Genomic DNA, 120583 nt, shown 5'->3' on the forward strand with positions numbered 1-120583 from the left:
TTTTAGTAGAACTGGGGGTTTTACCATGTTGGCCAGAATGGTCTCAAACTCCTGACTTCAAGAGATGCGCCCGCCTCAGCCTCCCAAAGTGCTGGGATTACAGGCGTGAGCCGCTGCGCCTAACAAGGGTTGTGAACCTTCTGGCAAAACTGACCCATATCAAACGAGTCAGAGGGACTCCTGCCAGAACCAGTTTCCAACCAGCTTTTGAAGCAGCTGTCACAAACTAAGCAGAAAGTCAGGAGGGGCAAATATGATTACTGTATGTGTACCAAGCTCCGGCTGTGAGCTTTGCCAACAGCGGCTCATTTAAACCGCACAGAAATCCCCGGCAGTTTACCTATGTAACTGGAGGCAGTGAGGCTCACGTGAAGTCCGGGGCCAGGGAGTACAAGTGAGCGAGCCAAGCCTCAACACATGCCTGGGCCCAAAGCATGTGCTTTTCTTACTTAGGGTTCCCATACATCACTATGATCTCCATTAAAACCACTTCTCCACCTGCTCTTCTCTTAGCCAGAGCGTGAGGAAGCAGGCAAACTTCTTCAGACAAAGTTTCTTTGTGATTGAACTGGACAGGGGAATAGATTGGTCTCTGTTAAGGAGCCAATGGACAGAAGCCTTTTATTATTTTTAAATTTTCATTTTTACTAGTTTTTTAAATGAGATGTGGTCTTGCTGTGTTGCCCAGGCTGGTCTGAAACTCCTGGCCTTAAGTGATCCTCCTGCCTTAGTCTCCCAAAGTGCTGTGATTGTAGGCATGAGCCACCAGGCCTGGCTGGAAAGCAGCTTTTCCTATCATATCAGTTACTGGGCAAATCTCTGAACTTTATTTGTGTGTTTCACAAATAAACACCTCAATAAAAATATTAATTACCTGGTAACCTTTATTCGGGAAGTGAAAGTAACTGAAACAGTGCTTCATAAGGCGTGGCATACAAGGCCTTGGTTTCCAATGCCGGCGAGGATGAGGCCCAGTCCCACACTCCCTCGCAGGCACCCTTGCTAAGATGTCCTCCTGGGTGACCAAAACGGTGGTAACAACATAGCCAAAGTTACTTTTACTTGGGTAGGATGACTGCAGAAGGCATCGCTACGCAGAGCTTCCAGACCTTTCCATGCGTTGTGCTCTCCAGAGGATGCGCCAGGTGTGTCGGATTTGCATGCACAAAGACAGGTGTGCGCCCCACCCACCCTGGGCTGGGCAGCAAGAGGTCTGCTCACCTACTGCAGACTTCCCAGCCTCCTTCCACACTCAGAATCTTCAAGGAGGATGAAAAGAGACCACAGAAACTGAAGCAAGACTAGGATGCTGCAAAGAAAGATGCTCTGATACACAAAAGCCAAAACATAAAGCAAGGAGGGAAAAGTAAAATGAGGGAGACAGACAGGAAGTTAAACTGTGCAGTTACACTGCCGATTTAGAAAGATGTTAAGACACACACTAGATACAAATGAAACCCATCCTGCTCCCTTCCTCCAGAAGACATTGTAATGCAGAAAGCAAAAATACTACATCCTTCTTGTACTCAGCACGGTTAGTATTCAACACTTTAATATTTATGGTGTATCACATAAAAAACAAAGTCATATACTTTTGCATTAATCAAAAAAATAGCAAATCCATATAATGGCAAAATCAGGAAAAAAATTCTAGTATTTCCACAAAATACATAATGTCTTGCAGATGATTATGTGGACTTTAAATGTCTGCAGCCCTACAGAGCTTTTGTTGCCAATTGAAAAACAAAAAAATCCCAACACAGGATGTTCAAAAAGCCTCATTCATAAAAAGACAATTTATTCTATGTTTAATATAGTGTTTTTTAGAATGGTAACATAAGTCATGCAACAGCTCTGTAAAACAAAACAAATCAAGAAACTATGATGTCGGCTGTGGGTTAAATAAAAAGAAAGCCACACACACACAAAAGAATGTAAGGAATGGTTAGTGGTGCTGCCAATTAAAAAAAAATTGTAAATCATCTTACCACCCAAAAGTGATATGGAAAACTGTTTGAATCTGAGCATGGACATGGCTGTAGTCATCTTTTGGAATTGTAAGTGAAAGTGATAGGTAACTCCTTGTGTTCCATTTCTCAGAGTAGATTGCTATATCCAAATGATCATGAACACCCCTCCCGTCCCACACTCAGATGGAAAGCAGCCAGAAACCCTGCCACTGGATTCTTCAGCACCCTTGGGACAGTCTCCAACTGACACTTCCCAGCAGGGGAGGAGGGCAGGCACCTTTGGTGACTCTTCAGTGAGACTCCATCGACATTCAGAATCTTAAAATGTTGGTAATGAAAACCGTGGACCTCCAAGTCATCCTTACCAACCTTAAATGTAGTGTTTGTGACATCCAACGAAGGACTTCCACGTCACGTGGGAATAAATTTGAACAGATACATCCAATTGAACATAGTGTCTCAGATTTCAAACAAATACAGCTCATCTTTTGCCAAAAAATAAATATAGTGGAATGCAAGTTTGAGGGATGGAAGAATATATAATCTACCAACTGTCAAGGAGTACAATTTCATTGCAGACACAAAGACTCAACAGTTTCAAAGAATTTTTTTAAAATAAAAAAAAAAGTTTGCACTTATTCCTCACAAAATCTTCACTTTTGGAACTATCCCAATTGAAGCTACACACTGAATTTATTAATACAGCATTAAGTTTCTTTGTGTAAAAAAATCTTTGTACACAGTAATAAAAAAAGATAAGGCAAGATGCATTAAACAGAAACCTTCTGGCTCTTTTCCTCTGCGTTTTTACAGAGCCACTGATGACTATCTGCAACAAAAGAGTTAAGTTTCTGATTTTCCGTATCAAGCATCTTATGCCTTTGCTGTGGTAAGAATTCTGTCCGAGCACCCTGAAGGACAGATGCTGGTGATGGTCTTTGGCACTTATGCTGGCAAACTGAGCTTCTTTCCCTTGAGTACTAGAATTTCAAAGAGAAGAAAAGAAAACAAAAGGTTACTGATATTGACAAACTTAGCTTCCTTCTTCCCATTCCTAGAAGTCTCCCACACACACGATTCTACATAGTAAGGTATAGGAAATTAGCAATTGTATTTTAAAAATACAAATTTGATCGAAAGTGCCACTAAATTCATAGTGGCTTTTTGTTATTATGACTTTCACCCCAATCAATATATAGTAAAATATAGCTTATGTAGGGAGGCCTATGAAATTCTGGGTACTAAAACATAAAGGCCGGGTGCAGTGGCTCATGCCTCTAATCCCAGTACTTTGGCAGGCCAGGGTGGGAGGATCCCTTGAAGCCAGGAGTTCAAGACCAGCCTGGGCAAAAAAAGTGAGAGTGACCCCATCTCTATAAAAAAATTTTTTTTAAAAGAACCAGGTGTGGTGGCATGCACCTGTAGTCCCAGCTACTCAGGAGGATGAGTAGGGAGGATCACTTCTTGAGCCCAGGAGTTTGGGACTGCAGTGAGGAAGGAGCACACCACTGCATTCTTGCAGCCTGAGTAACAGAGTAAGACCCTGTCTCTTTAAAAAGAAAAAAAAAAAAAAACCCCACAAAGGATGGCTGGGTGAGGTAGCTCACACCTATACTCCCAGCACTGTGGGAGGCAGAGGTGGGCGGATCTCCTGAGGTCAGGAGTTCAAGACCAGCCTGGCCAACATGGCGAAACACCATCTCTAATAAAAATACAAAAATTAGGCTGGACACAGTGGCTCACGCCTGTAATCCCAGCACTTGGGGAGGCTGAGGCAGGCGGATCACCTGAGGTTGGGAGTTCAAGACCAGCCTGACCAACATAGAGAAACTCCATCTCTACTAAAAATACAAAAATTAGCTGGGCGTGGTGGTGCATGCCTGTAGTCCCAGCTACTCAGGAGGCTGAGGCAGGAGAATCGCTTGAACACGGGAGGTGGAGGTTGCAGTGAGCCAAGATTGCACCATTGCACTCCAGCCTGGGCAACAAGAGCAAAACTCTGTCTCAAAAAAAAAAAAAAAAAAAAAAAAAAAAAAAAAAGGCTAGGTGTGGTGGCTCACGCCTGTAATCCCAGTACTTTGGGAGGTTGAGGTGTGCGGATCACGAGGTTGGGAGTTCAAGACCAGCCTGGCCAACATGGTGAAACCCCGTCTCTACTAAAAATACAAAAATTAGCCAGGCGTGGTGGTGCACACCTGTAATCCCAGTTACTAGGGTGGTCAAGGCAGGAGAATCACTTGAAGCTGCAAGGTGGAGGTTGCAGTGAGCCAAGATTGTGCCACTGCACTCCAGCCTGGGTGACAGAGCGAGACTCCATCTCAAAACAAAACAAAACAAAATTAGCCAGGCGTGGTAGTGCGCGACTGTAATCTCAGCTACTCGGGAGGCTGAGACAGCAGAATCGCTTGAACTTGGGAGGCAGAGGTTGCAGTGAGCTGAGAGCAAGCCACTGCATTCTAGTCTGGGCGAGAGAGACTCGCTCTCAAAAAAAAACAAAAAGAAAGAGATAAGACATATATGCTCTTTTTTTTGTTTTTGAGACAGAGTTTTGCTCTTGTTCCCCAGGCTGGAGTGCAATGGCGTGATATCAGCTCACTGCAACCTCTGCCTCCCGGGTTCAAGAGATTTTCCTGCCTCAGCCCCCCAAGTAGCTGGGATTACAGGCATGTGCCACCACACCCGGCTAATTTTGTATTTTTAGTAGAGATGGGGTTTCGCCATGTGAGTCAGGCTAGTCTCGAACTCCTGACCTCAGACAATCCACCCATCTCGGCCTCCCAAAGTGCTGAGATTACAGGTGTCAGCCATCGCACCCGACTTATATATGCTTTTTACCTAGCAATTCCACCATTAGGAATTTTATTGTATAGCTGGATTTTTAGCCTGGGATCTGTGGTTGGGTTTCAGGGGCTCCTGAACCCCTCAAAACTATATGCATGCATTTGGGTGCATATGCATAAATATCCTTTTTTTTTTTTTTTTTTTTTGAGAGACAGTCTCGCTCTGTCACCCAGGCTGGAGTGCAGTGGCGCAATCTGGGCTCACTGCAAGCTCCACCTCCCAGGTTCACAGCATTCTCCTGCCTCAGCCTCCCGAGTAACTGGGACTACAGGCGCCCGCCACCACGCCTGGCTAATTTTTTTTTGTATTTTTAGTAGAGACGGGGTTTCACGTGTTAGCCAGGATGGTCTCGATCTCCTGACCTCATGATCCGCCCGCCTCGGCCTCCCAAAGTGCTCGATTACCGGCGTGAGCCACTGCACCTGGCATAAATATGTTTTTTTTTTTTTTCTGAACAAGGATGATAGCTTTCATCAAATTTTTGTAAAGTTCACATGTCCTAGGTTCATACAAATGCAAAAATACATATATACAAGGATGCTGATTTAATGACTGGATTTTAACAGCAAACCAGTAACAGCCTGACCACCCATGAATGGGGGCTGGGTAAATAAATTATGGTACATGCACATAATGAAACACTCTGTGGCTACTGAAAATTATGTAGATTTCTAGTGATATGAAAAATGTGAGTGGGATAAAAGCAGTGTACAGAACAGCATGTACAGTTTAAGTCATGTGTCTGTGTATGCATAGAGAGGTATCTGGTGTTAATGTTTACTGAAACACCAGAAGAATCTTTTACAATGAAAATGTGTCACTTTAGGAAAAGCTATTGCAAAAGAAAAAGGGTTCTTATATTTAAAAAGACAACATCCTGATCCAGAATGTTATTGGCCAATCACGAAAGTGTTTCTCTGGAGCCAGTTTATGAGAAAGTGCCAGGTTAGAAGAGTGCTGGGCAAGGGCACTCCTAAAAGAATACGTGACTCTAGAAAGAACGCAGGTCGCACCCAACATACCTTTTGTAATGTATAAGTAGAAGAAGTCACAGTATAGGATGGTCTGGACTACGCCGGCCACCACAGCAATGAGGTCAAAGAAGCCCTCAAAGTAGAAGCGCCAGATCCAGTTGACAAGATACAAAGCACGATAGAGGCCCAGGAAGAACAGGTAGTGGGTGGTGATGGTCTCGGCCTCCCCAGTCTTGCTGATCATAAAGAGCTGCGGAAGGATAGCCACGGACTCCAGGTAGATGGAGAAGGTCCAGAGGATCTGGAAGAGAAATGGCAAGCTTCCATCAGGACCCACTGCCAACCAGGAGCTCAGAGGAAACACTCTTGCTTTCTTTACCACAAAGCAGCTTAAGATGAGTGGGGAGTGGGGCGTGTCGGCCCAAAATAGAACAACAGCTTGGCAACTGCATAACCCAGTGGTCCCCAGTCTTTTTGGCACCAGTGATTGGTTTCATAGAAGACAATTTTTCCACAGACCAGCAGGGTGGATGGTTTCGGGATGATTCAAGCACATTGCAATCATTGTGCACGTTACTTCTGTTATTACTATAATATACAATGAAATAATTATACAACTCATCGTAATGCAGAATTAGTAGAAGCCCTGAGCTTGTTTTCCTGCAACTAGACGGTCCTATCTGGGGGTGATGGGAGACAGTGACAGATCATCAGGCATTAGATTTTCATAAGGAGCATGCAACCTAGATCCCTCACATGCACAGTTCACAATAGGGCTCGTGCTCCTATGTGAATTGAATGCCTCATGCTCCTATGAGAATTGAATGCTGCCAGTTATCTGACAGGAGGTGGAGCTTGGGCAGTAATGTGAGTGATGGGGAGCGGCTGTAAATACAATGAAGCTTCTACTTGCTCACTCACGGCTCATCTCCTCCTGGGTGGCCTGGTTCCTAACAGGCTACGAACCAGTACCAGTCAGTGGCCCAGGGGTTGAGGACTCCTGGCATAAATCACAGAAACTTAAGCAACCTTTAAGAGGCAAGGCAGTGCCAGTGTGACAAGCTGGGTAACCTGGACACCTCTACCTCTTTGAATTTTCATCACCTTGTCTCTCCAGGTTTATTTTTCCCTCTTCAATTTTCTATGAATCTACATACAGACACTTCTCCTGGACAAGCATATCCTGCTCCAGATCTGGGATACCAAATCAACCCTGCTTTCCGCCAGGATTGACAATACTGATAATTGATAAGTTCCTTCCACTTCCTCACTGCTGTTTTTCCTCACTGACTGATCTTGCCAGACAACTGAAATATTTTCACTATTTTTCTTATTCCTTAAGCTTTCTGGTGTGGTTAAATCAAAGGGGTAGAAGTCAGAATTGTAATTATGGAAATTCTCTGCCCAACGTATGACTTTATTCACGATGATGACAGAAGGACTTTCAGAGGGTCCTTGAGTGTTTTAAAAGTCCAGGTGTGGCTGGGTGTGGTGGCTCATGCCTGTAATCCCAGCACTTTGGGAAGCCGAGACAGGTGGATCACCTGAGATCAGGAGTTCAAGACCAGCCTGGAAAACATGGTGAAACCCAGTCTCTACTAAAAATGCAAAAATTAGCCAGGCATGATGGTGGGTGCCTGTAATCCCAGCTACTCGGGAGGCTGAGGCAGGAGAATCGCTTGAACCCAGGAGGCGGAGGTTGCAGTGAGCCGAGATCATGCCACTGCACTCCACCCTGGGTGACAGCGAGACTCTGTCTCAAAAAAAAAAGAAAAGTCCAGGCGCTCCCAGCACCCATCAGACACCCAGGGTAGCACAGTGACTTGATCGGCCCCAGGATGTGGAGCAGCACCGTTTGCCTGTTCAGCAGGGAAAGAAGAGGCACTCGGGAGCAGATCAGCTCACTGCACAGTACTAGGGGCACCACAAACCACCTTTCCTAAAGGCAAGAGGTGCACAGTGCTGCTAAGCAGGGTCACAGACATGACATCAGTGCACATCTGTACATGAAAAGGAAACAAAATGTGGGCTACAAGAGGGAGACCTTGTTCTTCCCACACTGGGACAGGCAGGGCTCTGTGTTTGGTACCACAGAAGTCAAGATAATGAAATACAGTTTCAAGTTTCTATTTCAAATGAATCAGACAGTAAGCTGTCAGCAGACACCTAAATATGTGGGTGCTTAATTCTCATCTACGATTTTTTACACCAGTCATGAACATTGCACTAGAGTTTGCCAAATCAGAAAATAAAACAAAAAACCCCATGAAAACCTACACGATCTGCAAACATGCAAATAGGTCCATTCTAGATAACCAGACATGACCACTAAATTAACTTTTTTTCTTTAGATGGAGTCTCGCTCTGTTGCCAAGGCTGGAGTGCAGTGGCTCGATCTCGGCTCACTGCAACCTCTGCCTCCAGGTTTAAGTGGTTCTCCTGCCTCAGCCTCCTGGGTAGCTGGGATTACAGGTGTGCGACACTACACCCAGCTAATTTTTGTATTTCTTTCTTTCTTTCTTTCGTTTTTTTTTTTTTTTTTAGACAGAGTCTCGCTCTGTTGCCCAGGCTGGAGTGCAGTGGCGCGATCTTGGCTCACTGCAACCTCTGCCTCCTGGGTTCACGCCATTCTCCTGCCTCAGCCTCCCAAGTAGCTGGGACTACAGGAGCCCGCCACCATGCCTGGCTAATTTTTTGTATTTTTAGTAGAGACAGGGTTTCACAGTGTTAGCTGGATGGTCTCAATCCCCTGACTTCGTGTCCCACCCACCTCAGCCTCCCAAAGTGCTGGGATTACAGGCATAAGCCACTGCGCATGGCCAATTTTTGTATTTCTAATAGAGACAGGGTTTCACCATGTTGGCCAGGCTGAATGCCTGAACCTCTGACCTCAAGTGATCCGCCCACCTCGGCCTACCAAAATGCTGATTACAGGTGTGGTGAGCCACCAGGCCCAGCCCTAAATAACCTCTTTTTTTTTTTTTTTGAGACGGAGTCTTGCTCTCTCGCCCAGGCTGGAGTGTAGTGGCACGATCTCAGCTCACTGCAAGCTCCACCTCCCGGGTTCACGCCATTCTCCTGCCTCAGCCTCCCCAGTAGCTGGGACTACAGGTGCCCGCCACCATGCTCGGCTAATTTTTTAATTTTTTAGTAGAGACGGGGTTTCACCATGTTAGCCAGTATGGTCTCGATCTCCTGACCTCGTGATGTGCCCACCTTGGCCTCCCAAAGTGCTGGAATTACAGGCGTGAGTCACCGCGCCCAGCCATAACCTCTTTTTTCTTTTCCCTCGAGACAGTCTTGCTCTGTCACCCAGGCTGGAGTACAATGGCGTGATCTCGGCTCACTGCAGCCTCTGCCTCCTGGGTTCAAGCGATTCTCCTGCCTCAGCCTTCTGAGTAACTTGAGATTACAGGTGCGTGCCACCACACCCAGCTAATTTTTTGTATTTTTAGTAGAGACGGTGTTGCACCATGTTGGCCAGGCTGGTCTCGAACTCCTGACCTCATGATCCACCCAAAGTGGAGGCTGAACTCTGCCTCGGCCTCCCAAAATGCTGGGATTACAGGCATGAGCCACCACGCCTGGCCCTAAGTAACCTTTTAAACTAACCTCAAGAGGAGAGAAATCGTGATTGACTAAAAACGAGAGGCCTCCCACAGGGACCACCAGAAACTCCACTCGGAAGGTATCGTGATTTCCATCGTAGGTTGCCTTAAATTTCAGGTAGATCAGGTACACTGTGGCATAGGAGCAGGCAAGGTAGATAACCTACAAACAAAAGAAAAAACACCAGGTGTCAATACCTTGCCACTGTTCCAGCTCCCCCAGCTTTTTAAATCACCCATGTATTTGGAAAGGCAAGATTTTTTTCCTTAGCTTTTTTTTTGGAATTTTAAAACTTAAATATAGTAAAATTCTCTTTTTTGGAGGTGTTCAGTTCTGAGGCATAACCACCACCAAAATTACGACACAGAATAGTTCCATCATCCCCAAAATTCTGCCATGCTGCCCCTTTGCAGTCAAGCTCCCCCATGCTTCCTTCACCTCCTGCAGTGCAATCACACTTACGTTCTCTGTCCATAGTTTTGCCTTTTCTAGAAAGCCACATAAATGCAGTCATATAGTATGTTGCCTTCTGAGTCCAACTTCAGTTAGCCTAATGCATCTGAGAGTCAACCAAACTTATTGTGTGTATAGCAGGCCTGCCAATAACATCCTTTCGTTGTAACACTGATGAGAAAAGAAACTGGTTCCCGGCTGGGGCCGCCATCCATGGCATTTGCATGTTCTCTCCAGGTCCACGTGGGTTTTCTCCAAGATATAATCTTGGAGAATCTCCCACCAGAGATACTCTGGTTTCCTCTTACATCTCAAAGATGCCAGTTAGGTGAACTGGCATGTGTGAACCGTCCTAGTGTGAGTGGGTGTGGGTGAGCACGCCCTGTGATGGAATGGCATCCTGTGCAGTTGGGGGAAAGTTCGCGCCTTGAACCTGAGCTGCTGGGATAGGCTCTGGCTACCTGGGACCCTGAAATGAAGTAAGTGGGTTGGAAAATGAATACAAACTATGGTAAAATAAAAATTCATAAAGTAGTATACAATAATTATACATATGTACCACAATAAACAATGTAGTACAAAAGCACTCAGTGAGCCTGCTATATTTGTTGTTTTTGAACTTTATGGTAGTAGGAGGTACTCCTTATAATTTTTGCTTTGTAAACATATACTTCTTGATTTAACCCACCACCACTATGACCACCGTCATGCACTGATTCACCAAAAACTGGATAAATAATTATGTTGCTTTTATTAACCTTCCTTAAACGTATAGCTCACGTTGGCTGGGCATGGTGGCTCACGCCTGTAATCCTAGCACTCTGCGAGGCCGAGGCAGGCGGATCATGAGGTCAGGAGATCGAGACCGTCCTGGCTAACATGGTGAAACCCCATCTCTACTAAAAAAATACAAAAAATTAGCCGGGCATGGTGGTGGGTGCCTATAGTCCCAGCTACTCGGGAGGCTGAGGCAGGAGAATGGTGTGAACCCAGGAGGCGGAGCTTGCAGTGAGCTGAGATCTCGCCACTGCACTCCAGCCTGGGTGACAGAGTGACTCTGTCTCAAAAAAAAAAAATAAAAATAAAAATAAATAAATAAATAAATAAAAAATAAATGTATAGCTCACATTTGTTTCGGTTTTTTTTTTTTTTTTTTTTGAGATGGAGTCTCGCTGTCGCCCAGGCTGGAGTGCAGTGGCACAATCTCGGCTCACTGCAACCTCCGCCTCCCGGGTTCAAGTGATTCTCCTGCCTCAGCCTCCCAAGTAGCTGGGATTACAAGCGCTCGCCACCATGCCCAGCTAATTTTTATATTTTTAGTAGAGACGGGGTTTCCATGTTGGTCAGGCTGGTCTCGAACTCTTGACCTCAGGTGATCTGCCTGCCTCAGCCTCCCAAAATGCTCGGATTACAGGCATGAGCCACTGCACCCGACCTGTTTTGGGTCTTTATTTAAAAGTCTGGTGGTGTTTTTGGGATCGGAAATATGCTGTAGGAACTTAACTCTTACTCATGTCAATTAGCCTATGATAAAACTGGCTTCAGTGTATGTTGTTTCACTTCAAGTCGCAGTGTATGTTGTTTCACTTCAAGAACCTACCAATGACATTAAGTGAGGGCCTAGTGTTAATAATTTGTTCCTTTTTATAGCTGCTTCCATTGGTGGTCCATTGTATGGATGCACCAGTTTGTTTATTCACTCACCAGTTGAAGGACAGGTGGTTTCTAATTTGGAAGGACAGTGGATAAAGCTGCTGTGAACATTTGCGTACAAGTGTTTGTGTGAATGTTAAGTTTTCACTTCTCTTGGGTATGTACTTAGGGGTGGGACTGCTGGGTCATATGTTAAGTGTAACTTTTTTTTGTTTTTGAGACGGAGCCTCGCTCTGTCACCAGGCTGGAGTGCAGTGGAGCAATCTCGGCTCACTGCAACCTCCGCTTCCTGGGTTCAAGCAATTCTCCTGCCTCAGCCTCCCCAGTAGCTGAGATTACAGGCGCATGCTGCCACACCCAGCTAATTTTTAGTAGAGATGGGGTTTCACCATGTTGGCCAGGATGGTCTGGATCTCCTCACACATGTATGTGAATAAATACAAAACAAAATCTACATGCATAAACAAGACACACATCCATCTACACGTGCACTGAGCCCCCTCAGCACATCTAGCCAAGGCTCACAGCAGAGAGGCCCCTCACCAGGACCTAGCCTGTGGCCAGCTCAACATTAATAAAAACTTGATGGGCGTTATTTCCACTAAGGCCTTAGCAGCAGTTGGAGAACAGCTGCTTCTCTCCTCTCACCAGCACGTAGAAATTAAAGTAAAAAGACACGAGCACCTTGGGTCTCACGCCAGACTTTCAGGACATTGTGCTTAGAAACTACAACCAAGCAAGCATGGATTCCTCTGAAACCTGGGCATCCTGAGCGGGAGAGAGGATTCTTGCTCACACACCTCTAATGCCTGCAGTTTTAACTTGCCTAGACAAGTGGGGACCTAACCATTTTTAAGTAAGCTCATTATTTCCTGAATACTAGGTTCCCATCATTTGGTAATGAAGAATCCATTATAAGTGACTCAAATTTGCTTTTTAGTAAAGACCAGACTCGCATACTGCTTTGTCTCCTTTCAACAGTGCTTTTGAAAATGCTCTTGAACACAAACTGTTGGGGGGAGGCTGTTTAGGTGCCATACCAATAGGATTCAGTTGAAATATTACTTCCTTGGGTGTGCTAATAACCAAATGGCCTAGAATACTGCCTGGTGCACAGCTGCTCAGTATTTGTAGAACAAAGGAAAGAAAGAAAGAAATCAGACTCCTATTACACATCCTGAGAGCCCCTGTTCTTTTTTTTTTTTTCAGACAGGATCCTGCTCTGTCACCCAGGCTGCCAGGCTGGAGTGCAGTGGTGCAATTATGGCTCACTGCAGCTTCAACCTCCAGGGCTCAAGCGATCCTACCACCTCACCCGCCTGAGGAGTTGGGACTACAGGAGTATGCCACCATGCCTGGCTAATTTTGTATTTTATTTTATTTTTTTTAGAGACAGGGGTCTAACTATGTTGCTCAGGCTGGTCTCAGATTCCTTGGCTCAAGCAATCCACCCACCTTGGCCTCCCAAAGTGCTGGGATTACAGGCGGGGAGCTACTGGGCCTGTTTCATTTTTTTTATATCCACAGGTTCGCAGCTGTTATACTTTTCCTTTGTAGCACCCATCATAAATTGCAGTCATTTGTACTGCCATGATCTGTGTACTCTCCCACACCAGCCTAGAGACTTCTGCTTATCTTCTGCCACATCCTCAGTTTCCAGCTCTGTAGGTGTTCACAAGCATAAATTCAACACTGTGTGAAAGAACTGAAGCTCACGTAGTCCACAACTTCCACCAGTATGGGGTGTGTGCCACCAGTGGTACACAAAGTGTTAGGTGGTGTGCAAACATTTTGTATTTTAATAGTTATACACTTCTTTTAATGTGAATTAGAACAAAATATAAGAAAGACAACAAAGGTGTTACAGATACTAATAATCAGGACAAGTTGAAAGGTTTAAAAAATACGTTACTAAGTAAATGATGGTACAGAGATCATTTAAGCATGGCAAATGTAATAAAAATGACACACACACAACAGTTTAAGAAAAACTGACTCAGTGGAAAAGAAAAAAGGTAGAAGCCTATAGAGAGTTCCTCATACAGCAGCAAAATGAGACACTGCAACTAGGAGTCCTGCTTTCATTCCTTGTTATGTACCAACTTGCTGGATTTCTCTGGGGACTCTGTAATTTCCCACGGCTTGAAAATATAATAGTTACCCCTCTTTCTTACAGAGTTATCAAGAGCTTTAGATTTATCATACTTAAGGAACCTAAAATAAAAAAGTTCTAACTTCAAAGTATTTTAATTAACTACTGTTTTGAAACCAAAAATGTATGCTTACTGATAGCTCGTTTAGTCCAAGTTATATGTACAAGGTGGTCTGAAAGTTTTAAAGTCAAGAACAGCATATTAAGACATTATTTTTGGAGCATTTTAATTAAAAATACACAGCTGACATAAATTAAGTTTCCATAGACCTGTGCACTGTAGATGAAATACATTCCAGTGGATGGCATACCATACCTTCATAGATGTGTTATACAATGAAATAAATGAAGTAAAAAGATCCAGGTAACGAGTTGTGAAGACCAGTGCAAACAGAAGCTGGCTTTTCCCAGAAATACCTAGAGAAACAGAAGGGAAGTATTAGAAGGGCCTGAAGAGCTTTGGGATTCCTGTGGATCACACTGTGCAGGGAGTGCAGACAGGGAAGGAGAGGCGCGTGGGGTCAAGGCCCAGGTCTAGGAATGGCTCTGAATGAACAAGAGCAGCTGTAGTTTTTCTATCCCTTCACATTCCCGAACACGCTCCTTTTGGGAGGCTCTAACAGGCTTTTCTGTCTTAATATAAAGGGCGACCACAGGAAAGGGGCTTCATTATGCCAGGATGTGTATCATTCAAACGAACCTTTTACTTCTCAAATATATCACCTTAGGTAGGAACAAATTTCTCAATAATTCTGCTGTCATTTGGTGTTATAACTTGTCTCTTACATTCAGATTTTTCTTTTTTGTTTTCCCCTGAGACAGGGTCTTCCTCTGCTGCCCAGGCTGGAGTGCAGAGGCACGATCAAGCTCACTGCAGCCTTGACCTCCTGGGCTTCAGCAGTCTTCCCACCTCGGCCTCCAGAGTAGGTGGGACTAGAGGTGTGAACTACCACACCCAGCTAATTTTTAAACAAATTTTTTGTTCACCATGTTGCCCACACTGGTCTTGAACTCCTGGGCCCAGCTTCCCAAAGTGTTGGCATTACAGGTATGAGCCACCTCGCCTGGCCCTTTCTTTGCATGGTTAAACAGTATCTCCATGGTGAGAAATCTTTTGAGAATGGAGATGGAATCTACTGTGATTAAGGGGGATGAGGAGTAGAGTGAGAAGCACCAACTCAGCTAAGAGTTGGGCAGGAACTCCCGCTGGAATAATGGCATCACCTCCCATGGTGACTTCTTTGCTAAGAGCGGCAATTACTTGGATATGTTAAGATTTTTAAAGCTTCCCTCTCAGTTGGGCATAGTGGCTCATGCCTATAATCTCCACATATAGAGGGGCTAAGGCAGGAGAATCGCTTGAGCCCAGGAGTTTGAGACCAGACTCCATCTCTACGAAAAATAAAAAAGTGATAGCCAGGCAAGGTGGCACACACCTGTGGTCCCAGCTACATGGGAGGTTGAGGTGGGAGGATTGCGTGACTCCAGGAGGCTGAGGCTGCAGTGAGCTGTGGTCACATCCCTGCACTCTAGCCTGGGTGACAGAGCGAGACCCTGTCTCAAAAAATAAATTAATTAAAATAAAATAAAGAAATTCCATTGTATTTGTATAAAAATGTTCCTGAATGCTAGGACAACATGAAGGTAGGAACCCACAACTACAGCCGGTTTTCAAAAGCAGCTGTCTTTTTTAAAGCCTTGAAACTGTGTTTCCACCTCCAACCCCCAACCCACCTCTAGAGCACTGCATGGCACAGCCACACTCAGCCAGGAAGGCTAGACATTTATGTGGTGTGCACACAGCTTTTCTGACATCTATATTTGGCCAAATATTTATGTGACAAAGGATGCGAACTATGGGTTTCAGATGCTGGAGACTGAGCAAATGCATTAAAGAAACTGAAGGCTGACTAAATGTCAGAACCCACCCACCCTCATATATACTGCAAACTTCACACCACTACACATTTTAGTAAGTATGAATTTAACAGAAAAGTCACTTCACCCAAATCATTCACAACACTCCTCTGGAACGTGAAAAGCACATTATTTTTCTCTTCTTTTTTTGAGACTGGGTCTCACTCTGTTGCCCAGGCTGGAGTGTGGTGGCACAAGTACAGCCCACTGCACCTTTGACCTCCCTGGGCTGAGGTGATCCTCCCACCTCAGCCTCCTGAGTAGCTGGGACTACAGGTGGGCGTGCCACCACACCTGGCTAATTTTTGTATTACATGTTGTTTTTCAATATTTTATGAACAATCATCTTGCAGCTTGCTGAAACTGAAAACCTGAATGTAAGAATGTTACTTTCTCAGATGAATAACTAGTCTCAGCCTATTCACATACACACCTAAATAGAAATGGAAAAAAATGTTGACGCCACCCTTCCAGATCCATCAATAGAAACCAAAGGGCCAAAGGAGGAGACACGGACAGTGAATCTGCTCTGCTTAGTCTTTTCCCCAGTAACGGATAACTTATTTCTTCCTACAGAGATCAATGTTCCAAAGGGGAAATAACAAGGCTGCTGCTAACCAAGAAAACGGAAGGTTTCAGAGGGGGAAGAAGAAATAACAGGGAGCAGTCAGACCATACCTGGTGTTTGTTGAAGCCTTGAGAAATCAATTTCCAGCTTATTTCCTATATGGTTCTTTCCAATATTTTAAATATAAACATACAGGATACAGATAGGTGAATTTTGTGGGAAAGGGTTTTACTCTAACAGAACTTTGGAAGCCAGGCAGATTTGAAATTGTGTCCTCATTCCCAGCATTCCTATACTGAAAACCAGGGACCATCATATTGTCTTTACCAGCCCCCGTGGGGACCCAGCTCATATCCCACCTCCTCCAGGATGTCATCTCTGAAGATACCCTCCCTCGGGACTGTTGATTCATTCAGCAAGCACATAAGGGGAACTGCTTCATGCCAGCTGGTGCCCTAGCTCCAATTACAGTACTTATAAAAATACACTGTGATGATGTGGTTCCTGCCTCTCCTCTCCCCAAAAACCCCACTCAATACCAAGATCTTTAAAGGCTGGGGTCATGCCTTATTCCATCTTGTATTCCCTGCACGGGACACTGGGCCCTGACACACAGCAGGACTTAGAAAATATTTGCTGAATGAATAAATGGACAAAAGAAAATGGGATTCATTTTATCTTCATGTCATGGGGGCAAATTCTCATTTCGTGGTATTTTGGGAGAACACTTCTGAAGAATGTCCAGGTCATACTGTGTCTCTGTGACTGTAAATAGGGCTCTGCCCTAATTTACTACTAGCTAGAGGGCAAGAGAGCCCCAGGTGCGCCCCAGGTGCGCACAGGGCAGTGTGTGGTTTGCAGCCAGTCCACAGAGTAGCGTCCACGCAGGACAGCCTTGCTGGAAATCTGCGGATGCTAACGTGGTCCCACACTGTTCTCCTCAGCCCAAAATCCTGATTAGGAAGTAGCAGCTTCTTCCTTTAAAACAACAAAACTGTCCTGTCTTCACAGGAAAATGGGAATCCTAGCTGAAGACAGAAGGGGGTGGGGCAAGAATCTCCTGGAGGGGTTGGGAGTAGAATACCTGCTATTAAACCAGAGCAGCTCCTAGTCGGCTTCTCTCCACTTTGAGATCAAAGCATGCTAAGGTTACCAGGTAATAAGCTCTCCCAGAATACTCACTTTTGTAAATGTTTCTGAAACTGATATCCCCTTACCAAATACACCAAACATCCATATTAAGGAGTACAACTTGTTAAATGGAAATCAGTCATTAAACAACATCATTCTTGTCTTATCCTACTGGGCCAGGTTAAATGTCTTTTGTTTTCTGTTTTGTTTTCGAGATGGGGTCTCTCTCTGTGGCCCAGGCTGGAGCACACTGGTGCAATCATAGTTTGCAGCCTTGACCTCCTAGGCTCAAGCAATCTTCCCAATGAGGTATTATATATTACAAAATAGTTAGAAGAGAAGTTTTCGAATGAAGAAATGATAAACACATGAGGTGATGGAAATAACTACCCAGATTAGACTATACAATATACACATGTATTGAAACATCAAATTGTACCCCATAAATAGATCCAATCATAATGTATCAATTAAAAAATTTTAATCCATAACCCCAAATAATGCAAATTAAAACACATAAACCAAAAATAAGACATGAACATTTTAAAATGTGATATTGTCAAATTTCTCCTAGAAAGGCTATGCCAATTTACGTATCTACTAACACCAAATGAAAAGACCCTTTCTTCACATCCTTGCCAACATTTTCCTACCCAGTGGTATGCACTGCTGTTCTTTTTTCTTTGCTTGCCCGCCCCCCGCTTTTTTTTTTTTGAGACAGAACCTCACTCAGTTGCCCAACCCGGGGTATAATGGCATGATCACAGCTCGCTGCAGCCTGGGGCTTAAGTGATTCTCCCTCCTTAGCCTCCTGAGTAGCTAAGACACAGGTACACGCCACCACGCCCAGCTAATTTTTCATTTTTTTGTAGAGACAGGATTTCACTATGTTGCCCAGGCTGGTCTCAAGCTCCTGGCCTCAAGTGATCCTTTAGCTTTGACCTCCCAAAGCGCTGCCACCAAACCTGGCCTGCACTGCTATTTTCATATTCAAATTCCTAACTACTAGCGAGACTAGGCATCCCTTCATGCTTCATTGGTCTTTCGTTATTCTTCAGTGAATTGCCAACTTTGCCCATTTTTCAGCTGGGTTTTTATTTGTAGGAGTACTTTATTATAGATATTAACGTTTTGTCACTTAGGTATATTACAGATTATTTCACTCAGTTTATTGTCTTTAGCTTTGATACTATTCTGAATTAAGAAATCAATTTGGAGAGATGTCATCTTGCTTCCTCACCAGCCTTCCTGGGTGGTCTCCAGGACCGTAGTATGAACATACATGCAGGTCATCTTCTATGTCCATCAGCAAAGTTTAATATTTATTTTTTATTTTTATTTTTTTGAGACAAGAGTTTCACTCTTGTCGCCCAGGCTGGAGTGCAGTGGTACGATCTCGGCTCACTGCAACCTCTGCCTCCTGGGTTCAAGCGATTCTCCTGCCTCAGCCTCCCTAGTGGCTGGGACTACAGGCGCCTGCCACCATGCCCGGGTAACTTTTTTGTAATTTTAGTAGAGATGGGTTTCACCATATTGGCCAAGCTGGTCTTGAACTCCTGACTCAGGTGATCCACCTACCTCGGCCTCCCAAAGTGCTGGAATTACAGGTGTAAGCCACCATGCCCGGCCATCTTTTGTACATTTTCGTATCATTTCAACTACATTGCAGCTTTCTTGAGAATAGAAACTTTTCTCTGTCTGTTTTTTGTTTTTGAAACGGTCTCACTCTGTCACCCAAGCTGAAGTGCAATGGTGTGATCACGGCTCGCTGCAACCTCGACTTCCTGGGCTCCAGTAATCCTCCGCACTCAGCCTTCAGAGTAGCTGGGACCACAGCGCACCACCACGGCTGGCTAATTTTTGTATTTTTCGTAGAGACAGGGTTTCACCATGCTGCCCAAGCTGGTTTTGAACTCCTGTACTCAAGTGATCCACCCATCTTGGTCTCCTAAAGTGCTGGAATTACAGGCATGAGCCACTAAGGCCGGCCAAGAACAAAAACTTTTTGTTTGTTTGTTTGATTTTTTGAGACGGAGTCTCGTTCTGTCACCCAGGTTGGAGTGCAGTGCGCGATCTCGGCTCACTGCAAGCTCCACCTCCCGGGTTCATGCCATTCTCCTGCCTTAGCCTCCCGAGTAGCTGGGACTACAGGCGCCCGCCACCACGCCCGGCTAATTTTTTGTATTTTTAGTAGAGACGGGGTTTCACCGTGTTAGCCAGGATGGTCTCGATCTCCTGCCCTCGTGATCCACCCGCTTTGGCCTCCCAAAGTGCTAGGATTACAGGCGTGAGCCACCATGCCCGGCCGAGAACAAAAACTTTTAACAGCTGCAAGCTGCTGCTCTGAAATGTGTGCCAGTGCCTTGCACATAGTGGGTGGTCAATAAATGAGAGTCATGATTACTCAGAGACTGGCACTCAAAAGAGCACAGGCGAAACAGCTACAGAGGGAGCTGCACATGTGAAGCAAAAACTTCTTAGAGTACTCCACATCTTACCCACTATATCACTCCAAAAATATCAACTGTCCCATATCTGAAATGTATGGACACCATAAGCTCCAGTATGGGGTTTGGTAGGATGAAAAGTTTACAACCTACGTAACAGCTAACAACAATCTAAGCAACAGGGGAAGGAGGGAAGGAGAGAGACTAGAGGGGGAAGGCCCGGGGTCGTGGATCTCAGAAAGACTCCTCTAGCTACAGTAGATACACACTACTGATCACTAGCTACAGTAGATACATACTACTAATAGACACAGCACTACAGTAGATACAGCACTAATAACCATTGGCCTACAGGAAAATTTGAATAGGAAGCCCTTCATCTAAAACCACCACTTGTTCTTCCGAGGTTATGTAGGTCAGTGTTTAGGACAAAAATAAAGTGACAACTTGAGCATACTGTGGATCGAGCAATGATAATTCAGAATAAGAGAAACTCACATTCCATGTTGGCACCCTTCTGTAATGACAATAGCAGATACAGCCACAAGAGAAGGCAGCCTCAAACATGATCAACTCACTGCCCCCACTTTAAAACGGTCCTTAAAGGCAACTGTTCTGGAATCTGACTATGAGGAACACAGAATCTCCAGCTTCCACACGAGTCAGCCTCATCCCTGACCCTTATGGGGTAAAAAGCACCATGGTTCCGAGACTAAAACAGCATTTTCAAAATCCGTGCTAAAATCCTAAAAATGAACCTCGGTATGAGTATTTTCAAAATGAGCAACACAATCTGGATGCACGTTTCTCCTATTCCAGTCATTTGAGAAACTCATATCAAATTCTTACTCTTTCAAAAGACTCTAAACAACTTTTATAATTTAGTATGGAAAAATAAAGCAGGTTGTCAAAGTTAGCATTTAATTCTGAATAAATGATCTGGGTGATTTACTTAAAATCAGGAAAACACACAAACCAGGACAGAAATCATCCTAAGTCTGAGAACAAGAACAATTTAATAATGTCCTGGGAATACTTGGCAAACACACACACACACGAAGTTAACTCATCTATTTCTTTTCCTTCATTAGCATTTTAGCTGAAGTATTTCATATTTTCCTTATATGCTCCTGAATCTCTCAAATGAAAACAGTGAATAGTAAAAAACAAATGGCCAGGCGCAGTGGCTTACGCCTGTAATCCCAGCACTTTGTGAGGCCGAAGCGGGCGGATCATGAGGTCAGGAGACCGACACCAGCCTGGCAAACAGGGTGAAACTCCGTCTCTACTAAAAATACAAAAATTAGCCGAGCGTGGTGGCAAGCGCCTGTAGTCTCAGCTAATCGGGAGGCTGAGGGAGAATTGCTTGAACCCAGGAGGCGGAGGTTGCAGTGAGCCAAGACCGCACCATTGCACTCCAGCCTGGGGCACAAGAGCAAGATTTCATCTCAAAAAAAAAAAAAAAGAAAGAAAAAAAATCATTATTCTGAAGTTGCACAAAATTCTCCCAAATATCTTAGTTTGGATAAAAGTTTAGGACACAGCACACTTCAAGGCTTAATGATTTGCCAGAGGAGGGGATTCTGAAAAACATATGGAAGAAAATGAAGAGACTCACACAAAGATTTTGAAGCAAAACTAAAGATTAAAAGTAACATCGCTAGGCACTGTGGCTCACACCTGTACCCAGCCACTCGGGAGGCTGAGGAGGGAGGATCGCTTGAGCCCAGGAGTTTGGGGCTGTAGTGAGCCGTGACACAGCCATTGCACTCCAGCCTGGGGGACAGAGTGAGACACGGGTCCCACTGTTTAAAAAAAAAAACAAAAAAAAAAACTAACATCATCTGAGTGTAACAAAAAAGGATCTAAACATTGTGGTTTGGTATCAAATGTTTATTTAGGCTCCCTTAGACATTCATTTATCCAATCCTTTGAGTTACTAATTGTGCTTCAATCCTGGCTCTTATTGATTGATTGATTGATTGATTGACTGACGGTTTCGCTCTCCTTGCTCAGGCTGGAGTGCAACGGCGCGATCTCAGCTCACCGCAACCTCCGCCTCCCAGGTTCAAGCAATTCTCCTGCCTCAGCCTACCAAGTAGCTGGGATTACAGGCATGCACCACCACGCCCGGCTAATTTTGTATTTTTAGTAGAGACGGGGTTTCTCCATGTTGAGGCTGGTCTTGAACTCCTGACCTCAGGTGATCCGCCTGCCTCGGCCTCCCAAAGTGCTGTGATTACAGACATGAGCCACCACAGCCGGCCCTCCTAAGGTTATTTTAATGACTACCTGGGATAAGCCATATAAACCACTCGGCTGACTACTTGATATACAGCAAGTGCCTAAACGTCACTTATCCAAATTGCTGCAGTTATTTGCTGTCATTGGAAATCATACAATTGAGCCTCTCAGAACTATGTATCAACTGAGAGATCACCTCCAAGTCAAACACACTGGCACACGGACTTTGTAACACCCATCTTAACTGTTCAAAGGTCTTTTTGGTTTTGCTTACTTCCCGGATCTCAGTTAGGTTCCAAGGAGATAGGCGAGGCCTGCAGACAGCAGAGTCAGAGATGTAAGTGTGACTTTAGACGCCAAAATTTTTAGAAATAAATCAGGTAAATAGAGTCTCTGCCACCCAGATAATTCACGGTCATCTTTTACTGCCTCTGAAAAAATTAAGTTCTTGAGTTCAACAAAAATTATTTTGCCGAGCATCAAAAATAAGTTTAAGGGATTTTTAAGAAAATTAAAGCCTGGGCAACATGGTGAAACCTTGTGTCTACAAAAAATAGCAAAAAAAAAAAAAAAAAGTTAGCCAGGCGTGGTGGTGCACGCATGGAGTCCCAGCTATTCAGGAGTCTGAGGCAGGAGGATTACCTGAGCCAGGGGAGGTAGAGGCTGCAGTGAGCAGTGATCACACACTGCATTCCAGCCTGGATGACAGAGCGAGACCATGCCTCCAGAAAAAAAAAAAAAAGTTAAAAACTCTCAATTATTATACCTTTAAAATTAACGAAATGTAAAAGTCCAAAACTATTATCTGGGAAGGACTGTTTTCACTGCCTCCTAGCAGTGCCTGCATGAAATCTGTACTCCTGAACCGGGAAGCAGCCAGCTTACTGGTGACGTGGAGCGAGGAATTGCAGGAGCCCATAGGAGGCCTCGGCGGTCCCCGGGCGCCGCAGTTTTAAGAGAACCTATTATTAGATGGAGGCACTTACAAATCAGATCGTTTCCCAAAGCAGCATTAATTACGCCAAGAAAATCACTGAAGACCTCCCCGCAAGCCCCTCCCCAGCGGTGTGATCCTGGACCCAAAGGGCTTGGGTGATGCCCACAAAACTCTTAAGGACAGGCCTGACCCGACCCCACTACACCACACCTAGAGCCCGGCCTTGCACCGGCAGGGTGGGGAGCCGGGTGACCTCTCCCTGCGCCCGCCCCACCTCCCGAGCTGGCTGGGCTGCCACGTCAGGCGCAGACGGCCACTGTCCTGCCCATCCTCCTCCCGCCCGTCCCATTGATTCGCGGGTTCCCTGCAACCTCGGGACCCCCACGCGGGATCCCGACCAGAGAAGCGCCCCCATTCAAGCCCAGGGAGGAGCCACGCCTACCGGACCCCCCGCCCCACGCCAACTTTTCAGACAGAGCAGGGCCCCGCGCAGCCGGGTGCACCCGGACAGCTCAAGTTCACGCGGGGATCGAGTGCAGAGCGGGGCTCGGCGCTGCGACACCCGGCCCGGAGCCCACCCCGAGGGCCCGCAGGCCGCTGTCCCCCGGGTCCGGACACCCGTTAGGCCGGCCGAGGGGGTGTGTCGGGCCGGCGCAGGCCCCGTGGGCCGTGGGGTGGCCGAGGTCGGCCGGTCCCCTGCGAGACCCGGCCCCCGCGCCCGAGCCTCTCCGGGCCTTCCCCCGCCGCTCACCCGCGCAGGAGCGCGTCTTCCAGATCTTCAGCAGCAGGATGACGATGGCCGCCAAGTGGGACAGGTCCCCAGTCAGCCGGAAGATGTTCATGGCGGCGGCGGCGGTCGGCGCAGCGCGGCGGCCCCGGGGCTGGGCGGCTCAGGCAGCGGCAGCCCCTGAGAGGAAGCGGCGAAGATGGCGAGAGCGCCCGCGACGTGGCCAGGGACGTGGCCGAACTGCCGGCGCGCGCGCGCGCAGGGCAGCCTGGGAGAGCGGGGCCAGGCCCCGCCCCTTCTCCGCCCCTTAAAGGGAGCGCGCCCCAGCGCAGGCTCAGCAGTGCCCCTCGCAGGGACTCCCTTGTAAGAAGACCCCGGACTCTGCCAAATTTTCCCTGCCGGGTTTCCGGCTTCTCCTCGGGTGCCAGCAGTTTCCTTTACTTTTTTGAAATAACACTCCCTGGGGATTTTTTTTTCCTCCCACATATCAAAAGAGCTCTACAGGCCTATTGTACGAAAAAGTGTAAGAGAAGGCCGGGTGCGGTGGCTCATGCCTGGAATCCCAGCATTTTGAGAGGCCGAAGCAGGAGGATCCTTTGAGCCCAGGAGTTCGAGACCAGCCTGGGCAACCTAATGAGACTTCCTCCACCCCCCGTCTCTACAAAAATTTTTTAAAAAATTAGCCGGGCCTGATGGTGCGTGCCTGTAGTACCAGCTATTTTAAAGGCTAAGGCAGGAGGATTGCTTGAGCTCAGGACATCGAGGCTGCAGTGAACCATGATTGTACCACTGCACTCCCGCCTGGACGAGTGAGTGAGACCCTGTCCCAAACAAAACAAAACAAAAAAAGTACAGAGGAAAAAAATTGATTTCTGATTGCCTCACTCAAGATAAGGTCAACATTGAAGGTGGAGGTGGAAGATGCAGTTTAGGTAGGGGTCTAAAGATTTTACCATTCTGGGGACTGTCTTTAAGAAAGAGAATGCAAAATTAGGTAGAAAAGTGAATGTCTGACCGGGCGCGGTGGCTCATCCCTGTAATCCCAGCACTTAAGGAGTACGAGGCGGGAGGATCACGAGGTCAAGAGATCGAGAGCATCCTGGCCAACATGGTGAAACTCCCTCTCTGCTGAAAATACAAAAATTAGCCGGGCGTGGTGGCACGCACCTGTAATCCCAGCTACTCGGGAGGCCGAGGCAGGGAGAATCGCTTGAACCTGGGAGGCGAAGGTTGCAGTGAGCTGAGATCGTGCCACTGCACTCCAGCCTGGCGACAGAGCAAGACTCCATCTCAAAAAAAAAAAAAAAAAAAACATAAAAGATGAAAAAGAAAAGTGAATATTTCTACGGGATGGGGACGTCACAAGAAATTGCCAACAAAACAAAGCTGACAAACAGGATCTGCTACATAATTTGCGGGACGGAGTGCAGAACAAAAACGCACAGTTCCCAGTTCAAAAAGCAGGGCGTGGGCGAAGACCTGGTGCGGTGGCTCATGCCTGTAGTCCCAACACTTTGGGAGGCCGAGGAGGGAGGATCACTTAAGCTCAGGAGTTCAAAACCAGCCTGGCCAATACGGCAAGACCCTGTCTCTACTAAAAATACAAAAAAAAAAAAAAAAAAAAAAAAAAAATAGCCAGGCATGGTGATGCGCAACTGTGGTCCCAGCTACTCAGGAGGCTGAGGTGGGAGGATTTCTTGAGCCCAGGGGCCAAAGGTCGCATTGAGCGGAGATTCCACCACTGCACTCCAGCCTAGGCAACAGAGTGAGACCCTGTCTCAAAAAAAAAAAAAAAAAAAAAGCAAGCCAGCTGCCTTGGCTCACGCCTGTAATCCCGGCACTTTTGGCAGGCCAAGCCTCGCGGATCACGAGGTTAAGAGATCCAGATCGGCCGGGCGCGGTGGCTCACACCTGTAATCCCAGCACTTTGGGAGGCGGAGGCGGGTAGATCACGAGGTCAGGAGATCCAGACCATCCTGGCTAGCACGATGAAACCCCATCTCCACTAAAAATACAAAAAAATTAGCCGGGCGTTGTGGCGGACGCCTGTAGTCCCAGCTACTCGTGAGGCTGAGGCAGGAAAATGGCGTGAACCCGGGAGGCGGAGCTTGCAGTGAGCCGAGATCGCGCCACTGCACTCCAGCCTGGGCGACAGAGCGAGACTCCGTCTCAAAACAAAACAAAACAAAACAAAACATCTAGACCATCCTGGCCAACATGGTGAAACCCCATCTCTACTAAAAATACAAAAATTAGCTGCGCGTGGTGGCGCGCGCATGTAGTCCCAGCTAGTCAGGAGGCTGAGGCAGGAGAATTGCTTGAACCCAGGAGGCAGTGGTTGCAGTGAGCCAAGATTGCGCCACTACGCTCCAGCCTGGCGACAGAGCGATACTCCGTCTTAAAAAAAAAAAGAAAAAAAAAAAAAAGAAGCAATGCGGGAAAGTGTTGTTAAAATCCTAAAAGATAAAGCTTTTTCCTTTTGCAGTCTCTTTCTCGACTTGCGGTGTTTCTTGTTTGCTATTTAATGTCATTCTGAGTAAAGAAGAAATAGAAAATTTTAATAACGATCATGAACTTTCCCATTTGTCTTTATCTTATTTAGAGATGGAGTCTTGCTCTGTTCAGGCGGGAGTGCAGTGGCGCGATCATGGCTCACTGCAGCCTCGAACTTCTGGCCTCAAGTGATCCTCCTGCCTCAGGCTCCCAAAGTGCTGGGATTACAGGCTTAAGCCATCATGCCCAGACCGGCAATGTCAATTTTGAATGCAAATATCAGATCGTTTAACTGAGATGAAGAATCCAAGAAGGTACATGATTCGTAGTTCATGGCTTGTCCACGGAGTGTGCCTGGGGCTGGCCAGAGGAGATAGGCATAGGACAGACCCAGGAAGGTTGGAAGGAAGGGGTGGGGGTACATCAGGCACAGAGCTGCTAAGAGAGCACACCTTGGGCACGGGGATGCTAGATGGGCCAGTGTAGACAGTCACGTGGTCCCCTGGTGCACATGAGCATCTACATTGAACGCAGAGGCAATATGCATTTGGGCTTGATGGGTGCTGCTTTCCTCTCCTGCCAAGTGACTGGCCAGTGCAGGGAGGTTGAGTCAGACATCAGCCCTTTCTATGCAACACCGCCCCAAGACCCGGCAGAAGGCAACCTTCAAGGGTATTGCAACCTTCATGCAAGGAACCCGCTAGGTACCTGGATCAGGAGTGGGAGTGAGACTTACCTCTGCTGAATTGCCCACCAAATGCACCAGGGCACCACCCACAGTGGGCAGCCACCACCATGGCCTGCCCAGAGAGGCACAGGGCATATGAGTCTGGTCTTACCCACTGTAACCTGGCCTGACGCACTTGCACCCATGCCCAGGCCCCCAGCTGAACAGAGGGCAGCAGCGGTCACTGGGCAAGGGCAGAAATGGGGAGACCAGGCTGCCAGACTGGTTCTCTGCTCAGAGAACCCATCCTGGGGAGGCAAGAGGTGGAACCATGTGTGTGCCCAGGCTTCCAGTCTCTATTGCATGCTCCATTGTCTCATCTGGGCTTCACAAAACACAAATTCAAAGCTGAAATTTTCAGGACGGTGACTGCAAAACACTAAATCTTGAGTGTGGGCCCTTCGGAGCACTGGATGCTGGGAAACCGCACGGTTCTTTCTACTAGAAGTCAGCTCTTCTCACAGATAACGAAGAACACGAAATTCAGAAAATAATACTTTTATTGATTACCTCACGCACTTCTGTGATAGTCTTTTCTCTACAGATGAATACACATATATACATATATGCACATATATGCATACACATTTATATGCATATGTCTATGCACATATAATACATGCATATATGCACATCCTTATATATGGATATATCCACATGCGTATATACATATATAATCACATATATAATATATATGCATATATATGTGTGTGTGTGTATATATTTTTGGTTGTTGTTGTTGATGTTATTTTGAGACACGGTCTTCCTCTGTTGCCCAGGCTGAAGTGCAGTGGTGCAATCATGGCTTACTGCAGCCTCAAACTTCTGGCCTCAAGTGATCCTCCTGCCTCAGCCTCCCAAAGTGCTGGGATTACAGGTGCACACCACTGTGCCTGGCTTTTTCTTACATTTTTGTCACTGTACACTCTTTGATTGCTTCTTCACGTTTCCTATTAGCGAGAATAGAAAAATTGTCTTTTCTCTAGCAGTGTTGATTGAAAAAATTTTTTTGATACTGTGGAAACATTTCTTTTATCTTCTCTACTTGTTTTGGGTACTACCCTGGAAATTTTTAGGGCCACTGTCACATTTGGGAAACTCACATTTCTTTCACAGAAGGGCTGCAAGATTTCAGGGTACTTGTAGTTTTCTTGTGCAGGGACTAACGTGTGATACTTTTTGGATTTGTAATACTAGTTTTTTTTGTTTTTTGTTTTTTTTTTTGAGACGGAGTCTTGCTCTGTCGCCCAGGCTACAGTGCAGTGGCGCAATCTCTGCTCACTGCAAGCTCCGCCTCCCGGGTTCACTCCATTCTCCTGCCTCAGCCTCCCAAGTAGCTGGGACTACAGGCGCCCGCCACCACGCCCGGCTAATTTTTTGTATTTTAAGTAGAGATGGGGTTTCACCGTGTTAGCCAGGATGGTCTTGATCTGACCTTGTGATCCGCCCACCTCAGCCTCCCAAAGTGCTGGGATTACAGGCATGAGCCACTGCGCCCGGCCTGTAATACTAGTTAACCAGATTGTTAGCACTCCTTGTGTAATAGTTCAGTGCTTTTGGATATGACACTTCCCTTGAGAGGAAGCTTAATTCTCCTTCCCTTCAATATGGGATGGGCTTAGTGACTCTTTATTCTTTTGAGAGAGGGTCTTGGTCTATCACCCAGACTAGAGTACAGTGGCTTGATTATAGCTCACTGCAGCCTCAGCCTCCTGGGTTCAAGTGATCCTCCCACCTCAGCCTCCTGAGAAGCCAGGACAACAGGCATGTGTTGTCCAGTTGGCCAACTACACATGGCTTGTGACTCACTTTTTTATTTTTTTATTTTTTTGAGATGGAATCTCACTCTGTCACCCAGGCTGGAGTGCAGTGGCATGATCTCAGCTCACTGCAACTTCCGCCTCCCAGGTTCAAGTGATTCTTCTGCCTCAGCCTCCCAAGTAGCTGGGATTACAGGCATGTGCCACCACAGCCAACTAATTTTTTTGTATTTTTAGTAGAGACAGGGTTTCACCACGTTGGCCAGGCTGGTCTCGAACTCCTGACCTCAAGTGATATACTCACCATGGCCTCCCAAAGTGCTGGGATTACAGGCGTGAGCTACCGTGCCCAGCCACAGTGACTCACTTCTTTTATTTTTTTTGAGACGGAGTCTCGCTCTGTTTCCCAGGCTGGAGTGCAGTGGTGTGATCTCAGCTCACTGCAACCTCCTCCCGGGTTCAAGCGATTCTCCTGCCTCAGCCTCCCAAGTAGCTAGGATTACAGGTGTGTGCCACCACATCCAACTAATTTTTGTATTTTTAGTAGAGATGAGGTTTTGCCATATTGGTCAGGCTGGTCTCGAACTCCTGGACGCGTGATCCACCCACCTCAGCCTCCCAAAGTGCTGGGATTACAGGTGTGAGCCACCACACCTGGCCAACTCACTTCTAATAAAAAGAATATGATAGAGATGCCAGCTTTTCACTTCTGGGACTAGGTCTAAAAGGTGTTGCAGCTTCCTCCCCTCTCTGTCAAACCATTCCCTCTGGGGAAAGCTAGCTGTCTGGTCATGAGGACACCAAAGCAGCCATCTGTAAAAAGCCACGTGGTAAGAAACAGTCTTCTTATTAGCAGCCAGAAGGGGGCCTTCTGCCAACAGACAAATGATGAAACCATCCTGGAAGGAAGACTCCAGCCCCAGTCAAGCCTTCAGATGAATGCAACCTTGGCTGATGTCTTCACTGTAACTGTTGGGGAAAAAATAATGAAAATAATATCTCCTGCTAATCCAGTAAAACTCTGCTCCAAATGTAGAAAAGAATGAAATAGTTTTATTAATGAATCAGCATCAGACTAGACTGTGATGAGCATCATAGGCAGTCCATCAAAGTGATTTCAAAGACAAAACACCAGGCCAGGCACGGTGGCTCATGCCTGTAATCCCAGCACTTTGGGAGGCTGAGGTGGGTGGATCACCTGAGGTCAGTTCAAGACCAGCCTTGCCAACATGGTGAAACCCTGTCTCCACTAAAAATACAAAAATTAACTGGGAATGGTGGCGCACACTTGTAATCCCAGCTACTCGGTAGGCTGAGGTAGGAAAATCACTTGAACCCAGGAGGCAGAGGTTGCAGTGGGTCAAGATCATACCACTGCACTCCAGCCTGGGCAACAGAGTGAGATTGTCTAAAAAACCAAAAAATACAGAACACCCTTTTATATAGGAAGGTAGATACAGTCCATTACATACCAATTAATAGTCTTTACCCAAAAGAAAAAAGAAAACTTCTCATATTTTTGTTGTCTTGTTTTTATTTTTTATTTTATTTTCACTTTTTGCTGGGATTACAGGGGCACACCATCACGCCCAGCTAAATTTTTTTTTGTATTTTTAGTAGAGACGGGGTTTCACCATGTTGGTCAGGCTGGTCTTGAATGCCTGACCTCAAATGATCCGCCCACCTTGGCCTCCCAATGTGCTGGATTACAGGCGTGAGCCACCGCACCTGACCCAAATTTCTTTTTAAAAATAATTTTACTTAATGTATTGAACCATCAGTGGTTAGCTCTCTTTCACATTGCCTGTCTACAGATTTGTGAAAGTGGTAACAGGTATAGGAACCAAAGCATAGAGCTTGTTTGGTGAAACTTCATCCTCATTAAGTTTTCTGGGCAACTTCATATGGATATGGTATGGGACATTCCTTATTCCTTCGGCCCAGAGAGCTTTGTTGAGCTTCACATCAATCTGTACATTTGAAGTCCCCATCTCCTTCATGGCGAATTTCTGGATCTCTCTGTGTGCCCGAGGGGCACTTCTTGAAGCCCACTCCACCGATGCGCTGGTGTATTCTGGGGTCACCGCCTCACTAATGGCGGAACGACCCTTCTTCTCGCCACCCTTCTTTGCAGAAGCCATCCTGCCAAGCCCCAGTTGGAAAAGGTGGAATCAAATTTCAACATGAGGTTTGGAGGGTACAAACATCCAAACCATAGCACCCAGTAAAACGATCTCTTAAGAACCTGGGTAAGCCACGTGCGGTGGCTCATACCTGTAATCCCAGCACTTTGGGAAGCCGAGGCAGCGAGTCGAGATCGCATCACTGCACTCCAGTCTGGGCGACAGAACAACACTCCGTCTCAATTAAAAAAAGAAAAAAGAAAAAAAGAAAAGAAAAGAAAAGGGGAAGGAGAGGGTAGCAGCTGCCAAGGTCTAGAACTGTCCAGCATGCTGCGTGGACAGTGGTGGGAAGGGTATATGTACAGGTGAAGGGGAAAGAGCCAGTTGATAGTGATTTGTGGTCACTGATGGAGAGCTTGGGAAGGCAGGTGCCCAGCATAGACAGGGAATTCACTCTGAATTGGAGGAGTGGGGAGGGAGGCCTGGATGCCCTGTGATGAGGATGGGAGCCGATGCACACAAGGTTGTAGAAGAGGCATGGGATGGGAGAATCCTGTCTGATAAAATCCTTTTTCTTTCTTTTTTTCGAGATGGAATCTTACTCTGTCGCCCAGGCTTGAGTGCAGCGGCATGATCTCAGCTCACTGTAACCTCTGCCTCCCGGGTTCAAGTAATTCTCCTGCCTCAGCCTCCTGAGTAGCTGGGATTACAGTCCCCCACCACCAGGCCTGGCTAATTTTTTTCTATTTTTAGTAGAGACAGGGTTTCTTCGTGTTGGCCAGGCTGGTCTCAAACTCCTGACCTCAAGTGATCCAAACTCCTTGACCTCCCAAAGTACTGGGATTACAGGCATGAGCCTCAGTGCAACCTCTGCCTGATAGAATCTTTTCTCTGTGAAGCACCATCAACTCATACAAAAATCTTTGAGGCCTCCTTGAGACTAAGGACTATTATATCTTTGGCACCTGAAAGGAGGGTGTTACGGACTGAATTGTATCGCTCTCCCCCCACCACCAAATTCATATGTGGAAGTCCTAACGCCCAGTATCTCAGAATGTGAGTGTATTTGGAGAAAGGTAATTAAGGTTAAATGAGGCCACACGGGGAGGGGGCTTAATCCAATAGGACTGGTTTCCTTAATCGAAGAGGCAGAAGCCTGGACAACATAGCAAGACCCCATATCTACAAAATTAAAAAAAAAATTAGCCAAGCATGGTGTTACATGCCTGTGGTCCCAGCTACTCAGGAGACTGAGGTGCGAGGATTGCTTGAACCCAGAAGCAATCCTCCGTATGTCTGCATTACTTGGTGTTTACAGCCTGAGCCATGATTGTACCACTGCACTCCAGCCTGGGTGATAGAGCAAGACCTTGTCTTTATGAAAAAAAGAAGAGGCAGGGTGCGGTGGCTCACACCTGTAATCCCAGCACTTTGGGAGGCCGAGGCAGGCCTGAGGTCAGGAGTTTGAGACCAGCCTGGCCAACACAGTGAAACCCTGTCTGTACTAAAAATACAAAAATTAGCCAGGTGTGGCAGTGTGCGCCTGTAATCCCAGCTACTTGGGAGGCTGAGGCAGGAGAATCACTTGAACCCAGGTGGTGGAGGTTACAGTGAGCTGAGATCGCGCCACTGCACTCCAGCCTGGGTGACAGAGCAAGACTCCATCTCAAAAAAAAAAAAAAAAAAGAAGAAGAAGAAAGAAGGAAGGAGGACAGAGGAGGAAGGAGGAGGAAGGAAGAAGGAGGAGGAGACAGAGACGGAGACAGAGACGGAGATGAAGAGGGAGACGGAGATGGAGAAGGAGAAGGAGAAGGAAGAAATGCCGGGGAGAAAAGACCAAGTGAGGACACAGGGAGAAAGCTTGTCTGCAAGCCAAGGAGAACAGCCTCAGGAGAGACCCAACCTACTAACACTTTGATCTTGGACTTCCAACCCCCAAAACTGTGGGAAAACACATTTTTTCTGTTTATGCTGCCCAATCTATGGTATTTTTATCATAGCAGCCCTAGCAAACGAATAGAGGGAACAGGAAGAGAGAAAAGAAGTAAGGGTTTTATGTTGAAATCCCCAGCATCTGTGGCCCTTAGAGTGCTGAGTGTGTGTGTGTGTGTGTGTGTGTGTGTGTGTGTGTGTGTGTGTGTGTGTGTGTGTGTGTGTGTGTGTGTGTGTGTATATACATATGGAAGCTATTTTCACTCAGAGGATGGGGCTTTCGGATTTAGACAGACTTCGGTTTTAGATCCAGCAAGTCACATAACCTTCCTAAGTTTCAGAGTTTTACTTGCAAAAAAGAGATAATGAAATCCACCCTGGGTTTTTGTGAAAGTAAAATGAAATGAAATCCGTAAAAACACTGAGCACACCAACACTCACGGATATTACTATCTGGAAAGGTGGTGTATCGTTAGGCTATGTTATTTTGTTAGTATTATTGGAGATGAATGAATTCCTGAGGCATAAGTGCCTGCATTCACACCTTGTCATCTGGTGAGGAACTAGGGAGTCTGGGTGGATATGGTACAGATATTGAGTCACATACAGGGCTTTGCACTGACTCTGGGGTAGAACCACCATAAAACATAACCCCAGGTAACCAGACTCAGAGAGGCTGCCTTCTAAGATGTTGGTACCTAGCAACGCACCTGGCACACAGTAGGCAATTAAAAAGCATTGGCCGGCCTGGTGTGGTGGCTCACGTCTGCAATCCCAGCACTTTGGGAGGCTGAGGCAGGTGGATCACGAGGTCAGCAGTTTGAGACCAGCCTGGCCAACATGTTGAAACCCCGTCTCTACTAAAAATACAAAAATTAGCCGGGCATGGTGGCACATGCCTGGAGTCCCAGCTACTCAGGAGGCTGAGGCAGGAGAATCGCTTGAACCCGAGAGGCAGAGGTTGCGGTGAGCCGAGATTATCCCACTGTACTCCAGCCTGGGCGACAGAACAAGACCCTGTCTCAAAATAATAATGATAATAAAAAATATATAAAATATAAAAAGAAGGCCAGGCGCGGTGGCTCACACCTGTAATCCCAGCACTCTGGGAGGCCGAGGAGGGCGGATCACAAGGTCAGGAGATCGAGACCATCCTGGCTAACACAGTGAAACCCCGTCTCTACTAAAAAATACAAAAAATTAGCCGGGCGTGGTGGCGGGCGCCTGTAGTCCCAGCTACTTGGGAGGCTGAGGCAGGAGAATGGCGTGAACCCGGGAGGCGGAGCTTGCAGTGAGCTGAGAGAATGTGCCACTGCACTCCAACCTGGGCGACAGACTGAGACTCCCCTCTCAAAAAAAAAAAAAAAAAGCATTGGCCAATGAGTGCAGGAAGGAAGAGCGCTCACTGAGTACTGAACATCTACCAGCATCTGTTAATGGGTCTGTTAGTTAACCCTTTCAGGGTTGTAAGTAATAGCAACCATTCAAACCAGCCTAAGCCAGGGAATTTAAATACATTTAAAATTCTTTTAAATGGAAGGAGAATCTGCTGTCTTGAAGACCGACAAGTCCAGTGTGTGCTTCAGGTATGGCTGGATCCAGGGACAGTGGGATGTATATGGTGATCTTCTCCCCTCTTTTTTTCTCTTGTGCTAGCTTTATATCCAGGCAGGTGCCCTTCATGTGGTGGTCTTGGCAGCCCCTCCTGACTCCTACCTTCTATACACCCAGAAATTCCAGAGCAAAGGGAATCTCTTTTTCAAACAGTGCCAGCTGGAGGCTTGGACTGACTTTGAGCCACACAGCCAGAGTCACAAGATCATCCTTATCCAATCACTCCAGCTCCAGGCCCTGGGAGTAGGGGAGAGATAATTTCTGAAAGGAGAAACAGGAATCCTTTCCCAGCAGAAGGGCGAGACTGGTTGCCAGGCAGGCACAGACCACACTGCCCACTGGACTAAGTATCTATTTCATTTGTTTATGTACTATTACTTTTTGAGACAGAGTCTCCCTCTGTCACCAGGGCTGGAGTTCAGAGGCGCAATCTTGGCACGCTGCAACCTCTGCCTCCCAGGTTCAATAGATTCTTGTGCCTCAGCCTCCCGAGTAGCTGGGATTACAGGCGCCTGCCACCACACTTGGCTAATTTTTGTATTTTTAGTAGAGAGGGTTTCACCATGTTGGCCAGGCTGGTCTGAAACTCCTGACCTCAAGTAATCCACCTACCTGGGCCTCCCAAAGTGCTGGGATGACAGGCGTGAGCCACTGTGCCCGGCCTGGACTAAGTATCTGGATAGAAGTCAGGTAATTCATGGGTGGTCAGGTAAGACAGACAAAAGCATGCCAGCTGCTGAGTCCATGGGGATGGGGAACCAGATCTGTGCTGGGTCCAGGCAGCACCAGCGCCATTGGGGATTTTAAGGAGGCTGGGATCTGCACCCCGGGCCAAGAGGTCATGCAGTACATTAATTGCAAAAATGGTCCTGATTCTCCATCTGTCCCTGAATCCACACCCTGTATGGAGTGGCTTTGCGACATCTCCTAGCAGAGCCTGTTTCCCTTCCCCTAGAATCAGGGCTTGCCTTGTCATTTGGATGGACAGCAGATTGTGGCAGAAGGCACAGTGTATCAGCTCTGAGCCTCAGCCTCAAGCCATCTTCCGTGCCTTTGGTCGTTCACCCTCTTTGACCCCCCAGTCCCCTCATGAAAAGAATCCTGGCTATTTGGGTGCAAAATGAGAGACCCCACAGGGCTATCCCAGCTTTTCCAGCCAAAGGCCCCAGACATGAGATTGCGTGGTATGATTACCAAAGCTGCCTAGCTGACTCATAGCTGACTGAGGATGCAGAGCCTAGCTCAGATCAGAACCGGGACCCAGAGACTTGTGAGCAGTAAGTGATTGCTGTTTGAAGCCAATGAGTTTTGGGACTGTTTGTTATGCAGCATTGTTGTAGCAAACAGATAACCAATACAAGGCATGTTAGGGAGAAAACCTAGCTGGTGCTTGGCCTGCCACACTGTACAATCAAGAGGTTAGGTCTCCTGGAAAGGACACGTGTTTCAACTTGCAGGAAAATGCCATGTGGGCTAACCAGGCCTGGAAATCATGCCTGTTGGAGTCTATTATCTCTACAGATCTCATGCAGGGTGTTTTTGTTTTTTTTTTCAAACGGAGTCTCACTCTGTCGCTCAGGCTGGAGTGCAGTGGCATGATCTCGGCTCACAGCAACCTCCGCGCCCCCAGGTTCAAGCAATTCTTCTGCCTCAGCCTCCCAAGTAGCTGTGAATACAAGCGTGTGCCACCACGCCCGGCTAATTTTGTGTATTTTTGGTAGAGATGTGGCTTCACTATGTTGGCCAGGCTGGTCTTGAACTTCTGGCCTCAGGTGATCCGCCTGCCTCGGCCTCCCAAAGTGCTGGAATTACAGGCGTGAGCCCCCGCGCCCAGCCTGCAGAGGTTTTAACTGACCTCCTGACATGCTTCCCAGAGACACAGGCACTGGGAACTTTCGGAAACAATTCTGCTTGAGCTGCTAGGGAGAAATGTACCCCACTAGCCACATCCCCCTTGCAGTATATATTTTGGTTTTGATGTTTTTGTATGGTGGTTGTGTGCAAGGAACAAAAAAACAAAGATGGCTTCCAAGAGGGGCCTAGGGGAGACTGGGAAGAACTGAACAGATTCCCAGTACTGCCCAGGTGCAATGTAAGCCATTTGATTGCAGTGGGAGAAAAATAATCCATGAGACAAGATTAAAGCCCATTTCAGACTCTTCCAAAAAAAAAAAAAAAAAAGTGCAATGAGGGAAGCTGTCTGATGCAAGGATCTGCCAATCAGAGAATTTTAAAAAAGGTGAAACAGTTCACACACCCTCCCTCCCTGCCCACCATGCCACCTGCTCCTGCTCCTGGTACCAAGGTAACTCCTGCTATATGCTTAGACACATGTAAAATGACCATTTGGGTCCCAAACACATCCCACTTTGTGTCATCTGCCCCCAAACCTGCCCTGCTCTCATGACTTGCTCCAGAGAACATCACCATCCGTCCAGGTGAGAAGTCTGGCAGTCGGCCACCAGATGCTGCTCCCCTCCTGCCTCAACACCTCCCCATTCTGTCTGCTCTACCCTGACCATGGCTATCCCACTCCCAGGCTCCCCACTTCCAATTGGGCCACCTCTACACAGGTTTGGGTTTGTCCACTGCATGAAACCTCAATTCTGCAGTCTGACATAGGCGGTCTTCCTTCTCCAGTCCTTCCTTCCCTGCGTCTCTCCCAGCCTTCTCTCTTCCCGTGTCCCTGAAGCCAGCTTCCAAGGCCCAGGCTGGGTGTGCACATCCCCAGGGCCCCTCTACGTTGGGCTTTCCGCCCTCTCGCGACTCACGCCCACCTGCAGGGTCGTGCTCAAGGGTGTTGGCCCCCTCACAGGGACCCGCTAGGAGCAGGATCAGAGAAAAGGTCCACATGTCCCAGGAATGTGGCCACTTTGTAATCCACCCTCCAGGCCCCCCTGACAGCCTGGGAGTGAAGAGGGAAGTGGGCCCAGGAAGCCGATGGAGCACGGTCCTCTAGGTGCAGACACACTCAGCACCTGCTCCTACGGCATCTGGCTCTGGGCCTGGGAGTAGGAACAAGGGCTGGCAGAGGAGGGCCCGGCCACAGCTCGGCGGCTGAGGTAGCTGCAGGAGAGGCTGGCGGTGTGCTCGCAGCCCGGGGCACAGTGGCCCAGGACCTCGGCAGTGTCTGGGCTGCCCTCTTGGCCTCCATCTCCCTGCTCAGGCCGCAGAGGACGTGGTGTGGCCACTGTCACCAGGCCAGGGGTGAAACCATCCCGGAGCTGCGTGGGCCCTCCCCGGCCTGCAGGTCACTCAGCGCTCTCTGGGGAGGGGGAACAGAGGTAGGGTGGTCAGTGGTCCCAGGAACCTGTGACGCCTTCCCTGTCTCTTCCCACACTAGACAGCCCATCGGGGGTTAGGGGGACGTGTCGCTCACTGGAGCCCCTTTGCCAGCCCTGGCTTCATGGAGGGTCCCTTCATTTGGCCTCTGGCCCCCACCTCTCCAAAAGGGCCCCTCAGGGCTCCACCGAGGCTCACCTCGAACTTGCTCATGAACTCTGCAAAGATGCCGAAGAAAGCCTCAGAGGTGGTGGCCTTGGAATCCTCCCCAAAGAAGGCCAGCGCCTTGCCCAGCTCCTCCATGGCCTCGCGCTGCAGCCCGTCCAGCGCCCGAAGTGCCGGCTGGGCCGTCTCCAGGAAGGACTGACGGGCCTCAGTTAAGGAAACAGCCAGCCCGCTGGTGCCCCCAGGGTCTCGGGCGGTGGCCCAACAGACAGGTCCCTAGCAGCCCTATTCCCGGTTGGCCTGAGTCCTTCCAAGGGCCAGGCCCTGTGTCCAACAGGGAACCATGCCCTGTTCAGGGACTCCAGTCCCACTGGCCACTGAACTCATCCTGGAACTGACCACAGCCAGTGCAGCCTCAGGCCATTCACCCCTGTTCTCTCTGCAGGGCCAGGCCCTGGGTCTCTGATCAGAGGCCTCCACTGACATCTTCTTCCCCAACCACTCATTTACAGCAGGCCCCTCTGTCACTTTCTAGGCATTTTTTTTTTTTTTTGAGACAGGGTCTTATTCTGTCACTCAGCCTGGAGTGCAGTGGCGTGATCACAGCTCACAGGTCATTCCAGCCTCTACCTCCAGGCTCAAATGATCCTCCCAAGTAGCTGGGAACAGAGGTTTACACCACCATACCCAGCTAATTTTTTGATTTTTAAAATAGAGATGGGGTCTATGTTGCCTAGGGTGGTCTCAAACTCCTGGGCTCAAGTGATCCTCCCACTTTGGCCTCCCAAAGTGCTGGGATTACAGGTGTGAGCCAATGCGCCCGGTCCTAGGCCTTACTCTGTTTTCTAGAGCATTTGTCACGATCTGAAATTGTTCATCAGTTCATTTCCTTCCGCCTCAGTGAAAGCTCGCTCCCTCCTTGCACCTCCAGGACTTAGAATAGCATCTGATACATGGTCAGTCCTGCAAAAAGGTTCAGTGGCTGAATCGCTATCATTTTCTCAGCACTTAAAATGGCGCCAAGCTTTGTTCCAAGCTTGTTGAATCATCGTTTAACACCTCTATGAGGTAGATTATCTCTATTTTACATGCAAACAAATTAAAGCACAGAGGACTTTAGCAACTAGCCCCAGATCACATAGCAAGCACTGTGGTGCCTGAGCCACGGTTGAACCCACCAGGGTCATATCAATTAATGACCACTGTGGTAGAGGTTCTGATGACCCCTCTTTTTCCTGATGAGAAAACTGGGCTCACAGAGGGTAAGTGACTTGCCCACAGTCCCACAGCAGGTAAGCAAATGAGTCAGGATTTGGGCCTATGCCTGTCTGATATGCCAGGTCAATTTCCTTTGCAGAGGCTGCCTTTAATTAATTAATTAATTTCGAGACAGAGTCTCGCTCTGTTGCCCAGACTGGAGTGTAATGGCATGATCTCGGCTTACTGCAATCTCTGCCTCCTGGGTCCAAGTGATTCTCCTGCCTCAGCCTTCTGAGTAGCTGGGATTACAGGCACATGGCACCATACCTAGCTAATTTTTGTATTTTTAGTAGAGACAGGGTTTCACCATGTTGGCCAGGCTGGTCCCAAACTCCTGACCTCAGGTGATCTGCCCTCCTTGGCCTCCCAAAGTGCTGGGATTACAGGTGTGAGCCACCGTGCTTGGCCTGCCTTCATTTTATTTTTGAGACAGGGTCTCACTCTGTCACCTGGCTAGAGTGCAGTGGTGTGATCATACCTCACTGCAACCTTGAACTCCTAGGCTCAAGTGATCCTCTAGCCTCAGCCTCCTGAGTAGCTGGGACTACAGGCACACACCACTATGCCAGACTCATTTTCAAATTATTTTGTAGAGATGCAGTCCCCCTATGTTGCCCAGGCTGGTCTCAAACTGCTGGCCTCAAGCGATCTCTCAGCCTTGACCTCCCAAAGTGCTGGGATTACAGGCATGAGCCACTGCACCTGGCCCAGAGGCTACCCTTGAATGTGACCATCCATCTTCTCTCTGGGGACCTCCAAGCCCAACGAAGCAGGCCAATACCCCTGGACTGAGGGATGCTAGAGTGGACTAACCCTTACCTAAACAGCCTCAGTTTTCACAACTGCAAAACATCTGGGTGGGCCGGGCACGGTGGCTCACACCTGTAATCCCAGCACTTTGGGAGGCCGAGGCAGGTGGATCACGAGTTCAGGAGTTTGAGACCAGCCTGACCGACATAGTGAAACCCCATCTCTACTAAAAAATACAAAAAATTAGCCGGTTGTGGTGGTGGGCACCTGTAATCCCAGCTACTCGGGAGGCTGAGGCAGAAGAATTGCTTGAACCCAGCAGGTGGAGGTTGCAGTGAGCCGAGATTGCCCATTGCACTCCAGCCTGGGCAACAGCGCGAGACACTGTCTCAAAACAAAACAAAAATCCGGGTGTGAAGTGGGTGAAAGATGGGGGTGAAAAGCACCTTGCCCAAGCTGTCGAGTTTGCTTAGTGATTCTCTGCAGATCTCCTGCCTGAGAGGAAAGGGCGGGGGTGGATCTGACATCAAATTCCTACTCAGACACTCACCCGCACCAGGCCCCATGTGCTGCAGTCAGAGACATGTGACAGGGGCTTTTACCACCTACTGCCCTGGCCACAGGGACAGCCCCAGAGCTCTCCTCCTTACCTAGCTTCAGCATTAGGGAAAACCCTGTGTTCCCTGCCAAGGGGTGTTGGAGCCAGAGAGGGGGAGCAGGGAGAACTGCCACATGCCCTTCTTTCCTCTCCTCCCATCCGGGCCTCTGTCACCCACTGTCCAGGCCCTGCTTGGAGGCTCAGTGGGAATGTCCCACCCTCCTGACTGCCTTTGGCTGGTAGGGCCTGACAGGCTGTTCCTTGTAATTTTGACACTTAGCTCTGGGCTCCACTGCCCCAGAGGACAGATGGTACAGTGGCTTTGGGGCACTCAAAAGAGCTCTGGCTTCAGTTACACACAGACTTGGCATAAGCACTTGGATTATAAACGACCCAGGGCTAAGCGCAGTGGCTCAGGCCTGTAATCCCAGCACTCTGAGAGGCCGAGGCAGGTGGATCACCTGAGGTCAGGAGTGCAAGACCAGCCTGGAAAACATAGTGAACCCATGTCTGTACTAAAAATACAAAAATAAGCCAGGTGTGGTGGTGGGTGCCTGTAATCCCAGCTACTTGGGAGGCTGAGGCAGGAGAATAGCTTGAACCTTGGGAGGCGGAGGCTGCAGTGAGCCAAGATCGTGCAACTGCACTCCAGCCTGGGCAACAGAGCAAGACTCTGTCTCAAAAAATAAATAAAATTAAATAGATAAATAAATAAATAAATAAATTTATAATCCAGGATGGGACCTGGTGTTGTGGCTCACGCCTGTAATACTAGCACTCTGGGAGGCTGAGGCAGGCGGATCACTTGAGCCCAGGAGTTTCAGACCAGCCTGGGCAACATGGCAAAACCTTGTCTCTACTAAAAATACAAAAATTAGCCAGGCATAGCCTGGGTGACAGAGTGAGAGCCTGTCTCAATCAATCAATCAATAAACAACCCAGGATGGAGCCTCTTCCAGGACCCCTGGGTGCACAGCAGCCTGTGTCCAGAATCTCTGCTGGAAGTCGAGGTCTCCAGCGGCCACTGGAGCCATAGCCAGCTCTACCCAACCACCCCAGGATCCAGCCTGGTGCAGGAACAGGCTGCTCAGAGGATGCTGACATGACCACTGCAAACTTGTCCTCGCTAGAGGGGGAAATGCTCTGGCAGGCGTCCTGTATCTCGCTGATAGTGCCATGGAGGTCAGCCAGGTCGCTGGTCAGGGCCCGTTGGTTCACTGTAGGGAAGAGGACAGGGGCCGCATGGGGCCACTCTCCCAGCCCAGGACGGCATGCCTCTGCCTCCCCATCCACCCACCCAGCATACCTTTGGCAGCCAGGGACACAGTGGGCAGGTCCTGAGCAAAGCCCAAGAGTTCAGGGAAATGCTGGCTCAGCGATTTGGCAAGGATGTGCAGGAAGGTGGACTTCCCATCCACTGTCTTAGTGGAGTTCAGCTGCAAGTGACCCCCAATATACAGTCCCATCAAGGACTCCATCAGATAGGGTCACACGGGCCCAGCTTCTCCTGGACTACTGTGGCGTCAATGATCAATTCTTGGCCTCCCCTTTTTCTTTTAATAGCAGGGTCTTGCTCTATTGCCCAGGCTGGAGTGCAGTGGCTCCATCATAGCTCACTGCAGCCTCAAACTCCTAGGCTCAAGCGATCCTTCCACCTCAGTCTCCCAAGTAGCTTGGACTACAGGCACGCATCATGCCTGGCTAATTATTTCTGTAGAACTGGGGTCTTGCTATGTTGTCCAGGCTAGTCTCCAACTCCTGGCCTCAAGTGATCCTCTCACCTTGGCCTCCAAAGTGCCGGATTACAGGCATGAGCCACCACACCCAGCCCAATCCCCAGCCTTTGACACTCTCTTTCCAACTCTCTTCCCTCACTCCATTTTTCCAGATCCTGGGAGTGTGTTCCCCCACCCCACCCGACCCCACTCTTTGCTGTAGTCATATTTTGGCTTCAATGTGGCCCTTTTCCTGCTAGGAGGAGAGCCCTCCTTGGTCACGATGTCCTCTCCTGCCCTCTGCCACAACTGAGCTAGGCCTGGCGTCAGCGCCTTGCTGGTAGAGCAAACCAGTCAATTGCCGCCAGCAGGTCCCCTCACCTCTGTCAGAAAGTTGATCTTGAAGCCCGTGGTCTTGTTGGTTTTGGGCTGTCCATCGTTGAGATAGTTGCCCATGGCCAACACAAACTGTGGACAAGAAGGTGGGCAGGTCCTGTCCTCACCCCACCACCCACCCACCCTGTTGTCTGGATGGGCCTCCAGGCTGGAAGCCCCAGGAGGCAGAGAAGCAGATAGGGTGCCAGGGAAGGTACGCCCACTGACCTCCAGGATCTTGGCGAGCTTCCGACTGTTTTTGAGCTCCAGGGAGGCCTGGCGCAAGCATTCAAGGCTGCCTCGGATCTCCTCTGTCTTCTCCTGGAGGGTGGCCTGGAAGTGGAGGCTGCGCAGGCGCGTCTTGTATTCGGGAACTGACAGCATCTGCCTCGAAGGCAGAGCCAGGATTCACCCATCCCCTTCCTGGGACCCTCTGCCCCACCTCAGGCTTTGGGGTGGGGGGGGTCTGCTGGCTGCTTCAGCCCGATATTCCGGTAGGAAGAATAAGCACGACCCCTGGGGGAGCCCGCCTCCCATGTACCTTGGACCCCTGTCAGGACCTGGCCATTAAAGGTGTTAAACTGGGACTCAGAGGCCTGGGCTCAATGGCGGCCCCCGAAGGGGCGCGGGACCCCAGCAGCCCTGGCCACAGCGACAGCCCCTACGGAGCCGGCCGAGGCCTCGGGGCGGGGTTGTGGCCGCGGCACCTGCAGGACGAACTGGTCTGGCTCGCTGAGGCGGCCGGGCGCCTCGCGGAAGGCCTGGTAGCGCTGCTCCTCGTCGGCGTCGGGCGCGAAGAGCAGCAGCTGCGCCAGATGCGCGGGCTCCAGGCGCCGAGGCTCCATGCTCATCAGCACCTGGCGCAGCTCCGCGGGGCTCAGCTTCAGGTGCGCCAAGAGGATGGCTGCGGGCGGGGCGGCGCGGTGAGCTGGGCGGGGCCGGAGCGGGGCGGGGCCGGGGCCGGATGGGACCCAAGACGGAGAGGGCAGGGCAGAGGCGGGGAGAGGGCGGACACGGGACAGGGCCTAGGGGAGAGGGCGGGGCCTTGAGGCTGGAGCGACAAGAAACGCGGACGGGGGCAAGAGGCTGAGCTGAGGCGGGTCCCGGGTGGGGAGAGGACGGCGCTTCAATATTGGCCTGGGCTAAGGGGAGGAGCCTGGGAGGGGAAGAAAGAAGGAAAGGGGGCGGGGCCGCTCGGTGAGTAGGGGCCGGGAGAGGGTGGGGCTCGGCAGGAAGACGGCGGGGCTTCCAGGTTGGCCTAGGATACAGGGGGGAATCTGAAGGGGCAGGGGACAAGAGAAGCGGGTAGACCTGCGAGGGAGAGCTGGGGCGGGGCCTGGGCTACTGGAGGAACTCTAGAGGGGTGGGGGTCAATGAATAGGGCGGGGTCTATGAGGCTACACTGGGGCGGGGCCCGGGGGGAAAGAGGGCGGGGCCTTGGGATTGGCCTGGGCTACTGTGAGGAGGCTGTGGGGTAGGAGCAAGGAAACGGAGCGGGGCTGCTGGTCGAGATCCAGCGGGGGAAGAGGGCGGAGCTTCCAGATGGGTTTCGGCTACAGGGAGGAGACTGAATGGAGGGAACAAGGAACAGGGGCGGGGCCTGCGAAGGGTGCCGTAGGGGGCCGGGGCAGGGGCGGTCCCTGAAATAGAGACGGTCTTTCAGCGACCGATTTACGGGTGAGGACGGGGTTCTCGAGACGCTAGATTAAGAAGCTGGGTGGGGTCTATGGGGGTCGGGCCAGGGACTAGGGCGGGGCCTGCGAAGGAGAGAGGGCATGAGGCTGGAGGCGGGGCCAGAACCGGGAAGTTGATTAGACAGTGAGGGCGGGGCCGGCACCTGCGCCCAGGTGGGAGCTGGCTGGCTATGGGGCCTGGGAGGGGGCCTTCACCGCGCTGAGCGACATGAGTCCGGGTCCTCACCACCTAATCTCTGTTATCCACCTGGGCAGGTCTGAGGCCCAGAGAAAGGGCCGCCGCCTGCCCCCTACACCCCCTGGGGTTCCCTGGACCCTCACAGGTGTTGTAGGCCTTCTTATGGGACAGGATCTCCACCACCTCCTTCTTCCGGAAGGGCTCCGGCCCCGGCACCGGTTCTGGAAAAGAAACTGACAGTTTACGAAGGCGGCTAGGCTGAGGCTGCAGTGGGAAGGCCCAGGAGTGGTGTGGCCACAGCCAACAGCCACTATCCCCCTAAACACGACCTCGACTTAATCAGCTACGCGTGTCCATAGTCCCCTCATTCCTCAAGTCGGGGACCCTCAGGTCCTGTGTGTAACCTCCCCCGCCCCGTGCCCTGTGCACCCCCTATGCTGCAGGAAGCCAGGTCTTTCTGTTCCATCCTGGGACCGCCTGTTCCATCCAGCAACTACAGGGAGATACCCAGGAAGGGGTGAGGGCAAGGGAGCCTGGAAGATATATTTGTGGATGCCTCCTGTCTACGGTGTGACTGTGAGCAAATTACCTCACCTCTCTGTGCTTCCTCATTAGGAAGTTGGGGGTGATCACACTATGTACATCATAGAGTTGCCATGGGATTTAGAAATGAGAGTCCCTGGTATTTGATCACTGCACAATAAATGACAGCTTTTTTTTTTTTTTTTTTTTGATACAGGGTCTCACTGTGTCACCCAGGTTACCAGGTCGGAGTGCAGTGGTGTGATCATGGCCAACTGCAACCTCCACCTCCCAGGCTCAATCGATCCTGGCAACTCAGCCTCCCAAGTAGCTGGGACCACAGGCATCCTCCACCGTGCCTGGCTAATTTTTTTGTATTTTTGATAGAGACAGGGGTTTTGCCATGCTGCCCAGGCTAGTCTCGAATTCCTGAGCTCAGGCGATCCACACACCTCAGCCTCCCAAAGTGCTGGGATGACAGGCGTGAGCCACTGTGCCTGGCCTAAATGCCAGCTATTAAATAACTCAGGGACTGAAGGCTTGAGGATGCATCAGGTTAAATAGCAGTCAGTGCAGCCCTGGGAGGTGCTAAGCCTGGGGCTGCCACAGATGGTGTGGTATCTGGGGTTCCCCCAAGGCCATCAGGCCACTCACTAGCAGGTTTCTGGGTGCCAAAGTGGAGCTCCAGGTCGAGGTATTTCACCATGTCACTCAGCTTATCGTAGTCGGAGTCTTCCCCGAGCTGCGAGGGAGGATGGGAGGTTCAGAGTAGGAGGAGCAGCAGCAGCTGGACTGGCCTCCCACTTCCCACCCTCTGAGGGCCACCCTGGGGGCTTCCTGAGCAAAAGCACCCATCAGGCGCTGGGATAAAACCCGGAGCGGGAGGAGACTGCAGAAGCCAGATCATCCGAGTCACCGGGTGCTGAGCCAGCGCCTCTTGGGGTCAATCGAGACTCAAGACTTGGAACTCTACTCGTGCAGAAGCCAGCAAGGTGGGACTGGAGTGGGGCATGAAGGAGCTGTGAAGAGGCTAGAGCCAAGTAAGGGGCTACCGGAGGTGGCTCAGGGGTCTGGCTCTGTCATCAGGTCTCCTTGGAGGGCGGTGAGTTCACCAGGGCTGCCCTGGGCAGAGTGAGCTGGTGCTGGGAGAACTGCAGCTGTGACAGCCTAGGGGCCAGACGCTGGACACGTGGCCGTGATGAATGGCGTAGATGAGAGGTGACAGCCTGGGGCTGGGACAGGGAGTGAGGATGGGGTGGCTGCCAAAGTGAGAGAACCCAAAGGGAGGGCAGGCAGGGGAATGAAGTCTTAGAACATGGCTGCAGGGCGGGGACACTGAGGATGGATTTGGGCTTGGCCAGATGTGTGACCTGTGTCCCTGTGTCCACCTTCGGTAACCAGTGGAAGAACCATGCTGTGGAGCAAGACTTGAAGATCGGTCTAAGGCTGGCAGGAGTGAGGTCTCCAGGGGACCCAGGAGGTCCCTATTTGTGCCCTTGTCTCACTGAGTTTTTTTTTTTTTTTTTTTTTTTCGAGATAGGGTCTCACTCTGTACCCCAGGCTGGAGTGCAGTGGTGCCATCTTGGCTCACTGCAACCTCCACCTCTGGGAATCAAGTGATTCTCCCTCTTCAGCCTCCCGAGTAGCTGGGACCACAGGCATGCACCACCATGTCTGGCTAATTTTTTTATTTTTTTTGTAGAGACAAGATCGCACTATGTTGCCCAGACTTGTCTTGAACTCTTAGGCTCAAGCAGTCCTCCCGCCTCAGCCTCCCAAAGTGCCGGGATTACAGGCGAACCACCAAGCCTGGCCTCACTGGGCATCTTTATTAGCAACTTGGAAAGGGTCCCTGGAGATGTGGGCTAATGATATCTTGGCTGAGAAGGCAGGAGACAGAATTGGGACCCAGGAGATGGCAGTGGGGAAAAATCACAAGCATGCCTCTGCCCAGTGTGACTACATGTGAGAGTGTGCTATTGATCCCAAGAAGATGGAGTTGAGGATGATGGTGAGCATGAGCACTGGGACGGGGCAGCCCCGGGAGCTGGAAGGAGCCCCTGCCATATTAAAAGGAGTATGATGTCCGGGTCAAAGGAGGTGAGAACCCTGTTCTCTCCTCTGAGCTGGTCAAGCCCCATTGGGGGTTCCATCTGGAAATATCTCTTTGACAGGGACATGGACACTGGAGTGGGGGTTGGAAACCATGTTCTAAGAGAATGATCTGAAAAAAAAAAAAGGGGTGGGTTGAACCTTGTTCATCTTGCAGATTGGTTGGTCTGTGAATAAGATTGCTCTGCCCGATTTTAAGGGCCAGAAAGAAAACAGGGCCTGGGAATCCTGGGGAGACAAGATTTCAGAGCAAGACAAAGGATAGTTAAAATCGTCCAGTGAGGAAAGGAAGACCTTGACACGTAGTGAGTTCCCCATCACTGAAGGTGTTCAAGCATACACTGGCAGTGTTGTGCGGGAGGAAATTCAAGCATCAAAGTGAAAGGGTGAAGGCTGGTGTGCAGGCGTTTGAACCAGCTGCTCTTTTAAAGGTTTAAGAGAACTCATCTGGCCTCAAGAGTGATAGGTTTCAAGGATGGGTAGGGTGGCATTTCCAGGTGTCCCCAGTGTGTGTCTTTGGCTGAGGGACACAGATTGGCTTCAATGCCTGCAGTGGCCCCCAAGCATGGGGACATCCTTGGGCTGGGCCTCTACTCATCCTCTGCTTGGGGTAGGGAGGATGATGTTGGAAGATGCCTGGCTGATGGGTTTTCCTTCAGTGCTGCTGCCTAAGCCATCCTCCCCTAGTACAGAGCACTGCTGGGTCCCAGGTCACCCACCTGACCCCAGATGGTGCCTTCTGAGTTCTCCACCTGTTCCCACCGCAAGCGCTTGACGCTCATGTGGCTGGTCTCACTGCGCCGGTGGCCCAGGCCCCGGGACAGCATGGGGGGTGCACAGGGCACGGGTGGGGGCAGGGGCGGTGGGGGTGGTGGAGGGACTGGGTGGCTGAGTTGGGTGAGGGGCTTGGCCAGCGCCTGAGCAGGGCCCCGGGAACCATCAGAGCTGCGGGAGCTGGGCTTAGGGTCATGGAAAGGCAGGGGTGGTGGGGGTGGGGGGCTGAGCGGGGGTGGGGGGATGTGGTCAGAGATGGAGGAGTAGGTCAGGGAGCTGCCTTCTTCACTGCTGCTGATGCAGTCACTGGCGCTGCTCCGCTCATTGGTTACGAAGCTGCCCTGGTCATCATGGAAGCTCATCTGGTGGTGGGGAGAGAGGCAAGGGGAGGGTGAGGCTGGGCCCAGAGAGACTAGAGCAGGTGCAAAGTGAAGGACCATGGGATAGCCTGGGACAAGGATAGGGCCATCTCACGGGTTAGCCTCAGGCTGTGAGGGACACCTGGGCTAAGGATAGGACTGTCTCACAGGTTAACCTCAGGCTGTGAGGGGGATAGCCTGGGCTAAGGATAGGACCCTCTCATGGGTTAGCCTCAGGCTGCGAGGGGGATAGCCTGGAATAAGGATAGGACCCTCTCACGGATTAGCCTCAGGCTGTGGGTGGGATAGCCTGAGCTAAGGAATGGGCTAACCTGGGACAGGGAATACGGGCTAGCCTCAGTGAAGGAGCATGATAACCTTGAACAGGAGATAGGGTAACCGGGGGCAAGGTGTGGGACAGCTTGAGCTAGGGAGTGGGATAGCCTGGGGAAGATCCCAAGGGCAGCAGGCCCCTTGCGGGAGCCCAGGAACACTGTTGCCTTGCAGACCACCACACCTCGCCTCACCCGCCTCCCTCCACACCTGCTTGCGTGCCCACCTCCTCATAGTCGTTCTCAGGGGTCAGGAAATCATCCACGATGGTGACCCGGGGGCCCAGCTGCTCGCTCAGCACGTCCAGGAAGCGGTCAGTATCGCGGCTTCGCACAGGGTGGGAGAAGGTGAAGAGCTTCCTGCGGCTGGGTGGGCGGGCGGGGTCCGGGCTTGGGGGGCTGTCGGGGCAGATGGGCCCGGGGCCTGGCTGTGGGGAGGGCGCCCTGCTGCTGTCCAGGCTGGCGTAGGGGTGGGACTCAGAGCTGCTGGGGGAGGCCAGGCCCCCCGAACACAGCGGGTGGTAGCAGGGGGAGGGCAAGAGTCGCTCGCTGGGCCACGAGACGCCGGACAGGGTCCTGGGCCCTGGAGGAGGGATGGAGTATGAGGATTCCTCTTCAGCCAGCACCAGGGTTCCAGGTGCAAGCTGGAGAGAGGGCCCTAGGGCAGGCTGGCTCTGTGTCCCAGGCCACTCCCCTTTCCCTCTCTGGGCACAGTGCAGGAAGACCCTAGGCAGCCCTGCCTTCCAAGCATGACCAAAGGCCAGATCTGGTGAGCAGAAGCACTGCTCAGCCTCAGGACAGGCTGGACGCCAGCTCACCTTGGAACGGTCACCAGGGGTCCCAGCTGGGAACCACTGAACACCACTAACTCGAAGGGTGGAGGAGCTTCTCTAGGGCCCAGACCCAGAGTCATGGAGCGTCTCACACGCCCAGCAAGCCCTGAGATCACAGGAGGATTTCCCAGGGCTCCTGCCTTCTGAGCTGCAGAGCAACTGTTTTCCCAGCTGTGCCATTCACAGGACAACGCGTACACATCGTTTATCCAATAACCACTTGCTAACTCGGGGACTTCTTCAGAAACAGGCATCTGCCTTCTTTCTTTTTCTTTTTTAAGATGGGGTCTTGCTCTGTTGCTTATAGGCTGGAGTGCAGTGGTTCAAAATAGCTCACTGCAGCCTTGAACTCCTGGGCTCAAGTGATCCTCCTGCCTCAGCCTCTTGAGGAGTTGGGACTACAGGCATATGCAACCATGCCCAGCTAATTTTGTATTTTTTTTGTCAGAGATGGGGTCTCACTATGTTGCCAGGCCGATCTCAAACTCCTGGGCTCAGTCGATCCTCCTGCCTCGGCCTCCCAAAGTGCTGGGATTACAGGCACGACCCACGGCACCCAGGCTACTTTCTTGATCCACAGCTGAGGTGAGAGTCACAGGGCCATGGGAGGGACTGGGACGACCCTGACCCTGATGGAGCAGAGAAGCAGCTCCAGGGCCAAGCCTGGGGTGGAGGGAAACATCCGGACAGTCGAGATGACGGAGGCTGGAGCCCTACCTGTGGTGACTGCCGGGCTGGGGCCTGGAGGGGAAGCCCGGGATTTGGACACGGTCCCCATCTTCCCTTTGAAGCTGCTGTTCAGTCGAGACTCAAGCTCTGCATAGACGGCTGACATCTGGAGGGAGATGGGGGAGAGTCCAGCCCATTCTGCTTCCCCTCATGGCCCTAATGTGGCCCAGGCCTGGGTGGGCCGGGAGGCAGGGACATGCCCCAGCCTGAAGCAGCACAGGGACGCCTTGGCCTGGGTCTCCTGGGCCCAGTCCTATGGACCGTCCATTCCCTGCCCCCTACGGACCCCACCTGGAGGGCGAGAGAAGGTCTCACCATCTTCGGGTTGGGGGTCTCAGGGAGGGACGTGCCATCGCCTGCCTGGCGCTCGCCTGGGATCAGGGGAAGAGGCATCTCAGGGCACTCGCCGGGACCTACCGGGGAACAATGTCATTACCGTATCTGAGCTCTACGGCTCAGGCCCCTGCCCAGAACCAACAGGCCCCACAGACCCAGGAGGGCCAATCCTGAGCCCTGCTTAGCCCCATTCCCTGGGATTCCCCACCTCACCAAGCCCATTTTGCAGGTGGAAAAACTGAGCTCCATTCATACCCTCCCCCTGACACCAGCCTTACCACAGCTGAGGCCGGCCTCCAGGCCCTGGGACCTGAGGCTGCGGCGGCACATGGAGGAAGCCCGCAGGGAGCTCCGCGGCTGGGGCTCAGGCGTGGGCTCCGGCTCCAGATCCAGCTCAGGCTCCGGCTCTGCTGTGGGACATGCAGGGAACATGGGGCCTTCTTGTCCTCTCAGCCAGACAAGGGACTTCCGAAACAGGGAGGGGAGGGCAGATGTCATCTGCACCAATATGCGGACCCCAAGCTATGGGGCCTGCCCTGCTTGCCTCCAGAACAGCTCTTGAGGGGAAGCCCCAGGGCAAGAAACCAGGTGCCAGGAGCAGCACCAGAAAGCAGCTAGCCTGAACTCAGGGGCCTAGCGGAGATCTCATGACAACAGCTTCCAGAGTCTCAACGCCCTGTGCTTGCCCCAGGCCAAGTCACTGCTGCCCAGAGAGGATTATGGGCAAAACAGAAGTTTTTTTTTTTGAGATTGAGTTTTGCTCTTTTTGCCCAGGTGCAATCTCAGCTCACTGCAACCTCCACCTCCCAGGTTCAAGTGATTCTCCTGCTTCAGCCTCCCAAGTAGCTGGGATTACAGGTGTCCGTCACCAGGCCTGGCTAATTTTTGTATTTTTAGTAGAGATGTGGTTTCAACATGTTGGCCAGGCTGGTCTCAAGCTCCTGACCTCAGGTGATCCGCCCGCCTCAGCCTCCCAAAGTGCTGGGATTACAGGCGTGAGCCACTGCTCCCGGCCAAAATAGTTTTTTGAGCCTACACAGATATGTAAGGCATGTGCGGTCCAGCATGGAGCCTGAGCTTCTCACTAAAACTCTAGCAAATTGTGCGTCCCTGGGACTGCAGCTCATGGGCACACAAGGGCCAGCAACTCTGCAGCGGCCCCTTCCCTTTCCTTCCTTCCCTTCCTTCTCTCACTTTCTCTCTTTTCTCTCTTTCTCTCTGTCTCTCTCTCTCTCTCTTTCTCTCTTTCTTTATTCAGAGTCTGGCTTTCTCATCCAGGCTGGAGTGCAGTGGCACAATCTCAGCTCACTGCAACCTCCACCTCCCAGGTTCAAATGATTCTCGAGCCTCAGCCTCCCAAGTAGCTGGGACCACAGGCATGCACCACCATGCCTGGCTAAATTTTTGTATTTTTTTTTTTAAGCAGAGATGGGGTTTCACCATATTGGACAGGCTGGTCTTCAACTCCTGACCTCAGGTGATCCACCTCCCTCAGCCTCTGAAAGTGCTGGGATTACAGATGTGAGCCACCATACCTGCCTTTTTTTCTTTTCTTCTTTTTTTTTTTTTTTTTTTGAGGGAGGTCTCACTCTGTCCCCCAGGCTGGAGTGCAATCAAGGCTCAGTGCAGCCTTGAATCCCAGGCTCAAGAGATCCTCCTGCCTGAGCCTCCCCAGTAGCTGGGATTACAGGTGTGTGCCACCACACCCAGCTAATTTCAAAATTTTTTATTATGTTGCCCAGGCTGGTCTCCAACTCCTGAGCTCAAGCGCTCCTCCCACCTCATCCTCCCAAGTAGCTGGGACTACAGATGCATACCACCACGCCTGGCTAATTTTTGATTTTTTTTTCTTTGAGATGGAGTCTCGCTGTGTTGCCCAGGCTGGAGTGCAGTGGTGCAATCTCAGCTCACTGCAACCTCCATCTCCCGGGTTCAAGCAATTCTCCTGCCTCAGCCTCCCGAGTAGCTGGGATTAGAAGTGAGTACCACCACACCTGGCTTATTTTTGTATTTTTAGTACAGATGAGGTTTCCCCATGTTGGCCAGACTTGTCTCGAACTCCTGACCTCATGTGATCGGCCTGCCTCAGCCCCACAAATTGCTAGGATTACAGACGTGAGCCACCGCGAGCGGCCACCCCTGGCTGATTTTTAAATATTTTGAATATATGGGGGTCTTGTTGTGTTGTCCAAGCTGGTCTTGAACTCCTGACCTCAAGTGATCTGCCCACCTCAGCCTACCAAAGTGCTGGGATTACAAGAGTGAACCACTGCACCTGCAGCGGCTTTCATAGCAGGTGCAGGGTGCCTAGAACAGGGTAGAACGCAGGCTTCGGCACACCTTCCATCCGCATGGCCTGCATGCTGAGTGCAGGGGTTTGTGGGCATTCGGAGGGCACGCTGAACAGACAGGTGGCAGCCACACGTGGCACCGCAGGCCTGTGTGTGTGCAAGAAAGAGTACACTGGGAGCCCACCAGCCAGGTGGGATGTGGTCGTGTGCTCACGATCCTGGTGATGGTGTTGGCATGTCTGTAAATGGCAACCACGTGAGTTTCTTTCTTTTTTCTTTCTTTCTTTCTTTTTTTTTTTTTGGAGTGCAGTAGCTTGATCATAGCTCACTGCAGCCTCAATCTCCTGGACTCAAGCCATCTTCCCACCTCAGCCTCCCGAGTAGCCGGGACTACAGGTGTGCATCACACCCGGCTAAATTAAAACTTTTTTTTTTTTTTGGTAGAGACAGGCTCTTGCTATGTTGCCCAGGCTAATCTTAAGCTCCTGAGCTCAAGTGATGCTTCCACCTCAGTCTCCTAAAATGCTGGGATTACAGGCGTGAGCCACCGCGTCCAGCCTTACACAAGTTCCTTCTCACAAGTTCCACTTCTCAGAGTACAGAGCACATCCACTGAGACCACTTCCATTTTGTGGGTGCAAAAACTGAGACTGCAGGTGGTTAGGTGCGGTGTCTAAAGTCTCAGGTTATGTTGTGTATGCTGCATAAAGGTCACGCTGGAAAGGCACGTCCATGGGGCCACGTGTGGGCCTAGCCCTGGTGTATTGGGTGTGTACGTGCATGGCTGTGGACACATCTATGTGGGAGGGGCCCAAATCGGCTGTAAGACCTCATAGGTGAGGCCAGATGCAGTGGCTCACACCTGTAATCCCTGTGCTTTGGGAGGCTGGGGTGGGAGGATCACTTGAGCCCAGGAGGTTGAGGCTGCGGTGAGCCATGATGGCACCACGACACTCCAGCCTGGGCAACAGAGCAAGACCCCATCTCAAAAAAAAAAAAAAAAAAAGGCTGGGCGCAGTGGCTCACACCTGTAATCCCAGCACTTTGGGAGGCCGAGGCGGGCGGATCACGAGGTCAGGAGATAGAGACCATCTTGGTTAACACGGTGAAACCTCTTCTCTACTAAAAATACAAAAGAATAGCTGGGCGTGGTGGCATGTGCCTTTAGTCCCAGCTACTCGGGAGGCTGACGCAGGAGAATCACTTGAACCCCGGAGGTAGAGGTTGCAGTGAGCCAAGATCGTGCCATTGCACTCCAGCCTGGGGCACAAGAGTGAGACTCCATTTCAAAACAAACAAACAAGCAAACAAACAAACACTTTCACAGGTGAGAACAGGTGTCTGGATGTTCACCTGGTGAGCTGGACAGTCAGCAGCTGCAGGCAGGGAAGTGGCAGGGGAGAGGACGCTTACCTGTCATGGCCGTGTAGCCCAGGAAGCATGCGATTTTCTCCTGACAGAGCTCCTGCTCCTCATAGGTCAGCAGCTGGTAGATGAACTGCCACAGGACCTGCTTGGCAGGGGTGTCCAGCACAGGGTAGATGTCAACGATGAGGGTGTCGATGTTCCTGGGGGAAGGTGCAGGAATGCGAGGCTCAATACTCACAGGCTTACCATGATGCACAGAGTGGGGGTAGACAAGACAGCACTTCCAAGCCACAGCGTCTGCCCTCATGCCCTATCCCTACCCTTGAAAGACAGAAGTGGGGGTTGGGCACAGTGGCTCACGCCTGTAATCCCAGCACTTTGAGAGGCTAAGGCAGGTGGATCATTTGATGTCAGGAGTTCGAGACCAGCCCAGCCAACATGGTGAAACCCCGTCTCTACTGAAAGTACAAAAATTAGTCAGGTGTGGTGGTGCACACCTGTAATCCCAGCTACTCAGGAGGCTGAGGCAGGAGAATTGCTTGAGCCTGGGAAGTAGAGGTTGCAGTGAGCTGAGATCGTGTCACTGCACTCCAGCCTGGGAGACAGAGTGAGACTCCGACTCCAAAAAAAAAAAAAAAGAAAAGAAAAAAAGAAAAAGAGAGAGAGAGAAGGGGGCAGGAAGGCAGGCTCCAGGGATAGGGTGGCCAGACTCCAATCTCAGCTCTGCCACTTACCAGCTAAGTGACCTTTCTCAAGTGACTTACCCTCTCTGTGCCTCATTTTCCTCATTTGTAAAATGGGGATAAAAATAGCATCTAACTCATAGAGCTGTTGTGAAGATTAAAACGTATAGAGGAGGCCAGGCACGGTGGCTCATGCCTGTAATCCCAGCACTTTGGGAGGCTGAGACGGTTGGATCACCTCAGATCGGGAGTTCAAGACCAGTCTGGCCAACATAGTGAAACCCCCTCTCTACTAAAAATACAAAAATTAGCTGGGCATGGTGGCATGTACCTTCAGTCCCAGCTACTCAGGAGGCTGAGGTAGGAGAATCACTTAAACTGGGAGGCGGAGGTTGCAGTGAGCTGAGATTGCGCCACTGCACTCCAGCTTGGGTAACAGAGCAAGACTGTCTCAAAAAAACCAAAAAAACAAAAAACATATAGAGCAGGCCAGGCATGGTGGCTCATGCTTATAATCCCAGCACTTTGGGAGGCTGAGGCAGGCGAATCATCTGAGGTCGGGTGCTCGAGATCAGCTTGGCCAACATGGTGAACCCTGTTTCTACAAAAAAATACAAAAATTTGGTAGGCATGTTGGTGCGTGCCTGTAATCCCAGCTACTCAGGAGGCTGAAGCAGGAGAATCGCCTGAGCTCGGGAGGCGGAGGTTGCACTGAGCCAAGATTGCGCCACTATACTCCAGCCTGGGCCACAGAGCGAGACTCTGTCTCAAAAAAATAAATAAATAAACAAAAATAAAAATAGGCTGGGGGTGGTGGCTCATGCCTGTAATCCTAGCACTTTGGGAGGCTGAGGTGGGTGGATCACGAGCTCAGGAGTTCGAGACCAGCCTGGCCAACGTGGTGAAACCCCCTCACTACTAAAAATACAAAAATTAGCCAGGCATGGTGGTGTGTGCCTGTAGTCCCAGCTACTCGGGAGGCTGAGGCAGCAGAATCGCTTGAACCCGGGAGGCGGAGGTTGCAGTGAGCTGAGATCGCACCATTGCACTCCAGCCTGGGCGACAGAGCAAGACCCCGTCTCAAAATAATAATAATAAATAAATAAATAAATAAATAAAAATAAAGTAGGAGAATATCTTTTGACCTAGAAGCAGGGAAGAGCTTAAAATTTCAAAAGCCAAAACTGTGGGCGGCAAGCCACCCAGATGCCAAGGCAAGAGACCGAGGGCACAAACTGTTCCAGTATAATAAAGAAAATATATAGAATAAGAATAGTTATGCTAGAAATAGATTATAGATATGATTATATATGAATATTATTAATCATTAGTTTGTAGCATTACTGTTTGTTCCAATATTATAATAATCTTTGTTCTACAATTATAACCTAGGAGAAACCAGGCCATACAGAGATAGGAGCTGAAGGGACACAGTGAGAAGTGACCAAAAGACAAGTGTGAGCCCTCTGTTATGCCTGGACAGGGCCACGAGAGGGCTCCCTGGCTTAGTGGTAACGCCAGTGCCTGGGAAGGCACGCGTTACTTAGCAGACAGGGAAAGGGAGTCTCCCCTCTCTGGTGGAGTTAAACAAGACTCTGCTCCACCACCGCTTGTGGAAGGCCTGACATCAGTCACATCAGTCACATCAGTCAGGCCCACCCGCAGCCATCCAGAGGCCTAGCCCTCTCCCTGTGATGCTGTGCTTCAGTGGTCACGCTCCTGGTCCGCATTCATGTTCTGCCCTGTACACCCGGCTCCACCTTCTAGATAGCAGCAGCAGAATTAGTGAAAGTACTAAAGTCTTGAAAATGCATAGAAGAAATAATGACGTAAGCTGTCCCCTCTTTCTCTCCGCCTCGGCTACCAAATAGGGACGGGCCCCCTGTCTGGTGGACACGTGACTTACGTGACCTTACCTATCATTGGAGATGACTCTCTCTCCATACCCTGCCCCTTTGCCTTGTACACAATAAATAACAGCACGGCCAGGCATTTGGGGCCACTACTGGTCTCTACGTCTTGGTGGTGGTGGTCCCCCCGGCCCGGCTGTCTTTTCTTCTATCTCTTTGTCTTGTGTCTTTATTTCTTTTTTTTCTTCTTTTTTTTTTTTTTTGAGATGGAGTCTCGCTCTGTCACCCAGGCTGGAGTGCAGTGGCATGATCTCAGCTCACTGCAAGCTCCGCCTCCCGGGTTCACGCCATTCTCCTGCCTCTGCCTCCCAAGTAGCTGGGACTACAGGCACCCGCCACCATGCCCGACTTTTTTTTTTTGCATTTTTAGTAGAGACGGGGTTTCACCGTGTTAGCCAGGATGGTCTCGATCTTCTGACCTCGTGATCCACCCGTCTCGGCCTCCCAAAGTGCTGGGATTACAGGCGTGAGCCACCACGCCCGGCCGTCTTGTGTCTTTATTTCTACGATCTCTCATCTCCGCACAGGAAGAGAAAAACCCACAGGCCCTGCAGGGCTGGACCCTACACAAAACTATAAGACCAAAAACGTGGTGAGTTTGATTATGCAAAATCAAGGTTATCTATTCAAGGAAGCCCAACTTAGACACATTCATATTAGACACAACAGACCTAATAACAGAAGTAACAAATGGGAGAGAAATTTACAACGTTCAAAATCAAGGAGAAATCAGTATCTAAAACATACAAAGGTGTCCAGCCATCGTGGCTCACACCAGTCATCCCAGCACTTTGGGAGGCTGAGGCAGGGGGATCACCTGAGGTCAGGAGTTCGAGACCAGCCTGGCCAACATGGTGAAACCCCCATCTCTACTAAAAGTACAAAAATTAGCCAGGCATGGTGGTGGGTGCCTGTAATCCCAGCTACTCGGGAGGCTGAGGCAGGAGAAACACTTGAACTGGGAAGGCAGAGGTTGAAGTGAGCCAAGATCATGCCACTGAACTCCAGCCTGGGCGACAGAGAAAGACTCTGCCTCAAAATAAATAAATAAATAAAATAAAATATACAAGGGGCTGGGAGCAGTGGCTCACACCTGTAATCCCAGCACTTTGGGAGGCTAAAATGGGTGAATCTTTTGAACCCAGGAGTTCAAGACCAGCAACATGGCAAAACCCTGTCTCTACTAAAAAAAAAAAAATTAGCTGGGCATGGTAGGCGAGCGCCTGTAGTCCCAGTTACCTGGGGGGAAGAGGCACAAGGATCACTTTAGCCTGGGAGTTCGAGGCTGCAGTGAGCTGTGTTTGCACCAATGCACTCCAGCTTGGGTGACAGAGTGAGACCCTGTCTCAGAAAATAAATAAAATAAAATATACAAGAAACTTCATGCCAGTCAACAAGGACAAAAAGTCCAAGAAAACAAAAATGGACAAAGGGTATGAACAGGTAATTTATAGAGAAAATCCCAGAAAAAGTTCACAAGCATATTAAAAGATGCTTAAAATAATTAGTAATAGAAGAAAACCAAATAAAAATAACAGGATGTCACTTTTATGGCTAAGAAACTAGCAAAAATAGGCCAGGCGTGGTGGCTCACGCCTGTAATCCCAGCACTTTGGGAGGCTGAAGTGGGCAGATCACAAGGTCAAGAGATCAAGACCATCCTGGCCAACAAGGTGAAACCCTGTCTCTACTAAAAATACAAAAATTAGCTGGGCGTGGTGGAGAGTGCCTGTAGTCCCAGCTACTTGGGAGGCTGAGGCAGGAGAATCGCTTGAACCCAGGAAGTGGAGGCTGCAGTGAGCTGAGATCATGCCACTGTACTCCAGCCTGATGACAGAGTGAGACTCCATCTCAAACAAAAAATAAAAATTAAAAAAAAGAAACTAGCAAAAATAAAAAGTTGGGCATCACTGTGATCTAAAGGAATTTGGCTTTAGTTATAATCAATATATGAAATATACATTGGACAGAGCTAAACACATAGTAACTGGTGAATAAGTTAGACACAAAACATGATATAAAGCACAATTTTTTTTTTTTTTTTGGAGACGAAGTCTCATTCTGTCACCCAGGCTGGAGAGCAGTGGCATGATCTTGGCTCACTGCAACCTCTGCCTCCTGGGTTCAAGTGATTCTCCTGCCTCAGCCTCCCAAGTAGCTGGGACTACAGGCACTCTCCACCACGCCCAGCTAATTTTTTGTATTTCAGTAGAGACGGAGTTTCACCCTGTTGCCCAGGTTGGTCTCAAACTCTTGAGCTCAGGCAATCTGCCCAACTCAGCCTCTCAAAGTGCTAGGATAACAGATGTGATCCACCGCGCCTAGCCTGTTTTTTTCTTTTTTCTTGTTTGAGACAGGGCCTTACTCTGTCACCCAAGCTGGAATACAGTGGCACAATCACTGCTCACTGCAGCCTTGAACCCCTGGGCTCAAGCGATCCTCCTGCCTCAGCCACCCAAGTAACTGGAACTACAGGTGCGCACCACCATGCCCAGCTAATTTTTTCTTTTTGTAGAGATGGCTTCTTGCTCTGTTGCCCAGACTGGTTTTCAACTCCTGGGCTCAGGCGATCCTCCTGCCTCAGCCTCCCAAAGTGCTGGGATTATAGGTGTCTGGCCTGGGTTTTTTTTTGATGTGATGAAGTTTTAAAATGGACCATGGTGATGTTTGCACATATTTGTGAATATACTAAAAACCACTGAATTGTATAATAAAATGGCAAATTGTATAGTATGTGAATTACATCTTAAGACTCTTTAGAGCTAGGTACAGCGGCTCATGCCTGTAACCCCAGCACTCTGGGAGGATCACTTGAGCCCAAGAGTTCGAGACCAGCCTGGATAACATAGTGAGACTTCCCCATCTTTTTTAAAAAACAAAACAAAACCAGGCCGGGTGCGGTGGCTCACGCCTGTAATCCCAGCACTTTGGGAGGCTGAAGCAGGCAGATCACCTGAGGTCAGGAGTTTGAGACCAGCCTGACCAACATGGAGAAACCCTGTCTCTACTAAAAATACAAAATTAGCCAGGCGTGGTGGCGCATGCGTGTAATCCCAGCTACTTGGGAGGCTGGGGCAGGAGAATTGCTTGAGTCTGGGAGGTGCGGGTTGCGGTGAGCCGAGATCACACCATTGCACTCCAGCCTGGGCAACGAGAGCAAAACACCATCTCAAAAAACAAAAACAAAACGAAAAAACCTTCAAACAAAACAAAAAGGTGTAGATAAGTGACAGGCTTTGCAGGGACCATAATAATGACCCCATGGACTGAGGAGTGTGATAGATGCAGCTGCCTGCAGCTGGGGTCCAAAAAGAAAGACACCAACCCTACCCCAAAGGGCCTGGCCCATGACAAGTGCCCACAGGTGGGGCTCTGGTGAAGGTCCCATCAAGAATGCTGCAGGTGGGCCAAGGCACGGTGGCTCACACCTGTAATCCCAGCACTTTGGGAGGCCGAGGCGGGCAGATCACGAGGTCAGGAGTTTGAGACCAGCCTGACTAACATAGTGAAACCCTGTCTCTAGTAAAAATACAAAATAATTAGCCGGGCATGGTGGCACACACCTGTAATCCCAGCTACTCAGGAGGCTGAGGCAGGAGAATCGCTTGAACCCAGGAGGCGGAGGTTGCAGTGAGCCCAGATCTCATCATTGCACTCCAGCTGGGTGATAGAGCGAGACTCCATTTAAAGAAAAAAAAAAAAAATAGAGTGTTGCAGGTGGTTCCTGTCTGCCTCACTTCACAGAGAAGGCTGAGACTCGCCCAAGGTCACGTGACCAGGAGGTGTCAGAGTCAGAGATTGTTCCAGGGCAGCTCAATTGCCCACCACCCTGGGGCCCCTGATACCAGCAGCCACCTTCCTTAGCATCCCCCAGGAGAACGGGACTGAGGAGGCTCAGGCAGGCAGACTAGGATGTGAGTCTAGGCAGGACTTAGGGCCCACCCAGGGCAGGGCCCCACCGCGGCTCTGGCCCAGCCACCTGTGCTGGAAGAAGCTCTCGAGGGCCCGGCAGACCCCATAGCGCTCAGGAGGCGTGAGTAGGTGCTCCAGCTGCTGGCTGAAGGTCCTCCCTTGGACCCGGATGCTGGACGGCAGGATCTCCGCCACCCACTGCAGGGAGGTGAGCGCCGATGATGGATTGGGAGAGTCCAGAGAATCGGAGTCTGCTGGGACCACAGGCAGGAGAGGCATGAGTGACTCAGAGTCCCCAGGCCAGGTGCAGTCTCCCTGGCTTTTGAAGTCAGCAGACCTCCTGAGCTGGGGTGTGGCTGTCCAGTGTCATGCATGGGAAGGCATGCCTGCGGCCCAACACTGGGGCCAAGGATAGAGGGAGTCAGCCCTGGGAAGGGTCCCTAAAGCTATACACTAGGGTTTTTTGTTTGTTTGTTTTGAGACAGAGTCTCATTCTGTTGCCCAGGTGGGAGTGCAGTGGTGCGATCTTGGCTCACTGCAACCTCTGCTTCCTGGGTTCAAGTGATTCTCTTGCCTCAGCCTCCCAAGTAGCTGGGACTACAGGCGCGTGCCATCATGCCCAGCTAATTTTTGTATTTTTAGTAGAGACAGAGTTGCACCATGTTGCCCAGGCTGGTCTCAAACTCCTGGCCTCAAGCGATCCTCCCACCTTGGTCTCCCAAAGTGCTGGGATTCCAGGCATGAGCCACCATGCCCAGCCTCACTGGGGTTCTATAGCACCACTTAGGGGGCAGCCCTGGGGAGGCAAGCTGCAGGTTTAGGGGAAGAGCTGAGTCCTCCCCTCAGCTATGTGACTGTCACACATAGCAGCCCGGGCAGGGTCCCTGTGGGCCAAGGAAGCCAAGTGTCCATGGGGGTCTCACCACTGGCAAATGGGACGAGCCCTTCCTCCACCACCAGCGTGGGCATGGCACCACTGCCCTGAAGCATGGACACCACCTTGTCGTGGGAGCAGTTCCTGCCAAGCATAGATGGCCCAGGAGGGCCTGACTGGGGTGAGCCTTGTCCACGGCCACCAGCCAGACCTCCCTGTCCTGCCCACAGAGGCCACACAGCAAGACCACCTCTGTGTGACTCTGTGTCCCCAGCATGGAGCTGGAGTATTTTCTGGTTGGAAGGATGAACTGAGGTCCTGGCTAGAGTTGGCGACTGGCGAGGAGGAGGGTTAGATTCAAGAGTTTCCACTGGAAGAGGGACAGACCCTGGGGACCAACTGGTGAGAGGAGATTGTGATCATGGCCTGGGTGCCCCAAGAGGCAGGAGTCTTGCAGGGGGTGGGGGCAGCTCATCACCAACCTCTGGTGTCCCCAGTAGCCTCTGACCTCATGTCCAGTCCATTGAGGAAGAGGATCCGGTCACCTGACTTGAGGGCAGCATTGTCAGCTGGGCTCCCTGGAAGCAAGAAGAGAGGGTGTGCCGGTCAGCTGGGCAGGGTACCACTTTGAGAGCAGGATGCTATCCTGTTTTACAGGCGAGAAATGGAGACTCAGAGACCCATAGCTGGCCAGGCATGGTGGCTCACACCTGTAATCTCAGCACTTTGGGAGGCCAAGGCAGGAGGATCGCTTGAGCCCAGGAGTTCGAGACCAGCTCGGGCAACATAGCGAGACCCCATCTCTACCAAAAAAAAAAAAAAAAAAAAATTTCAGAGCCCCATAGGCATGGGTGGCAGAGGACAGTCAAATTAGGTCAGCAGACCCCTGTAATAGACTCTGCACATCTCCGATCTCAGCTGCTCTAAGGATCTAAGGACCACGGGAGTGATCCCCTAGCGGGGGCACAGCATGAACCCCCAGTGCTGGAGAAGAGCGAGGTCTGGAGGGCAGGACTTAGGCAGCATCAGTACTTCTTGAGTCCCTGCTCCATACACTGTTCTTAGCCCCGCACAGAAAGGTCCTGTCAGGGTCTGGGATTCCTCTTTGCTTCAGGAGAATTATTTTCTGTATTTTTTTTTCAAATCTTAGAGACAGGGTCTTGCTGAAGTGCAAAGGTGTGATCACAGATCACTGCAGCCTCAACCTCCTAGGCTCAAGCAGTCTTCCCACCTCAGCCTCTGAGTAGCTGGGACCATAGGCACGCACCAGCACTCCGGGCTAATTTTTTTTTTTTTTTGTGAGATGGAGTCTCGCTCTATCACCCAGGCTGGAGTGCAGTGGCATGATCTCGGCTCATTGCAACCTCTGCCTCCTGGGTTCAAGCTATTCTCCCACCTCAGCCTCCTGAATAGGTGGGACTACAGCCACCACGCCTGGCGCGCGTGTGTGTGTGTGTGTGTGTGTGTGTGTGTGTGTGTGTGTCTAGTAGAGACGAGGTTTCGCCATATTGCCCAGGCTGGCCTCGAACTCCTGCTCAAGTGATCCGCCCGCCTTGGCCTCCCAAAGTGCTGGGATTACAGGCATGAGCTACCATGCCCAGCCACCCAATTTTTGTATTTTTTTGTAGAGACGAAGTTTCACCATGTTGCTGGTCTCAAACTCCTGGCCTCAGATGATCCTTCTGCCTCAGTCTCCCAAAGAGCTGGGATTACAAGTGTGAACCACCACGCCGGCCTCTGTCTGCCTCTCTTATGAGTCATCATTCTAAATGTAATTTGCAAAGTAGGGAAAATGATCAATGGCTAAATGAAATATACTCTCAGATTGCAAGTTCTCTCTGGGGGAGGTGGAAACTGTCCAGAGAAGAGGGGGAACAATTAGAGAAGACTTCCTGGGAGAGGCGAGATGGAGGAAGTCCTTTCCCTGGACTGAAAAGGAGAGAGTGATGGTGGTGGTGAATCCAATCTGGCTTGCCTGGAATGGTGGGACAGCTAGAAGGGTTGTCGCAGGGGATCAAAGAGCACTGGGCCAGGAGTCAGGAGATCCCAGTTTCTGGTCCTTAATTTACCAGAGCCTCTCCAGGCCTCAGTTTCCCCACCTGTAAAAGCTTCCATCTAAGCATCCATTTGGCTTCCTATGACAGGAAAGGCATGGGATCACTAGCTTGAAGGTTGGGTTGGGAAGAACAGCAGACCTGGATTTTTTTTTTTCTTTTTTTGAGACAGGGTCTTGCTCTGTCACCCAGGCTGGAGTGCAGTGGCATGATCATAGCTCACTACAGCTTCGAACTTCTGGGCTCAAGTGATCCTCCTACCCCAGCCTCCAGAGTAGCTGGGACTACAGGCATATGCCTCACTATTGCCCAGACTGGTCTCAAACTCCTGGGCTCAAGTGATCTTCCTGCCTCGGCCTCCCAAAGTGCTGGGATTACAAGTGTGAGCCACTGCACCCAGCCACACCTGGATTCTAACAAGGCCCTAGGCCAGGTATCTCTGGCTACACATGTGGGAGAGACTGGGAGATGGAGATGGTGGTGGTGGCATGGTTGGAACAGCCACATCCACAGAGGAGAGATTAATCACTTCTAGAGGAAGCTCTCCAGAGAGCGGCTTTGGGCCTTCTGCTTACAATATGGTGTCAACAATTTAGTGATGCCCAAATCGAGGAAGAAGCTGAACATACCACTTATCAGGATTAAGTCTCAGAACAGCCTGAAGCCTGTAAGGATGATGCACTGACACTGAAGTGCTCTTCCAGGGCTGGGACTACTGACCTCAGTTTCCTCACCTGTAAAAGCTTCCATCTAAGCATCCATTTGGCTTCCTATGACAGGAAAGGCATGGGATCAGTCCCAGGCTGGGACTACAGGATCAGACGATGCCCAGCTCACAGATCCATACATTGGAGATGTGATGACACACAGAGTGTGGAAAGAACGCATTGGCAGGGCCACCAATGGGGATGTGTAACCAGGAGCATTACACTCAGGTGCTAGGAGGGGATGGAGGCAGGACAGAGCAGGTGACCCAGTTCTGAGCAGATGGTTACAGGGAGGGAGAATTCAATTCAGCTCTAGGAGACACTTCTGCCCTACAAACACCTTCCACAATGAATATGAGCGCACACACACCCCTGCCCCACTGGAAGGGCAGGAAGAAAGGATTCTTGCACTGGGGAGGTTCTGCCTTCTTCAAGATGCCATGGTTGGGAATGGTGGCTCATGCCTGTAATCCCAACATTTAGGAGGCTGAGGCAGGAGGATCCCTTGAGCCCAGGAGTTCGAGGCTGCAGTGGGCCATGATCATGCCACTGCACTCCAGCCTGGGTGACAGAGGGAGACCTCATCTCTCTTTTGTTTTTTTTGAGACGGAGTCTCACTCTGTGGCCCAGGCTGGAGTGCAGTGGCGCGATCTCAGCTCACTGCAAGCTCCACCTCCCGGGTTCACGTCATTCTCCTGCCTCAGCCTCCCAAGTAGCTGGGACTACAGGCACCTGCCACCATACCTGGCTAATTTTTTTCTGTATTTTTAGTAGAGACAGGTTTCACCATGTTAGCCAGGATGGTCTCGATCTCCTGACCTTGTGATCCGCCCGCCTTGGCCTCCTAAAATGCTGGGATTACAGGCGTGAGCCACCGCACCCAGCCGACCTCATCTCTTAAAATAAAATAAAATAAAATAAAATAGGCCGAGTGTGATGGCTCTTGCCTGTAATTCCAGAACTTTAGGAGGCCAAGACGGGTGGATCACCTGAGGCCAGGAGTTCAAGACCAGCCTGGCCAACATGACAAAGCCCCATCTCTACTAAAAACACAAAAAAATTAGCTGGGTGTGGTGGCAGGCACCTGTAATCCCAGCTACTCAGGAGGCTGAGGCAGGAGAATCGCTTGCACCTGGGAGGCAGAGGCTGCAGTGGGCTGAGATCATGCCATTGCACTCCAGCCTGGTCAACAAGAGCAAAACTCTGTCTCAAAAAATTAAATTAAATTAAATTTAAAAAATAGGCCAGGTGTGATGGCTCACGCCTGTACTCCCAGTGCTTTGGGAGGCCAAGGCGGGAGGATTACTTGAGTTTAGGAGTTCAAGACCAATCTGGGCAATATGGCAAAACCCCAACTCTACCAGAAATACAAAAAATTAGCTAGGCATGGTGGCGTGCGCCTGTGGTCCCAGCTACTCTGGAGGCTGAGGTGGGAGGATCACTTGAGCCTGGGAGATGGAGGTTGCAATGAGCCAAGATTGCACCACTGCACTCCAGCCTGGGTGACAGAGCAAGACCTTATCTCATTAAAATAAAATAAAATAAAATAAAATAAAAAAATAAAAAGATGCCATGATTTCAGGAACAAGAAGGGGCAGGCTGGGTGGGAAGAGAGCGAAGTCCATATTCAGCAGGGGTTAGACAGCAGGCAGAGGCCCTGAGGCCCTTTTGGCTGTCTGAGTCTGGCCTGCCAGGCAAGAACCCAATTCAGCGTGGGCACTCCATGAATCTCGTGTTGCTGGGGGCGCAGCCTGGGTAGGCACCAGCTCAGTCCTGGCTGCCCCAGAGTCCTAGACAGTGCCCCCGGCCCTCCCTGTGGACACAGGAAAGGTCTGGATGCAGAACCTGGTTCCCTTGGCTTGGGGTGATGCTGAATTTAGAGGGGCAGGGGTGGGGTGCCCCAACTCAGGCAGAAGGCTCTGGCCTCAAGCATCTTAGGTAGGAGTGGGATTCAGATCTGCTGGCTCTGGGACACTCTGGGGACACTGTCTACACAAGGATGGTACCTGGCGGGGAGGGGTTGCTGAGCAGGAGCCTACATGGGGTACAATGACCTGGCAGAGCTACCACGGGGCCCTTCACCCCATCCTGGGCCTTAGGGACTCTTAGGGCAACCGGCCCACCCCTCACCAGGCAGGACAGACTCGATCCAGACAGGCCCGTGGCCGCGAAGTGTGAAGCCGAAGCTCTTGTTGCCTTTGTAGACTCGGACAGTCCTGGGGGGAAAAAGAAGGGGCGAGCAGCATGATGGAGAGGGGGCCCTGGGGCGCAGAGGTTGGAGATGTCCCGTCTCCCTCTCCCCTTAACCTCTCCGGCCCCCTATGCACCCCAGATGCCCAGCCCCGCCCCTGCGCCCTCTCCCTGGGTCTCGGTCCCCAGCCCACCAGCAGGGAGGCGCCCGCTGCCAGTGCCTGTGAGCCCCGCGTACCTGCGCGCGCCCCCGGGGCCGGCGAGGCCGCCCACCAGCAAGGAGGCCCTGCGCGGGGGCGGCTCATCGGGGCGGCGCGGCGGGGCGCTGGCGCGCGTGGACACCAGGAGGCGCTCGGGCCGCTCCTCGCTGCGGCTCCGGCGCAGTCGCTGCGCGCCCTGGGCCCGGCGGGCGCGGCACAGCTTGCCCAGGAGGCCCTGCGACACCACCTCGTCGAACCGCGCCCGGTGTTTCTTGGGGATGAAGATCCTGCCGGCGAGGACGGCGGAGTCGGGGCGCGTTCCCGGACCCCGGATCTCTGCAAACCGCGGCCCGAAGGCGCGTCCTCGCGGGCGCCGCCCTAGGCTCTCCCACCTCTTCCCAGGAGTGGCGGAGGGCTGGGGGGATCGGGGTGAGCAGCCGGTAGCACCCCAGTCTCCCCCTCGGTGCTCAGATTTGCGCCCCCAGCTACGACTTGGCGTCCTGCTCGCTCCACCTCGGGAATGGCCCGTTCGGACCGTCCTCCATGACTCTGGCCACTGCAAGGCCCGAGCCCCCCAAAGCCAGTCCACGGACCCGTTCCTCCTCCTGCCTCTGTCCTCCTTCTCTGCCCTCTCCCCGCACTCCGTCTGCACCCGCCAGGCCAAGCCCCGAGCCAGGGTTCCCCACCACCCACTGTCTCCCATCTGGTCTCTAGATGGTTCTGCTGGAGGAAACTGGAACCCACGAGCCCCTCACCACGCCTCCAGTCTTCCTGCTTGCTTCTCTGGCCAGCCCCATCTGCAGCTGCCCACTCAGATATCTGCCAGGAACCCCGTTTCTGCCACCTTCAGTCCTATCTCTAAGCTCTTGCCCAGGCTCTTGCCCCAGCCTGGTCCACTCCTTTGCTTCCTTAGCTAAACGAGGCTCCGTACCCAACACTGGCCTCCTTTCAACTTAATCCTACATGTATTCAGGAAGCCCTTGCTATCTGTGCCAGCCAGGAACTGGCGTTCAAAGCTGAAGGGACTGTGGCTCCGGCTCTCAAAGTCGTTACCTTGGAAGTGAGAGGCAGGGGGAAGGCCCGTGGGTCTCCGCTGCAGGGCTAGAAACTTCCTCTCTTTCTCTGTCTCTCTCTGTTCTTTTCTCTCTTGAGAGAGGGTCTTGCTCTGTTTCCCAGGCTATAGTACAGTGGCACGATCATAGCTCACTGTAACCTGGAACTCCTGGTCTCAAGGGATCCTCCTGCCTCAGCCTCCCTTGTAGCTAGGACTACAGGCACATGCCACCAGGCCAATTTTTTTTTTTTTTTTTTTTTTTTTTTTTTTTTTTTCAGACAGAGTCTTGCTCTGTCGCCCAGGATGGAGTGCAGTGGTGAGATCTTGGCTCACTGGAACCTCCACCTCCCCAGTTCAAGCAATTCTTCCGCCTCAGCCTCCCGAGTAGCTGGGATTACAGGTGCATGCCACCACGCCGGCTAATTTTTGTATTTTTAGTAGAGATGGGGTTTCACCATGTTGGCCAGGCTGGTCTTGAACTCCTGACCTCAGATGATCTGCCCGCCTCGGCCTCCCAAAGTCCTGGGATTAGATGTGAGCCACTGTGCCCGGCATTTTTTTTCTTTTTAATTTTTTTGTAGAGATGAGGCTCTATGTTGCCCAGGCTGGTCTCAAACTCCTGGGCTCAAGTGCTACTCCCACCTCCACTTCTCAAAGTGCTGGGATTACAGGTGTGAGCTACAACACCCAGCCTTGGAAGCTTTCCGGGGGTTATGTCTATAGTTCAATCCTGAGCCACAGTGACTGGCCAGGGCTCAGCACATAGGAGAGACTCAGTCAACAGGAGATCCACCAGCAGCCTAACCCCATCTCTGAGTAATGGCAGCAGTTAACATCCTGATGGACTCTCCGGTCTGTGGCAGAGGATTCTGAGGCACAGAGAGGACCTGTAGCTCTCCACGGTTACACAGCTGGCCTGTGGCACAGCTGGCATCAGAGCCCAGACTTCAGCACTCAGCACTGTGGCAGGACCTCTAACAAGAGCCCCTGAAGGTCTGGTTGCCTGTGAGGTCTCCCTGGCTGCATCCCAAGGCTCCCTTCCCTGTTCCTTGTACCAGGTGCCAGGGCCAAGGGCAAGATGAGGGGGAGAAGGGAAAAGGGATCAGTGGCCTTGCAGCTGAAATACAAACCCCTCTGAGGTGTCCCAGCGGCCCTCACACTTCCCTCCACCTCTGTGGGTAGGAGTAATTAGGCCAACCAGGCAAAAGAAGTTGCCTGGTGGGAGGAAGTGGGTACGGATTCTCAGGGAGGAGGCTCTGTCCCTGCAGTGAGCTCTGCTCCAGGTCCGGATGGTCCGGGAGGTAACCAGGAGCCAGGATGAATGTCCTGCTCACCTCTGCCCGGTGCCCATTCCCATCCACCTGCAATGCTTCCTGCAAATCCGGAAACTCAGCCTCATCCCCCAGATAGTCATTTAAGGTCTCCGGAGCCCGACCGCTCCATCTGCCAGGCCTGCACATTCCCTAGCGCCTCCCAGACCTCAAGCCTCATGTCCAGGCAAAAGAGAGAAGACACACACACCTGAGACTGTCCACCTCACTTCCGGCTCCAGCCACAGACTCTGAAGACATCACCCCATGCACCCAACCCCTGAGTCCGACCTGGGCAGGGGTCAAGAGGACATCACAGCTGTACCTTCCAGCAGCAACTAGAAAAGGCCCTGTTGTCCAGGCGCGGTGGCTCAAGCCTGTAATCCTAGCACTTTAGGAGGCCAAGGTGGGCAGATTACCTGTGGTCAGGAGTTCGAGACCAGCCTGGCCAAAGTGGTGAAACCCCATCTCTACTAAAAATACAAAACTTAGCTGGGCATGGTAGTGCACTCCTGTAATCCCAGCTACTCAGGCGGCTGAGGCACGAGAATTGCTTGAACCGGGGAGACAGAGGTTGCAGTGAGCCGAGATTGTACCACTGCACTCCAGCCTGGGCAACAGAGTGAGACTCCATCTCAAAAAAAAGAAAAGGCCCTGTCCCACAGGTGGGAACCAGGCTGTCACCAACCGCACAGATGGAAGAAGGTTGGGCAGCCCTTTCCTTACTTGGTGTTTTTGGGGCTGAGACAGAGGCCAAGGCTGCCTGGTGAGCCAGACATCCAACCTGGCTCCTGCTGGCCCTCCATGCAGCTCAGTCTGGCCCAGAGTCCCCAGCCCTGGGTCTGCCCTGAATCGACTGACCCAGCAGAGCCAGGAGCAGTGGGGCCACAGCGACTATTACCACCAGTCACTATCCCCCTGACTGGCAGTCCAGCAATCACTGTCCCTGGACTCTGAAGTCCCTGCTATGCCAACAGGCCTCTCTCAGGCCACAGGACTCTTCCTGGGGGCCACACAATGACCTTGCACACCCGGTCAGTTCTGTTCTCTCTGCCAGAGTCAGGTCTAAATCCAACCCCAAGTTCCTACCCCGCCCCCTCCTAGGGTCCTCTCTCTCCATTCCCCGTCCCCACCCAGCTTTCTCTCTCTTTTTTTTTTTTTTAAGACAGAGTCTCGCTCTGTCACCCAGGCTGGAGTGCAGTGGCACGATCTCCGCTCACTGCAAGCTCCGCCTCCAGGATTCATGCCATTCTCCTGCCTCAGCCTCCGGAGTAGCTGGGACTACAGGCGCATGCCTTCACACCTGGCTAATTTTTTGTATTTTTAGTAGAGACGGGGTTTCACTGTTTTAGCCAGGAGGATGGTCTCGATCTCCTGGCCTCATGATCCGCTCGCCTTGGCCTCCCAAAGTGCTGGGATTACAGTAGTGAGCCACCGCGCCCGGCCTTTTTTGTTGTTGTTGTTTGTTTGTTTGAGAGAGACTCTCTGTCGCCCAGGATGGAGTGCAGTGGTACAATCTTAGCTCACTGCAACCTCCGCCTCCCAGGTTCAAACGATTCTCCTGCCTCAGCCTCTCGAGTATCTGGGGCTACAGGCATGCATCACCACACCTGGCTGGTTTTTTTTTTGATTTTTAGTAGAGACGGGGTTTCACCATGTTGGTCAGGCTGGTCTCGAACTCCTGACCTCAGAAGATCCGCGCCCCCCCCCCCCTTGCCCTCTCAAAGTGCTGGGATTACAGGCGTGAGCTACCGCGCCTGGCCCCCCACCCAGCTTTCTTTATCTCCCCTTTGATCATCAGCCAGCGAAATGGTGGCAAGGGGACAAGGGTTCCCTGGTTCAGTATGGGGAGCACGGCAGTGGAGAAGTCGTGCCCCCCAAACTCAGGACGAGATGCCCCCGATTTTGACAAGAGCACCCAACCTCAGTCTCGGCCCTCTGTCCTGTCCCCTCGACCAGCCCAGTTGTCGGAAGGAAAGTGGGCTTTCAATCCCAGCCTTTTGTCCCAACAGCGACTCTTTAGGGCCACGCACGGGTTCTGAGCGCCCAACGCTTAGACCTCGCCGCCCCGGTACCCACCGAGTTTATTTCCAACCTCCCTGGGCCTCGGGCTCCGCCCAGGCTCGGAGGGTGCCCACCCAGGGCAGGGAAGCCCCTCCACGCTCCAGCCCCACCCCCTCTCAGACCAGCCCGAGGCGGATCCGTGGCGCACAGGGCGCACAGTTCCCGGAGGCGCGGGACGCGATGGGGAAGCTACCGAAAGTGCCGAGAGAAGCCCTGGTCCTTCCCCATCTGGAGCCGGGGACCGCGGCGCGGCAGGTGCCGAAGGGCAGGGGGTAGCCGAGCCCAGGAATGGAGCGAGCGCGCCGCGACTCCACGCACCTCTGCCCGGCGAGCGCGCGCGGCCCCTCCCGAGCGGTCCCGGCCCGCAGCCCCGCCCCGCCCCCTTTTGGTGGCCCCGCCCCCTCCCGGTGGCCCCGCCTCTCCCCTGCTGGGACCCTGTTGGTCGCTTTGGGGTGCAGCGGAAACTGGCGGCGGTTTGAAGCCGCCGCGCTCACTCCCCTTGGCTCTCTCCGTTATTCCCTTCCCAGGATCCTCGCCTGCGTACTCTCCAGCTACTGCGCCCCGGACCCCCACACAGCGGCGAGTCCCCGCAGTTCAGAGGAAGCCCCGACGGCCTTTGGTAGAGCATGCAATATTTTCCGGAGGGGATGGCCCTTGCGCTGGGCCTCCAGGGCTCAGCAGGAGTCGGCCGGCTAGAAGAAGCCCTCTCTACCCTCCCCGGGGTCGGAGAGGGACCCACCTCAGCCTCCCAAGTAGCTGGGACTACAGGCATATACCATCATGCCTGGCTAATTATCGGCTGTGGCCGAGAAGAGGCTGGATAGGGAGGCTTTGAATGCCGTGGTCAGCAGCTGAGACCCCACTTTGGGAAGAGGAAGGAGCCGTGGGAGGGTTTCATGGTTCAAGGAGAGGTGGAAGGACTCCAAAGGTTTTGGCACACCAGGAGAGGACTGATGCTGGGAGGTGACCCAGAGGGGGTTGTTGGGATGGGACAAGAAGCCGAATTCCAAAACACAGAGGAGGTGGAGTGTCTGAGGCCTGGGGAGTCAGTGTGAGTGAGGACAGGGCGCCCAGGCTGTGACAACCCCCAGGTGAGTGGGGAGGGAGCGAGTAGAGGGCCTCCCTGAGCTGCGCATCTTGCCCTGCCAGGAGAGAAGAGGGGAGGAGCATCAAAGGGGAGGAGAGGGACGCCACAGGAAAGGAGGTCTGGACTCTTCCCTGGGGGCTCTGGGCCTGCCATCCCCTGAACAGCAGCAGGAGGGGACCCCAGCGTGCCTGCTTGCGTGTCATGTCTCAAGCAGTCCCGACTGCCTCTGGAGAGGCCCAGAATCAGGCCTGAGGAACAAATGAGAGTTGGGGTAACCAGTTCAAGGCACATCCTGGGGAGGGGCCCTTCAGGGGCACCCCCAACCAGAACATCAGCATGAGGCCCTCTCCAAAGACAGGCGGGAACAGCAGAGCCAAGATGCCCCGGGACTTTCCCTCTGTCTCACTCAGAGGGACAGCTCCCATGGGGCAGCCTGTGGGTACCTGTGGGCAGCACAGGGAGGACCCTCTGGTCTGATCATCGGTCTCTGGTACTGTCCACGCACTGCTCCCCAATACACCGCAGCCCCCCATTCCTGGCCCTAGCAAGACCATCACCTTGCCGTGACCTCCTGTGGCTGTACTTCTTCCTGGAAGCAGCCAGAAACTGGAGCCAGTGCCCACTCATGCCGTGCCCTCCCCAAGCCCTGTCCTCAGCGCTGCCAGGGAGAGAAGCAGCTGACAAGCCTCCCAGCCAGCACAGCTCTCTGATGTCTGTGGGGCCCCAGCCATCCCATTATGATTGGAGCCATTCCTGGTTGTATTGTGCCAGCTGCAGTGGCCCAGAATCCAGAACCACACATGGCCAAAGGCTCTGAAAACCATCCACCGTGCTGTGGGCACAGGAGATGCAACCAGGGAGCAGATGCCCAGGGTCGAATCTAGGCATGCTACCTCAGAGTCAGGTCTCCATGGGCACAGTGGGGCCAGCTGCTCATGCCTGTGGCCAGGCGACCCAGGGCAGCATGAAGTGGTCACCCAGTCACCAGGTGATCACCAGGGGACAGGCAACAGCCAGACTTCCCTGAAGTGTCTGCTCCAGCAAAAGGCACTGCCTAAGATTCCTCCAGAGCTGTACTTCTCAACCAGTCGTGATTTTTGTCCACCCAGGGGATATTTGGCAGTCACTTGGCATTTCGTTTGTTATAAAATGACAACTGACAGGGGGTTGTGCTACTGGCATCTAGGGCATAGAGGCCTGGGATGCTGCTAAACATCCTATAATGTGCAGGACAGCCCCCGACAACAGAGAAATATCAGCTCCCAAATGTCAGCAGTGCCCTACTTGAGACACCTGCTCTTGGGAACAAGAGCTTCCCTAAGAGAAGCCAATACTAATTGAGCACATATTTTATGCCTGGCGCTTCTATCTACACATCTCATAGAATTCTCCCAATATCTCTCTTATTTATTTTTAGAGACAGAGTCTTGCTCTGTCACCCAGGCTGGAGTGCAATGGCATGATCATGAATCACTGCAGCCTCAAATTCCTGGGCTTAAGTGATCCTCCCACCTCAGCCTCCCAGGTAGCTAGGACTACAGGCATGTACCACTATGCCTGGCTAATTTTTTAATTTTTTTTTTTTGTAAACATGGGGTCTCGCTCTGTTGCCCAGGCTGGTCTTCAACTCCTGGCCTTAAGCAATCCTTCTGCTTCAGCTTCCAAAATCGCTGGGATTACAGGCAGGCACCACTGCCCCAGCTCATTTTCAAACTTTTTTTTTTTAAGAGATGGGGTCTTGCTATGTTTTCTAGGCTGGCCTTAAGCTCCTGGGCTCCAGTGATCCTCCTACCTCAGCCTCCCAAAATGCTGGGCTTACAGGCATGAACCACTGCACCCAGTCCCAATAACTCTATATTATGGTGTTCGTGACACTTGGCACTGAAGCAGAAGAGGGTGACGGGGTGCAAATGGTCCCTCACACACCACCCTTAGATTCTCAACTCACCTCTTTCCTGCTTTCAGTTGGCCAAGTTCATTTACATGGTTTCCTACCAAGAACCCTGCTGAGAACACCCAGAAACTATCAAGCCCATTTTACAGACAAACCGTAGATGTCAGTGAACCTGCTTGAGGTTGCACTGCCAGTGAGTGGACCTGTATTCAAGCCGGGTCTGTCCGGTTTCCAAATCCCAGCTTCTACCATGACCTGCCCCTGACCTGACACCCCATTTCCCCCCACCCCACCACCCATATTTCCTGAAATGCTAGCGGACCACAAAGCTGACTCTGCTTTCCTGTTCCCTCCTGGCCACGTCACACTTTCCAAACTGCCTGGCCTGTCCTAATTAGAAAGCCATTTTCTCACTTCATCAGACTGGGATCCCTTTGGGGACAGACCCAAATTAGCCTCCCAGTCGCAGGATTAACTGTTGTGGTGAAGGAAGAGGAGACCTCCTGCTTACATGGTGAACACGGACCCATTTCACCCTTTACAGCAGCAGCGCTGTCCAAGGGAACGTTCTGTGACAACGGACAAGGTCTACATCCACCTGGTCCTGTACGGTAGCCGCTAGCCATATGTCACGTCACTGTTGTGTGCTTGGAATGTGGCTAGTGAGACTGAGAAGCTGAACTTTATATTTTATCAAATATTAATTACATTTAACTTTTTTTTTTTTTTTTGGAACAGAGTCTGGCTCTGTCACCCAGGCTGGAGGCTGACTCAGTGGCTTGATCTCAGCTCACTGCAACCTCCACCTCCCAGGTTCAAGCCATTCTCCTGCTTCAGCCTCCCAAGTAGCTGGGATTATTGGCATCTGCCATCATGCACAGCTAATTTATTTATTTATTTATTTATTCATTTATTTTGGGACAGAGTTTCACTCCTGTTGCCCAGCCTGGAGTGCAATGGCGCGATCTTGGCTCACTGCAATCTCCGCCTCCCAGGTTCAAGCGATTCTCCTGCCTCAGCCTCCCGAGTAGCTGGGATTACAGGCATGCGCCACCACCCCCAGCTAATTCTGTATTTTTAGTAGAGACGGGGTTTCTCCATGTTGGTCAGGCTGGTCTCAAACTCCCGACCTCAGGTGATCCGCCCGCCTCGGCCTCCCAAAGTGCTGGGATTACAGGTGTGAGCCACCGCGCCGGGCCCTGCCCAGCAAATTGTTGTATTTTTAGTAGAGACGGGGTTTCACCATGTTGGCCAGGCTGGTCTCGAACTCCTGACCTCAGGTGATCCACCCGCCTCGGCCTCCTGAAGTGCTGGAATTACAGGCATAAGCCACCATGCCCAGCCACATTTAACTTTAAATAACCATGTGTGGCTAGTGGCTACTTTGCTAGATGGCCTAGCTTCATGGTGTCACTGCTCCCTTCTCCTTCTCCCCAAGCCTTCTATTTTGGCCACTGGGATCACCCTTTAGTGAGGCCACACCTCTCTGATTTGGGTGGGTCCTGGCCTCTTTGCAGAGCTTTGACACACACACGTGTATATTTTTTGCCTACCACCCTTTGGCTGTTCAAACTCTCACTTAAACCTTACCTCTTGGTGGGGCACAGTGGCTCACACCTGTAATCCCAGCACTTTGGGAGGCTGAGATGGGAGGATCTCTTGAGGCCAGGCCAGCCTGGGCAACATAGTGAGACCCTGTCTCTATAAATTCTTTAAAAAATTAAACCTTGTCTCTTCTCAATGTGGGGTCCTAGGGCCCAAGTAGTGGCTCTCTGTGGTCCCCTCTACTCCCTGTTGGGTTGTTCACAGCTGGGGTCTGTTGGATGCCATAGGCCAGGGTGGCACTGCCCTCACCCTCTGTGGCTAGCACCTGGCCCATCTGAACTCTCCTTGGGGACTGTCCTTCCACATCCACAGGATGCACCACCAGACCCCACCAGTCACTAAGCCACAGCACCGCCACCTCCTGCTGCCTCCTCCAAGAAGCCTGCCCTGGTTGCTCTGTGCTGAGTTAGCCATCAACTGGCACCCAACCCTGGGAATCACAGCTGCGTCTGTGGCATCTCCATGCCCCCTCTGACCTCTCTCCAGATGGGGCTGCCCAAAGATCGCTGCCACCCTAGAGGCCAGCACACTGTGGGGCCATGGGTGACAGGCCAGCCCTGGGGAGGGGGTTGTTGGGAAGTGGGGGTTTTGAAGAGGTGCGGGGTGGCTGAAGCCCTACTGCCAGGGTAACGTTCTCCTTGCAGGGCCCAGCTGGGTGCCGCCCCTTCCTCCAGCAGCCTCCCCAGTTTTCCTGGCACACTTGACAGGCGCTTACAGCAGAGGCTGCCGTTTCAGGCTGCGGGGACTGGGCATCCCCAGGTGTCCAGGGCTCCCGCTGCCCAGGCTCTAAATCGAGCGCACCCAAGGGGGTTCCCCCTCCCGCGCCCTGCCCGACCCGCTGCCGCGGCTGCCGGCGGCTTGGGGACCAGCAGCGGCTTGGAAAGGCGGGCGTGGGGCTGTCCCGGGTGGCAGGCGGGCTGGCCCGGGAGGGGGCAGGAACAGACACCGGCAGCGCTGTGGGGAGAGGAGAACCGAGAGGGCCTCCAGCCGAGCCCGGCTGCCAGCAGTCGGGAGACGAGCGAGCCAACTTCCTGGGGGACAGCTGGGCCACCTGCGCCCCGCTGGCCCATCCCTGGTGGGGAGGGGCGGGACGGGGGGGCTACCTGTCAATCAGCTCCCCAGGAAGCGCTCAGAGTCAGCGCATCATCGCCGCGGCAAATTCGGCTCTAGAAATAACTTTTTTCTTTTTTTCCCCTCTTCTGATTATCCTAGCAAGGGGCTCACCCCTTACTCACCCCAGGCAGCTCATGGTGGCCTCTTTCGGTGGTGGTCGCCTATGCTCCGCTGCAGAGCCGAGAGCTGCGCCGGGGCTGGGGTGGGGTGGGGGGCGGGGAGGGTGGCCAGCCCAGTCCCTGACATTGGCCAGGCCCAGAGGGAGGGGCAGGCTGCGGGGTGAATGGCAGCAAGGGGAGGGGGCGGGCTGAGTCCGGGAAGGGGGAGGGGAGGGATGGGGGAGCAGTCGCAGGCCCAGGAGGCTGGGTGAGGAGGGAAACCCGGCGGGATCCGGGAAGGGAGAACAGCAGTCCAGCCCAGAGGGGGCTTGGTCCAAGCTGGGCAGGCAGCGAGGGCCTCCAAGGATGGAAGTGGAGTCACGAGATTCCTGGGTCCCTCCAGGTGAGGACCCACCAGGATTTTTTTTTCCTCTGACAAATAAACTTAGAGCAGGCCGGGCACAGTGGCTCACGCCTGTAATCCCAGCATTTTGGGAGGCTGAGGCGGGCGGATCATTTGAAGTTAGGAGTTCGAGACCAGCCTGGCAAACATGGTGAGACCCTATCTTTTTTTTTTTTTTTTTTTTTTTTTTTTGAGACAGAGTCTCGCTCTGTTGGCAGGGCTGGAGTGCAGTGTCGCGATCTCAGCTTGCTGCAACCTCTGCCTCCTAGGTTCAAGTGATTCTCCTGCCTCAGCCTCCCGAGTAGCTAGGATTACAGGCGCCTGCCACCACAACCTGCTAATTTTTTGTATTTTTAGTAGAGACGGGGTTTCACTATGTTGGCCAGGCTAGTCTCAAACTCCTGATCTCATGATCTGCCCGCCTTGGCCTCCCAAAGTGCTGGTATTACAGGCGTGAGCCACTGTGCCCGGCCGAGACCTCGTCTTTACTAAAAATACAAAAATTAGCCAAGCGTGGCGTCGTGGCGCCCAGCTACTTGGGAGGCTGAGGCAGGAGAATCACTTGAACCTGGGAGGCAGATGTTGCAGTAGGCCAAGATCATGCCACTGCACACCAGCCTGGGTGACACAGCAAGACTCCGATTCAAAAAAGCTTCGAGCAAAACAGAGTGGAAGAGCAGAAAGTGCACCGCTGACCCTGCTCGTGGTCCTGTGACTGCTACCAATTTGCTGTGTGGCTTCAGGCCAGCCTCCTAACCTCTCCGAGCCTCAGTCTGTCTCTGGGAAATGGGGTTAATAACAGCTCTTGGGTGATTCAGTGAAAGAGTGTTCCTCTAGGTTCTGCTGAGGTCCTTGGCACACATTCATCATCATCATCAAAAGGCATCAAAGGGCCGGGCACCGTGGCTCATGCCTGTAACTCCAGCACTTTGGGAGGCCATGGTGGGCGACTGACTGAGCTCAGGAGTTTGAGGCCAGCCTGGACAACATGGTGAAACCTCATCTCTAAAAAAATACAAAAATTAGCTGGGCATGGTGGCATGCACCTGAAGTCCCAGCTACTCAGGAGGCTGTGGCAGGAGGATCACTTGAGCCCAGGAGTTGGAGGCTGCAGTGAGCCAAGATCATGGCACTGCCCTCCTGCCTGGGCGACAGAGCTAGACCCTGTCTCAAAACAAAACAAAACAAAACAAAACAAAAGTAATCAGGCCAGGTACAGTGGCTCATGTCTGTAATCCACACACTTTGGGAGGCCGAGGTGGGTGGATCACTTGAGGTCAGGAGTTGGAGACCAGCCTGGCCAACATGGTGACACCCCATCTTTACTGAAAATACGAAAATTATCCGGGCATAGTGGTGCCTGTAGTCTCAACTACTCGGGAGGTTGAGGCAGGAGAATTGCTTGAACCTGGGAGGCAGAGGTTGCAGTGAGCCAAGATCACGCCACTGCACTCCAGCCTGGACGATAGAGTGAGACTCTGTCTCAAAAGAAAGGAAGATGAAAGAAAGAAAGAAAGAGAGAAAGAGAGAGAAGAAAGGAAAGAAAGGAAATCAAAGGGCCAAGAGCACACATGGTTTGTAGGGTGGAGGTGGGAGGGGTACTAGAGCCCCACGTGGCACAGTCCTGGGCTTCCCTGCCCTCACATTGTGCCATTATCCTGTCTCAATAAAGAATTGGAAGTGTCTGGTATCCTGTTGGAGATTTTTACAATCTAGGTTTTGGGGTGGAGCAGGGCAGACTGTGACCTTTTTTTTTTTTTTTTTTTTTTTTGAGACAGTGTCTTGCTCTGTCATCCAGGCTGGAGGGCAGTGGCACAATGGCACAATCATAGCTCACTGCAGCCCCATCCTCCTGGGTTCAAGCAATCCTCCAGCCTCAGCCTCCCAAGTAGCTGTGACTACAAGCATGCACCACCACACCCAGTTAATTTTTATATTTTATAGACATGGGGTCTTTCTATATTGCGCGGGCTGGTCTCCAACTCCTGGCCTCAAGCGGTTCTCCCACCTCAGCCTCCCAAAGCACGTGGATTACAGGCAGGAGCCACCGTGCCTGGCCAAGGTGGTGACTTTGGATCAGAAGGTGGATACTTTCTGAGGTCTGTCCTGGCCCTTCTCCCATCACTCAAGGTGGTACCCTGGCATCTGGCAGAGCCAACAGCTGCCTTCTCAGGGTCATTGGCCTACCCTTGTTTGGGGCTTGCAGGTATGTTGCGATGCCGTTCAAGAGCAGGCTACCATCTATTATCTCCCACCTGGGCTGGAAGGGGTGCCTGGGGTGGTTGTGGGGGAATGACGGCTCTAAGTGAGACCCACCCTGCCTGTCTATCCTGCCCCCTGCCTGCAGTACCTGAGGTTGTCCAGGAGTGGCCCGCAGGCCTCTCGGGGCAGCGCCAGGGTGAGAGCCCACACCAGGTCATCCACCCGCTGCTCAGCTGCAAATTGCTTCAGTGCGGCGAACACCTGCTCCTTGGCAGTTGGCTGGTTCCCCAAGATTTCATCCACCTGCAAGGAGGAGTCCTGTGAATGACCAAAAGGGATCCAGAGTGGAACCCTGGAGAACTGCTCTCCTCCTTCCTTTCCTCCCTCAGTTTACCTCCACGGGATGGCTGACGGGGGCGTACCACCTGAGTGCTATGCCCATACCATGCCCCTTCCTTCCTTCCTTCCTTCTTCCCTTCCCTTCCCTTTCCCTCCCCTCCCCTCCCTTCCCTTCCTTTCTTTTTGAGACGGAGTTTCACTTTGTCACCAGGCTGCCGTGCAGTAGTGCAGTCTTGGCGCACTAGACCCTCCACCTTCCGGGTTCAAGCGATTCTCCTGCCTCAGCCTCCTGAGTAGCTGGGATTACAGGCATGCGCCACCACGCCTGGCTAATTTTGTATTTTTAGTAGAGACAGTGTTTCTCCATGTTGGTCAGGCTGATTTCGAACTCCCGACCTCAGGTGATCCGCCCACCTTGGCCTCCCAAAGTGCTGGGATTACAAGCGTGAGCCACTGCGGCCGGCCATATCATGCCATTTCTAACTACATATCTGCCCTGCGAAGTGGGCCTGGTCTCCTGGTTAGTATCTTCATTTTATTTATTTATTTTAATTTAATTTTTTAATTTATTGTTATTTATTTATTGTGACAGAGTCTCACTCTGTCACCCAGGCTGGGGTGCAATGGCTCAATCTTGGCTCACTGCAACCTCTGCCTCCTAAGTTCAAGAGATTCTCCTGCCTTAGCCTCCCAAGTAGCTGGGATTACAGGCACCTGCGACCACACCTGGCTAATTTTTTGTATTTTTAGTAGAGACGGGGTTTTACCATGTTGGCCAGGCTGGTCTCAAACTGCTGACCTCAGGTGACCCACCCACCTTGGGCTCCCAAAGTGCTGGGATTACAGGTGTCAACCACCGCACCCAGCCAATTTATTTTAATTTAATTTTTTAGAGGCATCATCTCACTCTGTTGTCTAGGCTGGAGTGCAGTGGTGTGATTATAACTTACTGCAGCTTCGACCTCCTGGGCTCAAGTGATCCTCCCTCCTTAGCCTCCCGAGTAGCTGGGACCACAAGTATGTGCCTACATGCTTGGCTAATCTGTTTTTTTATAATCCCTCATCTACTTAAAGAGACCTGGCTAATTAAATTTTTTTTTTTTCTGTAGAGATGGAGTCTTGCTATATTGCCCAGGCTGATCTCAAACTTCTGGGTTCAAGTGATCCTTCCACCATGGCCTCCCAAGGTGCTGGGATTACAGGTGTGAGCCACCTCTCTTGGCCAGCATCTTCATTTTCCATGTAAGGAGACTGAGGCTGGTAGAGGTGACGGCGTCACGGGGTGAAAGTGAAGGGTCAGGATTCAAACCCAAAGAGAGCTGTTCTAATAAATATTGTAAAGATCAAAGGAATTAATATAAAAGCTTAAAACCACACCACGCATTCAGTAATTGCTAGTTACTATTATTATAATACTACATTCCCTTCCATACTGTGCGCTGAGAGATCCCACAGAGAACATTCTGACTCCACAAAAAAAGTCCTGGTATGTCAGCTTAGCCCTGAATTTTGACTCCCTCAATTCTCTCTCCAAACTTTTGTTTCTTTGTCTTTGTCCACAAACCAGCTGATACTAATCAAGGCACATCTGCACACAGGAGTGTGTGGCCATTGGAAATGAGCGTGCAAATGGACACAATGGAAATGAGCGTGCAAATGGGCAAGTTGGAAACGAGTGTGCAAATGATCACGTTGGAAAGGAGCATGCAAATAGACATGGTGGAAACGAGCGTGCAAATGGACACATTGGAAAGAGTGTGCAAATGGGCACGTTGGAAACAAGCGTGCAAATGATCATGTTGGAAATGAGCATGCAAATGGTCATGTTTCTGGAAGGCAGGTTGTTAAGTGTGTCCAAAGCCCATCCTTCTACCCAGTGATCTCACATGTAGGATTTATCTTAGACACATCCTGACAAGACACATGCACGATGACGTATGAGTGAGGTGGTTCACCTGTGTATTATTTCTAACACTAAGACGTTGGCAGCAATATAAGTATCTGACAGTAGGGGCTAAATAATTGCAGTACATCCATGTGGGAGATATCTGTAGTTTCTTGGCTATCTAGGCCAAAAACAAAGAGAAAAATCTCAGCCGGGCGCAGTGGCTCACACCTGTAATCCCAGCACTTTGGGAGGCCAAGGGGGGGGCGGATCACCTGAGGTCAGGTGTTCGAGACCAGCCTGGCCAACATGGCAAAACCCCGTCTCTACTAAAAATACAAAAATTAGCCAGACGTGGTGGTGGGCGCCTTTATTCATCCCAGCTACTTGGGAGGCTGAGGCAGGAGAATCGCTTGAACCCAGGAGTCGGAGGTTGCAGTGAGCCGAGATCTTGCCATTGTACTCCAGCCTAGGCAACAAGAGCAAAAACTCCATCTCAAAAAAAAAAAAAAAAAAAGAAAAAAGAAAATCCCAAAGTAGGTGGGAGGCAAGATCCTGGCAGGGCCGGGGGCAATGGCTCACACCTGTAATCCCAGTGCTCAGGGAGACCGAGGCAGGAGGATTGTTTGAGACCAGGAATTCAAGACCATCCTGGGCAACATAGCATGACCCCATTTCTACAAAAAAAATTTTTTTTAAATTAGCCAGATGTGGTGGTGCACACCTGTAGTCTCAGCTACTTGTGAGGCTGAAGTGAGAGGATCACTTGAGCTCAGGAAGTTGAGGCTGCAGTGAGCCAAGATTGTACCACTGCACTATACAGTCTGGGCAACAGATCAAGACCCCGTTTCAATAAATAAATAAGAAAATAAAACCACGAAATAGGGAGTAATGGCTAAGGAGTGCAGAATTTCTTGTTAGAGTGATCAAATTGTTTGAAAATGGATGGTAGTGATGGGTGTTACAATCCTGTGAACATATTAAAAATCATCAAATTGCCCACACGTCATACAGTTTAGCCACTGAAAGCACATACTCCATGAGACCCCTCCCTTGTTGGCTGAGGGTCTGGTTGTCTCTGGGCACTGACAGCTGGAGCTGACCCTGAAGCAAGGCTGGGCGGCTGAGTGAGTCCATGAGTCATTCACGTCTCCCTCTCTCGAGGACTTGTGGGTGCAACTTCAGCCTGAACTGGGGCGGTCAGGCCCCGCCTCTCTCACCCTCATCCACCTCCAAACTTCTCAACAGACTCTGCGTCCTTCTCTTCCATCCTCTGCTCTCAGAGGTTGAAGAGGCCCTTTTCTGGCCGGGTGTGGTGGCTCATGGCTGTCATCCCAGCACTTTGGGAGGCCAAGGTGGGTGGATCATCTGAAGTTAGGAGTTCAAGACCAGCCTGGCCAACATGGTGAAACCCCATCTCTACTACAAATACAAAAATTAGCTGGGCATGATGGCAAACGCCTGTAATCCCAGTTACTTGGGAGGCTGAGGCAGGAGAATTGCTTGAGCCTGGGAGGCGGAGGTTGCAGTGAGCCAAGATCGTGCCACTGCACTCCAGCCTGGGTGACAGAGCGAGACTCTGTCTCAAAAAAAAAAAAAAAAAAGCCCTCTTCCTAGTCAAGGCCAAACCACCAGGCCACAGACACCTCACCATTCCCAGTCTCCACCCCTTCTTCCTGCCACCTACTTGTCATTCAGCTTTCAGCTCAAAGATCATCTCATCAGGCAGCCTTTCCTGGCCACCCTGTCAAAGTGGGTCCCATTACTCTCAGCTCACCCTGTTTATGCCTCCACTTTATTCATCATCATCTTTTTTTTCTGGAGTCAGGGTCTTGCTCTGTTGCCCAGGCTGGAGTGCAGTGGTGCAATCATAGCTCCCTGTGGCCTTGAACTCCTGTGTTCAAGCGATCCTCCCACCTCCGCCTTCCGAGTAGCCAGGATTACAGGTGCACGCCACTGTGCTTGGCTAATTTAATTTAATTTTATTATTATTATTATTTTTTGAGACGAAGTCTCACTCTGTCGCTCACTCTGTCGCTCTGTGCAGTGGCGGGATCTTGGCTCACTGCAGCCTCCACCTCCTGAGTTCAAGCAGTTCTCCTGACTCAGCCTCCTAAGTAGCTGGGATTACAGGCAAACGCCACCACGCCCGGCTCATTTTTGTAATTTTTGTAGAGATGGGGTTTCACCATGTTGGCCAGGCTGGTCTCAAACTCCTGACCTCAGGTGATCCTCCCACCTCCGCCTCCCAAAGTGTTGGAATTGCAGGCGTGAGCCATTGCGCCCAGCCTATCATGATCTTTAATAGCTTGTGTATTGATTAATCCACTTGCTTACTGTCTCTTCCCCTGCGGTAATGTTAGGTGTGTGAAGTCAGGCTCCTTGTCTGTGTTGCTCATGGCTGTTTCCCCTGTCCTGCACATCATAGGCCCATGATCAATGACTGGTAAATGCATGGTTTTCTTTTTCTTTTTTCTTTCTTTCTTTTTTTTTTTTTTAAGACGGAGTGTCACTCTTATTGCCCAGGCTGGAGTGCAATGGCATGATCTCGGCTCATTGCAACCTCTGTCTCCTGGGTTCAAGCGATGCTCCTGCCTCACCCTCCTGAGTAGCTGGGATTATAGGCGCCCGCCACCGCAACCAGCTAATGTTTTGTGTTTCTAGTAGAGACAGGGTTTCTGCTTGTTGGCCAGGCGGTCTCGAACTCCTGACCTCAGGTGGTCCACCCGCCTCAGCCTTGCAATGTGCTGGGTTTACAGGTGTGAGCCACTGCGCCCGGCCTGCATGGTTTTCAGCATATTTACTTCTCCATTCCCTGCAGCTTATATAAATGTTCAAGTCTCTTTCAGGCTATAAATAAATAAATAACAAGCTGGGCACAGCAGCTCATGCCCATAATCCCAGAGCTTTGGGAGGAAAAGGTGGGAGGATCGCTTGAGGCCAGGAGTTGGAGACCAGCCTGGACAACATAACCAGATCCTGTCTCTAAAAAATGAAAGTCGGCTGGGCGCGGTGGCTCACGCCAGTAATCCCAGCACTTTGGGAGGCTGAGGCGGGAGGATCACAAGGTCAGGAGATCAAGACCATCCTGACTGACACCGTGAAACCCCGTCTCTACTAAAAATAGAAAAAAATTAGCCGGGCGTGATGGCGGGCGCCTGTAGTCCCAGCTACTCCGGAGGCTGAGGCAGGAGAATGGCGTGAACCCGGGAGGTGGAGCTTGCAGTAAGCCGAGATTGCGCCACTGCATTCCAGCCTGGGTGACAGAGACAGACTCCGTCTCAAAGAGAAAAAGAAAAGAAAAGAAAAAGTTAGCCAGATGTGGTGGTGCACGCCTGTAGTCCCAGCTACCAGATACTTGGGAGGCTGAGGTAGGAGGATCTCTTGTGCCCGGGAAATCAAGGCTGCGGTGAGCTATGATCACACCACTGCGCTCCAGCCTGGGTGACAGAGCAAGACCCTGTTCTCCATAAATAAATAAATAAAAGACAATCCTCCTTCGATCCCGAAAGCTGCTCATTCTCCTCCCTTCTCTAGTCTGGAGCCATCCACACGTGCTGTTTCTGTACCACTGCCCTTTGCCACTGCAGTTCACTCTTGCACTTGAGGCTCTCCACGACCCCGCTCCGGCCAAGAACCCCAGACGGTGACTCTCAGACCTCGATCTTCAGCCCAGAGCTCGCTCTTGAACTCCGCAACCGTATATCCACCCGCTTTCTAGATGATTCCAAAAGGGGAGGAGAAGTAGCGGGAGGCTTCGAGGGTTTCCAGTCAGAGGCCACGTTCTGTGCACATCTGAATCCTAGCCCAAACACCCCATGAGTCTGTGTAACCGTCTGTCTCCCCCACCCAGGTGTGATGACCCAGGGTCTCATGCCTGTCCAGCCCCAAGCACAGTGCCTGGCACATATTAGGCACTCGGCGAATGTGGATGGGACTGAACCAAAAAGCAGCCTTGCATTGCACTTCCTGCCGCCCCAGCTCACCACTGTTTCCCTCCCTGTGAGTGGGCCAGGCTGGCAGCACCAGCCGCCCCCTCCCCACGCATGCGCTGTGCTGGGGAAGGTTGCCGGTTTGGAAATCAAAGTCAGCAGCAACCTCAATTCAAAGGAGAACATGGCTGGCTGCAGAGACGTTTTATGTAAGAAAGAGGAAAAAATAGTTCCTCCCTCCTGGGGCCCGTGCCACAGTGCGGTTTCGGTGTCAGTTATTACCCAGATGTTCTCAGCCTACATCTAAGCATGAGGTATCATCACGGGACACTAATGGATTTTCTATTAAATATCAGCCACTTCAAGGAGGAAAAACTGGGGCAGGCAGAAAGCGCAGGCGAGAATTGGAGGGCTGGTGATTGAAAACCAACCAGTCTGGTGCAGTGGCTCATGCCTGTAATCCCAGCACTTTGGAAGGCAGAGGCAGGTGGATCACCTGAGGTCAGGAGTTTGAGACTAGCTTGACCAACATGGTGAAACCCCATCTCTACTTGAACTCCTGACCTCAGGTGATCCATCTGCCTTGGCCTCCCAAAGTGCTGGGATTACAGGTGTGAGCCACCGTGCCCAGCCAAGCCACCAAGCCTGGCCGGTCTCTACTAAAAAAAAATACAAAATTAGCTGGGTGTCGTGGTGCATGCCTGTAATCCCAGCTACTTGAGAGGCTGAGGCAGGAGAATTGCTTGAACCCAGGAGGCGGAGGTTGCAATAAGCCAAGATCACGCCATTGCACTCCAGCCTGGGCAACAAGAGCGAAACTCTGTCTCAAAAAAAAAAAAAAAAAAAAAAAACATAGAAAACCAACTGGGCTCCACGGAGGCCCTTCATCTTCCTGAGGAAGTCATTTTTGGAGATTCACTCTCAGCTTTTGTGGGTGCCCAGCGAGCCCTAACCGAAATCCTCCACTTCCCCATTCCTCCTTGCCAGAAAACACACTGCAGCTGGCCTGGGCAGCCTGTCGGATTCTATCCTCAGTGGGTTGCTGCCCAGCCTTGCTCCTGGGCAGGACTTCTTTTGCATCCTGCCCTGTTTGGAGCTCTGAACGTGCCCCCTTCCAATTCTGCAGGGATTAGATGGAGTCTGGGATAGACCTTTGGTTCCATGGCAGGTGATCTGGGATTGTAGCAGGCATTACTCGCACTCACCAATATTTCTAGGTCTTCCCTCTTTCCTGGACACTCATTAGACTACATTTCCCAGCATCCTTAGGGAGGAGCAGGGTAACCAGTTCTGGCCAATGAGCATTGAGGACAGGTGCTGTCATAAGAGCAGATGCACAATTTTCCATGCTCTCTTCCTCTTCCATAGGGAACCCTGAAGCTTCACATCGAGATGGAGGAGTCTGAAATGCTGAGACCTCGTATGGACATCAAGCCACCCTAGAAAGTCTACTGACCCCCTAGAGGACTCTGTGGGTGAAAAGTAAACTTCTGTAGTGCAAAGGCACTAAAATGTTGATTTTGGGTCAGGCACAGTGGCTCACACCTATAATCCCAGTACTTTGGGAGGCTGAGGCAGGAGAATTGCTTGAGGCCAGGAGTTTGAGACTAGCCTGGGCAACATAGCAAGACCTCATCTCCCCAATCTTTTTTTTTTTTTTTAATCAGCCAGGTGTGGTGATGCACACCTGTGGTCCCAGCTACTAGAGAGGCTGAGGCAGGAGGATCTCTTGAGCCCAGGAGTTGGAGGCTGTAGTGAGCTATGATTGCACCACTGCACTCCAATCTGGGCAACAGAGCTAGACCCTGTCTCAAAAACAACAACAATAAAAAATGTTGGGTTTGTTTGTTATAGCAGCAGAGCCTGTTGTGGGTACAGGAAGAAAGTCACAGCTTTGGAAGATCTGGACATTGGTGATGTAGGGAAGCTGGAGTTGAGTCCTGTGTGTATGCGAGTGTGTGTATCTGGCCACAGAGGCTGGTCTACTCAGGGTCAGAAAAGCCCATTCAGGGGATCAGGCTAGGGTACATGATGGAGGAGACACTCCTGAGGGGGCTAATTTGGAAGGGGTTAGGACTGGACCAAGCTTGGGCACTGGAGGAGGCCAGAGTGGGTGGGGACCTGATGCCTGGGCAGTGGGCTGGGAGGCATTTCTGCAATAGTCAAACTCCGACAGTTTCCAGGCTCCATGACCTCCCAAACCCCATGGCCAAGTGCTGCTGGGGCAGAACTGAGTAGATTCCCTTCCGTGGAGGAAAAGTCTGCGAGCTTGATAACACAACAGGGTACTATAGCCAATAATAACTTAACTGTCCATTTTAAAATAACTTAGGCTGGGTGCAGTAGCTCACGCCTGTAATTCCAGCACTTTTGGAAGGCCGAGGTAGGCAGATCTCCTGAGGTCAGGAGTTCGAGACCAGCCTGGACAACATAGTGAAACCATGTCTCTACTATAAATACACAACTTAGCCAGGCGTGGTGGTGGGCGCCTGTAATCCCAGCTCCTTGGGAGGCTGAGGCAGGAGAATTGCTTAAACCCGGGAGGCCGAGGTTGCAGTGAGCTGAGATCACACCACTGTACTCCAGCCTGGGCAACAGAGCGAGACTCCATCTCCAAAAAAATAAATACAAACTTAAATGCTGTAGATGAATTGTTTGACACTCAAAAGATAAATGCTTGGGGGGATAGGTACCCCATTCTCCGTGACATGCTTATTTCACATTGCATGCCTGTATCAAAATATCTCAGATACCCCATAAATATATACACCTACTAGGTACCCACAAAAATTAAAAATCAAAATAATGTAAAAAAAGTCGGCCAGACGCAGTGGCTCATGCCTGTAATCCCAGCACTTTGGGAGGCCACGGCAGGTGGATCACGAGGTCAGGAGTTCAAGACCAGCCTGGTCAATATGGTGAAACCCCATCTCTACTAAGAATACAGAAAAAAAAAAAAAATAGCTGGGCATGGTGGCGCATGCCTGTAATCCCAGCTACTTGGGAGGCTGAGGCAGGAGAATCACCTGAACCTGGGAGGCGGAGGTTGCAGTGAGCCGAGATTGCGCCACTGCCCTCCAGCCTGGGTGACAGAGTGAGACTCTGTCTCAAAAAAAAAAAAAAAAAAAAGTCTGTGAGCTTAAGTGTCCCAGCCGCCAAGCAAATACTGAGTTTCCAGGCTTCACGTCCACGGGAGCCCGATAACCAGGCAGGGGTAGGGACTGAGTATCTTGGCGCCGGACTATTTCCTAGTCACACACAGGCTCACTTTTTGTTCCATTCAAGTATTAGTGAAATAAAGGCCTTAGGACCCCATCTGAAAGCCCTGGAGGACAGGAGTGAAGGTGAGTGGTGTGGAAGGTTGCTGTACTGGGACCTCGTCAGTGGCCTGGGGTAGATGTAACCATACTAGGCAGCTTCTTCTTTTATAACCATGTCACATCCCAGGTTTCTTGGAATTGCCTGGATCTGTCCATTAAATGGCAGGTTCCTGCAAATCAGGTGTTGCTTGGGATTCAGGCCTGAGACCGACTCTATCCTCCCTCTTTCCATCCCAGCTCTGGGTCTCTGAATGGTGCCTCCATCTTGCCTTGTGGCCACTCCCCACTTGTGCAGGTGACTCAGGCCTTGGGGTTCTTCTTGTGGCTGGAGGTCTGATCCATTCCAGGCTCCTCATTCTTAATCTTCAGGACCACGCTAATATTCCACCTGCAGTCTATCACAGCCTGGTTGGTGCCAAAGTCAAGAGGAAATGCCTTTGGCAGATTGGTGAACCCAAACTAGGGCCTCCTGCAGCCAACAAGCCAGCCAGGCCACTGTGCAAGGGCAGGCCTAATCCTGGTTTTGTGGGGGCTTAGAACAGGTGCAACTCTTACACATTTTTTTGGAGCAGGGGAGTGGTGGGGAGGGGAATGGCGTCTCACTCTGTCACCCAGGCTGCAGTGTAGTAGCATGATCTCAGCTCACTGCAACCTCCGCCTTCCAAGCTCGAGTAATCCTCCCACCTCAACCCCTCGAGTATCTGGGACCACAGGCGCGCGCCACCATAGCTGGCTGTTTTTTTTTTTTTTATTTTGCATAGTGACGGGATTTCACCACATTGCCCAGGCTGGTCTCAAACTCCTGAGTTCAAGCCATCAGCCCTCCTCAGCCTCCCAAAGTGCTGGGATTACAGGCGTGAGCCACCTCGCCCCACTGGCTCTTTTACACTTGATCTTAGATGAAGGGCCAAGAAGCGATATCTGTGGCTCTTTTTATTTTATCTTTTTATTTTAGAGATGGGGTTTCACTCTGTCACCCAGGCTGGAATGCAGTGGTGTAATCATAGCTCACTGCAGCCTCAAACTCCGAGGCTCAAGCGATCTTCCCGCCTCAGTCTCCTGAGTAGCTGGGACTATAAGGCATGAACCACCATGCCCAGCTAGTTTTTTATTTTTTTTTGTAGAGGTGGTGTCTCATTATGTTGCCCAGGCTGGCCTTGAACTCGTGGTCTCAAGTGATCCTCCCACCTTGGCCTCCTAAAATGCTAGGATTACACCTAGCACCTGGCCTGCAGTTAAGTTCTAATGGGAAGGATAGACAGAGAAAGGGGCACGTGGGAACCTTCTGGTGTCAATTATTCTATAGTCTACATTATATTTTTATCTATATCCTATTATTTTATATATTGATCAAGAGGGTGGTTATTCAAGGGTGCATGCATATGGAAAATTTCTTAAGCTGTACACTTAATGCACTTTACACCTATAGTACCTTAATAAAAAAGAAACACAAGTGAATAAAAATTGCAAAATTAGGCCAGACGCAGTGGCTCATGCCTGGAATCCCAGCACTTTGGGAGGCCGAGGCGGGCAGATCACTTGAGGTCAGGAGTTTGAGACCAGACTGACCAACATGGTGAAACCCCGTCTCTACTAAAAATACAAAAAAAAAAAAAAAAAAATTAGCTGGGTGTGGCGGCAAACGCCTGTAATCTCAATTACTGGAAGAATGAGGCAGGAGAATCCCTTGAACTTGGGAGGCAGAGGTTGTAGTGAGCCAAGACCCGGCCACTGCACTCCAGCCTGGGCGACAGAGCGAGACTCTGTCTCAAAAAAAAAAAATGCAAAATTAGATGCAAGGTTTTGAAGTTGAGCATTCCCATATTTCTGTTAAATCTGACCCCAGAAGTTTCCTTACCTCCGGCCCTGGGAGAGCGGCGCCCCGCCCGCTCCCTGCCCACATTATGAGCCCCCTCCTCCCCGCGCCCACCTCCCACCTCCCACCCCCGCTCCCTACCTTGCGGCTGAACTCTTGGGCCTTGCGCCTGCGCTCTCGGTGCACCGCGTCCGGGCGCTTGCGGCCAGCCAGGCGAAGTAGCTCACGGCCCAGAGCTAGGCCGCGGCCGCACCGTGGGGCCCGCAAGGCTGTGGTCGGGGCCGCGGGGCCGGATCCCGGGCCGGGGCCACCGTCGGGAGCCGGGAGCACGCCCAGGCTGGGCGGCACACGTGGGCAGCGCCGTGCCAGGCGCACGAGGCGCTCGCGGCTCAGACCGCCCACCGCCAGCCCCTCCACCTCCAGGATCTGGTCTCCTGGCCGCAGTCCTCCGGCATGCGCGCTGCTCCCCTCGGCCACCTCCAGGACGAAGCAGGGGCCGGAGCCACCTAGCCAGAAGCCAAAGTCCTCTGGCCAGCCCTGGTTGGTGGCTGGCGTGGCAGCGGTGGCCATGCACCTAGAACTGGAGACAGAACAGGGATTTCCTTGCAGCTCTGTGGCTCCAAAGCCACTCAAAGGCCCAGGGCATGGGCCACTGAAGGCCTCTACTTATCTCTGCCTCCTCCCTCTGACTCTGTCTTTGTCTCAATTCCCTTCCATCTGTCTGTTTTTTCGTTTGTTTGTTTTTGTTTTTTTAAGACAGAGTTTCGCTCTTGTTGCCCAGGCTGGAGTGCAGTGGCGCGATCTCAGCTCACCGCACCCCCTGCTTCCTGGGTTCAAGTGATTCTCCTGCCTCAGCCTCCCGAGTAGCTGGGATTACAGGCATGCGCGACCAAGCCTGGCTAATTTTGTATTTTTAGTAGAGATGGGGTTTCTCCATGTTGGTCAGGCTGGTCTCGAACTCCTGACCTTAGGTGATCTGCCTGCCTTGGCCTCCGAAAGTGCTGGGATTACAGGTGTGAGCCACCGTGCCTGGCTTGCCTAATTGTTGTATTTTTAGTAGAGACAGGGTTTCACCATGTTACCCAGGCTGGTCTTGAACTCCTGGCCTCAGGTGATCCGCCTGCCTTGGCCTCTCAAAGTGCTAGTATTACAGGCATGAGCCATCATGCCTGGCTTGTATTTTGTTTTTTTTTTTTTTACTAAAAACAAAATTGGGGAGGGGGTGTAAAAGAAAAGTGGCCCTTCCTTAAAGTCTTCTTTTGAGTGCCTTGGAATTTTAACCAATGCAGCCACACCCTTTTCCATGGGCCCCTCCTGCTTCCACAGGTCTGTTTTACTGTCTTACATGGTACACTTGGCTTCCATGGGCCCTCCTCACTCCCTACACCTTAATCCCTCTTCTTACCCCTCTCCATCTACCAAAATTCCCTTTCAGGATCTGGCATGAATCACAAACTTCCTGAAGCCCAGAATGTTGGAGCAGACTGGTCCCTCAGAGACCATTCATTTATTTGGGCCTTTATTTTATTTTATTTTATTTTATTTTATTTTATTTTATTTTTGAGACAGAGTCTTGTTCTGCCACCCAGGCTGGAGTGCAGTGGTGTGATCTCAGCTCACTGCAACCTCTGACTCCTGGGTTCAGGCGATTCTGCTGCCTCAGCCTCCCGAATAGCTGGGATTACTGGTGTCCACCACCATGTGCGGCTACTTTTTGTATTTTTAGTAGAGACAGGGTTTCACCATATTGGCCAGGCTGGTCTCCAACTCCTGACCTCAGGTGATCCACCTGCCTCGGCCTCCCAAAGTGCTGTGATTACAGGTGTGAGCCACCGTGCCCAGCCTCTGGGGCTTTATTTTATTTTGCTTTATTTTTTAGAGGCAGAGTCTCACTCTGTCACCCAGTCTGGAATGCAGGAACACCATCATATCTCACTGCAGCCTTGACCTTCCAAGCTGAAGTCATCCTCCTGCCTCAGCCTCCTGAGTAGCTGGGATCACAGGTGCATACTACCATGTCCAGCTAATTAAAAAAAAAATTTATAGAAATGGGGTCTCACTACATTGCCCAGACAGGTCGCAAACTTCTGGGCTCAAGCGATCCTCCTTCTTCAGCCTCCCAAAATGCTGGGATTACATGTGTGAGCCACCGCACCCAGCCTGGGGGAGACTTTAGAAACCTCCTCAGAGGCTGGGCGCGGTGGCTCACACCTGCAATCCCAGCACTTTGGGAGGCCGAGGCGGGCGGATCACGAGGTCAGGAGATCGAGACCATCCTGGTTAACATGGTGAAACCCCGTCTCTACTAAAACTACAAAAAAATTAGCCGGGCGTGGTGGCGGGCGCCTGTAGTCCCAGCTACTCGGGAGGCTGAGGCAGGAGAATGGCGTGAACCCGGGAGGCAGAGCTTGCAGTGAGTGGAGATTGCACCACTGCACTCCACTCCATCCGGCCTGGGTGACAGAGCGAGACTCCATCTCAAAAAAAAAAAAAAAAAAACAGAAACCTCCTCAGACCCAGCATGTGGCATGTCTGCATCTTGAGACAGGAGAGGGCCCTAACCCAAGGTCACCCAGCTGGGGAATGGCAGTGCCAGGTCGCCCTCAGGCCCCCATCCAAGGCTCTCTCCACAGAGCCTCCGCACACACCTCAGGCAAAGCCTCAAACCTCTGTCCAGACGTCTCCTGCCTGGCTTGAGGATGCCCTCACTGGCTTCCCCTCACTCGTGTTGTAGGAGGTGGAGTGGGTTGATGTCCTCTTTCCTATGCCCTGGGATTTGGGGAACAAACATTTATGTACTGGCCCTGGTGGCAGGGGTGGGCATTGACAAGGCCAATCACTGTATGTCAGCCTTTGTGTCCCACAGAGGGCTTTTTGAAGCCCCTGCAGAGTTGATACATTGGTCCTGAGAGAGAACGGTCTTTCTGTGGGTCTGTTAGCTGTATGGACGTCGAAAGTTTGGGGCTGCTGGCAGCCATGTTGCCACGCTGTGGAGGATCAGTTCTTATGACATCATCCGAACTCCTGGATCCAGCTGTGCCTGAAATGCACCCAACTTACATTTGACAAAAGGACTTCTCAGTAACACAGGCTCATAAATTCCTCTTTTTGGCAGTTGTTTTTTAAAGCCTGTTTGGCTGGATGAGGTGGGTCACACCTGTAATCTCAGGGCTTTGGAAGACCGAGACAGGAGGATCACTTGAGCCCAGGAGTTCAAGACAGCCTGGACAACAGAACAAGACCCTGCCTTTTTTTTTTTTTTTTTGAGACAGCGTTTCGCTCTGTCACCCACACTGGAGTGCGGTGGCTCGATCTTAGCTCACTGCAACCTCCACTTCCCAGGTTTAAGCAATTCTCCTGCCTCAGCCTCCCGAGTAGCTAGAACTGCAAGTGCACGCCACCATGCATGGCTAATTTTAGTATTTTTTAGTAGAGACGGGGTTTTGCCATGTTGGCCAGGCTGGTCTCAAACTCCTGGCCTCAGGTGATTCACCTGCCTCAGCCTCCGAAAGTGCTGGGATTACAGGCATAAGCCAGATCCTGTCTTAAAAAAGAAAAATTAGCCGAGCATGGTGGTACACACCTGTAGTCCTAGCTACTCAGGAGGCTGAGGTGGGAGGATTGCCTGAACCTAGGAGTTTGAGGCTGCAGTGAGCTATGATCACATCACTGCACTGCAGCCTGGATGACAGAGCAAGACTGTGCCTCTAAAAAGAAATAAAAATTGGCCAGGCACAGTGGCTTACACCTGTAATCCAGCACTTTGGGAGGCTGAGGCAGGTGCATTGCTTGAGCTCAGGAGTTGGAGATCAGCCTGGGGCCACATAGCAAGACCCCATCTCTTCCAAAAAAACACAAAAATTTAGCCAGGCATGTGGCACGTGCCTGTAGTTTCAGCTACTTGGGAGGCTGAGGTGTGAGGATCAGTTGAGCCCAGGGGGTGGAGGCTGCAGTGAGCCATGATGGTGCCACCACACTCCAGCCTGCGCAGTAGAGTGAGACCCTGTCTCAAAAATAAACAAATGAATAAGTAAATAAATAAATACATTTAAAAATATTTAAGGCTGTTTAGAGTTCAGTTCCAATCACTTGCAACTAGTGGGATACTCAGTGGTAGAAACCTCTAAGTAAAGAGGAAACAGAATAGCTCTCGTATGAAGGTTGCGTCTCAGCCAGGCGTGGTGGCTCACTCCTGTAATCCCAGCACTTTGGGAGGCTGAAGTGGGCGGATCACGAGGTCAGGAGATCGAGACCATCCTGGCTAACACGGTGAAACTCCGTCTCTACTAAGAATACAAAAAATAAAAAAATTAGCCGGGCGTGCTGGCATGTGCCTGTAGTTCCAGCTACTCGGAAGGCTGAGGCAGGAGAATCACTTGAACCTGGGAGGCAGAAGTTGCAGCGAGCCAAGATCAATTGCACCACTGCACTCCAGCCTGGGCGACAGAGCAAGACGCCGTCTCCAAAGGAAAAAAAAAAGAGTTTCATCTCATTTCCTGTTGACGTTTGGTGAGAGGGGATTTGTTTGCCCTTTGAGCAAATCTTTGAGGAGGTAAGACTCTCCTTCTTGGCCTCCTCAGGGAAGGATGGTGTGGCTGATTTCAGGTCTCTGGGCTCCTAGCTCTTGCATGGGCTCAGGGAGGAAGTGGCTCTGTCCTCCAAAAAAGGCCAATTGGGCTGGCGAGGGACTGGAGATCTGTCTCCAGTGGAAAGGTGAGGATGGACTATGCTGGATGGAACAATCTGTGTGTGTCTTTTTTTTTTTTTATAATCTGTTTTACTTTTTAAAACATTTTTTAAGGTTGGTAGTGGTGGCTCAGGCCTGTAATCCCAGCACTTTGAGAGGCCAAGGTGGGTGGATCACCTGAGGTCAGGAGTTCAAGACCAGCCTGGCCAACATGGTGAAACCCTGTCTCTACTACAAATACAAAAATTAGCTGGACATGGTAGTGGGCACCTGTAATCCCAGCTACTTGGGAGGCTGGGGCAGGAGAATCTCTTGAACCTGTGAGGTGGAGGTTGCAGTGAGCCAAGATTGTACCATTGCACTCCAGCCTGGGCGACAGAGTGAGACTCTGTCTCAAAAAAAACAAAAAACAAAAACAATAACTTTTTTTTTTGAGACGGTGTCTCACTCTGTCACCCATACTGGCTCACTGCAACCTCTGCCTCCCAGACTCAAGTGATTCTCCTGCCTCAGCCTCCCGAGTAGCTGGGATTACAGGTGTGCGCCACTACCGCCCAGCTAATTTTTGTATTTGTAGTAGAGACGGGGTTTCACCATGTTGGTCAGGCTGGTCTTGAACTCCTAACCTCAAATGATCCACCTGCCTCGGCCTCCCAAAGTGCTGGGATTACAGGCGTGAGCCACTGCACCCAGCCCATTTTTTAAAATAGAGACCAGGTCTTGCTATGTTTCCCAGGCTGGTCTTGAACTCCTGGCCTCAAGTGATCCTCCTGCCTCAGTCTGGTATGTGTTTCTGTTTATAGCAGGGATTTCCTGTAGGAACCCATGGCGGCCTCTGAAACCGTAGGCAGTATGTGGTGTGGTCAGTGTCGTTTTGGTGAGTGTGTGAAGGCTTCCTGAACTGGCTTGGAAGAACCTCTGAGGGCTGGTTTTGCAAGGCCCTGGGCTTGGGTGCCGCTCAGCCCCCTGCAGCTGTGTGGAGATCTGCCTATGGCCGTCTTCTTTGCAGAAGCAGCCTCTCCCAGGACGCCTGGGGAACACTTCCAGGAAGCTGCAGAGTTGGGGACTGGGGACGAGGAAGAGACCTATAATGGACTAGAAGGAACTTTCCTTGAGTGACACACCGTGAGAACTGGTGTCACCTGGCCACCAGAGGGCCCAGTGAGAGAACTCCTCGCACTAGGTGGGAAAGAGGCTGTCACACTCTGAGGCTGGCGGGATCAGATCCAAACACATCCCGGGAGTCCTCATCCTCAGCTGCCAGGCTGTGGTGCTGGCCCCTAGGCATGGAGCCTCAGGGACAATTCCTCTGTCGCTTGGTGGCAAAGCACTGGGCTCCCATGGTCCCCTGTGCCCAGGTGGGGTTTGGGCATCATCCTGTCCTGGAGAGGCCTGAAGTCAACCAGGAGAGGAGACTCCGCTCCCCATCATCAAGGAAGGGCTGGCCGGGCATGGTGGCTCATGCCTGTAATCCCAGCACTTTCAGAGGCCAAGGCGGGTAGATCACTTGAGGTCAGGCATTTGAGACCAGCCTAGCCAACATGGTGAAACCCCGTCCCTACTGAAAATACAAAAATTAGCCGGGCGTGGTGGTGCACACCTGTAATCCCAGCTACTCGGAAGGCTGAGGCGGGAGAATTGCTTGAACCCGAGAGGCGGAGGTTGCAGTGAGCAGAGATTGTGACACTGCACTCCAGCCTGGGTGAGAGAGCGAGACTCTGTCTCAAAAAAAAAAAAGGAAGGGCTGGTTGGAAACCGAATTGGGGGCTGAGACACAATTCCCACGTCCCCATGCACATCTGTTCTGGACCCCACACCTGTGATGGGTGGCAGGGCCGCCCATCAGAGGCCGAAGCAGGAAACTTCTAACACCTCCACACCCAATCTGGTTGGGTCAGCCCACAGTACTGACTTTCCAGGGCTTCTGAACCCTGGCAAGCCCTCCAATGTATCCCTGGCCCTGCAGACTGACCCAAGCCCTCTCTTCTGCCCATCAGAGCCCACAGCCTGGCCCTCTGTCTTTTCCTTCCCCTTCTCTGGAAGCAGGAGTGCAGGCTCTTAATGGGGATCACTGGGCTAGCTCAGAGCACGAGAAAGAGGCATCTCTGGGCCCCCGATCTCAGATGAGTGGGTGCTGTGCCCCCAGCCCAGGTCCGCTCACCTTTCTCTCTGGTGACTGCAATGACCATGGAGTTCAGAGCACAGTGCTCCCAGGACGCTCAAGGACACTCACTTGTGGCTGGCCCTCTGCTGCTCGGGGCCTTGGCATCAGTTACTGATGCGCCCGCAGTGACAGCTGGAGTTTCTAAGGCAAAGTGATCCTCTGGGTAACCCTAGAAGGCCCCAGTTACCAGGTGGACCAGCAGGATGACTGGATGGCTTGGCCAGGGCCCAAGCTGGCCGGCCCCTTCTGCTTACTCCTGGTGGAGGCGAGCCACGGCTGGGGCCCGGCCCATCCACGAGGTCCCAGAGCATGGCAGGTAGGTTGAGAGGATTCAAGGTTGTTGCTTTGGGGTGGGGTGTATCACTTGGTTCAGAGGGAACAGTGATGCTGGAGGGGACTGTGAGACCCAAAAGGGTGTGGGAATCCAGTTTCACAGAGAACGCCACAGTGGGAGCCCGACAGGCTGAGAATATTGGCTGAAGGGGAGACCCAGGATAGCAAGAATGCTTTGGGGGCCAGGCACAGTGGCTCACACCTATAATCCCAGCGCTTTGGGAGGCTGAGGTGGGAGAATCACTTGAACCTAGGAGTTCAAGACCAGCCTGGGCAACATAGCGAGACCTCATCTCTACAAAAAATAAAAATAAAAATTAGCCAAGCGTGGTGCACACTGTAGTCCCAGCACTTTGGGAGGCCAAGGCGGGTGGATCACTTGAGGCCAGGAGTTTGGAAACAGCCTTGGCAACATAGGGAGACCCCTTATCTACAAAAATAAAAAATAAAAATAAAATGTAAAAATTACAGCTGGGTACAGTGGCTGATGATTGTAATCCCAACACTTTGGGAGGCCAAGGCGGGTGGATTACTTGAGGCCAGACATTTGAGACCAGCCTGGCCAACATGGTGAAACCCTGTCGCTACTAAAAATACAAAATTAGCTGGGCGTGGTGGCGCATGCCTGTAATCCCAGCTACTAGGGAGGCTGAGGCAGGAGAATTGCTTGAACCCAGGAGGTGGAGGTTGTGGTGAGCCAAGATCACGCCATTGCACTCCAGCCTGGGCAACAAGAGTGAAGCCCTGTCTCAAAATAAAACAAACAAACAAAAGCAAACAAACAAAAAATCAAAGAGTTTTAGGGAAAAACTAAGGAACTCTGAATTTGAAATAAAAAACTAAGAAACTCCAGCAAAGTCCCTAGGATTTGCTGATGTTTGAACCTGGGGTGTAAAATGAAGAGAGAAGTCAATGATGCCAGCCCCTCTCATCAGCACCCACCCGAGAGTCTCCGGGGACTTTTCCATATCTGCTGACACCCCCGGGAAACCCTACTGGCCTGGGGCTGGCCTCCCTTCCTCCTCCTGCTGGCAAGAAAATGGAACATGGAGTATGGAGAAGGATGTCAGGCTGGGATTGCAGCAATGCACTTTCTCCAGTAGAAAGAGTACTGGACTCAGAGTCCTCCTGAGGGTTGAAAGGTGGATGTAAAAGATTGAACAACCCAAAAGGTTTTTTTTTACTCCTCTCACACTCAATGGAACAACACAAACACTTCTTCTTCTTTTTTTTTTTTTTTTTGAGACGGAGTCTTGCTCTGTCACCCAGGCTCAAATGCAGTGGCATGATCTTGGCTCACGGCAACCTCCGCCTCCCAAGTTCAAGTGATTCTCCTGCCTCAGCCTCCTGAGTAGCTGGGATTACAGGTGCCCACCACCACGCCTGGCTAGTTTTTGTATTTTTAGTAGAGACGAGGTTTCACCATCTTGGCCAGGCTGGTCTCAAACCCCTGACCTTGTAATCTACCTGCCTTGGTCTCCCAAAGTGCTGGGATTACAGGCATGAGCCACAGCACTGAGCCTTTTTCTTCTTTTTTTTTTCTTTCTGAGACAGGGTCTCACTCTGTCACCCAGGCTGGAGTGCAGTGGTGCCATCTCACCTCACTGCAACCTCCACCTCCCAAGTTCAAGCAATTCTGGTGTCTCAGCCTCCCGAGTAGCTGGGATTACAGGTGTGCGCCACCACGCCCAGCTAATTTTGTATTTTTAGTAGAGACAGGGTTTCACCATGTTGGCCAGGCTGGTCTCAAACTCCTGACCTCAGGTGATCCGCCTGCCTCGACCTCTCAAAGTGCTGGGATTACAGGTGTGAGCCACCGCGCCTGGCCAACAACACAAACATTTATGATACCAGATTCAGGAGGCTCCCCTACACACCAAGCAAGTCTCCAGTGGACACCAGCTGAATGTCCTATAATTCTGTATTTGGAGTTGGGGCCTCTAAGGAAGTAATTAAGGTCAACTGTGGTCATAAGGCTGAGACCCTGATCTGATAGGATTAGTGTCCTTATAAGAAGAGACAGGCCGGGCATGGTGGCTCACACCTGTAATCCCAGCACTTTGAGAGGCTGAGGTGGGAGGATCACCTGAGGTCGGGAGTTTGAGATCAACCTGGCCAACATGGAGAAACCCCGTCTCTACTAAAAATACAAAATTAGCTGGGCGTGGTGGTGCCTGCCTGTAATCCCAGCTACTCCTCCGGAGGCTGAGGCAGGAGAATCGCTTGAACCTGGGAGGCGGAGGTTGCGGTGAGCCGAGATCGCGCCATTGCACTCCAGCCTGGGCGACGAGAGTGAAACTCCGTCTCAAAAAAAAAAAAGAAGAAGAAGAAGAAGAGACACCAGGCGTGGTGCGGTGGCTCATGCCCGTAATCCCAGCACTTTGGGAGGAAGATCGCTTGAGCTCAGGAGTTCAGCACCAGTCTGGGCAACATGGCAAAACCCCGTCTCTATGAAAAACACAAAAATTAACTGGGCATGGTGGAATGTGCCTGTAGTCCCAGCTACTTGGGAGACTCAGGTGGGAGGCTTAGGTGGGAGGATCGCTTGAGCCCAGGAGGATGAGGCTGCAGTGAGCTGTGATTAGCCACTGCACTCCAGCCTGAGTAACAGAGCCAGATCCTGTATCAAAGAAGAAAAAGAAGAAGAGACATGAAAGAGCTCACTTACTGTCCCTTAGGGTGTGCCAAGAAGAGATCATTGAGCACACAGTAAGAAGATGGCAGTCTACAAACCAGAAAAAGAGCCTTCACTGGGAGCCCAACTGGTCAGCACCTTACTCATGGCTCTCCTGTCTCCAGAACTGTCAGCGAATAAATTAATTGTTTAAGCCACTCAAGTCTATGGTATTTTGTTATGGCAGCCTGAACTAAAACAAGTGGAGTGGGTAGTGCTTTGGTCTGAATGTTTACATCTCCCAAAATTCATAGGTTGAAACTTAATCCCCAGGCTGATAATATTAAAAGGTGAGACCTTTGGGAGATATAAATTAGAAGGATTAGTTCCCTTATGAAAGAGGCTTCAGGGAGGCTATTTGTCCTTTCACTATGTGAGGACACCATAAAAGATACCACCTATGAGGAACTGGTCCTCACCAGACACCAAATCTGCCTGCACCTTGATCCTAAACTTCCCAGTCTCCAGGATTGTGAGCCATAAATTTTGATTATTTTTATTTTATTTTATTTTATTTTTCTCTGAGACAGAGTCTTGCTCTGTCTCCCAGGCTGGAGTGCAGTGGTGCGATCTTGGCTCACTGCAACCTCCGCCTCCCAGGTTCAAGCAATTCTCCTGCCTCAGCCTCCCGAGCAGCTGGGATTACAGGCATGTGCCACTATGCCCGGCTAATTTTTGTATTTTTAATACAGATGGGGTTTCACCATGTTGGCCAGGCTGGTCCTGAACTCCTGACCTCAGGTGATCTGCCTACCTCGGCTTCCCAAAGTGCTGGGATTACAGGCGTGAGCCACTGCGCCCAGCCAAATTTTGATTATTTATAAATTACCCAGTTTATGGTATTTTTGTTACAGCAGCGCAAATGGGCTAAGACAAGTGGGTTGTATACTTAACTTGAAAAAGCTGCCAAATCATTTTCCATAATGGTTGTACCATCTTATATTCCCATCAGCAGTATCAGGTAACTCCATTTTTTAGTATCCTGGAGAGACATTGGTGTGTGAATGCAAGAAGACAGAGTATGCCAGGTCACCCACGTGACTGCCACTGTTTATGTCAATTACCATCCAGCACAAATTAAGCAGCCTGTTAAGCATGTGGAACTGTGATCTCACATGTATTCTATTACAACATCAGACTTTTTTTTTTTCAGTGAAGATATACTGTGAACTCCCAGCAGACAGCTTATAATGTAAACGAGATAAGAAAGCACGGCCAGGCACGATGGCTCACGCCTGTAACCCCAGCACTTTGGGAGGCCAAGGTGGGTGGATCATGAGGTCGAGAGATTGAGACCATCCTGCCCAACATGGTGAAACCCGGTCTCTACTAAAAATAGAAAAATTAGCTGGATGTGGTGGTAGGTGTCTGTAATCTCAGCTACTTGGGAGGCTGAGGCAGGAGAATCGCTTGAACCTGGGAGGTGGAGGTTGCAGTGAGCCGAGATCGCGCCATTGCACTCGAAACTGGCGACAGAGCGAGATTCCGTCTCAAACAAAAAAACAAGAAAACATATAGAGAAATCTATTAGACACACACACACACGCGCGCGCACACACACACACACACACACACACACACACACACACACACACACACACACACACTAACCTGGAGAGCCTCTTTGGGTAAAGCATTTCTGGAAAGCATCACAGCTCGAGCTCAATTATGGTGACCTGGGCAACATAATGAGACCCATCTCTACAAAAAAAAAAAAAAAAAAAAAAAAAATAGCTGGGTGTGGTGGTGCCTGTAGCCTCAGCTACTAAGGAGGCTGAGGCAGGAGGTTCACTTGAGCCCAGGAGGTTAAGATTGCAGTGAGCTGAAATCACGCCACTGCATTCCAGCCTGGGTGATGGAGTGAGACCCTGTCTCAAAAAAAAAAAAAAAAAAGAGAGAGAGAGAAAAGAGTAGCTCCTTGTGGCCTACTAGAGCGTTGCCTTTTCTCTAAAATAAAATAAAAAGTAAAAAAATAAAATAAAATTAGAACCAGAACTCACCCTCTTCTCTCCACTTTCCAGGCCACCACCCTGGTCCAAGATGCTGTCATCCATCTCTTGGAATGGTTCCACTACTTTCTCCTTGATCTTCCCTTGCCCCCTGCAGTCTATTGTCAACATAGCACCCAGAAGGAGCTGTTAGGAAAGTCAGGCTGGGCGCGGTGGCTCTTGCCTGTTATCCCAGTACTTTGGGAGGCGGAGGTGGTTATCTCAGTACTTTGGGTGGTGGAGGTGGAGGATCGTTTGTGCCCAGGGTTTGAGACCAGCCTGAACAAGATGTAACTGCAGGCCCCCCCCATGCCCAAAAAAAGGAAAGTCAGATCCTGTAGTTCCTCTGCTCAAACTTGTTGTTGGTTTTTTGCTTTTATTTTTGTTTTGTTTTGAGGCAGTCTTGCTCCGTCGCCCAGGCTGGGGTGCAGTCTTGGTGCACTGCAACTCCACCTCCTGGGTTCAAGCCATTCTCCTGCCTCAGCCTCCGGAGTAGCTGTGATTACAGGTACCCACCACCAATCCCTGTTAATTTTTGTATTTTTAATAGAGACAGGGTTTCACCATGTTGGCCAGGCTGGTCTTCAAGTCCAGACCTCAAGTGATCTGCCCGCCTTGACCTCCCAAAGTGCTGGGATTACAGGCTTGAGCCACTGCGCCCGGCCTCAAACTTGTTTTTGTTTATTTATTTGTTGTTGTTTATTTGCTTGTTTGTTTTTGTGAAGGAAAAGATCTTGCTCTGCTGCCCAGGCTGGTTTCGAACTCCTGGACTCAAGTGGTCCTCCTGCCTCTGCCTCCCTAAGTGTTAGGATTACAGAAGTGAGCTACTGCACCCAGCCTGTATGCTCAAATTGCTCCCCATCACTTAAATCCTCACACGGCCTGCAGGACCCCACCCAATCAGGCCCTTGCACCTCTCTGACTTTTCCCCCTGCTATAGGACCCCTTGCCCAGTCACTCCTCACCCAAGCCAAGCATTGAGCTCCCACTCAGGACCTTTGCACAAGCTCTTTCCTCTGCCTGGACCATGTCTCCCACATGTCTGCATGCCTCCACTTACCCCCTCCCAGTCTCCGTGCAGATGTCTCCTGTTCCATGAGTCTCCCCAGCCCTCCTCTGCTCCCCTCCCCTAATTTCAGGGAGGAGAATGGAGGAGGTGCATCACCATCTGTCATGTCCTGTGGATTCATCCTGTTTATTGTCCTCTCCACCCATGAGAATGCAGACACTAGGAGGGCAGGTATTTCTCTCCGTTTTGTTTATTGCTGTATCTGTGGGACCCAGAATAATGTTTGTCGAGTCACAGATGCTTAATAAATATTTGTGAAATGAATGAAGACATTAATAAAATCTACAATGTGGCCCCATTCCTCTAACAGAAGAAGTACATTCCCCTCCCCAGGCTGCCCTAAGTAATTATTTTTTTATAAAGACGAGGTGTCCCTATGTTGCCTAGGCTGGTCTTGAATTCCTGGGCTGAAGCAATCCTCCTGCCTCAGCTTCCCAAAGTGCTGGGATTATAGGCGTGAGCCATGGAGCCTGACTTTTTTTGTTTATTTATTTTCTTTTTAAGAGACAGGGTCTCCGGCCAGGCACGGTGGCTCACGCCTGTGATCCCAGCACTTTGGGAGGCTGAGGAGGGTGGACCACCTGAGGTCAGGAGCTCGAGACCAGCCTGGAAAACATGGTGAAATGCCTTCTCTACTAAAAATACAAAAAATTAGCCAGGCATGGTGGCAGGTGTCAGTAATCCCAGCTGCTTGGGAGGCTGAGGCAGGAGAATCGCTTGAACCCGGGAGGTAGAGGTTGCAGTGAGCTGAGATCACGCCATGGCATTCTAGCCTGGGAGACAGAGCGAGACTCCGCAAAAAAAAGGGCCAGGCGCAGTGGCTCACGCTTGTAATCCCACCACTTTGGGAGGCTGAGGTGGGAGGATCACGAGGTCAAGAGATTGAGACCATCCTGGCCAACACAGTGAAACCCTGTCTCTGCTAAAAAAAATACAAAAATTAGCTGGGCATGTTGGCACCCACCTGTAGTCCCAACTGCTTGGGAGGCTGAGGCAGAAGAATCACTTGAACCCGGGAGGTGGAGGTTGCAGTGAGCCGAAATGGCGCCACTTCACACCAGCCTGGAGACAGAGCAAGATGCTGTCTCAAAATAAAAAAGAGACAGGGTCTAGCCGTGTCTCCCAAGCTGGGGTAAAGTGGCATAGTCATAGCTCACTGTAGCCTCCAACTCCAAGGCTAAAGGGATCCTCCCACCCCAGCCTCCCGAGCAGCTAGGACTACAGGTGAGCATCATCATGCCGGGTTAATTTATTATTATTGTTGTTGTTATTATTTTTATAGAGATGAGGAATCGCTGTGTTGCTCAGGTTGGTCTCGAACTCCTGGGCTCAAGTGATCCTCCCACCTCAGCCTCCCAAAAGGCTTGAATTACAGGCATGAGCCACTCCAACCAATCCAGGAATCTTTTTTTTTTTTTCTGAGACAGAGTCTCACTCTTTTGCCCAGTCTCGGCTCACTGCAACCTTCGCTTCCCGGATCAAGCCTCAGCCTCCCGAGTAGCTGGAATTGCAGGTGCCCACCACCACACCCGGCTAATTTTTGTATTTTTAGTAGACAGAGGGTTTCACCATATTGGTCAGGCTGGTCTCGAACTCCTGACCTCGTGATCAGCCTGCCTCGGCCTCTCAAAATGCTGGGATTACAGGCATGAGCCACCATGCCCGGCCAACCCAGAAGTCTTAAAGAAATCTCCGGCCAGGCGTGGTGGCTCACGCCTTGTAATCCCAGCACTTTGGGAGGCCAAGGCGGGCGGATTACCTGAGGTCGGGAGTTTGAGACCAGCCTGACCAACATGGAGAAACCCCGTCTCTACTAAAAAATACAAAATTAGCCGGGCGTGTTGGCACATGCCTGTAATCTCAGCTACTCAGAAGGCTGAGCCAAGAGAATCGCTTGAACCCGGGAGGCAGAGGTTGCAGTGAGCCGAGATTGTGCCATTACACTTCAGCCTGGGCAACAAGAGCGAAACTCTATCTTAAACCGAAAAAAAAAGAAAGAAATCTCCAAGACAGGACCCCATGTGGCACAAGGTAAGCATTATTTTGTGATTATTATTATAATCACTAGTATTATGCTCTTCTGACAACTCAGTTATGTTTCCCAATGTTGCAGTTTTTCAAAATAAGCTTTTTGTGCTATAGTCGTTTTAGGTGTACATTCACTTACTGAGGAATATCTTGGTTGCTTCCAGCTTTTAGCAATGAGGAATGACTCTGCTATAAACGTTTACATACAGACTTTTGCTTAGACATAAGTTTTCAAATCAGTTGGGTAAACACCTAGGATCATGACTGCCAGATCATATGGTATGTTTAGCTCTGTAAGGGACCGACAAACTGCCTCCAAAGGGGCTGGATCACTTTGCATCCCCACAAGCCACTCCACATGTCTATAGGCAATGGGTATTGTTAGGCTTTCAGGGGGTTGGGTGGGAGAGATTTTAGCCATTCTAATAGGTATGTTGTGATATCTCCGTGATGCTCATTGATTTTTGTTTTTACTTTTTTTCTTTTCCTTTATTTTCTTTTTCTTTTTTTTTTTTGAGATGGAGTCTCGCTGCATTGTCCAGGCTGGAGTACAGTGGCTCTATATTGGGCTCACTGCAATCTCCGCCTCCCGGGTTCAAGCAATTCTCCAGCCTCAACCTCCCTAGTAGCTGGGACTACAGGCACATGCCACAACGCCCGGCTATGTTTGTAGTTTTAGTAGCGATGGGGTTTCGCCATGTTGGCCAGGCTGGTCTCGAACTCCTGACCTCAGGTGATCCACCCCAGTAAGCCTCCCACAGTGCTGGGATTATGGGTGTGAGCCACCATGCCTAGCCGTTTTTTCCTCTCTTTATAGAGACAGGGTCTCTCTATGTTGCCTAGGCTGGTTTTGAACTCCTGAGTTCAAGTAATCCTCCTGCCTTGGCCTCCCAAAGTCCTGGGATAGGCCAAGCGCGGTGGCTCATGCCTGTAATCCCAGCACTTTGGGAGGCCAAGGTGGGTGGATCATGAGGTCAGGAGATCGAGACCATCCTGGCTAACATGGTGAAACCCCGTCTCTACTAAAAATACAAAAAAAATTAGCCAGGCGTGGTGGTAGGCGCCTGTAGTCCCAGCTACTGGGGAGGCTGAGGCAGGAGAATGGAGTGAACCTGGGAGGCGGAGCTTGCAGTGAGCCGAGATCACGCCACTGCACTCCAGCCTGGGCAACAGAGCGAGATTCCATCTCAAAAAAAAAAAAAAAGTGCTGGGATTACAAGTTGGATGTTTTAATTTGCCTTTTCCTAATGTCAAATGATGTTGAGCATCTTTTGATACCCTTATTTGCTACCTGTATTTCTTCTTTGATGATGTACCTATTCACATATTTTTTCCTTTAGAAAAAACTGTTTTGGCCAGGCACAGTGGCTCACACCTGTAATCCCAGCATTTTGAGAGGCTGAGGCTAGCAGATTGCTTGAGCCCAGGAATTCGAGACCTGTCTGGGCAGCATGGCGAAACCCCATCTCTACAAAAAATTAGCTGGGTATGGTGGTGCACACCTGTAATCCCTGCTACTCAGGAGGCTGAGATGGGAGGCTCACTTGAGCCCAGGAGGTCAAGACTGTAGTGAGCCACGATCTTGCCACTATATTCCAGCCTGGGTGAAGAGTAAAACCCTGTCTCAAAAAAAAAAAAAAAATAAATAAATAAATAAATAAAATTGTTTTAATTGTTGAGTTTAAAGAGTTTCTGTGTGTGCATTTTGGAAACAAGTTCAAATTCTTTTCTGTTTGTTTTTAGATACAGAGTCTCACTCTGTTGGCCAGGCTGGAGTGCGCCAGGCCTAGAAATAGGACTTTTAAACAGGTAATTAAGTTAAAATGGGGTCATTAGGGTGGATCCTAATCCAATCTGACTGATGTCCTTATAAGAAGAGGAAATTTTGGGGGAGGCCAAGGCAGGAGGATCACTTGAGACCAGCCTGGTCAACATAGCGAGACCCCGCCTCTACAAAAAATTTAAAAATTAGCTGGACATGTTGGTGCGCGCCTGTAGTCCCAGCTAGTCAGGAAGCTCAGGTGGGAGAATTGCTTGAACCCAGGAAGTGGAGGCTGCAGTGAGCCATGATCATGCCACTGCACTCCAGCCTGGGCGACACAGAGAGGCTCTGTCTCTAAAAAACATAAGTATATAAAAATAAGAAGAGGAAATTTGGACATGAACACGCACAGAAGGTAGGACCATGTGAAGACACAGCATGAAGGCGGCCATCCACAAGCCAAGGAGTGAGGCCTCAGGAGGAACCAGCCCTGCCAACACCTTCATCTCAGATATGCAGCCTCCAGAACCACAAGAAAAATAAATGTCTGTTGTTGAAGCCATCCAGTCTGTAGTATTTTGTTAAGGTGGCCCCAGCAAATGAATGCACCGCCACAGTGAAATTTTATCAGAATATGGCTAAAGGGCTCTTCATTCTGGATGTGTTGAGAGCCTGGGTAGGCTTTGGCCAAGGACAGCAAAGGAGGGCAGACAGGGAATGAGTGGGAAAACCCTGACAACCGTTTAAAATTGGCTGGCGTCTGGCTCTCTTCCTGCCAAGTCCACCCTGACACATCCAGCCTTTCTGGACTGAGGAGACAGGGTCCAAACAGAGGATTTTTTTTTTTTGAGTCACAATCTTGCTCTGTCACCCAGGCTGGAGTGCAGTGGTGTGATGATCATGACTCACTTCAGCCTCGACCTCCCGGGCTCAAGCCGTCCTCCCGCCTCAGCCTCCAGAGCAGCTAGGACCACAGGCATGTACCACCACGCCTGACTGATTTTTTATTACTTCTAGGGAAGGGGTCTTGGTATGTTGCTCAGGTTGGTCTCAAACTCCTGGGCTCAAATGATCCTCCCACCTCAGCCTCCCACAGTGCTGGGATTATAGAAGTGAGCCACCTCACCCAGCCCAAACAGGAGATTTATATCTTGCAGTCACACAGTCCTATCCAAAGCCTCCGTGTTTCTGCACTATGTCCTCAAAATCTCAGGTGACAAAAGAAAAAGGGTGGGTGACAGCCTGCAGGATTCGGGGTTGGTCCAGATGATTGTCCATCACAGTGACTGAGAGCTGAAGTTGACCAGTGATGTAACGGCATTTTATTTTTTTCTTTTTTAGACAGAATCTCGCTCTCTTGCCCAGGCTGGAGTGCAGTGGCGCGATCTCGGCTCACTGCAACCTCTGCCACCCAGGTTCAAGCGATTCTCCTGCCTCAGCCTCCCAAGTAGCTGAGATTACAGACACCTACCACCACATCCAGCTAATTTTTTATTTTTAGTAGAGATGGGGTTTCACCGTGACCACCAGGCTGGTCTTGAACTCCTGACCTCAGGTGATCCACCCGCCTCAGCCTCTCAAAGTGCTGGGATTACAGACGTGAGCCACCGCACCTGGCCCCGACTGATTTTTTTATTACTTGTAGAGAAGGTTTTGCTATGTTGCTCAGGCTGGTCTCAAACTCCTGGGATCAAGCAATCCTCCCACCCCAGCCTCCCACAGTGCTGGGATTACAGGTGCCCGCCAACACGCTCAGCTAATTTTTGTATTTTTAGTAGAGATGAGGTTTTGCCACATTGGCCAGGCTGGTCTCAAACTCCTGACCTCAGGTGATCCACCCGCTTCGGCCTCCCAAAGTGCTGGGATTCCAGGCATGAGCCACTGTGCCCAGCCAATGTAACAGTATTTTGAAGGCAGGCTTGATGGTTAGCACTGAGCTATGCCATGGCTTTCACAACAACCAGCATAGTGTATTAGCACCGTTAATACCAGCTACTGTAACAACCGCCAATCTCAGTGGCTTTACATAATGAAGTTTCATCAATGACTACATCAAAGTCCAGTGTGCTGGTCTGTGAGCCCTGGTGTCTGTGGGAGCCTCTCTGAGCCCCGTCACTTCCACTTCAAAGTAAGAACAGCCCATGGATATGCCTGGCTTCACCTTTTCTTATGTTTACATCCTTTTCTTCTCGTTTCCCCTTCTAATCTCTTTTTTTTTCAGAGTCTCGCTCTGTCGCCCAGGCTGGAGTACCGTGGTGCGATCCCGGGTCACGGCAACCTCCGCCTCGCAGGTTCAAGCAATTCTCCTGCCTCAGCCTCCCAAGTAGCTGAGATTACAGGCATTTGCCACCATGCCCAGCTAATTTTTGTATTTTTAGTAGAGATGGGGTTTCACCATGTTGGTCAGGCTGGTCTCAAACTCCCGACTTCAAGTGATCCACCCAGCTCAGCCTCCGAAAGTACTGGGATTACAGGCGTGAGCCACTGTGCCTGGCACCCCTTCTAATCTCTTTAAAGTTATGTATGTATGTATATATTTATTTGAGGCAGGGTCTCTCTCTGTCACCCAGGCTGCAGTGCAATGGTGCAATCTCAGCTACTGCAGCCTCTGCCTCCTGGGTTCAAGTGATTCTCCTGCCTCAGCCTCCCAAGTAGCTGAGACAACAGGCATGTGCCACCACGCCCAGCTCATTTTTGTATTTTTAGTAGAGATGGGGTTTCACCATGTTGGTCAGGCTGATCTCGAACTCCCGACCTCAAGTGATCCACCCACCTAGGCCTCCCAAAGTACTGGGATTACAGGCGTGAGCCACTGTGCCTGGCCACCATTCTAATCTCTTTAAAGTTACGTATATATGTATTTATTTTAGGCAGGCTCTCGCTCTGTTGCCCAGGCTGGAGTGAAGTGACATGATCATGGTTCACTGCAGCTTCAAATTCCTGGGCTCAAGCGATCCTCCTACATTGGCCTCCTGAGTGGCTGGGACTCAGGAGTGCACCATCAGGACTGGCTAGTTTTCATATTTTCTTGTTACCCAGGCTGGACTCAAACTTCTGGCCTCGAGTGATCCTCACACCTTAACCTCCCAAAGTGCTGGGATTATAGGCATGAGCCACTGTGCTCAGCCTCTTTCAAGTTACTTTACCTTGTTTTTGTGAGCCTATGTAAGCCATCTCCAGTCCTGCCTAGAGTAAGTCAGGCTGATAGAAATCAATGTAGTGGGCCAGGCACAGTGGTGCCTGTAATCCCAGCATTTTGGGATGCTGAGGCGGGAGGATCACTTGAGGCCATAAGTTGGAGACCCGTCTGGGCAACAGAGCAAGATCCTGTCTCTAAAATTTAAAATTAAAATTAAAATTAAAATTTAAAATTTAAATTTAAATGGATAAATTGGTCAGGCATGGCCAGGCATGGTGGCTCACGCTTGTAATCCCAGCACTTTGGGAAGCTGAGGTGGGCGGATCACTTGAGGTCAGGAGTTTGAGACCAGCCTGGCCAACATGGTGAAACCCTGTCTCCACTAAAAATACAAAAATGAGTCAGGCGTGGTTGCATGTGCCTGTAGTCCCAGCTACTCCAGAGGCTGAGGCAGGAGAATTGATTGAACCCAGGAGACAGAAGTTGCAGTGAGCCAAGATCATGCCACTGCACTCCAGCCTGGGCGACAGAGCAAGACTGTTTCAAAAATAAATAAATAAATAAATAAAAATAAAGTAAAATAAATATAAACAAAAATAAATAGTGAGCGTGGTGGCTCATGTCTGTAATCCCAGCACTTTGGGAGGCTGAGGCGGGCGGATCACCTGAGGTCAGGAGTTCAAGGCCAGCCTGGCCAACATGGTGAAACCCCGTCTCTACTAAAAATACAAAAATTAGCCGGGCGTGGTGGCATGTGCCTGTAATCCCAGCTACTGGGGAGGCTGAGGCAGGAGAATTGCTTGAACTTAGGAGGCAGAGGTTACAGTGAACTGAAATCGCTCCATTGCACTCCAGCCTGGGCAAAGAAGCAAGACTCCATCTCAAAAAAATAAATTATACAAATAAATAAATAAATGTAAATAAATGTAGTGGACCACGCTTTGAAGTTGCCCTTCCTGTTCCTTCTACCTGCTGCTCTTCCCCTCAACAGTCATGCTAGCATTAGCTGGGTATGTGAGTGTGTGGGGGTAGGGTGGTGGGACATTTAGCTTAAAAAGAGCTACCTTTTTGTCCTTATACCTCCTACACAAACTTAACAAAAATATTTTTGGTGTCAAAGTTGTGGATTTTGGAAGGGAAGAAAAATATTGCAAAAGCTTCTGTTTTACACCATAAAGCATAGAGTGGGACTGCTTGCATAAGAACTAATTTTTTCATACCCAAGAGCAGTAAAAGTCTGAACCACGGGCAAAGAGGGGACACTCAAGAAGGCGAGCAGCCCAGGCAGTGGCTCCCGCTTGTAATCCCAGCACTTTGGGAGGCCAAGGCAGGTGGATCACTTGAGGTCAGGAGTTTGAGACCAGCCTGGCCAACGTGGTGAGACCCTGTCTCTAGTAAAAACAAAAAAATTAGCTAGGCATGGTGGTGTGTGCCTGTAATCTCAGCTACTTGGGAGGCTGAGGCATGAGAATTGCTTGAACCCAGGAAGCAGAGATTGCGCCATTGCACTCCAGTCTGAGCGACAGAGCGAGACTCTGTCTCAAAAAAAAAAAAAAGAGGGTAGGAGAGACAGGTTTGCTGTCCCATTGGAACGTGGGTCACGGCAGCCACACTAAGTCCAGTTACGGAGATGTAACCACCCAAGGGGTCACCTTGCCTGCTGCCTAGACAGAGCCGACTTATCAAGACAGGGGAATTGCAATGGAGAAAGAGTAATTTATGCAGAGCCAGCTGTGCGGGAGACCAGAGTTTTATTATTACTCAAATCAGTCTCCCCGAGCATTCGGGGATCAGAGTTGGTTATTTCTTTTTTTTTTGAGATGGAATCTTGCTCTGTTGCTCAGGCTGAGTGCAATGGCACGATCTCGGCTACTGCAACCTCCGCCTCCTGGGTTCAAGCGATTCTCCTGCCTCAGCCTCCCGAGTAGTTGGGATTACAGGCACGCGCCACTATGCCCAGCTAATTTTTGTATTTTTAGTAGAGACGGGGCTTCACCATGTTGGTCAGGCTGGTCTCGAATCCCTGACCCCATGATCCGCCTGCCTCGGCCTCCCAAAGTGCTGGGATTACAGAGTTTTATTTTATTTATTTATTTATTTATTTATTCATTTATTTATTTAATTTTTGTCTGTGACAGAGTCTCACTCTGTCGCCCAGGCTGGAGAGCAATGGTGCGATCTCAGCTCACTGCAAGCTCCGCCTCCCGGGTTCATGCCATTCTCCCGCCTCAGCCTTCTGAGTAGCTGAGACTACAGGCGCCCGCCACCGCGCCCGGCTAATTTTTTGTATTTTTAGTAGAGACGGGGTTTCACCGTGTTAGCCAGGATGGTCTCCATCTCCTGACCTTGTGATCCGCCCGCCTCGGCCTCCCAAAGTGCTGGGATTACAGGCGTGAGCCACAGAGTTTTTACAGATAATTTGGCGGGTAGGGGCTTGTGGGCAGTGCTGATTGGTCAGGTTGGAGATGGAATCATAGGAGGTCGAAGTGAGGTTTTCTTGCTGTCTTCTCTTCCCGGGTGGGATGGCAGAACTCGTCTGGATGGTTCCAGCTGATCCAGCCAGTGCAGGGCCTGCAAAATATCTCAAGCACTGATCTTAGGTTTTATAAAAGTGATGTTACCCCCAGGAGCAATCTGGGGAGGTTCAGACTCTTGGAGCCAGAGGCTGCACAGCCCCTAAACTGTCATTTCTAATCTTGTAGCTAATCTGTTAGTCCTGCAAAGTCAGACTGGTCCCCAGGAAAGAAGGGGGTCTTTTCGGGAAAGGGCTGTTATCAGTTTTGTTTCAGAGTCAAACCATGAACTGAATTCCTTCCCAAAGTTAGTTCAGCCTATGCCCAGGATGAACAAGGACAGCATAAAATTGGTTAGGTCTGATTTCTTTCACTGTCATAATTTTCTCAGTTATAATTTTGCAGCGATGGTTTCAGAGACACAAAGGAGGATGCATTTGACAACATGACTTTGGGGTCAGCTGTATATGCTCCCCTTTGATGGTATAATCGCCTGACTGGCTCGTCTTTCAGCGGCACAGATAGAGTCAGTTTACTGAGACAACGGTATTGCAGTAAAGAAAGCTTAATTAATGCAAGGCTAGCCATGTGGAAGGACTGGAGTTTATCACTCAAATCAGTCTCCTGGAAAATTCAGAGGCTAGGGTTTTGTAAGAATAATTTGGTGAGCAGGGGGCTAGGGAATGGGGAATCCTCATTGTTTGCACTGGGGATGAAATCCTAGGGGGCTGGAGCTATCTTTTTTTTTTTTTTTCTTTTTGAGATGGAGTCTCACTCTGTCGCCCAGGCTGGAGTGCAGTGGCGGGATCTCAGCTCACTGCAAGTTCCACCTCCCGGGTTCATGCCATTCTGCTGCCTCAGCCTCCTGAGTAGCTTGGACTACAGGTGCCCACCACTATGCCCGGCTAATTTTTTGTATTTTTAGTAGAGACGTGTTAGCCAGGATGGTCTCGATCTCCTGACCTCATGATCCGCCCACCTCGGCCTCCCAAAGTGTTGCGATTACAGGCGTGAGCCACCGTGCCCGGCCCGGAGCTATCTTCTTGCGCTGGGTCTGTCCTTGGGTGGGATCATGTGACCAGCTGTGGCACCAGCTGGTCCATTACAATACAGGATCTGAAAGATACCTTGAACACCAATCTTAGGTTTTCCAGTAGTGATGTTATCTATAGGAGCAACTGGGGAGGTTATGAATCTTGTGACCTCTGGAACAATGGCTGGTTATCATTGAAGTTGGCCTCCATTTTAGCAGAGTTCATATTCCTCACATAAGCCTAATCTTTGGTTATTAGTTTTACAAAGGTGGTTTAGTCCATGAACAAGGAGGGGCTAATTGTTGGGAAGGGGCTTTTATCATTTTTTTAAAGTTAAATTTAGAGCCGGGTGAGGTGGCTTACACCTGTAATCCCAGCACTTTGGGAGGTCAGGGCAGGCAGATCATGAGGTCAGGAGTTCAAGACCAGCCTGACCAATATGGTGAAACCCCATCTTTACTAAAAATACGAAAAAGAATTAGCCGGGTGTGGTGGCGCACACCTGTAGTCCCAGCTACTTGGGAGGCTGAGGCAGGAGAATCGCTTGAACCCGGTAGGCAGAGGTTGCAGTGAGCCGAGATCACGCCACTGACTCCAGCCTGGGCAACAGAGTGAGACTCCGTCTCAAAAAAAAAAAAAATTTAAACTAACACTGGGTGCAGTGGCTCACACCTATAATCCCAGCACTTTGAGAGGCTGAGGCAGGAGGATCGCTAGAGCCCAGGAGTTCGAGACCAGCCTGAGCAACATAGAGGTACCCCATCTCTACAAAAATTAAAAAATATCCATGCATGGTGGCACTTCCCTGTAGTCCCAGCTACTCAGGAGGCTGAGGCTGGAGGATTGCTTGAAGCCAAGAGTTGGAGGCTGCAGTAAGCCGTGATCTGGCCACTGCAATGCAACTTGGGTAACAAAGTGAGACCCAGTCTCAAAAAATAAAAATAAAAATAAGTCAAACGAAATTCCTCCCATAGTTAACGTGGCCAATATCCAGGAATGAACAAGGGCTGCTTGGAGGTTAGAAGTAGGATGGAGTCAGGTCAGATTTCACTCACTGTCATATTTGCAAAGGCAGTTTCAGTCTCCACGCACTCTTGGGAGTATCATGAGAGAGTGACAGTCAGGGTGAGGCATGCCAGCTACTGCAATGAGCAAGCTCACTGTGTCTGTGTGTGCAACAACCACCCAACACTATGTATTCCAGATGCCTCTCCCTGTGGTCCTCTTGCTTCCAGCTTGTGTTCAGAAACCCTTCTGACACTGCAGTCTCAGAGGGATCCCCCTCCTCCAGGCAGCACGGCTTCCAAGGCCTCATTCTGGAGGCCTCCTTCCAATGACATAGCATCTCTAGCCAGTTCTGCAGAGGAGCTGCCCTGGTGGCTTGCTGGGCCAGAGGAGTTATCAGAACCCGGGGGGCTACAGTGATCACTAGAGCCATTTCCTGGGGACATTTCACAGTCTGCCAGAGGCTCGTTCCAGGCTCCTTCCATTGGCCTCACCCTTAGAGCCTCCCTGGGGGATTGCAGTGCACGTCCTCTTTGGCTTCCATGATAGCCCCCTTCCCTGGCTGTCCTCCCACTTCTTTTGCTTTGTTTTGTTTATTTAAAAACATTTCTTTTGGCCGGGCACAGTGGCTCACGCCTGTAATCCCAGCACTTTGGGAGGCCGAGGCGAGCAGATCACAAGGTCAGGAGATCGAGACCATCCTGGCTAACATGGTGAAACCCCATCTCTACTAAAAATACAAAAAATTAGCTGGGCGTAGTGATAGGCGCCTGTAGTCCCAGCTACTAGGGAGGCTGAGGCAGGAGAATGGCATGAACCCGGGAGGCGGAGGTTGCAGTGAGCCGAGATGGTGCCACTGCACTCCAGCCTGGGCGACAGAGCGAGACTCCGTGTCAAAAAACAAAAACAAAAACAAAAACATTTTTTTTAAAGATGCGAAGTCTTGTCCTATTGCCCAGGCTACAGTGCAGTGGTGCAATAATAGCTCACCGCAGGCTTGACCTCCTGGGCTCAAGCGATCCTCCCACCTCAGTCTCCTGAGTAGCTGAGACTACAGCTGTGCACCACCATGCCTGGCTAATTTTTAAATTTTTTGTAGAGATGGGGTCTCACTATGTTGTTCAGGCTGGTCTCAAACTTCTGGCCCCAAGCGATCCTCCAGCCTCAGCCTCCTAAAGTGCTGGGATTACAGGCGTGACCCAAAGTGCCCAGCCTCCTCCTACTCCTGTGGACATCCTCCCTTGGCTTTCTTTGCCAGCTCCTCTTCCTCTGCTGGTCCCAGGAAGTTGGAAAGCCTCAGCCTCTTCTCTCCTTATACACTCTTGCTCTTCCTAAGGAATTGCATCCATTCTGAGTGACCTTGCACAACTGTAACTGCAGCTTTGTGGCTACAATTTCCTTCTCCTTCCTTTGCATACACGTTGCCTTGAATCTGCACCTGGAGATGGCTGCCAGGAAGGAATTGTATTAATAGATTTGCCTTTGAGTCTGGGAAATGAAGGACACACATCAAAAGTTCCTACCATGCCCCAAGCATCTCATGTTCTCACTCTTGCACCTTCATTCATCCTGGGTTGAATTTTTTTTTTTTTTTCTAAGATGGAGTCTCACTCTGTCACCCAGGCTGGAGTGCAGTGGTGTGATCTCTGCTCACTGCAACCTCCACCTCCCAGGTTCAAGCGGTGCTCCTGCCTCAGCCTCCCGAGTAGCTGGGATTACAAGCACCCACCACCACACCCGGCTAATGTTTTGTGTTTTTAGTAGAGATGGGGTTTCTCCATGTTGGCCAGGGTGGTCTCGAACTCTGGACCTCAGGTGATCTACCCGCCTAGGTCTCCAAAAGTGCTGGGATTAGAGGCGTGAGCCACTGCACTTGGCCCTGGGTTGAATTTTTTTTTTTTTTTTTTTTTTTTTTTTTTTTTTTTTGAGACAGAGTCTCACTCTGTCACCCAGGCTGGAGTGCAGTGGTGCGATCTTGGCTCACTGCAAGCTCCGCCTCCCAGGTTCACGCCATTTTCCCGCCTCAGCCTCCCAAGTAGCTGGGACTACAGGTGCCCGCCACCTCGCCTGTTAATTTTTTTTACGTTTTTAGTAGAGACGGGGTTTCACCGTGTTAACCAGAATGGTCTCGATCTCCTGACCTCATGATCCGCCCTCCTTGGCCTCCCAAAGTGCTGGGATTACAGGCGTGCGCCACCACGCCCGGCCCTGGGTAGAATCTTAATTTGAAGAGGCATTTTTGACACATTCCTTGCATCATTCCAGATATCACTTATTAGATGTCCACTGATTGATTGCCTACCTGGCCAGCATCCATGTACCTTCCCAGTAGTGCCCACACATCCTTCCAGAATCCAGCCCCTCCCCTGAGCAACTCATGTGCTTTGGGGGAAACTGATCCTCTGCAGCTTCAGCAGGAGGCCTTGTTTTACCCAAGGCAAAGGCCACATTCCATTTTCCTGGTGGCATCATGGTTCAGGGGTGAGTCTATGACCCAAGCCAGCTTAATCACACTGAATGTCAGTACTCCTACTTGGACCTGGAGGGAGACCTCCCCACTCTCCCTTCATTGGATGTGGGTGTGGACGCATGAAGCCCCAGCTATGGCTGGTGGCCATCCCATCATCAGGAGGAAAGCTGATCTTCAGATGAAGCTGATCTTCCAGTCAGAGTGAGGGATAAAAAGAACATTGGTTCTCGATCATGCCATTGGGCTGCGGGTTCAAGTCATTCCTGAAGCCAGCCTCATTTCTGGACATTCCAATGGCAGGGACCAAGATATCTCTTTTATTGTTTAATCTAGTTTGAGGGCTGGGCGTGGTGGCTCACACCTGTAATCCCAGCAGTTTGGGAGGCTGAGGCAGGTGGATCACCTGAGGTCAGGGGTTCAAGGCTAGCCTGGCCAACACGCCGAAACCTGTCTTTATTAAAAATACAAAAATTAGCTGAGTGTGGTGGTGCACGCCTGCAGTCTCAGATACTCAGGAGGCTGAGGCTGGAGAATCACTTGAACCCAGAAGGCAGAGGCTGCAGTGAGCCGAGATCCCGCCACTGCACTCCAGCCTGGGCAACAGAGCGAGACTGTCTCAAAAAAAGAAAAAAAAAAAAAAGGTGCGGGCCAGCAATTACAGTAGCAAAGGCAAAGTGGAAATTTGGGTGTAAACTGGGCACCCATACATTATGCTCCAAGCCAGCTAATAGTGAGAACTGTGGCCCCACCTACTGGCCACAGGAATTTTTTTTGGGTGATATCAAGGATGTAGATTTCCTTCTGATATAAGTTATCATTTTCTTTCATTCATTCAGTTGATACATTTTTATTGGGCATCTACTATGAGCTAGGTGCTAAAATAGTTGCTACTGATATAACAGTAAGCCAACACAGATCCAGTCCTTTTTTTTTCTTTTTCTTTTTTCTTTTTTTGAGACAGGGTCTTGCTCTATTGCTCAGGCTGAAATACAGTGGCACAATCATGGTGCACTGCAGTCTCAAATTCCTGGGCTCAAGCAATCCTCGTGCCTCAGCCTCCCCAAGTAGCTGAGACTACAGGTGTACACCACCACACCTAACTAATTTAAAACTTTTCTGTAGCGGTGAGGTCTCACTAGGTTGCTCAGCCTTGTCTTAAACTCCTGGCCTCAAGGGATCTGCCCTCCTCAGCCTCCCAAAGTGTTGGGATTACCGGTATAAGCCACCATGCACGGTTCAAAAATACTTTTATGTTCCTTTCCTTCTTCTTAATTTCTCCATGGCAAAATTCCTCATGGCCAATAAATCACTAATTGTAAACAAGCATCATGTGTGATGTGCCTTTTGCAAGCATAGCTACGAAGTCCTGTATCCCATTTCCAAAGTATAGCATCCATCATTCCCTTGGGGACAAGAGATCATGTGTGATGTGCCTTTTGCAAGCGTAGCTATGAAGTCCTGTATCCCATTTCCAAAGTATAGCATCCATCATTCCCTTGGGGACAAGAGATCGTGGTGTAAAGCTGGTTGATCCTGTCAACTGATCTCACAGCAGGTAAAAAACTGATACTGCAGGTCCAGTTTCAGGAGCTGACAGGAGCGTTTAGCAACACTCCAAAGAGGAATTCTTTGCTCCATGCATCACAAGCAATGCAATCCTTTTGATCACACTTGAATTAAATTTTTGGTTTTAAGCTTAAATAGTCTGTTTTCTCCTATGCTATTTATAAAATGCAGGTGTCAAGGTTTGCGCTTGGACGTTTTAAAGAAGAGGCAAAAAATCAAACACGCCTAGGTTTCAGGAACTGACCAAGTGCTGAGAGATTAATCTTTTTTTTTTTTTTTCTGAAACAGGGTCTTGTTTTGTGGTCCAGGCTGAAGTGCCAGTGGTGTGATCCTAACTCACTGCAGCCTTGACCTCCTGGGCTCAAACAATCCTCCCACCTCAGCCTCCCAAGTAGCTGGGACCACATGTGCATGCCAGCACACCGGGCTAATTTTTAAATTTTTTGTAGAGACAAGGTCTCCATATGTTGCCCAGACTGTTCCCAAACTCCTGGGCTCAAGCGATCCTCCCACCTCGGCCTCCTAAAGTGCTGGGATTATAGGTATGAGCCTTGGTTTTTCAATTCCGGGTCCACAAATTTATGAAGACCTTGGATACAATATACACAGGAGAAGGCATCCTATTGGTAAGGAGTTTCATAAAAAGTAAAAGAAAAAGCATCAAGAAGCTGACATAGGTAGCAAAGGGACAGGAAAAGAGAAGAGCTTTAAGGCCAGTGTTTGGAGATCAGACATTTCCCCTCAAAGGAGGACAGGCCTGGCTCAGGTCTTCAGAGGCATCAGGAATAGACCCTGGCCTCAGCTGATTCAGAGACGGTCAGAGCAAAGGACACCCCACAGGGCCTTCTCAGGGCTATGTTTGGAAGCAGCTCTTGTTACCCCAAGCCTGCCTAGCATCAAACAACTTTCCCTTTTATCCTCAAGGTTTGTGGTCAAGTATTTGTCACTGCCCCAGGGGGAGGATATTTAGGGCTGTACAGAGCAAGATGTCCTTGTCATCAGGAGCAAGGACACACATGGAGCGGAATCTGACTGATGGGTACACATTGTGCTTTCTGTCCACTTCTGCAAAGGAAGATGCTGGAACTGTTCAGCTAGATCCCAACAGTGTGGGTGGCTGAAAGCAAACTCTGTCCACCACGCAGACATAGTCTGAGAGCCCCCTAAGTGTGACTGCCCTGGGCCACCCGGATCCCCCTGCTAGGCTCTGAGCAGGGACATGATTGGGCTCTGTGCAGGCGGCAGGGCAGCTTAGTCCCTGTCACAGCCCCAGCATTATCACCCCCACCAGGCCTAGGTCGGTCCTCCTGTAAGTCTCCTGGCAATACTGCTCTAAAATCCCACTTCCAGCCCAGTGCAGGGACTCACGCCTGTAATCTCAACACTTTGGGAGGCCGAGGTGGGAGGATCATTTGAGCCCAGGAGTTCGAGATCAGCTTGGGCAACATAGTGAGACACCCGTCTCTACAAAAAAAAAAAAAAAAAAAAAAAAATTAGGTGGGTGTGGTGGCATGCACCTGTGGTCCCAGCTACTTGGGAGGCTGAGGCAGGAGG

The 120583-nt window shown here is 50.8% G+C and overlaps 2 protein-coding genes and 1 long non-coding RNA gene across 4 annotated transcripts; 1 reads left to right on the forward strand and 2 right to left on the reverse strand.

Annotated features, from left to right (window-relative positions):
- Nucleotides 1–866: 866 nt before the first annotated feature.
- KDELR2 (KDEL endoplasmic reticulum protein retention receptor 2) lies at nucleotides 867–23920 on the reverse strand. 2 transcript variants are annotated; one of them, XM_054496168.2, is made up of 5 exons: nucleotides 23648–23920; nucleotides 13969–14069; nucleotides 9398–9556; nucleotides 5834–6086; nucleotides 867–2950 (listed from the first exon to the last, which is right to left on the reverse strand). In XM_054496168.2, exons 1-5 carry the CDS (start codon nucleotides 23736–23738, stop codon nucleotides 2916–2918), a joined length of 639 nt encoding a protein of 212 aa, XP_054352143.1. In that variant the 5' UTR covers nucleotides 23739–23920; the 3' UTR covers nucleotides 867–2915. The 2 variants fall into 2 exon arrangements, with proteins under 2 accessions (XP_054352143.1, XP_054352144.1); XM_054496169.2 differs by lacking the exon at nucleotides 5834–6086 and having other exon boundaries at nucleotides 2741–2950; nucleotides 23648–23876.
- A 10101-nt stretch (nucleotides 23921–34021) lies between these two features.
- GRID2IP (Grid2 interacting protein) lies at nucleotides 34022–91167 on the reverse strand. Its single transcript, XM_054496173.2, has 22 exons — nucleotides 90739–91167; nucleotides 79454–79623; nucleotides 66514–66762; nucleotides 66216–66301; nucleotides 61833–61902; nucleotides 61374–61468; nucleotides 60518–60701; nucleotides 53991–54145; nucleotides 50565–50696; nucleotides 50266–50363; nucleotides 49939–50056; nucleotides 48616–48971; nucleotides 47643–48059; nucleotides 45466–45553; nucleotides 44433–44510; nucleotides 43125–43321; nucleotides 42646–42801; nucleotides 42424–42510; nucleotides 41634–41763; nucleotides 41426–41544; nucleotides 37753–37917; nucleotides 34022–37537 (listed from the first exon to the last, which is right to left on the reverse strand). Exons 1-22 carry the CDS (start codon nucleotides 91165–91167, stop codon nucleotides 37466–37468), a joined length of 3651 nt encoding a protein of 1216 aa, XP_054352148.1. The 3' UTR covers nucleotides 34022–37465.
- LOC134739915 (uncharacterized) lies at nucleotides 44050–50547 on the forward strand. The gene is made up of 4 exons (XR_010127026.1): nucleotides 44050–44094; nucleotides 48564–48702; nucleotides 49670–49806; nucleotides 50516–50547. It is a non-coding gene; the product is annotated as an uncharacterized LOC134739915 (long non-coding RNA).
- Nucleotides 91168–120583: the final 29416 nt, after the last annotated feature.

Source organism: Pongo pygmaeus, chromosome 6 (assembly GCF_028885625.2).
Source record: "Pongo pygmaeus isolate AG05252 chromosome 6, NHGRI_mPonPyg2-v2.0_pri, whole genome shotgun sequence".
Classification (NCBI taxonomy): domain Eukaryota; kingdom Metazoa; phylum Chordata; class Mammalia; order Primates; family Hominidae; genus Pongo; species Pongo pygmaeus.

Excerpts from the sequence above, each read along its gene's own strand:
- KDELR2 (XM_054496168.2), bottom strand. The coding sequence starts at position 23,738 with ATGAACATCTTCCGGCTGACTGGGGACCTGTCCCACTTGGCGGCCATC. Across the intron at positions 9,557-13,968 it reads TGTATAACACATCTATGAAG|GTTATCTACCTTGCCTGCTC; the intron begins GTATGGTATGCC and ends TTTTGTTTGTAG. Across the intron at positions 2,951-5,833 it reads CTACTTATACATTACAAAAG|TACTCAAGGGAAAGAAGCTC; the intron begins GTATGTTGGGTG and ends TTGAAATTCTAG.
- GRID2IP (XM_054496173.2), bottom strand. The coding sequence starts at position 91,167 with ATGGCCACCGCTGCCACGCCAGCCACCAACCAGGGCTGGCCAGAGGAC. Across the intron at positions 48,972-49,938 it reads CAGCCCGGCAGTCACCACAG|GGCCCAGGACCCTGTCCGGC; the intron begins GTAGGGCTCCAG and ends TCCCTCCTCCAG. Across the intron at positions 42,802-43,124 it reads CAGACCAGTTCGTCCTGCAG|ATGCTGTCAGTTCCCGAATA; the intron begins GTGCCGCGGCCA and ends CCTTCGAGGCAG.